General features: G+C 42.3%; 3 protein-coding genes and 1 pseudogene across 8 annotated transcripts; 3 read left to right on the top strand and 1 right to left on the bottom strand.

Moving 5' to 3' along the window:
- The window catches only part of LOC118362125 (NACHT, LRR and PYD domains-containing protein 12-like), an 18,057-nt pseudogene extending 3,260 nt beyond the window's left edge, over window positions 1-14,797 (top strand).
- A 30,670-nt stretch (window positions 14,798-45,467) lies between these two features.
- Window positions 45,468-72,334, top strand: LOC118362220 (hippocalcin-like protein 1). 2 transcript variants are annotated; one of them, XM_052485810.1, is made up of 5 exons: window positions 45,468-45,697; window positions 63,457-64,000; window positions 68,813-68,918; window positions 70,631-70,717; window positions 70,982-71,286. In XM_052485810.1, exons 2-5 carry the CDS (start codon window positions 63,623-63,625, stop codon window positions 70,984-70,986), a joined length of 576 nt encoding a protein of 191 aa, XP_052341770.1. In that variant the 5' UTR covers window positions 45,468-45,697; window positions 63,457-63,622; the 3' UTR covers window positions 70,987-71,286. The 2 variants fall into 2 exon arrangements, with proteins under 2 accessions (XP_052341770.1, XP_052341769.1); XM_052485809.1 differs by having other exon boundaries at window positions 70,631-72,334.
- Window positions 71,466-83,384, bottom strand: khk (ketohexokinase). 5 transcript variants are annotated; one of them, XM_052485803.1, is made up of 9 exons: window positions 83,116-83,384; window positions 82,426-82,542; window positions 81,178-81,312; window positions 80,450-80,584; window positions 75,512-75,584; window positions 73,180-73,326; window positions 72,725-72,813; window positions 72,319-72,476; window positions 71,466-72,022 (listed from the first exon to the last, which is right to left on the bottom strand). In XM_052485803.1, the coding sequence occupies exons 1-9, from the start codon at window positions 83,205-83,207 to the stop codon at window positions 71,925-71,927; spliced, it is 1,044 nt and encodes a 347-aa protein (XP_052341763.1). In that variant the 5' UTR covers window positions 83,208-83,384; the 3' UTR covers window positions 71,466-71,924. The 5 variants fall into 5 exon arrangements, with proteins under 5 accessions (XP_052341763.1, XP_052341766.1, XP_052341765.1 ...); XM_052485806.1 differs by lacking the exon at window positions 80,450-80,584 and having other exon boundaries at window positions 83,116-83,379; XM_052485805.1 differs by lacking the exon at window positions 81,178-81,312 and having other exon boundaries at window positions 83,116-83,379.
- A 498-nt stretch (window positions 83,385-83,882) lies between these two features.
- LOC118362124 (ankyrin repeat and EF-hand domain-containing protein 1-like) lies at window positions 83,883-103,599 on the top strand. Its single transcript, XM_052485802.1, has 12 exons — window positions 83,883-84,076; window positions 86,817-87,065; window positions 87,763-87,898; window positions 89,858-90,057; window positions 90,341-90,490; window positions 94,373-94,496; window positions 94,880-95,199; window positions 95,523-96,037; window positions 96,942-97,168; window positions 100,021-100,175; window positions 100,974-101,108; window positions 103,269-103,599. The coding sequence occupies exons 2-12, from the start codon at window positions 86,826-86,828 to the stop codon at window positions 103,422-103,424; spliced, it is 2,358 nt and encodes a 785-aa protein (XP_052341762.1). The 5' UTR covers window positions 83,883-84,076; window positions 86,817-86,825; the 3' UTR covers window positions 103,425-103,599.
- The last annotated feature ends 22,231 nt before the right edge of the window (window positions 103,600-125,830 follow it).

Raw genomic sequence — 125,830 nt, 5'->3', positions numbered from 1 at the left:
TGATGAGGGCTCCTCTCTTGTATTACTGTGGTCTGACGAGGGCTCCTCTCCTACATTACTGTAGTCTGACGAGGGCTCCTCTCCTACATTACTGTAGTCTGACGAGGGCTCCTCCTACATTACTGTAGTCTGACGAGGGCTCCTCTCCTACATTACTGTAGTCTGACGAGGGCTCCTCTCCTACATTACTGTAGTCTGACGAGGGCTCCTCTCCTACATTACTGTAGTCTGACGAGGGCTCCTCTCCTACATTACTGTAGTCTGACGAGGGCTCCTCTCCTACATTACTGTAGTCTGACGAGGGCTCCTCTCCTACATTACTGTAGTCTGATGAGGGCTCCTCTCCTACATTACTGTAGTCTGATGAGGGCTCCTCTCCTACATTACTGTAGTCTGACGAGGGCTCCTCTCCTACATTACTGTAGTCTGACGAGGGCTCCTCTCCTACATTACTGTAGTCTGACGAGGGCTCCTCCTGTATTACTGTAGTCTGACGAGGGCTCCTCTCCTGTATTACTGTAGTCTGACGAGGGCTCCTCTCCTGTATTACTGTAGTCTGACGAGGGCTCCTCCTGTATTACTGTAGTCTGATGAGGGCTCCTCTCTTGTATTACTGTAATCTGACGAGGGCTCCTCTCTTGTATTACTGTAGTCTGACGAGGGCTCATCTCCTACATTACTGTAGTCTGACGAGGGCTTCTCTCTTGTATTACTGTAATCTGACGAGGGCTCCTCTCTTGTATTACTGTAATCTGATGAGGGCTCCTCCTGTATTACTGTAGTCTGATGAGGGCTCCTCTCTTGTATTACTGTAATCTGACGAGGGCTCCTCTCTTGTATTACTGTAGTCTGACGAGGGCTCCCTTGTATTACTGTAGTCTGACGAGGGCTCCTCACCTACATTACTGTAGTCTGACGAGGGCTCCTCTCTTGTATTACTGTAGTCTGACGAGGGCTCCTCTCCTACATTACTGTAGTCTGACGAGGGCTCCTCTCCTACATTACTGTAGTCTGACGAGGGCTCCTCTCCTACATTTACATTTACATTTAAGTCATTTAGCAGATGCTCTTATCCAGAGCGACTTACAAATCCTTCTTTACTGTAGTCTGACGAGGGCTCCTCTCCTACATTACTGTAGTCTGACGAGGGCTCCTGTCTTGTATTACTGTAGTCTGACGAGGGCTCCTCTCCTATATTTTCTCTTGTCCCGACTCCTGGGTGCTCTTTGACTTTCGCGCTCTACTCTACTGTCACCCAGAATTCTGCAAACTGAAGTGGATTTCTCAAGTATGGAGCAGAATATTCTGCTCATATCTGGCCAATGTAGGGATCTGTAATTATGTGAATGTTAGTTTGCGCGCAAGAAATTATCATGTAAAATGTATTTATGCAGTGAATTTGTTTCCGCTCAGATCAGTCAAATAGAAAACTTTGATAAATCAGATGTACACTTTTGTGCTCAACCACCTGTGTGGAAAAAAAAATACTTATCCAAAAACCAAAAATAGCCAAGGTAAGTGGACAAATCATATGAGATTGTGTTTTGAGTAGAAGATCCCTTTAATTAACCTCTATTACTGCTAGAGCTAACCAATCAAAATGAGGAGTTATCATCCTTCATATCAGTGTTTCTAATGTTGAGAGTCCTTAGGACTGCATGTTATTCCTCCTAATACATTTATTTGACCAGTGATGCTGAAAATTATAAATGTAATTGTGAAAAGAATGGTTTCAGGATTATGGAAAATGTATTTGTAATTTGCATTCTTAAAAAATTGAGCTGTACACTACACTTTTTAGTAATTATCAGGGAACATTGAAATATCTGTCAAACTACATCTGTAAAGTTAAGGATTTTGCTATTTATAATACTTGTTTCATCAAATAGATGAACTTCATCTGGTGTACCAACACAAATCTACCCTGAAGAAGAGACATGAATGCATATTTGAGGGAATAGCTAAACAAGGCCACTCAACACTTCTCAATAAGATCTACACAGAGCTCTACATCACAGAGGGTGGAAGCGGAGATGTCAATAACGAACATGAGGTGAGACAGATTGAAACAGCTTCCAGGAAATCAGCAGCACAAGGGACAAAAATTAAATGTAACGACATCTTTAAACCCTCACCTGGACAAGACAAACCTATCAAAACTGTGCTGACAAAGGGAGTTGCTGGCATTGGAAAAACTGTCTCTGTGCAGAAGTTCATTCTGGACTGGGCTGAAGGAAAAGCTAATCAGGATGTCCAATTCATATTTCCACTTCCTTTTCGGGAGCTGAATTTGATGAAAAATAAAAAAATCTGTTTGAATGAACTTATAGATCACTATTTCATTGAGATTAGAGAATCTGATATCTCCAACTTTGACAGTTACAAAGTTATGTTTGTTCTTGATGGTCTGGATGAGTTTCGACTTCCTCTAGACTTCAAGAACAACAAGAGCTGCTGTGATGTCACAGAGTCAACCTCCGTGGATGTGCTGCTAACAAACCTCATCAAGGGGAATCTGCTCCCCTCTGCTCTTGTCTGGATAACATCCCGACCAGCAGCAGCCAATCAGATTCCTCCAGAGTGTGTTGACCAGGTGACAGAGGTACAAGGATTCAACGACCCACAGAAAGAGGAGTACATCAAGAATAGAATCAGTGATGAGAACCTGGCCAGCAGAATCATCACACATATTAAGTCATCAAGGAGCCTCCACATCATGTGCCACATACCAGTCTTCAGTTGGATTACGGCCACTGTTCTAGAGAGACTGTTGGTTGAAGCAGAGGGTGGAGAGATGCCCAGGAATCAGACTCAAATGTACACACACTTCCTGGTATTTCAGACCAAACAAGGGATTCAGAAGTATCTTGAAGACCATGACCGAGATCCACACTGGGATAAAATGATAATTCTCTCTCTGGGAAAACTGGCCCTCAAACAACTGGAAAAAGGCAATCTGATCTTCTATGAGGAAGACCTAAGGGAGTGTGGCATTGATGTCAGAGAAGCATCAGTGTACTCAGGAGTGTGCACACAGATCTTCAGAGAGGAGTGTGGGCTGTACCAGGAGAATGTGTACTGCTTTGTGCATCTGAGCATCCAGGAGTTTCTTGCTGCGTTATATGTGTTTCTCACATTCAACCAAAGCAGAGAGAATCCACTGGTCAAAAAGAGATCTTCATTCAGGGACCAGGAATCATCAATCGGACACAAATCTACGATCGACTTCTACAACAGTGCAGTAGATAAAGCTTTACAGAGTGAGAATGGACACCTGGATCTGTTCCTCCACTTTCTGCTGGGCCTTTCACTTGAGTCCAATCAGACTCTCCTACGAGGCCTACTGTCACAAACAGCGAGCAGCTCACTGACAAATGTGGAAACAGTCAAATACATCAACGAGAAGATAAGGGAGAATCCCTCACCAGAGAAATGCATCAATCTGTTCCATTGTCTGAATGAGCTGAATGACCACTATCTAGTGTGGGAGATGCAAAGCTACTTGAACTCAGGAAGTCTCTCAGAAGCCAAATTGTCACTTACAGAGTGGTCAGCTCTGGCCTTTGTGTTGCTGACTTCAGAAGAGGAGCTGGATGTTCTTGACCTAAATAGATTCTCCAAAACAGAGGAAGGTCTTCTAAGGCTGCTGCCAGTGGTCAAAGCCTCCAGAACAGCTCTGTAAGTACTTATAATGGTTTCATAACTTGGCTGGGTGTGTTAGACTTAATATTTTGGCAGTTATGTTTGAAAATGTTCATTATGTTGATTCAATTTCAATTGATGTCCTATTCAGGTTGAATAGATGTAAACTCACAGAGAGATGCTGTAAAGAGTTGGCATCAGCTCTCAGCTCAAACTCCTCACATGAGACAACTGGACCTGAGTGACAATGACCTGCAAGATTCGGGAGTGGGGCTGCTGTATGCCGGACTGGGGAATCCACAGTGTAAACTGGAAACACTGAGGCGAGGTTATTTACATTGGCCCTTATCAAATGAAGGTGCACAGATATGATCATAAAGTGGATTTTCCTACCCAAACATCGCAACGTAAGGGTGTGTGATTATGTTAGTTTCATGTCGCATGCAGGTAAACATTGAACTCTGATTTAACAATCAGATCCGTCAAATGCGAAATTTTGATAAATCAGGCACGCACCTTTGTTGGATCTGAACCACTGCCACTCGTGGATTACGAGTCCTGCGTATCACACTATTGCTTTTTGTCAACTCCGTCACTGATGGCTAACCACTTTCAGATTGATTTTGTTGGTCTATTGAATATATAGAATATTTTCTGCTAAATTATTTAAAAAATCACTCTTCTGCAAGATATACATAAACAATTGAAGTATTTTCTGTGTTAGACTTAAGAGATGGTGTTTGCTTTATAAATGTTGTATTATGTTCTACATCTATAAAAAACATGCCAAAATGCTAACTCAAATCAAATCAATTTATATAGCCCTTCTTACATCAGCTGATATCTCAAAGTACTGTACAGAAACACAGCCTAAAACCCCAAACAGCAAGCAATGCAGGTGTAGAAGCACAGTGGCTAGGAAAAACTCCCTAGAAAGGCCAAAACCTAGGAAGAAACCTAGAGAGGAACCAGGCTATGAGGGGGGGCCAGTCCTCTTCTGGTTGTGCCGGGTGGAGATTATAACAGAACATGGCCAAGATGTTCAAATGTTCATAAATGACCAGCATGGTCAAATAATAATAATCATAGTAGTTGTTGAAGGTGCAACAGGTCAGCACCTCAGGAGTAAATGTCAGTTGGCTTTTCATAGCTGATCATTAAGAGTATCTCTACCGCTCCTGCTGTCTCTAGAGAGTTGAAAACAGAAGGTCTGGGACAGGTAGCACATCCAGTGAGCAGGTCACGGTTCCATAGCCGCAGGCAGAACAGTTGAAACTGGAGCAGCAGCACAGCCAGGTGGACCGAGGACAGCAAGGAGTCATCATGCCAGGTAGTCCTGAGGCATGGTCCTAGAGCTCAGGTTCTCCAAGAGAGAGAAAGAAAGAAAGAGAGAATTAGAGAGAGCATACTTAAATTCACACAGGACACAGGATAAGACAGGAGAAGTACTCCAGATATAACAGACTGACCCTAGCCCCCCGACACATAAACTACTGTAGCATAAATACTGGAGGCTGAGACAGGAGGGGTCAGGAGACACTGTGGCCCCATCCGATGATACAGGGCCAAACAGGCAGGATATAACCCCACCCACTTTGCCAAACCACAGCCCCCATATCACTAGAGGGATATCTTCAACCACCAACTTACCATCCTGAGACAAGGCCGAGTATAGCCCACAAAGATCTCCGCCACGGCACAACCCAAGGCGGAGGCGCCAACCCAGACAGGAAGATCACGTCAGTGACTCAACCCACTCAAGTGACGCACCCCTCCTAGGCACAGCATGGAAAAGCACCAGTAAGCCGGTGACTCAGCCCCTGTAATAGGGTTAACCCTGAAGCATTTAATAGTACTATAAAACAAAATAAATATAAGTTCAGAGTTTTTATTACATATTTGAATCATCTAATGTTAGAATTAACCAATCAATATCAACAATATTTTAAATATATATTTTAATAGACCAAAGTATCAGCTATCATACCATGTAATGGAACAACTTAATTTTGTAGAAAAAAAACAAAACACATAAGACGCAAATTACTGGATTCGTGTCGACTTTGTCAGACACCGTAAAAGGCGTTTTTAAAATTATAGTCCAACAAGTGTTTTAAGGCCTTAAGAGAAATGTTGATTGTCCCGTCTTTTAAACAGCAACTTTTTTTCTCAGTCTCATGGCAAAATATGTAAAATAGAACAAGAACAAATGATCTGTTGGCATTTATAAAATAGTACCAAAACTTCCTGTTTCCATTACAGCGGTTATGATGATTTTTTTTATACTGTATGACTTTTCTCACATGAAAACTGTGAATGGAAATGTGGTTAATGAGTCTATTGTTATGCCTCTGAAGTGATAATGGACTGTTACTTTCATGAGTAGAATCTAAGTAGTGGATGATTCTTATCCAATTTGTGCTGTCCAACTTTTTTCATTTTAGGTTGAATAGCTGTAAACTCACAGAGAGATGTTGTGAACAGTTGGCCTCAGTTCTCATCTCAAACTCAAACCTGAGAGAGCTGGATCTGAGTGACAATGACCTGCAGGATTCAGGAGTGAAGCTGCTCTCTGCCGGACTGGGCAGTCCAACCTGTAAACTACAGACACTGAGGTCAGTATTAATGGCATTGTTGAAGAGCAGAACCTTGTTGAATTCCTTAGTTTATCATATTTATTTGAAAGCTTTTGAAATAAATATGAATTCAGGGAGGTCTGGTGTTACACTGTGCAAATACAGGTGCATTTTGATTTAATTTGTTTTGTCCAACTTGTTTTCTTTTAGGTTGAATAGATGTAAACTCACAGAAAGCTGTTGCGAACAGTTGGCCTCAGTTCTCATCTCAAACTCAAACCTGAGAAAGCTGGATCTGAATGACAATGACCTGCAGGATTCAGGAGTGGAGCTGCTGTCTGCTGGACTGGGGAGTCTGCAATGTAAACTGGAGACACTGAGGTGAATTATTTAGCAACTTGACTTTATAACCATATATTAACTTTGACCCTCATTTATTAAATGAACGTGACTGATCATAAAATGGACATTTATCAATATCAACGTGGTCATATGGTGTGTTCGAAATTAATCCCACGTCTGCTCTGAGATGTACGTACAGTCAGTTGTGCTGGTGAACAAGTGAACATCTGTACATGATATATCTTCTCTGCTCTACTGTTCATACAGTGGATTCTTCTACCCAAATATGGTGATGTTGGGTATGTCATTATGTTAATTTCAGGCTGCATGCACGTGAACCTTCAGGTCAGATTTATGAAGTGAATTCATGTATGATCAAATCAGAGGGCTTGAACTGACTTTAAAAAAAATATATATTTATTTATTAGACATTTTGCAGGATGAAATCTCTTGAGATGCACCATCTCATTTTCAAGAGTCCAAATGGAAACAACAAAATAATACTTAGTAACAAGAACAATATGGCAACTACTTTCTAATAATATTAAATAATTAAATAATAAATATGGCTGAACTGTCTAATAATATGAACAATTAAATAATAAATATGTCTGCTACTGTCTAATATCATTAACAATTAAATAATAAATATGGCTGCTACTGTCTAATAATATGAACAATTAAATAATAAATATGGCTGCTACTGTCTAATAATATTAACAATTAAATAATAAATATGGCTGCTACTGTCTAATAATATTAACAATTAAATAATAAATATGGCTGCTACTGTCTAATAATATTAACAATTAAATAATAAATATGGCTGCTACTGTCTAATAATATTAACAATTAAATAATAAATATGGCTGCTACTGTCTAATAATATTAACAATTAAATAATAAATATGGCTGCTACTGTCTAATAATATTAACAATTAAATAATAAATATGGCTGCTACTGTCTAATATTATTAACAATTAAATAATAAATATGGCTGCTACTGTCTAATAATATGAACAATTAAATAATAAATATGGCTGCTACTGTCTAATAATATGAACAATTAAATAATAAATATGGCAACTACTGTCTAATAATATGAACAATTAAATAATAAATATGGCTGCTACTGTCTAATATTAACCATTAAATAATAAATATGGCTGCTACTGTCTAATAATATGAACAATTAAATAATAAATATGGCTGCTACTGTCTAATAATATTAACAATTAAATAATAAATATGGCTGCTAATGTCTAATATTATGAACAATTAAATATTAAATATGGCTGCTACTGTCTAATAATATGAACAATTAAATAATAAATATGGCAACTACTGTCTAATAATATGAACAATTAAATAATAAATATGGCTGCTACTGTCTAATAATATTAACAATTAAATAATAAATATGGCAACTACTGTCTAATAATATGAACAATTAAATAATAAATATGGCTGCTACTTTTTAATAATATTAACAATTAAATAATAAATATGGCTTCTACTGTCTAATAATATTAACAATTAAATAATAAATATGGCAACTACTGTCTAATAATATTAACAATTAAATAATAAATATGACTGCTACTGTCTAATATTAACCATTAAATAATAAATATGGCTGCTACTGTCTAATAAAAATAACAATTAAATAATAAATATGGCTGCTACTGTCTAATATTATTAACAATTAAATAATAAATATGGCTGCTAATGTCTAATAATAGTAACAATTAAATAATAAATATGGCTGCTACTGTCTAATAATATTAACAATTAAATAATAAATATGGCTGCTACTGTCTAATAATATGAACAATTAAATAATAAATATGGCTGCTACTGTCTAATATTAACCATTAAATAATAAATATGGCTGCTACTGTCTAATAATATTAACGATTAAATAATAAATATGGCTGCTACTGTCTAATAATATTAACAATTAAATAATAAATATGGCTGCTACTGTCTAATAATATTAACCATTAAATAATAAATATGGCTGCTACTGTCTAATAATATTAACAATTAAATAATAAATATGGCTGCTACTGTCTAATAATAGTAACAATTAAATAATAAATATGGCTGCTACTGTCTAATAATATTAACCATTAAATAATAAATATGGCTGCTACTGTCTAATAATAGTAACAATTAAATAATAAATATGGCTGCTACTGTCTAATAATATTAACAATTAAATAATAAATATGTCTGCTACTGTCTAATATCATTAACAATTAAATAATAAATATGGCTGCTACTGTCTAATAATATGAACAATTAAATAATAAATATGGCTGCTACTGTCTAATAATATTAACAATTAAATAATAAATATGGCAACTACTGTCTAATAATATGAACAATTAAATAATAAATATGGCTGCTACTGTCTAATAATATGAACAATTAAATAATAAATATGGCTGCTACTGTCTAATAATATTAACAATTAAATAATAAATATGGCAACTACTGTCTAATAATATTAACAATTAAATAATAAATATGGCTGCTACTGTCTAATATTATTAACAATTAAATAATAAATATGGCTGCTACTGTCTAATAATATGAACAATTAAATAATAAATATGGCTGCTACTGTCTAATAATATGAACAATTAAATAATAAATATGGCAACTACTGTCTAATAATATGAACAATTAAATAATAAATATGGCTGCTACTGTCTAATATTAACCATTAAATAATAAATATGGCTGCTACTGTCTAATAAAAATAACAATTAAATAATAAATATGGCTGCTACTGTCTAATATTATTAACAATTAAATAATAAATATGGCTGCTAATGTCTAATAATAGTAACAATTAAATAATAAATATGGCTGCTACTGTCTAATAATATTAACAATTAAATAATAAATATGGCTGCTACTGTCTAATAATATGAACAATTAAATAATAAATATGGCTGCTACTGTCTAATATTAACCATTAAATAATAAATATGGCTGCTACTGTCTAATAAAAATAACAATTAAATAATAAATATGGCTGCTACTGTCTAATAATATTAACAATTAAACAATAAATATGGCTGCTACTGTCTAATAATATGAACAATTAAATAATAAATATGGCTGCTACTGTCTAATAATATTAACAATTAAATAATAAATATGGCTGCTACTGTCTAATATTAACCATTAAATAATAAATATGGCTGCTACTGTCTAATAATAGTAACAATTAAATAATAAATATGGCTGCTACTGTCTAATAATATTAACAATTAAACAATAAATATGGCTGCTACTGTCTAATAATATAACAATTAAATAATAAATATGGCTGCTACTGTCTAATATTAACCATAAAATAATACATATGGCTGCTACTGTCTAATAATATTAACAATTAAATAATAAATATGGCTGCTACTGTCTAATAATATTAACCATTAAATAATACATATGGCTGCTACTGTCTAATAATAGTAACAATTAAATAATAAATATGGCTGCTACTGTCTAATAATATTAACCATTAAATAATAAATATGGCTGCTACTGTCTAATAATAGTAACAATTAAATAATAAATATGGCTGCTACTGTCTAATAATATTAACAATTAAATAATAAATATGGCTGCTACTGTCTAATAATATTAACAATTAAATAATAAATATGGCTGCTACTGTCTAATAATATTAACCATTAAATAATAAATATGGCTGCTACTGTCTAATAATAGTAACAATTAAATAATAAATATGGCTGCTACTGTCTAATAATATTAACAATTAAATAATAAATATGTCTGCTACTGTCTAATATCATTAACAATTAAATAATAAATATAATAATAATAATATAATAATATGGCTGCTACATCTAATAGTATTAACAATTAAATAATAAATATGGCTGCTACTGTCTAATAATATTAACAATTAAATAATAAATATGGCTGCTACTGTCTAATATTATTAACAATTAAATAATACATATGGCTGCTACTGTCTAATAATATTAACAATTAAATAATAAATATGGCTGCTACTGTCTAATAATATTAACAATTAAATAATAAATATGGCTGCTACTGTCTAATATTATTAACAATTAAATAATAAATATGGCTGCTACTGTCTAATAATATTAACAATTAAATAATAAATATGGCTGCTACTGTCTAATAATATTAACAATTAAATAATAAATATGGCTGCTACTGTCTAATAATATTAACAATTAAATAATAAATATGGCTGCTACTGTCTAATAAAAATAACAATTAAATAATATGGAAACTACTGTCTAATAATATAATAATAATTATATTGCAACTTAACATCATAAGAATAGAACTCAACCGCGTCTCAAAAACAAAAGCCGTCAGAACAGGTGAGGCAGCACTAAGTTCAAAATAACAAGGTACAGAGTACAGGCTGTCAAAAGCACGGGTGTAAAATAGAACCCTGCGCAAACCAGCCGGAAGAGAGCCAACCTGACAATCAACAATTACACACACAGACATGGGGGGAACAGAGGGTTAAATACACGACATGTAATGAGGGAATGAATACCAGGTGTGTGGGAAAATGAGACAAAACAAATGGAAAATGAAAGGTGGATCAGCGATGGCTAGAAGCCCGGTGACGTCGACCGACGAACACCGCTAGAACAAGGAGAGGGACTGACTTCGGCGGAAGTCGTGACAATAGTTCCCTCCTGATAACCCTAGTGTTAGTAGCCGCCCCCAATACATTACAATTCCACTTTACATTAGACACTAAGATGTAGCTTTTATTTTTTACATTTTGTTTTAGGCTGGACCGATGTAACATCACAAAGAAAAACTTGGAAAAATGTTCCTCAACTCTCAGCTCAAACTCATCACACCTGAGAGAACTGGACCTGAGTTACAGTCAGCCAGGAGACCCAGGAGATCTAGGAGACCCAGGAGATCTAGGAGACCCAGGAGATCTAGGAGACCCAGGAGTAGAGCTGCTCACTGCTGCCCTGGAGGATCCTCAATATCATCTCAAAACTGTCAGGTAAAACAGTTCTGTTTTTTTAATCTGTCAAATGTATATAAATGTACAATATACAATAAGGTCTTCAGAGTCACTACATGTCCTTGTGCTTTTCCTGCAGTGGCCACGGTGAAGAGTTTTTGCTGTTTCAGAGATGTAAGTTATTTGCTGTTAAATCAAGCTTTTATATCTTGAATATAAATATATATTACTAAGTATCCAAAAAGTATGAAAAAACAGCACACTGGTGAAGGCGGACGGCCAACCATGACTTCATTCCATTAGTCATTTTTCACTGCAGAGTGTATGAAGGAACAGCACGGTGGTGAAGGATGGCCAACCATGACTTCATTCCATTAGTCATTTTTCACTGCAGAGTGTATGAAGGAACAGCACAGTGGTGAAGGACGGCCAACCATGACTTCATTCCATTAGTCATTTTTCACTGCAGAGTGTATGAAGGAACAGCACAGTGGTGAAGGATGGCCAACCATGACTTCATTCCATTAGTCATTTTTCACTGCAGAGTGTATGAAGGAACAGCACAGTGGTGAAGGATGGCCAACCATGACTTCATTCCATTAGTCATTTTTCACTGCAGAGTGTATGAAGGAACAGCACAGTGGTGAAGGATGGCCAACCATGACTTCATTCCATTAGTCATTTTTCACTGCAGAGTGTATGAAGGAACAGCACAGTGGTGAAGGATGGCCAACCATGACTTCATTCCATTAGTCATTTTTCACTGCAGAGTGTATGAAGGAACAGCACAGTGGTGAAGGATGGCCAACCATGACTTCATTCCATTAGTCATTTTTCACTGCAGAGTGTATGAAGGAACAACACCTTTTTTTCATGTCGTTTTTATCAGGCTTATTACGGATGAAGTCGGTCGTCCGTCTTCACTAATGTTTAGAAGATTGTTGTGGATACTTACAGCGCATTGCATAATGACTTTTCCATACTCTGTTCTTCCTTGATTAGCCTCAGTAGTTGCATGTGAGCTAACACTGGACCCGAACACAACATACAGACATCTCTCTCTGTCTGAGGACAACAGAAAGGTGACATGGGAGATAGAAGAGCAGCTGTATCCTGATCACCCAGACAGATTTATGGACTGGACACAGGTGCTTTGTAGAGAAGGTCTGACTGGGCGCTGCTACTGGGAGGCAGAGTGGAGTGGGATGTGGTTGATATAGCAGTAACGTATAAAGAAATCAGCAGGAAAGGAGTGGGGAAAGACTGTGGGTTTGGATTTAATGACAAGTCCTGGAGAATGTTGTGCTCTGATCAGAAGTACACTGCCTTGTACAATAATAAGTGTACTTTCATACCGGTCCCCTGCTCCAACAGAGTAGGAGTGTATCTAGACTGGCCGGCTGGCACTCTGTCCTTCTACAGCATCTCCTCAGACACAGCAACTCTACTGCACACGTTCCAAGCCAAATTCACTAAGCCTCTTTACCCAGGGTTTAGGCTTTGGGTTGGTTCTTCAGTGACCCTGTGCCATGTAGACACCAAAGCCTTCAAAGAAACACAGTCATAAGTTTGTCATGACAATTGTGACGGCCACACATTTGATGTGTTCAGTGAAACATAATACCAATTAGTGGAAAAGAATATCAGAATTTGGCTGCCTAACTAAATGCAGCCATTGAGCTGCACGTTAAAAACCAGTTTACTCGTGCAGTTTAAAATTCACTTTGCATAACACACCAAGCTTTAAAAGACGCATGGTTTTAAAATATCCCCAAAATATTTATTAAAAGAGAGAACTTGCCCAAGCCTCCCCATTTCTCCTTCACCCAAATCCAGATAGCTGATGTTCTGAAAGAGTTGCAAAATTTGGACCCCTACAAATCAACTGGGCTAGACAATCTGGACCCTCTCTTTCTAAGATTATCTTCCGCAATTGTTGCAACCCCTATTACTAGCCTGTTCAACCTCACTTTCGTCTCCTCTGAGAACCCCAAAAATTGGAAAGCTGCCACGGTCATCCCCCTCTTCAGAGGGGGAGACACTAGACCCAAACTGTTACAGATCTATATCCATCCTGCCCTGTCTTTCTAAGGTCTTCGGAAGCCAAGTTAACAAGCAGATCACTGACCATTTCGAATCCTACCGTACCTTCTCCGCTTTGCAATCTGGTTTCCGAGCTGGTCATGGATCCACCTCAGCCATGCTCAAGGTCCTAAACGATATCGTAACCGCCATCGATAAAAGACAATACTGTGCAGCCTTTTTCAACCATCCCGGCAAGGCCTTCGACTCTGTCAATCACCACATTCTTATCGGTAGACTCAACAGCCTTGGTTTCTCAAAAGATTGCCTCGCCTGGTTCACCAACTACTTCTCAGACAGAGTTCAGTGTGTCAAATCGGAGGGCCTGTTGTCCGGACCTCTGGTAGTCTCTATGGGGGTGCCTCAGGGTTAAATTCTCGGGCCAACTCTCTTCTCTGTTGTCGTGGTGGAATCCCTATTTCGCAACAAAGCATCCTTCACTCATGCTGCCAAACATACCCAGGTGCGGCCGCAAAGCACCATCAGCGGCCGTCTTATTCTGTTAAGGTGCTGTGCAGAGAGATTCTTTAATGAATCTATGAGATGGACCATATGTTGATAAATGTACAGTAGACTGATTTCTAAGGATGCCAATTTTTGTACTAGTGATCTCATGATGGTAATTGTCTGTTATTGTGGGTTTATTGATTCGATATTTGATGCTACTGGTTCTACTATGTTGTATTGTGGTACCGTATGTATTTATTAATGCTGATTGATTGATGCTGCTGTTAGCTATGCTATGGTTGTAAGACAACAACCACCCGGGCCACTGTCTGTTCACCCCGCTATCATCCAGAAGGCAAGGTCAGTACAGGTGCATCAAAGTTGGGACCGAGAGACAGAAGCTATTTGTCAAAGGCCATCAGACTGTTAAAACAGCCATCACTAACATTGAGTGGCTGTTGCCAACATACTGACACAAATCTCTAGCCACTTTAATAATAAAAAATTGGATGTAATAAATGTATCACTAGTCACTTTAAACAATGCCACTTTATATAATGTTTGCATACCCTACATTACTCATCTCATATGTATCTACTGTACTCTATACCATCTACTGCATCCTGTCTATGCGGTTCGGCCGTCGCTCATCCATCTATTTATATGTACATATTCTTATTCATTCCTTTACACTTGTAGTTGTTGTGAAATTGTTAGATTACTTGTTAGATATTACTGCAAGGTTAGAGGATCGGTTAGACTATTGTCACACCCTGACCATAGTTTGCTTTGTATGTTTCTATGTTTTGGTTGGTCAGGGTGTGATCTGAGTGGGCATTCTATGTTGTGTGTCTAGTTTGTTTCTGAAGCACAAGCTATTCGCAACACTCGCATTGACATCTGCTAACCATGTGTATGTGACCAATAACATTTGATTTGATTTGGTTGATTTTTATGGCTCTTGACTTTCTATTCTGTTTTTGTTTTGTACGGTATGTGTATATTGTCAAACATTGTTTTTCAAAATGCTTGTTGATACTACATACGATACGTTTTGACTATAACCATTTAAAACATTTGCATAAAAGCTCAATAGGCTTCAATGGTACATTTTTGGGGGGGATTTGCCACTGCTCTTGAACCGTCTAAGCTACAAACACCAAACCAACATTGTCATCTGCAGTCTGACGTAACTTACATCGCTTCAACACAGCTTTTTGCTACCAATTATACGTTATAAATTATAAAGCTTGTTGAGTAACACTTTATATGAAGGGGTTTACATAACACCTTTCTAAAAAAAAAACAGTCATAACACATTTATTTCTGCAGTATCATTCATAACAACCCCCATAACACATTTATTTCTGCAGTATCATTCATAACAACCCCCATAACACATTTATTTCTGCAGTATCATTCATAACAACCCCCATAACACATTTATTTCTGCAGTATCATTCATAACAACCCCCATAACACATTTATTTCTGCAGTATCATTCATAACAACCCCCATAACACATTTATTTCTGCAGTATCATTCATAACAACCCCCATAACACATTTATTTCTGCAGTATCATTCATAACAACCCCCATAACACATTTATTTCTGCAGTATCATTCATAACAACCCCCATAACACATTTATTTCTGCAGTATCATTCATAACAACCCCCATAACACATTTATTTCTGCAGTATCATTCATAACAACCCCCATAACACATTTATTTCTGCAGTATCATTCATAACAACCCCCATAAACACATTTATTTCTGCAGTATCATTCATAACAACCCCCATTATTTCTGCAGTATCATTCATAACAACCCCCATAACACATTTATTTCTGCAGTATCATTCATAACAACCCCATAACACATTTATTTCTGCAGTATCATTCATAACAACCCCATAACACATTTATTTCTGCAGTATCATTCATAACAACCCCCATAACACATTTATTGAACATCATTCATTAGGAATTATAATATAATATAATAATATAATAATAATAATATAACTTACAGTCATGTGTGCATACATTCTACGTATGGGTGGTCCCGGGAATCGAACCCACACCCTGGCGTTACAAGCGCCATGCTCTACCAACTGAGCCACAGAAGGACCAATTATAAAGTAGAAGTCCCCTCCCCCACATACATTTTTATCAATCCATTGTACAACAACAAGTCTCTTATTTTTACTGTCACAGCACCCGACCTCCTGACACACGATTGAAACAACAGGCTGGAACCGGCACAGTGTCAGTCCAGCACGGAGAAAAGGGGAAACACAGATTACACGTGGGGTTAAAACCTCAAGCAACCACTGGGGGGTTTCCACTCACCACCGAATAGGGAAAGGGGGATGTGAAACTCAGAGTGACAAATTTAAAAACATGACTACATGCTCTCCTCTTACAATGCAAGATTATTTTATTTTATGGAAAAGAGAGAGAGATAAAGATATGACAGAAGGGATCTTCATTTGACCATTTTCTCACAGCAGGAAAATAATCCTACAGCTACAGGAAATGTGAATTATTATGAGGATTATAATTAATGGACGTTTTTGAAGGGGTTGATGGGGGGGAAAAATATTCTCGCAAATCAAGTCTGACATTTTTAATTGGAAATTAAAATCGTTACGAGCCTTTTTATAACTCAAATACACAGAACATGTAAAAATTGAAATAGAATAAGTCTCTGACAACAGGGTGATCATTATAAGCTTCTTAATAGGGCCCTAGTCGTTTGCGAGATTTGGTTGTAAAATAAACCTTTAGTATCTGTGTCCCGCTAGCGGGACAACTTCCTGTGAAACTGGACGGTGCGCAATTCAAATAAATAATCATACATTTTATAGATTTTAAACATTTATGTACATATAAGTGTCTTATATCGACTGAAAGCTTAAATTATTGTGAATCTAACTGCACTGTCTGATTTACAGTAGCTATTGCAGTGAAAACATGCCATGCGGTTGTTTGCGGACGGCGCCCCACATCAAAATATTTTTCCACCGGCACAGTTCAAATATAACGATTAAATATTCACTTACTTTTTGAAAATCTTCCTCTGATTTGTCATCCAAAGGATCCCAGCTATAACATGTAGTGTCGTTTTGTTAGATAAAACTCTTCTTTATATCCCAAAAAGTGAGTTTAGTTGCTGCCATCGATTTGAGTAATCCTCTCTTTCAACTTGCAGAGAAAGGAATCTGAAAATCTTCCCTTAAACTCTTATTTTTTAAGTAAAAAGCCTGAAACATTGAACATAGACTGCTTACACTCTGTGGAAGCCATAGGAATTGCATCCAGGGAGCTAATTTTGTATATGACCTTTTTCTTGCATTTCTAAGAGGATGGTCTCTGGTAAAAAAAAGTTCAGGTTTGTTTTTCTATGGATTTTCTCCTACCATATCTATTGTGTTATATTCTCCGACGTTATTTTAACATTTCTACAAACTTCAAAGTGTTTTCTTTCCAATGCTACCAATTATATGCATATCCTGGCTTCAGGCAGTTTACTATGGGCATGTCATTCAGACAGGAAGTGGAGAAGAAAGGGGCCTAGCCCTAAGAAGTTAATTAAGTTCATTTCCTAAACTTCTACACATTTTGCCATGGGGTGGAGAGAAACATCTATAGTTTTAAATCGAATTATCTGCAATTCTACACATTTAGCCATTTCTGATGCTATCTCTTATGCCATGTTAGTATGATAGCAGAGTGAGAATGAATAACAAAATCAATGCAGGCCCCCTGAAGGTCAGGGCCCCTGGGCACGTGTCCTTCACGTCCGGTCTGTAATCCAGCCATGATTTAGATAGCTGCGTAGACTAATTTACAAATCCAAAACATTTTAGCTGACATGGGCTAATTGAGTGACTGTCAGTGACATAACAAGAGGAAAACTGCTGATGAACCACCAAGTTTTTTAATTGTATTTCTTTATTTGGTTGCTTACGACACAGGGCTCCTGCTCCTCAACTCGGTGGCCTTGTGGTTAAATCGTCTGCCCTGAGATTGGAAGGTTGTGAGTTTGATCCCAGGTCAAGTGATACCAACGACTGTAAACATGGAGTCCAATATGTCTCTGTTTGGCATTAAGGAGATACAGTGAATCCGGGAAAGTATTCAGACTTCACTCCCCTTGACTTTTTCCACATTTTGTTACATTACAGCCTTATTCTACAATGGATTCAATTAAATATTTTCCTCATCAATCTACACACAATACCCCACAATAACAAAGTGAAAACGGGTTTTTGAGATGTTTTGCTAATTTATTAATAACAACAACAAAAACGTATTTACATAAGTATTCAGACCTTTTGGTAAGAGACTCGAAAATTACGATCTGGTGCATCCTGTTTCCATTGATCATCCTTGAGATGTTTCCTACAACTTGATTGGAATCCACCTGTGGTAAGTTAAATTGATTGGACATGATTTGGAAAGGCACACACCTGTCTATATAAGGTCCCACAGTTGACAGTGCATGTCAAAGCAAAATGAGGTCGAAGGAATTGTCCTCATCTGCTAAATGACTAAAATGTGTAAATGTAGATTAGGAGTAAGGCCCTGCGACAGGCTAGCATCCTGTCCAGAGTGTGTACATCAAGCTTAGTCAAGCTACAGAAACAGGATATCTGCTCCTAAAAACGTTACAGTAGCAGTTCTTGGAATATTTATTTTTTCCAGAGATGTTTTCTAAAGACAATCACCATTCACAAACCTCATGGAGCGTCCTCCATTTTGTTTTCTTCAGTGGTGGGATTGGTGGATATTCTTCTGATTAAAAGATGTTCAAATAGTAAGCCTTTTATTCAGAAAGACAAGAATAAACCATGAAAAATGACAGTCACACAGCACCCCTACAATTTCCTCTGTCTTTTGTCGTGCCGAAGCGAACAGAGAAGCAGTGGAGAATGGAACAATAGAGAGGAGATGAAAGGTATGTAAAAAAAAAACAGGTGGAAGTAGGAGAAGAGAGAGAGAGAGAGAGAGAGAAGAATAGAAAAGGAGAAAACGAGTGGGTGGTTGAGAGAAAGGAGGGCAGAGGGCACTGCAGCTAGCCTTTATGGTGAGACTCCCCCTATGCTGTACTTTTCTAATACTAGACTCTACTATACTATGCCTTTTTGTGGCCAAGACCTGGAGATTTCACCAACCTTAGAAATCTGCAGACAAATCGCAGAAGAACAACAAGACCCCTGGCCCTGACAGCATCCCTGCTGAGATGTCCAAAGCCGTGCACCCAGCACACTCTGTTTATTACCAAAGTCTGGGAGCATGAAACCGTCTCCCAGCAGTGGTGGCACACCAAAATAATACAATAACAAATCCACTTGTGGCTGTTGCTGCCAAAGTCCTAGCAAAAGTACTTCTTCACAGACTGGTCCAGAACACCACTGAAGAACTCACATTGAGCGGGTCAAGAGCTTCATGTTCCTTTGTGTCCACATCACTAAAGACCTATCATGGTCCAAACGCACCAAGACAGTTGTGAAGACGGCACGACAACGCCTCTTACCCCCTCAGGAGGCTGAAAAGAAAAGAGACCTCAGACCTCCGATCCTCAAAAAGTTCTACAGCTTCACCAATGAGAGCATCCTGACTGGTTGCATCACCGCTTGGTATGTCAACTGCAGAGGGTAGTGCGTATGGCCCACTACATCACTGGGGCAGAGCTTCCTGCCATTTCAGGGCCTCTATACTAGGCGGTGTCGTAGGAGGACCCTAAGAATTGTGAAAGACTCCAGCCACCCTAGTCATAGACTGTTCTCTCTGCTACCGCACAGCAAGCGGTACCGGAGCTCCAAGTCTAGGACCAACAGGCTCCTGAACAGCTTCTAACCCCAAGCCATAAGACTGCTGAACAGTTAATCACATGGCCACCCAGACTATTTACATCGACCCCAATATTTTATTATTATTTATTGTTATTTTCAACACTGACTCTCTTGCACAGTCTCAATGTACACTCCCTGGACTCTACCCACGCACGCACACATTCACATTCCTTCATACGTTTCACATATGCTGCTGCTACACTTGGTTTAGTATCTGTGCATAGTCACTTTACCCCGACGTGTACATATTACCTCAATTACCATGACTAACCTGTACCCCCGCACATTGCCTCTGTACCTCTTCATTGTTATTTTATTGTAGTACTATTTTTCCTGTAGTTTTATTTTGCAAATTTTTCCTACTTATTTTTTTAAAAACCCTCCATTGTTGGTTAAGGGCGGTAAGGTCACATGTTGTATTTGGGGCATGTGACAAATAACATTTGATTTGATTTGAGGAGCAACGTAGTGAGGAGAGATCATCATTCTGGTCCACGCTCATTTTTTCACTGCGTAATAAAATCAATTGCAGGCCATCTAAAAAATGTGTTCAGGTGAGAATCTATTTGAATGTCACAGTTCTCTATATGACATAATGTTTTTTGTCTTTTTTCATGTTTTTTTTCCCCTTCCATTTTTAAGCCTTACTGAACGAAGAGCCGTTTGGGAGCCAAATGAACATGGCTCTGGTAGGTGAATGGAGCCAAATGAACATGGCTCTTGTAGGTGAATGGAACCAAATGAACATGGCTCTTGTAGGTGAATGGAGCCAAATGAACGTGGCTCTTGTAGGTGAATGGAACCAAATGAACATGGCTCTTGTAGGTGAATGGAACCAAATGAACATGGCTCTTGTAGGTGAATGGAACCAAATGAACATGGCTCTTGTAGGTGAATGGAACCAAATGAACATGGCTCTTGTAGGTGAATGGAACCAAATGAACATGGCTCTTGTAGGTGAATGGAGCCAAATGAACATGGCTCTTGTAGGTGAATGGAACCAAATGAACATGGCTCTTGTAGGTGAATGGAGCCAAATGAACATGGCTCTTGTAGGTGAATGGAGCCAAATGAATGGAGCCAAATGAACATGGCTCTTGTAGGTGAATGGAACCAAATGAACATGGCTCTTGTAGGTGAATGGAGCCAAATGAACATGGCTCTTGTAGGTGAATGGAACCAAATGAACATGGCTCTTGTAGGTGAATGGAGCCAAATGAAATGGAGCTCAAATGGAACCAAATGGCATCTTGTAGGTGAATGGAACCAAATGAACATGGCTCTTGTAGATGAATGGAGCCAAATGAACATGGCTCTTGTAGGTGAATGGAACCAAATGAACATGGCTCTTGTAGGTGAAGCCAAATGAACATGGCTCTTGTAGGTGAATGGAACCAAATGAACATGGCTCTTGTAGGTGAATGGAGCCAAATGAACATGGCTCTTGTAGGTGAATGGAGCCAAATGAACATGGCTCTTGTAGGTGAATGGAGCCAAATGAACATGGCTCTTGTAGGTGAATGGAGCCAAATGAACATGGCTCTTGTAGGTGAATGGAACCAAATGAACATGGCTCTTGTAGGTGAATGGAGCCAAATGAACATGGCTCTTGTAGGTGAATGGAACCAAATGAACATGGCTCTTGTAGGTGAATGGAACCAAATGAACATGGCTCTTGTAGGTGAATGGAGCCAAATGAACATGGCTCTTGTAGGTGAATGGAGCCAAATGAACATGGCTCTGGTAGGTGAATAGAGCCAAATGATCATGGCTCTTGTAGGTGAATAGAGCCAAATGATCCGGCTCACATAAAAGACTCCCTACAGAACAGAGCTCAAAGGGGCCAATGGCGTTTAAAAGGGAAATTCATTGATAGAAACCATTTTTTTCTCTTCTTTTTATTTTCTTAGAGTGAATAATAATTATTTATATTTATAATGAAACAATAATTAATAATAATAATATCAATCAGGATGTTGTTCCCAGTGGGGTAAATGCAGATGGAACAACGGCATGCTTCACCCTACGTGCATTTTAAGCCACTATGCTGCATCAGTTGATAATGCTTATTGCTAATAGCAACTCTGATAATAGACCAATTGGCCATATGGTCCAATATGTAAACACAGTTTTAGCACCTTTAACCTGTCTCCTCCCCTTCCTTTTTACCAATATGTTTTTGGACTCATTTCTGGAGATGGTAATTATATTTCATTTGGTGTCGGCATCATTTCATTTGAATTCATTTTGGAGTAATATGACTTTTTAAAAAGTCACCAGAACTGAGCTTCTCGGTACTTCTTTCTAAAAATGATCCCGGAGAGGACCTAAGCAAGGGGACTGGAATTAGTCAAATGCGCACTTTCCCTAAAAGCATGATGGTCATGACTTTCTGACATGAAAGGGCAGGTTAATTTGGCCCCAGACAATCCATCTGAGATCGACTTGAGATTCAGTCACGGTATTATTTGATTTTAAACCCTGAGTTAAGGGAAAGCATGTTGCTGGCTCACACCTAAGAACCAATTTGTTATGTAACTTGTGTCTAGGATTCCTGTTCCTCTCAGTGTGTGTGTCTTTGTACACAACTCCGGTTTGAGTTTTCAGTTTAAGATCTTAGATACTGTATTATCGACAATGTTACAAACGGCAACAATGTGGGAGATTTTGGGTATTAAAGAACTACAGAAAGAGGACCTAACAGCTTTTAGCAACCAGCAGAAAAACAACATGGGACAATGCTTTGTGATTCGTTACACCACTTTTTATCTGACAACAACATTACAGCTAGCTTTACAACCAGCTACTTTACTACTATACTTTTTTTTGGTCATGTTTAAGATTCTAAAGCCTGATGCACCCACCAATGGGGGACATATTTAGAGTTTAGGCCTAAAACCAAGAGAGACATCAGCCCTGATAGAGTGGCAGGACTAGTTGTGACGAACCCTGTGGCTTGGCTATTATCTGGTGTTTCTGGTTGTGACGTCAGCAAGTCTCTGGGGTATTGCCACATATATGGTGCATGCACACGATAGTAGTGTTCACTTCAGAACCCATTGAATTATCTGTCTGAACTAGTGGTTTTGAGACTGAAGAGATAACCTTCGCATAACCCACTTTTGAACAAACAAGTTGGTTCTCGTTCATGTGTATTGGTACTTACTGTGTTTTGGGGGCGTTGTCTGTCTGCTTGTCTGTATTGGGTACATTGGCTACAAAGCATTTTTGGTGCCAATACCTGTATGTTTGTCTTTGAAAGAAGAAAGAAAAAGTATATTAATTCAAACGAGTATGTCGCAGACAATGTTTATTGTTGAACCCAGGTTGAACCCATGGTGGGTGCGTCAGGCTTTAGAATCTTAAACATCACAAAAAAAGTATAGGAGTAAAGTAGCTGATAATGTTGTTGTCAGATAAAAGTGGTGTTGAACCCAGGTGAACCCATGTTGAACCCATGTTGAACTCAAGTGAACCCAGGTGTCAAAGAGAGCACATGGTCAGGTGCATTCTGATGTCTTTATTGGGTAACTGGTGTCATTAATTTGATCCAGGCACAAATCCCCATTTGTGAATTTTCAAGGAACATTTCCAACTCTTCCCCTGAGTCAAGTGGATTAACCCCAAACTTGATCCAACTATTCCAGTACCACTCTCTGTTGAGACCATCGTCCTTTCATTGTCGTATTTTCCCAGTTTTCATTGCTTATTCTTTCTTTCCTGTGCTTCTTTCCTACACTATCCCCACCACTCTTCCACTCTTGTATCCATCTCTTTGTCCCCCTGAGTGTGTGGAGTGCAGTGTAGCATTGGGAGCGGATCTGGTTTCTGCTGCTCCTTTATGAGTGAAAGTGGATGAGGACATCAGACTGATATCTATTAGTGATGAGGACATCAGACTGACATCTATTAGTGATGATGATATCAGACTGACATCTATTAGTGACCGGGACATCAGACTGACATCTATTAGTGATGAGGACATCAGACTGATATCTATTATTGATGAGGACATCAGACTGACATCTATTAGTGACGGGGACATCAGACTGACATCTATTAGTGACTGGGACAACAGACTGACATCTATTAGTGGTGAGGACATCAGACTGATATCTATTAGTGACTGGGACATCAGACTGACATCTATTAGTGATGAGGACATCAGACTGACATCTATTAGTGACTGGGACATCAGACTGACATCTATTAGTGATGAGGACATCAGACTGACATCTATTAGTGATGACGACATCAGATTGACATCTATTAGTGATGAGGACATCAGACTGACATCTATTAGTGACAGGAATATCAGACTGACATATATTAGTGGTGAGGACATCAGACTGACATCTATTAGTGATGAGGACATCAGACTGACATCTATTCGTGACTGGGACAACAGACTGGCATCTATTAGAGACAGGAACATCAGACTGACATCTATTAGTGGTGAGGACATTAGACTGACATCTATTAGTGATGAGGACATCAGACATATCGATTAGTGATGAGGACATCAGACTGACATCTATTAGTGACTGGGACATCAGACTGACATCTATTAGTGATGAGGACATCAGACTGACATCTATTAGTGGTGAGGACATCGGACTGACATCTATTAGTGGTGAGGACATCAGACTGACATCTATTAGTGACTGGGACATCAGACTGACATCTATTAGTGACAGGAATATCAGACTGACATATATTAGTGGTGAGGACATCAGACTGACATCTATTAGTGATGAGGACATCAGACTGACATCTATTAGTGACTGGGACAACAGACTGACATCTATTAGTGGTGAGGACATCAGACTGACATCTATTAGTGACTGGGACATCAGACTGACATCTATTATTAATGAGGACATCAGACTGACATTTATTAGTGACTGGGACATCAGACTGACATCTATTAGTGATGAGGACATCAGACTGACATCTATTAGTGACTGGGACATCAGACTGACATCTATTAGAGATGAGGACATCAGACTGACATCTATTAGTGGTGAGGACATCGGACTGACATCTATTAGTGATGAGGACATCAGACTGACATCTATTAGTGGTGAGGACATTGGACTGACATCTATTAGTGATGAGGACATCAGCCATATCTATTAGTGATGAGGACATCAGACTGACCTCTATTAGTGACTGGGACATCAGACTGACATCTATTAGTGACTGGGACAACAGACTGACATCTATTAGTGGTGAGGACATCAGACTGACATATATTAGTGATGAGGACATCAGACTGACATATATTAGTGATGATGACATCAGACTGACATCTATTAGTGATGAGGACATCAGCCATATCGATTAGTGATGAGGACATCAGACTGACATCTATTAGTGACTGGGACATCAGACTGACATCTATTAGTGATGAGGACATCAGACTGACATCTATTAGTGACCGGGACTTCAGACTGACATCTATTAGTGACCGGGACATCAGAATGACATCTATTAGTGGTGAGGACATCGGACTGACATCTATTAGTGATGAGGACATCAGACTGACATCTATTAGTGACTGGGACATCAGAATGACATCTATTAGTGATGAGGACATCAGACTGACATATATTCATGACTGGGACATCAGAATGACATCTATTAGTGATGAGGACATCAGACTGACATCCGTTAGTGACTGGGACATCAGACTGACATCTATTAGTGATGAGGACATCAGACTGACATCTATTAGTGACCGGGACTTCAGACTGACATCTATTAGTGACCGGGACATCAGAATGACATCTATTAGTGGTGAGGACATCGGACTGACATCTATTAGTGATGAGGACATCAGACTGACATCTATTAGTGACTGGGACATCAGAATGACATCTATTAGTGATGAGGACATCAGACTGACATATATTCATGACTGGGACATCAGAATGACATCTATTAGTGACAGGAATATCAGACTGACATATATTAGTGGTGAGGACATCAGACTGACATATATTAGTGGTGAGGACATCAGACTGACATATATTAGTGATGAGGGCATCAGACTGACATCTATTAGTGATGAGGACATCAGACTGACATCTATTAGTGGTGAGGACATCAGACTGACATCTATTAGTGACATGGACATCAGACTGACATCTATTAGTGATGGGGACATCAGACTGACATCTAGTAGTGATGATGACATCAGACTGACATCTATTCGTGATGAGGACATCAGACATTTCGTTTAGTGATGAGGACATCAGACTGACATCTATTAGTGGTGAGGACATCAGACTGACATCTATTAGTGACTGGGACTTCAGACTGACATCTATTAGTGATGAGGACATCAGACATATCTATTAGTGATGAGGACATCAGACTGACATCTATTAGTGACTGGGATATCAGACTGACATCTATTAGTGACTGGGACAACAGACTGACATCTATTAGTGATGAGGACATCAGACTGACATCTATTAGTGATTGGGACATCAGACTGACATATATTAGTGATGAGGACATCAGACTGACATATATTAGTGACTGGGACATCAGACTGACATCTATTAGTGATGAGGACATCAGACATATCTATTAGTGATGAGGACATCAGACTGACATCTATTAGTGACTGGGACATCAGACTGACATCTATTAGTGACAGGAATATCAGACTGACATATATTAGTGGTGAGGACATCAGACTGACATCTATTAGTGATGAGGACATCAGACTGACATCTATTAGTGACTGGGACATCAGAATGTCATCTATTAGTGACAGGAATATCAGACTGACATATATTTGTGGTGAGGACATCAGACTGACATCTATTAGTGATGAGGACATCAGACTGACATCTATTAGTGACGGGGACATCAGACTGACATCTATTAGTGGTGAGGACATTAGACTGACATCTATTAGTGATGAGGACATCAGACTGACATATATTAGTGACTGGGACATCAGAATGACATCTATTAGTGATGAGGACATCAGACTGACATCTATTAGTGACTGGGACATCAGACTGACATCTATTAGTGACTGGGACATCAGACTGACATCTATTAGTGATGAGGACATCAGACATATCGATTAGTGATGAGGACATCAGACTGACATCTATTAGTGACTGGGACATCAGACTGACATCTATTAGTGATGAGGACATCAGAATGACATCTATTAGTGACTGGGACATCAGACTGACATATATTAGTGATGAGGACATCACACATATCTATTAGTGATGAGGACATCAGACTGACATCTATTAGTGACTGGGACATCAGACTGGCATCTATTAGAGACAGGAACATCAGACTGACATCTATTAGTGGTGAGGACATCGGACTGACATCTATTAGTGGTGAGGACATCAGACTGACATCTATTAGTGACTGGGACATCAGACTGACATCTATTAGTGACAGGAATATCAGACTGACATATATTAGTGGTGAGGACATCAGACTGACATCTATTAGTGGTGAGGACATCAGACTGACATCTATTAGTGACTGGGACATCAGACTGACATCTATTAGTGATGAGGACATCAGACTGACATCTATTAGTGACTGGGACATCAGACTGACATCTATTATTAATGAGGACATCAGACTGACATTTATTAGTGACTGGGACATCAGACTGACATCTATTAGTGATGAGGACATCAGACTGACATCTATTAGTGACTGGGACATCAGACTGACATCTATTAGAGATGAGGACATCAGACTGACATCTATTAGTGGTGAGGACATCGGACTGACATCTATTAGTGATGAGGACATCAGACTGACATCTATTAGTGACATGGGAATATCAGACTGACATATATTAGTGGTGAGGACATCAGACTGACATCTATTAGTGATAAGGACATCAGACTGACATCTATTAGTGATGAGGACATCAGACTGACATCTATTAGTGACTGGGACATCAGACTGACATCTATTAGTGACTGGGACAACAGACTGACATCTATTAGTGGTGAGGACATCAGACTGACATATTAGTGATGAGGACATCAGACTGACATCTAGTAGTGATGATGACATCAGACTGACATCTATTAGTGATGAGGACATCAGCCATATCGATTAGTGATGAGGACATCAGACTGACATCTATTAGTGACTGGGACATCAGACTGACATCTATTAGTGATGAGGACATCAGACTGACATCTATTAGTGACCGGGACTTCAGACTGACATCTATTAGTGACCGGGACATCAGAATGACATCTATTAGTGGTGAGGACATCGGACTGACATCTATTAGTGATGAGGACATCAGACTGACATCTATTAGTGACTGGGACATCAGAATGACATCTATTAGTGATGAGGACATCAGACTGACATATATTAGTGACTGGGACATCAGAATGACATCTATTAGTGATGAGGACATCAGACTGACATATTAGTGACTGGGACATCAGACTGACATCTATTAGTGATGAGGACATCAGACTGACATCTATTAGTGACCGGGACTTCAGACTGACATCTATTAGTGACCGAGGACATCAGAATGACATCTATTAGTGGTGAGGACATCGGACTGACATCTATTAGTGATGAGGACATCAGACTGACATCTATTAGTGACTGGGACATCAGAATGACATCTATTAGTGATGAGGACATCAGACTGACATATATTCAGTGACTGGGACATCAGAATGACATCTATTAGTGACAGGAATATCAGACTGACATATATTAGTGGTGAGGACATCAGACTGACATATATTAGTGGTGAGGACATCAGACTGACATATATTAGTGATGAGGGCATCAGACTGACATCTATTAGTGATGAGGACATCAGACTGACATCTATTAGTGGTGAGGACATCAGACTGACATCTATTAGTGACATGGACATCAGACTGACATCTATTAGTGATGGGGACATCAGACTGACATCTAGTGATGATGACATCAGACTGACATCTATTAGTGATGAGGACATCAGACATTTCGTTTAGTGATGAGGACATCAGACTGACATCTATTAGTGACTGGAACAACAGACTGACATCTATTAGTGGTGAGGACATCAGACTGATATCTATTAGTGACTGGGACTTCAGACTGACATCTATTAGTGATGAGGACATCAGACATATCTATTAGTGATGAGGACATCAGACTGACATCTATTAGTGACTGGGATATCAGACTGACATCTATTAGTGACTGGGACATCAGACTGACATCTATTAGTGATGAGGACATCAGACTGACATCTATTAGTGATTGGGACATCAGACTGACATATATTAGTGATGAGGACATCAGACTGACATATATTAGTGACTGGGACATCAGACTGACATCTATTAGTGATGAGGACATCAGACATATCTATTAGTGATGAGGAGATCAGACTGACATCTATTAGTGACTGGGACATCAGACTGACATCTATTAGTGACAGGAATATCAGACTGACATATATTAGTGGTGAGGACATCAGACTGACATCTATTAGTAATGAGGACATCAGACTGACATCTATTAGTGACTGGGACATCAGAATGTCATCTATTAGTGACAGGAATATCAGACTGACATATATTTGTGGTGAGGACATCAGACTGACATCTATTAGTGATGAGGACATCAGACTGACATCTATTAGTGACGGGGACATCAGACTGACATCTATTAGTGGTGAGGACATTAGACTGACATCTATTAGTGATGAGGACATCAGACTGACATATATTAGTGACTGGGACATCAGAATGACATCTATTAGTGATGAGGACATCAGACTGACATCTATTAGTGACTGGGACATCAGACTGACATCTATTAGTGACTGGGACATCAGACTGACATCTATTAGTGATGAGGACATCAGACATATCGATTAGTGATGAGGACATCAGACTGACATCTATTAGTGACTGGGACATCAGACTGACATCTATTAGTGATGAGGACATCAGACTGACATCTATTAGTGACTGGGACATCAGACTGACATATATTAGTGATGAGGACATCACACATATCTATTAGTGATGAGGACATCAGACTGACATCTATTAGTGACTGGGACATCAGACTGGCATCTATTAGAGACAGGAACATCAGACTGACTTCTATTAGTGGTGAGGACATCAAACTGACATCTATTAGTGATGAGGACATCAGACTGACATCTATTAGTGATGAGGACATCAAACTGACATCTATTAGTGACGGGGACATCAGACTGACATCTATTAGTGATTGGGACATCAGACTGACATCTATCAGTGGTGAGGACATCAAACTGACATCTATTAGTGATGGGGACATCAGACTGACATCTATTAGTGACGAGGACATCAGACTTATATCTATTAGTGATGAGGACATCAGACTGACATCTATTAGTGACGGGGACATCAGACTGACATCTATTAGTGATGAGGACATCAGACTGACATCTATTAGTGACGGGGACATCAGACTGACATCTATTAGTGATTGGGACATCAGACTGACATCTATCAGTGGTGAGGACATCAGACTGACATCTATTAGTGATTGGGACATCAGACTGACATCTATCAGTAGTGAGGACATCAGACTGACATCTATTAGTGATGAGGACATCAGACTGATATCTATTAGTGATGAGGACATCAGACTGACATCCGTTAGTGACTGGGACATCAGACTGACATCCGTTAGTGACTGGGACATCAGACTGACATCTATTAGTGATGAGGACATCAGACTGACATCTATTAGTGACCGGGACTTCAGACTGACATCTATTAGTGACCGGGACATCAGAATGACATCTATTAGTGGTGAGGACATCGGACTGACATCTATTAGTGATGAGGACATCAGACTGACATCTATTAGTGACTGGGACATCAGAATGACATCTATTAGTGATGAGGACATCAGACTGACATATATTCATGACTGGGACATCAGAATGACATCTATTAGTGACAGGAATATCAGACTGACATATATTAGTGGTGAGGACATCAGACTGACATATATTAGTGGTGAGGACATCAGACTGACATATATTAGTGATGAGGGCATCAGACTGACATCTATTAGTGATGAGGACATCAGACTGACATCTATTAGTGGTGAGGACATCAGACTGACATCTATTAGTGACATGGACATCAGACTGACATCTATTAGTGATGAGGACATCAGACTGACATCTATTAGTGACAGGGACATCAGACTGACATCTATTAGTGATGGGGACATCAGACTGACATCTAGTAGTGATGATGACATCAGACTGACATCTATTCGTGATGAGGACATCAGACATTTCGTTTAGTGATGAGGACATCAGACTGACATCTATTAGTGACTGGAACAACAGACTGACATCTATTAGTGATGAGGACATCAGACTGACATCTATTAGTGACTGGGACATCAGACTGACATCTATTAGTGATGAGGACATCAGACATATCTATTAGTGATGAGGACATCAGACTGACATCTATTAGTGACTGGGACATCAGACTGACATCTATTAGTGACTGGGACAACAGACTGACATCTATTAGTGATGAGGACATCAGACTGACATCTATTAGTGACTGGGACATCAGACTGACATATATTAGTGATGAGGACATCAGACTGACATATATTAGTGATGGGGACATCAGACTGACATCTAGTAGTGATGATGACATCAGACTGACATCTATTAGTGATGAGGACATCAGCCATATCGATTAGTGATGAGGACATCAGACTGACATCTATTAGTGACTGGGACATCAGACTGACATCTATTAGTGATTGGGACAACAGACTGACATCTATTAGTGGTGAGGACATCAGACTGACATATATTAGTGATGAGGACATCAGACTGACATATATTAGTGATGGGGACATCAGACTGACATCTAGTAGTGATGATGACATCAGACTGACATCTATTAGTGATGAGGAAATCAGCCATATCTATTAGTGATGAGGACATCAGACTGACATCTATTAGTGATGGGACATCAGTGACATCTATTAGTGATGGGGACATCAGACTGACATCTATTAGTGACTGGGACATCAGACTGACATCTATTAGTGACTGGGACATCAGACTGACATCTATTAGTGATGGGGACATCAGACTGACATCTAGTAGTGATGAGGACATCAGACTGACATCTATTAGTGACTGGGACATCAGACTGACATCTATTAGTGACTGGGACAACAGACTGACATCTATTAGTGGTGAGGACATCAGACTGATATCTATTAGTGACTGGGACATCAGACTGACATCTATTAGAGATGAGGACATCAGACTGACATCTATTAGTGGTGAGGACATCGGACTGACATCTATTAGTGGTGAGGACATCAGACTGACATCTATTAGTGACAGGAATATCAGACTGACATATATTAGTGGTGAGGACATCAGACTGACATCTATTAGTGATGAGGACATCAGACTGACATCTATTAGTGACTGGGACAACAGACTGGCATCTATTAGAGACAGGAACATCAGACTGGCATCTATTAGTGGTGAGGACATTAGACTGACATCTATTAGTGATGAGGACATCAGACTGACATATATTAGTGATGAGGACATCAGACTGACATATATTAGTGACGGGGACATCAGACTGACATCTATTAGTGACTGGGACATCAGACTGACATCTATTAGTGATGACGACATCAGACTGACATCTATTAGTGACCGGGACATCAGACTGACATCTATTAGTGATGAGGACATCAGACTGATATCTATTAGTGATGAGGACATCAGACTGACATCTATTAGTGATGAGGACATCAGACTGACATCTATTAGGACAGGGACATCAGACTGACATCTATTAGTGATGGGGACATCAGACTGACATCTAGTAGTGATGATGACATCAGACTGACATCTATTAGTGATGAGGAAATCAGCCATATCGATTAGTGATGAGGACATCAGACTGACATCTATTAGTGACTGGGACATCAGACTGACATCTATTAGTGACTGGGACAACAGACTGACATCTATTAGTGGTGAGGACATCAGACTGATATCTATTAGTGACTGGGACATCAGACTGACATCTATTAGAGATGAGGACATCAGACTGACATCTATTAGTGACGGGGACATCAGACTGACATCTATTAGTGATGGGGACATCAGACTGACATCTAGTAGTGATGAGGACATCAGACTGACATCTATTAGTGACTGGGACATCAGACTGACATCTATTAGTGACAGGAATATCAGACTGACATATATTAGTGGTGAGGACATCAGACTGACATCTATTAGTGGTGAGGACATCAGACTGATATCTATTAGTGACTGGGACATCAGACTGATATCTATTAGTGATGAGGACATCAGACTGACATCTATTAGTGACTGGGACATCAGACTGACATCTATTAGTGATGAGGACATCAGACATATCTATTAGTGATGAGGAGATCAGACTGACATCTATTAGTGACTGGGACATCAGACTGACATCTATTAGTGACAGGAATATCAGACTGACATATATTAGTGGTGAGGACATCAGACTGACATCTATTAGTAATGAGGACATCAGACTGACATCTATTAGTGACTGGGACATCAGAATGTCATCTATTAGTGACAGGAATATCAGACTGACATATATTTGTGGTGAGGACATCAGACTGACATCTATTAGTGATGAGGACATCAGACTGACATCTATTAGTGACGGGGACATCAGACTGATATCTATTAGTGGTGAGGACATTAGACTGACATCTATTAGTGATGAGGACATCAGACTGACATATATTAGTGACTGGGACATCAGAATGACATCTATTAGTGATGAGGACATCAGACTGACATCTATTAGTGACTGGGACATCAGACTGACATCTATTAGTGACTGGGACATCAGACTGACATCTATTAGTGATGAGGACATCAGACATATCGATTAGTGATGAGGACATCAGACTGACATCTATTAGTGACTGGGACATCAGACTGACATCTATTAGTGATGAGGACATCAGACTGACATCTATTAGTGACTGGGACATCAGACTGACATATATTAGTGATGAGGACATGACATATCTATTAGTGATGAGGACATCAGACTGACATCTATTAGTGACTGGGACATCAGACTGGCATCTATTAGAGACAGGAACATCAGACTGACATCTATTAGTGGTGAGGACATCAAACTGACATCTATTAGTGATGAGGACATCAGACTGACATCTATTAGTGATGAGGACATCAAACTGACATCTATTAGTGACGGGGACATCAGACATATCTATTAGTGATGAGGACATCAGACTGACATCTATTAGTGACTGGGATATCAGACTGACATCTATTAGTGACTGGGACAACAGACTGACATCTATTAGTGATGAGGACATCAGACTGACATCTATTAGTGACTGGGACATCAGACTGACATATATTAGTGATGAGGACATCAGACTGACATATATTAGTGATGGGGACATCAGACTGACATCTAGTAGTGATGATGACATCAGACTGACATCTATTAGTGATGAGGACATCAGCCATATCGATTAGTGATGAGGACATCAGACTGACATCTATTAGTGACTGGGACATCAGACTGACATCTATTAGTGACTGGGACAACAGACTGACATCTATTAGTGGTGAGGACATCAGACTGACATATATTAGTGATGAGGACATCAGACTGACATATATTAGTGATGGGGACATCAGACTGACATCTAGTAGTGATGATGACATCAGACTGACATCTATTAGTGATGAGGAAATCAGCCATATCGATTAGTGATGAGGACATCAGACTGACATCTATTAGTGACTGGGACATCAGACTGACATCTATTAGTGACTGGGACAACAGACTGACATCTATTAGTGACTGGGACATCAGACTGACATATATTAGTGACTGGGACATCAGACTGACATATATTAGTGATGGGGACATCAGACTGACATCTAGTAGTGATGATGACATCAGACTGACATCTATTAGTGATGAGGAAATCAGCCATACGATTAGTGATGAGGACATCAGACTGACATCTATTAGTGACTGGGACAACAGACTGACATCTATTAGTGGTGAGGACATCAGACTGATATCTATTAGTGACTGGGACATCAGACTGACATCTATTAGAGATGAGGACATCAGACTGACATCTATTAGTGGTGAGGACATCGGACTGACATCTATTAGTGGTGAGGACATCAGACTGACATCTATTAGTGACAGGAATATCAGACTGACATATATTAGTGGTGAGGACATCAGACTGACATCTATTAGTGATGAGGACATCAGACTGACATCTATTAGTGACTGGGACAACAGACTGGCATCTATTAGAGACAGGAACATCAGACTGGCATCTATTAGTGGTGAGGACATTAGACTGACATCTATTAGTGATGAGGACATCAGACTGACATATATTAGTGATGAGGACATCAGACTGACATATATTAGTGACGGGGACATCAGACTGACATCTATTAGTGACTGGGACATCAGACTGACATCTATTAGTGATGAGGACATCAGACTGACATCTATTAGTGATGACGACATCAGACTGATATCTATTAGTGATGAGGACATCAGACTGACATCTATGTGTGACGGGGACATCAGACTGACATCTATTAGTGATGAGGACATCAGACTGACATCTATTAGTGACAGGGACATCAGACTGACATCTATTAGTGATGGGGACATCAGACTGACATCTAGTAGTGATGATGACATCAGACTGACATCTATTAGTGATGAGGACATCAGACATATCGATTAGTGATGAGGACATCAGACTGACATCTATTAGTGACTGGGACATCAGACTGACATATATTAGTGACTGGGACAACAGACTGACATCTATTAGTGGTGAGGACATCAGACTGATATCTATTAGTGACTGGGACTTCAGACTGACATCTATTAGTGATGAGGACATCAGACTGACATCTATTAGTGACTGGGACATCAGACTGACATCTATTAGTGATGAGGACATCAGACATATCTATTAGTGAAGAGGACATCAGACTGACATCTATTAGTGACTGGGACATCAGACTGACATCTATTAGAGATGAGGACATCAGACTGACATCTATTAGTGGTGAGGACATCGGACTGACATCTATTAGTGGTGGGGACATCAGACTGACATCTATTAGTGACTGGGACATCAGACTGACATCTATTAGTGATGAGGACATCAGACTGACATCTATTAGTGACTGGGACATCAGACTGACATCTATTAGTGATGAGGACATCAGACATATCTATTAGTGATGAGGAGATCAGACTGACATCTATTAGTGACTGGGACATCAGACTGACATCTATTAGTGACAGGAATATCAGACTGACATATATTAGTGGTGAGGACATCAGACTGACATCTATTAGTAATGAGGACATCAGACTGACATCTATTAGTGACTGGGACATCAGAATGCATCTATTAGTGACAGGAATATCAGACTGACATATATTTGTGGTGAGGACATCAGATTGACATCTATTAGTGATGAGGACATCAGACTGACATCTATTAGTGACGGGGACATCAGACTGACATCTATTAGTGGTGAGGACATTAGACTGACATCTATTAGTGATGAGGACATCAGACTGACATATATTAGTGACTGGGACATCAGAATGACATCTATTAGTGATGAGGACATCAGACTGACATCTATTAGTGACTGGGACATCAGACTGACATCTATTAGTGACTGGGACATCAGACTGACATCTATTAGTGATGAGGACATCAGACATATCGATTAGTGATGAGGACATCAGACTGACATCTATTAGTGACTGGGACATCAGACTGACATCTATTAGTGATGAGGACATCAGACTGACATCTATTAGTGACTGGGACATCAGACTGACATATATTAGTGATGAGGACATCACACATATCTATTAGTGATGAGGACATCAGACTGACATCTATTAGTGACTGGGACATCAGACTGGCATCTATTAGAGACAGGAATATCAGACTGACTTCTATTAGTGGTGAGGACATCAAACTGACATCTATTAGTGATGAGGACATCAGACTGACATCTATTAGTGATGAGGACATCAAACTGACATCTATTAGTGACGGGGACATCAGACTGACATCTATTAGTGATTGGGACATCAGACTGACATCTATCAGTGGTGAGGACATCAAACTGACATCTATTAGTGACTGGGACATCAGACTGACATCTATTAGTGATGAGGACATCAGACTGACATCTATTAGTGACGGGGACATCAGACTGACATCTATTAGTGATGAGGACATCAGACTGACATCTATTAGTGACGGGGACATCAGACTGACATCTATTAGTGATTGGGACATCAGACTGACATCTATCAGTGGTGAGGACATCAGACTGACATCTATTAGTGACGGGGACATCAGACTGATATCTATTAGTGATGAGGACATCAGACTGATATCTATTAGTGATGAGGACATCAGACTGACATCTGTTAGTGACTGGGACATCAGACTGACATCTATTAGTGATGAGGACATCAGACTGACATCTATTAGTGACCGGGACTTCAGACTGACATCTATTAGTCACCGGGACATCAGAATGACATCTATTAGTGGTGAGGACATCGGACTGACATCTATTAGTGATGAGGACATCAGACTGACATCTATTAGTGACTGGGACATCAGAATGACATCTATTAGTGATGAGGACATCAGACTGACATATATTCATGACTGGGACATCAGAATGACATCTATTAGTGACAGGAATATCAGACTGACATATATTAGTGGTGAGGACATTAGACTGACATATATTAGTGGTGAGGACATCAGACTGACATATATTAGTGATGAGGGCATCAGACTGACATCTATTAGTGATGAGGACATCAGACTGACATCTATTAGTGGTGAGGACATCAGACTGACATCTATTAGTGACATGGACATCAGACTGACATCTATTAGTGATGGGGACATCAGACTGACATCTAGTAGTGATGATGACATCAGACTGACATCTATTCGTGATGAGGACATCAGACATTTCGTTTAGTGATGAGGACATCAGACTGACATCTATTAGTGACTGGAACAACAGACTGACATCTATTAGTGGTGAGGACATCAGACTGATATCTATTAGTGACTGGGACTTCAGACTGACATCTATTAGTGATGAGGACATCAGACTGACATCTATTAGTGACTGGGACATCAGACTGACATCTATTAGTGATGAGGACATCAGACATATCTATTAGTGATGAGGACATCAGACTGACATCTATTAGTGACTGGGATATCAGACTGACATCTATTAGAGATGAGGACATCAGACTGACATCTATTAGTGGTGAGGACATCGGACTGACATCTATTAGTGGTGAGGACATCAGACTGACATCTATTAGTGACTGGGACATCAGACTGACATCTATTAGTGACAGGAATATCAGACTGACATATATTAGTGGTGAGGACATCAGACTGACATTTATTAGTGATGAGGACATCAGACTGACATCTATTAGTGACGGGGAGATCAGACTGACATCTATTAGTGACTGGGACATCAGACTGACGTCAATTAGTGATGAGGACATCAGACTGACATCTATTAGTGACTGGGACATCAGACTGACATCTATTAGTGATGAGGACATCAGACTGACATCTATTAGTGACGGGGACATCAGACTGACATCTATTAGTGATTGGGACATCAGACTGACATCTATCAGTGGTGAGGACATCAGACTGACATCTATTAGTGACGGGGACATCAGACTGATATCTATTAGTGATGAGGACATCAGACTGATATCTATTAGTGATGAGGACATCAGACTGACATCCGTTAGTGACTGGGACATCAGACTGACATCTATTAGTGATGAGGACATCAGACTGACATCTATTAGTGACCGGGACTTCAGACTGACATCTATTAGTGACCGGGACATCAGAATGACATCTATTAGTGGTGAGGACATCGGACTGACATCTATTAGTGATGAGGACATCAGACTGACATCTATTAGTGACTGGGACATCAGAATGACATCTATTAGTGATGAGGACATCAGACTGACATATATTCATGACTGGGACATCAGAATGACATCTATTAGTGACAGGAATATCAGACTGACATATATTAGTGGTGAGGACATCAGACTGACATATATTAGTGGTGAGGACATCAGACTGACATATATTAGTGATGAGGGCATCAGACTGACATCTATTAGTGATGAGGACATCAGACTGACATCTATTAGTGGTGAGGACATCATACTGACATCTATTAGTGACATGGACATCAGACTGACATATATTAGTGATGGGGACATCAGACTGACATCTAGTAGTGATGATGACATCAGACTGACATCTATTCGTGATGAGGACATCAGACATTTTGTTTAGTGATGAGGACATCAGACTGACATCTATTAGTGACTGGAACAACAGACTGACATCTATTAGTGGTGAGGACATCAGACTAATATCTATTAGTGACTGGGACTTCAGACTGACATCTATTAGTGATGAGGACATCAGACTGACATCTATTAGTGACTGGGACATCAGACTGACATCTATTAGTGATGAGGACATCAGACATATCTATTAGTGATGAGGACATCAGACTGACATCTATTAGTGACTGGGACATCAGACTGACATCTATTAGAGATGAGGACATCAGACTGACATCTATTAGTGGTGAGGACATCGGACTGACATCTATTAGTGGTGAGGACATCAGACTGACATCTATTAGTGACTGGGACATCAGACTGACATCTATTAGTGACAGGAATATCAGACTGACATATATTAGTGGTGAGGACATCAGACTGACATTTATTAGTGATGAGGACATCAGACTGACATCTATTAGTGACGGGGAGATCAGACTGACATCTATTAGTGACTGGGACATCAGACTGACGTCAATTAGTGATGAGGACATCAGACTGACATCTATTAGTGACTGGGACATCAGACTGACAACTATTAGTGATGAGGACATCAGACTGACATCTATTAGTGACTGGGACATCAGACTGACAACTATTAGTGACTGGGACATCAGACTGGCATCTATTAGAGACAGGAACATCAGACTGACATCTATTAGTGGTGAGGACATCAGACATATCTATTAGTGATGAGGACATCAGACTGACATCGATTAGTGATGAGGACATCAGACTGACATCTATTAGTGACTGGGACATCAGACTGACATCTATTAGTGACTGGGACAACAGACTGACATCTATTAGTGATGAGGACATCAGACTGACATCTATTAGTGACTGGGACATCAGACTGACATCTATTAGTGGTGAGGACATCAGACAATCAGAATGTAGACGGGATCAGGACAAAGGACCCATGTTAGCACCAGGTATAAACGAGGCTAAACGGGAGTTTGAAATGGCATTATGAGTGTTATGAATGATGTTGTTTTTCTAAATTGATTGTCTTTTTTGTTGTTGCTTGAAAGCCCTTTGAGATTATTCATGTAATGAAGAGCGTTATACAATCTGAATTATTATTGTTATGATTATTGTTATTATTATTATTATTATCATTATTAGTATTATTATTATTGTTGTTATTATTGTTATTATTGTTATTGTTATTATTATTGTTATGATGATGGTTATTATTATTATTATTATCATTATTAGTATTATTAGTATTGTTGTTATTATTGTTATTATTATTATTATTGTTATTATTGTTATGATTATTATTGTTATTATTGTTATGAATATGGTTATTATTATTATTATTATTATTAGTATGATTGTTATTATTGTTATTGTTATTGGTATTGTTATTATTATTATTAGTATTAGTGTTATTATTGTTATTATTATCATTATTAGTATTATTGTTATTATTGTTATTATTGTTATTATTATTATTGTTATTATTATTATTGTTATTGTTATTATTATTGTTATTATTATTATTGTTATTATTGTTATTATTATTAGTATTAGTGTTATTATTGTTATTATTATCATTATTAGTATTATTGTTATTATCATTATTATTATTATTCTTGTTATTATTATTATTGATATTGTTATTGTTGTTGTTGTTGTTATTATTATTAGCAGATTGGGGTGATGACAGTTGATAATAAAGCTGAAACCAACTCTCACTTGACCCTTTTCAGCCACACCAATAGAATGTTAAACAAAGAATAAAAAGCATTCAAAGTCTCATTTTTCACAGTGATTTAACTGTCAGACATTTACATAATTACACTATAAAACCGTCAGGGTCTCATGGAAAAAGACTATGGAGTGGAAAGCCAAGTGTCTGTCTGGCAGAGTTGATGATTATACATTTAGGGCTAAAATAGTCATATTAATACTATTGTGTAACACAGAGTTTGACAGTCATTGTGTCCTTACTGAAAGCCACCAGACCTCGACGTGTTTAGATCTCTCCATGTCCTGTTATTCTCATTGAATAAACTTGTGAAGTTTGTAAGAAGTTAGATGTGAGAAACATTTCAGTCAAAGTGTTCTCCTAGTCAAGGGTTCTCCTAGTCAATCTCCTCTCTCGTTGTTGTGTGTGTGTTGTATGTCGTTAGTAAGACTGGGTAGTAAGAAAGTTCATTGTTTCACAAATGTAGACCTGGGTTCAGGTAGCCTAGTGGTTAGAGCGTTGGACTAGAAACCAAAAGGTTGAAAGGTCAAATCCCCGAGCTGAGAACTTAAACGTTTTTGTTCTACCCCTGAATAAGGCTGTTAACCCACTGTTCCTAGGCTGTCATTGAAAATAAGAATTTGTTCATAACTGATTGACCTAATAAAATAAAAACAGCATTCCATTGGCTCTGTTGCGCCAGGCTAGCCTCAGGATCCTTTCAAGTATTTGAAAGAAAACTACAATTAATATTTACACCCAGGTATGTTCCTTAATTGCAGTGTCTTTTGTTTGTTTCGGTCCAAAGCTCTCCTTGTCAAGTCTGTGAAACCTCTCTTTTTTTAATGGAGAAAAAAAAACTTCCCCACACCCACTACCAGTTTGGTCTTGTCAGTATGATTTGATGTGCCTTAATACAGTATGTTATGCCTGAATGTGTTCTAAAACAGTATGTTATGTCTGAATGTATTCTAATCCAGTATGTTATGCCTGAATGTGTTCAAATCCAGTATGTTATGTCTGAATGTGTTCTAAAACAGTATGTTATGTCTGAATGTATTCTAATACAGTATGTTATGCCTGAATGTGTTCTAATACAGTATGTTATGTCTGAATGTGTTCTAATACAGTATGTTATGCCTGAATGTGTTCTAATACAGTATGTTATGCCTGAATGTGTTCTAATACAGTATGTTATGCCTGAATGTGTTCTAATACAGTATGTTATGTCTGAATGTGTTCTAATACAGTATGTTATGTCTGAATGTGTTCTAATACAGTATGTTATGTCTGAATGTGTTCTAATACAGTATGTTATGCCTGAATGTGTTCTAATACAGTATGTTATGCCTGAATGTGTTCTAATACAGTATGTTATGCCTGAATGTGTTCTAATACAGTATGTTATGCCTGAATGTGTTCTAATACAGTATGTTATGCCTGAATGTGTTCTAATACAGTATGTTATGCCTGAATGTGTTCTAATACAGTATGTTATGCCTGAATGTGTTCTAATACAGTATGTTATGTCTGAATGTGTTCTAATACAGTATGTTATGCCTGAATGTGTTCTAATACAGTATGTTATGTCTGAATGTGTTCTAATACAGTATGTTATGCCTGAATGTGTTCTAATACAGTATGTTATGCCTGAATGTGTTCTAATACAGTATGTTATGATTGAATGTGTTCTAATACAGTATGTTATGTCTGAATGTGTTCTAATCCAGTATGTTATGCCTGAATGTGTTCTAATACAGTATGTTATGCCTGAATGTGTTCTAATACAGTATGTTATGATTGAATGTGTTCTAATACAGTATGTTATGTCTGAATGTGTTCTAATACAGTATGTTATGCCTGAATGTGTTCTAATACAGTATGTTATGTCTGAATGTGTTCTAATACAGTATGTTATGCCTGAATGTGTTCTAATACAGTATGGTATGCCTGAATGTGTTCTAATACAGTATGTTATGCCTGAATGTGTTCTAATACAGTATGTTATGTCTGAATGTGCCTTAATACAGTATGTTATGCCTGAATGTGTTCTAATACAGTATGTTATGCCTGAATGTGTCTTAATACAGTATGTTATGCCTGAATGTGTTCTAATACAGTATGTTATGCCTGCATGTGTTCTAATACATTATGTTATGCCTGCATGTGTTCTAATACAATATGTTATGCCTGAATGTGTTCTAATACAGTATGTTATGTCTGAATGTGTTCTAATACAGTATGTTATGTCTGAATGTGTTCTAATACAGTATGTTATGCCTGAATGTGTTCTAATACAGTATGTTATGCCTGAATGTGTTCTAATACAGTATGTTATGCCTGAATGTGTTCTAATACAGTATGTTATGCCTGAATGTGTCTTAATACAGTATGTTATGCCTGAATGTGTTCTAATACAGTATGTTATGCCTGAATGTGCCTTAATACAGTATGTTATGTCTGAATGTGTTCTAATACAGTATGTTATGTCTGAATGTGTTCTAATACAGTATGTTATGCCTGAATGTGTTCTAATACAGTATGTTATGTCTGAATGTGTTCTAATACAGTATGTTATGCCTGAATGTGTTCTAATACAGTATGTTATACCTGAATGTGTTCTAATACAGTATGTTATGCCTGAATGTGCCTTAATACAGTATGTTATGTCTGAATGTGTTCTAATACAGTATGTTATGTCTGAATGTGTTCTAATACAGTATGTTATGGCTGAATGTGTTCTAATACAGTATGTTATGCCTGAATGTGTTCTAATACAGTATGTTATGCCTGAATGTGTTCTAATACAGTATGTTATGTCTGAATGTGTTCTAATACAGTATGTTATGCCTGAATGTGTTCTAATACAGTATGTTATACCTGAATGTGTTCTAATACAGTATGGTATGCCTGAATGTGTTCTAATACAGTATGTTATGCCTGAATGTGTTCTAATACAGTATGTTATGTCTGAATGTGCCTTAATACAGTATGTTATGCCTGAATGTGTTCTAATACAGTATGTTATGTCTGAATGTGTTCTAATACAGTATGTTATGCCTGAATGTGTTCTAATACAGTATGTTATGCCTGAATGTGTTCTAATACAGTATGTTATGCCTGAATGTGTTCTAATACAGTATGTTATGTCTGAATGTGTTCTAATACAGTATGTTATGTCTGAATGTGTTCTAATACAGTATGTTATGTCTGAATGTGTTCTAATACAGTATGTTATGCCTGAATGTGTTCTAATACAGTATGTTATGCCTGAATGTGCTCTAATACAGTATGTTATGTCTGAATGTGTTCTAATCCAGTATGTTATGCCTGAATGTGTTCTAATACAGTATGTTATGCCTGAATGTGTTCTAATACAGTATGTTATGCCTGAATGTGTTCTAATACAGTATGTTATGCCTGAATGTGTTCTAATACAGTATGTTATGCCTGAATGTGTTCTAATACAGTATGTTATGCCTGAATGTGTTCTAATACAGTATGTTATGCCTGAATGTGTTCTAATACAGTATGTTATGCCTGAATGTGTTCTAATACAGTATGTTATGTCTGAATGTGTTCTAATACAGTATGTTATGTCTGAATGTGTTCTAAAACAGTATGTTATGTCTGAATGTGTTCTAATACAGTATGTTATGCCTGAATGTGTTCTAATACAGTATGTTATGCCTGAATGTGTTCTAATACAGTATGTTATGCCTGAATGTGTTCTAATACAGTATGTTATGCCTGAATGTGTTCTAATACAGTATGTTAACTTATCTCTGAACTGACTGCATCCTCCAGTCAGAGTGTGTTAGCCGTCAAGCCTGCTGGGAGGAGCGACTGTGTGTGTGTGTGTTTACATGTGTGTGTGTGTTTACATGTGTGTGTGGTTTTACGCGTGTGTGTGTGTGTGTGTGCGTGTTTACATGTGTGTGTGTGTTTACGTGTGTGTGTGTGTATGTATGTGTGTGTGTGTGTGTGTGTGTGTGTGTGTGTGTGTGTGTGTGTGTGTGTGTGTGTGTGTGTGTGTGTGTGTGTGTGTGTGTGTGTGTGTGTGTGTGTGTGTGTGTGTGTGTGTGTGTGTGTGTGTGTGTGTGTGTGTGTGTGTGTGTGTTTACGTGTGTGTGTGAGTGAGTGCTGGGAGGGGTAGTGACCCTGTTAGAGGAGGAGGGAGGGATTGTGGGATGTGTGGGGATCTGGTGAATGTCTCCTGCCTGCCGCAGTGAGAGAATTACCCTCACTTCTCTCTATTTCTCCCGGGAGTGACGTCGTTAGGCAGTACTTAGTGGCGGAGTAGCGGTGGTTTTGCCTGGGGGCCTCGACTATGATCAGATCAGATGAGCCCCTCTGAATCCTGTTACACTCTGGCTTAGAGAAGACAGTGGAGAGAAGAAGAGGGAGTCAGAGTTCCATGTGGTAAGCTGACCAGATATGCACGCTTATTCTGGGAGAGAGAAAGAGAGGAACATTTGAAAGTCATGCAAAAACTATTGCATGTGTAGCTGTTATTTGGAGTGTGTGTGTGTGTGTGTGTGTGTCCTCTCTGTCTGTGTGTACTGTCTGTCTGTCTGTCTGTCTGTCTGTCTGTCTGTCTGTCTGTCTGTCTGTGCATCTGTCTGTCCTGTCTGTCTGTGCTTCTGTGTGTCCTGTCTATCTGTGTGTGTCCTGTCTGTCTGTCTGTCTGTCTGTCTGTCTGTCTGTCTGTCTGTCTGTCTGTCTGTCTGAGTGTTTATCTGTGTTTTTGTATTTGATATGTCGATAGGGATCCCTGTCTGTCTGTCTGTCTGTCTGTCTGTCTGTCTGTCTGTCTGTCTGTCTGTCTGTCTGTCTGTCTGTCTGTCTGTCTGAGTGTTTATCTGTGTTTTTGTATTTGATATGTGACGATAGGGATCCCCTGTCTGTCTGTCTGTCTGTCTGTCTGTCTGTCTGTCTGTCTGTCTGTCTGTCTGTCTGTCTGTCTGTCTGTCTGTCTGTCTGTCTGAGTGTTTTTGTATTTGATATGTGACGATAGGGATCCCCTGTCTGTCTGTCTGTCTGTCTGTCTGTCTGTCTGTCTGTCTGAGTGTTTTTGTATTTGATATGTGACGATAGGGATCCCCTGTCTGTCTGTCTGTCTGTCTGTATGTCTGTTTGTCTGTCTGAGTGTTTTTGTATTTGATATGTGACGATAGGGATCCCCTGTCTGTCTTTCTGTATGTCTGTCTGTCTGTCTGAGTGTTTTTGTATTTGATATGTGACGATAGGGATCCCCTGTCTCCATGTATTAAGGACCTGCTGCCATTAGGACTTTAGAGTTTAGCTGTTGTAATTGGCCCCTGTTGTAATTGGCCCCTGTTGTAATTGGCCCCTGTTGTAATTGGCCGCTGTTGTAATTGGCCGCTGTTGTTATTGGCCCCTGTTGTAATTGGCCCCTGTTGTAATTGGCCCCTGTTGTAATTGGCCCCTGTTGTAATTGGCCGCTGTTGTAATTGGCCGCTGTTGTTATTGGCCCCTGTTGTAATTGGCCCCTGTTGTAATTGGCCCCTGTTGTAATTGGCCGCTATTGTAATTGGCCGTTACGAATGGTTGAACTGGAGAAAGTCAAAAAAACTATTCAGGGACTATCAAATGCATTCCTTTTGGTAATGACATTTTTTGCTGTTTAAAAAAAAATATATATATATGATATGGTTGGTAGCTATACAGTAGTGTACTAACACATTTGGAAATTAATTTGGAACTGACGTTGCAAAAATCATCAGTCCTGTTTTTTTTCACCAAATTCTGCTTTAGAACATTTGATGCATTGATTAAATCAGTACGTCACCTGACTTGTCTGATAGTGAAATCCTTTAATTTTATTCACGCATTAATTTAATATAAATATAATGGTGCTTCAAGCCAAGGACTTGCGTTTAAAAGGACAGTGAGCTAGAAACCTAACACTAATTATTATAGATTCCGCACAACACACAAGAAGCCTGCAAGTGCCAGAGGAAGGAACTGAGCTCAAAGCCAAAGGGATCATCTCTCTCTGTGTGAAAACATTGGGATTGATTGGATACCCTGAAACGTGCTTCACTGAGTTGGATTGTAGTTGAAAGTGGTGCTGTACACAGAGGGGGCCAAGATGGCCCCTCGGGCAATCTGTTATTGTGTCAACTCCTTATTGTTTATTTTAACGTTGCAAAGGGAGTCTACGATAAATACTATGAACTGTCTCGATCACTGAAGTCTAGCGATGTCCTGAATTTATTGAGCAATTTGTGGTTAGCACACTTTCGAAAAGGTTAGAGCTGCCCTAAACATCATGACTGTCACTGATAATGACTGAGGAACTGGCATCATGTCCTATGATTGACAGCTTTAGAACGTACCGCTCCACTGGAGGGTCTCTGTTGGTCTCCTTGCATTGTATCAACTAAAAACAGAGGTGAATTTTAAAAGGAGGGACGAGTGCAGGTAGACGTGTTACAGTAAGTCATTAGCAACACGGAGACATTCAGAACGTGTCCCTAAGATAGGGGAGAGGTACGGTGGGGAATTCCGTTTCCTAACATCGTGTTTTCACAGGAAATCGCTCGCCCTTCCCGTCTTGGGGAGCGTTCAGCAGGACACAACCTTTTGGAACGTTCAGATAGGACTATGCTGTAGAATGTAGAATAAACATGCCTGACATGTATGCACATCAAAGCATCCCATTGGCTGTTTGTGGCACTTGTATCTGCAATGTTCGATAACGTTTGGCTACTGAATGTAGCCCTGTGTCCTAATAGTGTTGCTTTAAAGGTCCAATGCGGCCGTTTTTATCTCAATATCAAATCCTTTCTGGGTGACAATTAAGCACCTTACTGCTATTGTTTTCAAGTAAAATAGGCAAAAAGACACAAAAATAGCAGCTAGCACTGCGATTCAGAGCCTTAGACCACTGCGCCACTCAGGAGGCCTACACTGTCAAACTTTTGTTTAATTTCAGCCAGTGGTTCTGAAAGTAATCCCTGTTTTTGTTGTGTATTTACATTTACATTTAAGTCATTTAGCAGACGCTCTTATCCAGAGCGACTTACAAATTGGTGCATTCACCTTATGACATCCAGTAGAATAGTCACTTTACAATAGTGCATCTAAATCTTAAAGGGGGGGGGTGAGAAGGATTACTTATCCTATCCTAGGTATTGTACTAAGTCACGAATCCAATTCGTACTATATGTTAGGCATTTATTGAGGTTAAGATCCTGGAGTTCATCTTTAACTAATTTTCCACCTGGTGATGTCATCACACAGGCCAAAACTCCATCCCACCAAAACAGGCTGAAATTTCAGGTAGGTCTTTCCATACAGCTCTGACACTAAAAGGATATTATCACAAAAGAAAATCACACTTTTGGCTGCACTGGGCTTTTAAGAGTGTGCAGTGTCATCTCATTTCATGTGTGGTGCACCCTGGGAGAAGGCATACCCCGTTAGACAGAAACAGAAGTTGAGAGAAAGATATTAAGGAAGTTATTTATACAAAATACTTAATGTGGTGAGACACAGGACACAGATTTTACATTTCAATCAATGTGCTACAGTAATAAAAATAGATCCTTCCACACTCTGTGTGTGTGTGTGTGTGTCCAGGCTGGGTATGCTCTCCAAGCCTATTGTCATCCACAATGACTTCCTTCCCTCGATGAACGGATGCGATGGCCAAAACCCCACACCAGGAAGTGGATGGCCGTTTTGTTACCCAGCAGCCCACAGGATATTTTGGGGCTGCTCGATTTTCCACTTCCTGTTTTTCTTATTCCTTGTTGTTGTCCCACCCCCTAAATGTTTCTTATTATGATGATTGGATGATTTATTTTTCTGAATCATTTCCAGAATGTTTAAAATGATGGATCATACACTACTGTATGTTTCCTAAAGACTCACCCTGTCCAGATAAGTCACACTCCTTTCAGACTTAGTCTAATCATTCTGACTGGCTGACAAAAACTAAGGCACTCCCCTCCTATCTTTAATCACAACATGTATTTGCTTAAGTTACAACTCAACTCATCATTTAAACAAGACTCCAGTGTTATGATGTGTTTGTGTATCCCAGGAAGTTAGAGATTGGTATCTAGTTCTCCTTCCTTATTCTTCCTTCCTGGTTATTAGATAAGGAGAGAGGAGGCACTCAGTAAAGGAGGGAATCGGGATTAGAGGAGGGGAAGGTAGAAAGTATTACTAATAGTGAATGTGATGTCATAAAGCATTACTAATAGTGAATGTGATGTCATAAAGCATTACTAATAGTGAATGTAAAGTCATAAAGCATTATTCATAGTGCATGTGATGTCATAAAGCATTACTAATAGTGAATGTGATGTCATAAAGCATTACTAATAGTGAATGTGATGTCATAAAGCATTATTCATAGTGAATGTGATGTCATAAAGCATTACTAATAGTGAATGTGATGTCATAAAGCATTACTAATAGTGAATGTGATGTCATAAAGCATTATTCATAGTGCATGTGATGTCATAAAGCATTACTAATAGTGAATGTGATGTCATAAAGCATTATTAATAGTGAATGTGATGTCATAAAGCATTATTAATAGTGAATGTAATGTCAAAGTAATATAATTAGTCAATGTAATATAAAGTAACACAATTGTCAGGTTGAAGGTAAATCAGGAAGTAAATAATGTATATAACTTTTTCAGACATGAACACAATCATTGAGCTAACCCTCGGTCACTGCAGATGTGGCCAGAGCATTGAGCAATGTGACTTTAAACGTTACAGTTTGAGTTGGATTTATTATGGATCCCCATTAACTGCTGCCAAGGCATCACCTACTTTTCCTGGGGTCCAGCAAAAATAAACCAGTTATAATATTTTTTTAAACATTACAAGACATTCACAACAGATTTCACTACATTTGAAGTGTGTGCCCTCAGGCCCCTACTCTACTAAAACATAGCCACAACATTGTGTATAGTGCGTATGTTATTGTGTGTTTGTATGCATGTGTCTGTACCTCTGTGTGTGTGTGTCTCTTCACAGTCCCTGCTGTTCCATAAGCTGTTTTTGTATCTGTTTTTTAAAATCTGATTCTACTATTTGCATCAGTTACTTGATGTGGAATAGAGTACCATGTAGTCATGGCTCTATGTAGTACTGTGGAATAGAGTTCCATGTAGTCATGGCTCTATGTAGTACTGTGGAATAGAGTACCATGTAGTCATGGCTCTATGTAGTACTGTGGAATAGAGTTCCATGTAGTCATGGCTCTATGTAGTACTGTGGAATAGAGTACCATGTAGTCATGGCTCTATGTAGTACTGTGGAATTAGAGTACCATGTAGTCATGGCTCTATGTAGTACTGTGGAATAGAGTACCATGTAGTCATGGCTCTATGTAGTACTGTGGAATAGAGTACCATGTAGTCATGGCTCTATGTAGTACTGTGGAATAGAGTACCATGTAGTCATGGCTCTATGTAGTACTGTGGAATAGAGTACCATGTAGTCATGGCTCTATGTAGTACTGTGGAATTAGAGTACCATGTAGTCATGGCTCTATGTAGTACTGTGGAATAGAGTACCTTGTAGTCATGGCTCTATGTAGTACTGTGGAATTAGAGTACCATGTAGTCATGGCTCTATGTAGTACTGTGGAATAGAGTTCCATGTAGTCATGGCTCTATGTAGTACTGTGGAATAGAGTACCATGTAGTCATGGCTCTATGTAGTACTGTGGAATAGAGTACCATGTAGTCATGGCTCTATGTAGTACTGTGGAATAGAGTTCCATGTAGTCATGGCTCTATGTAGTACTGTGGAATAGAGTACCATGTAGTCATGGCTCTATGTAGTACTGTGGAATAGAGTACCATGTAGTCATGGCTCTATGTAGTACTGTGGAATAGAGTACCATGTAGTCATGGCTCTATGTAGTACTGTGGAATAGAGTACCATGTAGTCATGGCTCTATGTAGTACTGTGGAATAGAGTACCATGTAGTCATGGCTCTATGTAGTACTGTGGAATAGAGTACCATGTAGTCATGGCTCTATGTAGTACTGTGGAATAGAGTTCCATGTAGTCATGGCTCTATGTAGTACTGTGGAATAGAGTACCATGTAGTCATGGCTCTATGTAGTACTGTGGAATAGAGTACCATGTAGTCATGGCTCTATGTAGTACTGTGGAATAGAGTTCCATGTAGTCATGGCTCTATGTAGTACTGTGGAATAGAGTACCATGTAGTCATGGCTCTATGTAGTACTGTGGAATAGAGTACCATGTAGTCATGGCTCTATGTAGTACTGTGGAATAGAGTTCCATGTAGTCATGGCTCTATGTAGTACTGTGGAATAGAGTACCATGTAGTCATGGCTCTATGTAGTACTGTGGAATAGAGTACCATGTAGTCATGGCTCTATGTAGTACTGTGGAATTAGAGTACCATGTAGTCATGGCTCTATGTAGTACTGTGGAATAGAGTACCATGTAGTCATGGCTCTATGTAGTACTGTGGAATTAGAGTACCATGTAGTCATGGCTCTATGTAGTACTGTGGAATAGAGTACCATGTAGTCATGGCTCTATGTAGTACTGTGGAATTAGAGTACCATGTAGTCATGGCTCTATGTAGTACTGTGGAATAGAGTTCCCTATAGTCATGGCTCTATGTAGTACTGTGGAATAGAGTACCATGTAGTCATGGCTCTATGTAGTACTGTGGAATAGAGTACCATGTAGTCATGGCTCTATGTAGTACTGTGGAATAGAGTTCCATGTAGTCATGGCTCTATGTAGTACTGTGGAATAGAGTACCATGTAGTCATGGCTCTATGTAGTACTGTGGAATAGAGTTCCATGTAGTCATGGCTCTATGTAGTACTGTGGAATAGAGTACCATGTAGTCATGGCTCTATGTAGTACTGTGGAATAGAGTACCATGTAGTCATGGCTCTATGTAGTACTGTGGAATAGAGTTCCATGTAGTCATGGCTCTATGTAGTACTGTGGAATAGAGTACCATGTAGTCATGGCTCTATGTAGTACTGTGGAATAGAGTACCATGTAGTCATGGCTCTATGTAGTACTGTGGAATTAGAGTACCATGTAGTCATGGCTCTATGTAGTACTGTGGAATAGAGTACCATGTAGTCATGGCTCTATGTAGTACTGTGGAATTAGAGTACCATGTAGTCATGGCTCTATGTAGTACTGTGGAATAGAGTTCCCTATAGTCATGGCTCTATGTAGTACTGTGGAATAGAGTACCATGTAGTCATGGCTCTATGTAGTACTGTGGAATAGAGTACCATGTAGTCATGGCTCTATGTAGTACTGTGGAATAGAGTTCCATGTCGTCATGGCTCTATGTCGTACTGTGGAATAGAGTACCATGTAGTCATGGCTCTATGTAGTACTGTGGAATAGAGTTCCATGTAGTCATGGCTCTATGTAGTACTGTGGAATAGAGTACAATGTAGTCATGGCTCTATGTAGTACTGTGGAATAGAGTACCATGTAGTCATGGCTCTATGTAGTACTGTGGAATAGAGTACCATGTAGTCATGGCTCTATGTAGTACTGTGGAATAGAGTACCATGTAGTCATGGCTCTATGTAGTACTGTGGAATAGAGTTCCATGTAGTCATGGCTCTATGTAGTACCGTGCGCCTCCCATAGTCTGTTCTGGACTTGGGGACTGTGAAGAGACCTCTGGTGGCATGTCTTGTGGGGTATGCATGGGTGTCCGAGCTGTGTGCCAGTAGTTCAAACTACTGGCAAACTGCTCGGTGCATTCAACATGTGCATTCAACATTCACCTCTCACAAATAAAAGTGGTGATGAAGTCATTCTCTCCTCCACTTTTAGCCAGGAGAGATTAACATGCATATTATTAATGTTAGCTCTCTGTGTACATCAAAGGAGCAGCTATGCTGTCAACTGCAATTTTCCTAAGTCCCTCTTTGTGGCACCTGACCACACAACTGAACAGTAGTCAAGGTGCAACAAAACTAGGGCCTTTAAGACCTGCCTTGCTGATAGTGTTGTTAAGAACGCAGAGTAAAGATTTGATCAATACATGTTGGTTGATTTCATTCCTGTGCTGTTTGTAACCCTGATAGGCTGATTGTTAACCCTGATAGGCTGATTGTTAACCCTGATAGGCTGATTGTTGATAGGCTGATTGTTAACCCTGATAGGCTGATATTACTTCAACAGTATTTAACATGAGATCCTCTCTAAGCTTTACAGGAATGTGGTTCTGAATATAAACAGCCACATCTCGACCTTTGGCATTTCTGTCTTTTCTATAGTTCTTATAACCATGTATTGCTATCACTGCATCACGACTCAGGCTATGACCCAGATACAGACACAGGAAGCAGACTGTACAGTTGTCAGATAATTTATTGTAAACACGGGGCAGGCAAAGGGCAGTTCGAATACAGGCAGGGGTTTGTAATTAGGTCAGAGTCAGACAGGTACAGGATGGCAGGCAGGCTCGGGGTCAGTGCAGGCAGAGGTTTGAAATTAGGTCAGAGTCAGGCAGGCACAGGATGGCAGGCAGGCAGGCTCGGGGTCAGGGCAGGCAGAGGTTCATAATTAGGTCAGAGTCAGACAGGTACAGGACCGCAGGCAGGCTCGGGGTCAGGACAGGCAGAGGTTCGTAATTAGGTCAGAGTCAGACAGGTACAGGACAACAGGCAGGCTCGGGGTCAGGGCAGGCAGAGGTTCGTAATTAGGTCAGAGTCAGACAGGTACAGGACAGCAGGCAGGCTCGGGGTCAGGGCAGGCAGAGGTTCGTAATTAGGTCAGAGTCAGACAGGTACAGGACAGCAGGCAGGCTCGGGGTCAGGGCAGGCAGAGGTTCGTAATTAGGTCAGAGTCAGACAGGTACAGGACAACAGGCAGGCTTGGGGTCAGGACAGGCAGGCTCAGTGTCAGGGCAGGCAGAATAGTCAGAACCAGGAAAACTAGCAAATAGAACGTGATTTTTTTTAAAGGAAGCCTGAAAAGCACGTTGGTAAAACCTGACCAGACAAGATGGCTGGCAACAGACAAACAGAGAACACAGGTATAAATACACAGGATAGTGGGAAGATGGGCAACACCTGGATGGGTTACACCTGGAGGGGGGTGGAGACAAGCACAAGGACAGGTGAAACAAATCGGGGTGTGACAGCATCATCAAAGGTTTTATCAAAGTGAGTTTCAGAGATTGTCAGAATATGAATGTCATCTGTTACTAGGAAATTATTGATTTCATGAACCTTGTTTCTTAAGCTACATATGTTAATGTGAGTTATTTTTAAACCCTTTTCTGGGATTCTTGATAGTTTAACTTGCTTTACTGGGAAGCTTAGCAGAGGTAGACATGCTTGGGTTATTTATGTTAGTGCAGGGTGAGCTGCACACAGTGGACTTCCTACTAGGACACACCACCTCAGTGCTAACAGTATAAATGGTTCATAGGCATATGATTGCTGCATACAATAGCTGTAGGGTCAGCAGAGCCATTCAGGGTAGTAAGAGGGACATAAATTAGGTTACTTACATTGTCTTCCAACGCCCCTGGGATAATGTACATTTGCTTAAGCATTATGCCAACGCAGCGACACAATGGTAGGGATTAGCTGAGCTGGGCTTGGGTCATTGATAAGTCATTGTGTCAACACAGCCTTACAATGCTGTGAAAGGACCCAGGAAACCAAATGATTTGGGTGGATCACATCCTCTTAATAGTGCCATCATTGTTTCCAGAAGGTATCAAAAGGGTCAATAAATAATACACCCACAGAGCTGCCATAGTCTGATAGCCAGTTATGGAGGGATAAAAGCCTGCTGAACCATTCAATGCCACCATTTAGGGAAGGCAGAGGGACAGATATTATGGGGCGTTTGGGTCACTACTTGTCACCAACAATCAGTTCTTTAAAATCCATCTTCAGCTGTTCTGAGCTGCCTTTCATAATGCTATTTGACCCCACATGAACCATGACAGTATCATTCCCTGACACAGCCTCGGGAAGCAACCTGATGATGTCCTGAACTTTGACCCCACATGAACCATGACAGTATCATTCCCTGACACACAGGAAGGAAGCAACCTGGTGATATCCTGAACTTTTGCCCCTGGAAAACACAAAGTCTTTTCCCCAGGTTTAGATATATGCCTCAACATCGAACCTATCACAATAGCCCGGAATGATCCAGCATCTGCCGTGTCTCAAAGCAGACTGTGAGGCCAGAGCCAAAGAACTCACCTGAGAAGAGGGCTGTGTGCAGGCCTCAACAGCCAAAGGGACAGAGCTCTGATCCAGAGAGCACGGCCCAGGGGAAGGGGGCCGCGGTGGGCCAGGCTGTGCCCAGGCAGTTGATTGACTAGGACAGGGAGAAGTAGCTGGAGGGGCATCCACAGCCATGGAGGGAACACCCAAAGAGAGCGTTGAATGAGTTCAGCTCTTGGTAGCCTGGCTCGGTTGTTGGTATCCAAGTACTAAAGCGTGCGGGGTTGAAAGTTGAATGGAGAAAGTTGAACGAGAAAAAAACTAAGATGTTCGTGTTAAATGTGTTAAATGCAGAGTTTTGGTTAAATGGTTATTAAAAGTAATAAATGAACAGTTTGGCAGGTAGCCAAGTCGCAACAAACAGCAACACGACAATGTTATGAAGAGAATATTTCAGAAACGTTACAATAGTGTGTTTACTTTGGTCTCCTCAATAAACCTGCACTTTCGAAAAGCGCATTTCCCTGCACGGAGAAAAATACACTCAACAAAAAATATAAAACGCAACATGTAAAGTGTTGGTCCCATGTTTTCATGAGCCGAAATAAAAGACTCCCAGACCTTTTCCATACGCACAAAAAGATTATTCGCTCAAATTGTGTGCAGAAATGTGTTTCCATCCCTTTTATCCACCGCCGTGTTTGAAATTGTTGCATGTTGTGTTAATATGTTTGTTCAGTGTACATGAATACATATAAAATGTACAACAGTTGATCTGTCCCAAACCAGTTAGCTTAGTCCCAGTTATATGATCTGAAGCAAGTCTTCTCAAGGTGCAGACAGGAACATTGTTTTTTTTTTGTGCAGATTTGATTGAACTAACTAGCCCTGGTTGAAGAGTCTGAACCCTGCGCTCACTATTGTTGTGAGGTGAAACAATACCCCTTCAGTTCAACATCTAGTTTGATTTACATTTAATTGAGTTGTCCGCTAAAAATAATTCAACATGAAAATCAACAAATAATTTAACCATCACATTGGATTTAAAATATTTTTTAAATGACATATTTACCAAATTCCTTTACATTGAGACTTTTTTAAAAATCCAATCAGTTTTCCACAATGTCATCACATTGCATTTTTCTGTTAAATGATGTGGAAAAACATTGATTCAATCAGTTTGTGATTATGGGGTAGTGAGTGCAGCAGTCCTTAGAAAACCACCCAGAAGGCCCCAAAGCAGATGCCCTGGCCTCCTGGCTCTGAGGGCATAGTGCCAGCTGTCGGACCATCACACAAAGGGCTCACTGGGATCTGAGCCAGGGGTTTCAAGCACCTGCCAACACAATACACAGCCAAGCCAGGGGGTGCCAAGCACCTGCCAACACAATACAAAGCCAAGCCAACGGGTGCCAAGCGCCTGCCAACACAATACACAACCAAGCCAGGGGGTGCCAAGCACCTGCCAACACAATACACAGCCAAGCCACACGGGTGCCAAGCACCTGCCAACACAATACACAACCAAGGGGGTGCCAAGCATCTGCCAACACAATACACAGCCAAGCCAACGGGTGCCAAGCACCTGCCAACACAACACAAGGGGGTGCCAAGCACACACCAAGCCAACGGGTGGTGCCAACACCACAGCACTAGGGGTGCCAAGCGCCTGCCAACACAATACACAACCAAGCCAGGGGGTGCCAAGCACCTGCCAACACAATACACAGTCAAGCCAGGGGGTGCCAAGCCAGGGGGTGCCAAGCATCTGCCAATACGATACACAGCCAAGCTAGGGGGTGCCAAGCACCTGCCAACACAATACACAGCCAAGCTAGGGGGTGCCAAGCACCTGCCAACACAATACACAGCCAAGCCAGGGGGTGCCAAGCCAGGGGGTGCCAAGCATCTGCCAATACGATACACAGCCAAGCCAGGGGGTGCCAAGCCAGGGGGTGCCAAGCCAGGGGGTGCCAAGCCAGGGGGTGCCAAGCCAGGGGGAAAGGAGGGAGCACATATTGTTACACTATATTCACATGGCAAATAGAATGATCAATGTCGGTCTTGGGGGGCAGAATCCCTTCTGGTTTACATCCTCTCCTTCTAATAAGGGACTGATTCAGACCTGGGACACCAGACGAGTGCAATTAACTACCAGGTAGAAACAAAACAGTTTTTCAACCCTTCAGAAACGTAATTGAACAGCCCTTGCTTGGAACAAGCACCCCCAGGAGAGGGCATATTTTGGGCAGACAGGATGGATAACTGTCATAATGACAGTCATCCATAATGACAGTCATCCATTATGATAGTCATCCATAATGATAGTCAGCCAAAATGACAGTCAGCCAAAATGACAGTCATCCATAATGACAGTCATCCATAATGACAGTCAGCCAAAATGACAGTCATCCATAATGACAGTCATCCATAATGACAGTCAGCCAAAATGACAGTCATCCAAAATGACAGTCATCCATAATGACAGTCATCCAAAATGACAGTCATCCAAAATGACAGTCATCCATAATGACAGTCATCCATAATGACAGTCATCCAAAATGACAGTCATCCATAATGACAGTCATCCATAATGACAGTCAGCCATAATGACAGTCATCCATAATGACAGTCATCCATAATGACAGTCATCCATAATGACAGTCAGCCATAATGACAGTCATCCATAATGACAGTCATCCAAAATGACAGTCATCCATAATGACAGTCATCCATAATGACAGTCATCCATAATGACAGTCAGCCAAAATGACAGTCATCCATAATGACAGTCAGCCATAATGACAGTCATCCATAATGACAGTCATCCATAATGACAGTCATCCATAATGACAGTCATCCAAAATGACAGTCATCCAAAATGACAGTCATCCATAATGACAGTCAGCCATAATGACAGTCATCCATAATGACAGTCAGCCATAATGACAGTCAGCCAAAATGACAGTCATCCATAATGACAGTCAGCCATAATGACAGTCAGCCATAATGACAGTCAGCCAAAATGACAGTCAGCCATAATGACAGTCATCCATAATGACAGTCAGCCATAATGACAGTCAGCCAAAATGACAGTCAGCCATAATGACAGTCATCCATAATGACAGTCAGCCATAATGACAGTCAGCCAAAATGACAGTCAGCCAAAATAGCGTTCCACATGACAATTTTTTGTTTGTTTGTTGTTGGTTCAAATCAAAAGGGCTGCAGTCAATTGCATTCGTATATAACAACATAGGGGACATATGTGGTCCTCTGTGGCGCAGTTGATAAAGGAAGGCACTTGCTACTCCAGGGTTGTGGGTTCGATTCCCGCTGGGGCCACCCTTATGGAAAATGTAAGCGAGCATCATTGTCAGTTGCTTTCAAATAAAAGTGTCAGCTAATTGGCACATCATCCTTGAAATAATCACACGTAGTTTCTATCTAACAACTGTGTGTCTAATGAGAGAAAAAGCAGCAGAAATTATGTTGTACTCTTGTCCGATTAAGCAGTTTGGATTGGAGTTGACTAGCAGGCCGAAGCATTCGACCCCTCCTATAGTCAATGATCATCCAGCACCACTTAATGTGTGTGTGTGTGGCAGGGCTCTAATGCCCTGATATGAGATTTCCACAGAGAACGACTGCAGTGTAATAACATTCTGCATGCTCCATCCAGCAGGTCTCCCACACAGACACACACCAAGATTATTATAGTGTTTATATTATACATGTATTTTGAATTCAGTTTAGTTTCAGTTAGTTTTTCAGACCTGACTCGCTATTTTTTGTTTAGTTGAAGTTGTATACAGATTTTTCTATTTTATTTTAATATTATTTAAGGCTATATTCAATCCGTATTGCTCGAGATCCGCTTTATTGGCAATTAAAAGCGGAGACTGCGTTCACGGTAAACACTGCATATGTCGGCTCAATCGGTAATTACCTTTATATTTTAATGCGGATCTTCCACGATACTTCGGCGACACGGATTGAATCCAGCCCCTTAGTTTTAGTTTTAGGCCACTTTCCCATATCCCCTTATGATCCAGATACTGGAGCGTTTGGTAGTGGGTCCAAGATCCATGAGTAGTGGGTCTAAGATCCAGGACCAATTTACCAGGTACTGTGACTCGGCAGCGCGAGTCGCGTGGAACTTTTGTGCCCGTTGTAAACAATCTCACGAACGTCATGTAGAATGTGCGTCTTGCTAATCGCACCCTGAAACTGTTTTGTGAAAGCAAAACGTATTCTGTTGAATTGTCACAAACACTCCAGGAACTAAACCAGGGTAGTGAATTTCATGTGTATAAATGCCCTTAGTTTTAGTGTTTAGGTTAAAGAAAACATGCGTGGGACGCTAGGAGGCTTTTGGGTTGTATATTGATTTGATTCCCACCGGGGGACCAGTATGAAGACGTATGCACTCACAACTGTACGTCGTTCTGGATAAGAGTGTCTGCTAAATTACTCAAATATAAATGTAAAATGTAATATGTTTTGTGGATGTCACTTTTTGCAACAGGGGGTTAGGAATACATAAGGAGATGGGTCAGGCCGTAGGTTAGCCCTTATTATGACTCTATGCAAGTTGACGTTTATTGTCACGAGTCTTGTCACGAGAACTGATCGATTTCCCCTTAGATAGGCCAGCTGCAAAGTTAAAACTGGCTAAATTGTACAAATAAAAAAAAGAAGGGAAAAAAAGCTTTTTGTTCCTAATTTAAGGTTAGGGTTAGGCATTAGGGTTAGCAGTGTGATTAAGGTTTGGTTGAAAATCAGATTCACTCTGCAGAGCTGCCACCAGAACAAGACCCATGATGAAAAACTCTAACTTGCTCATTCCACATCCCTTTGATTAAAACTATTCATCATGGCCTCTATGGTACCTTCCATCTTCCTGTAGTTCATCATGTCCTCTGTGGTACCTTCCATCTTCCTGTAGTTCATCATGTCCTCTATGGTACCTTCCATCTTCCCGTAGTTCATCATGTCCTCTATGGTACCTTCCATCTTCCTGTAGTTCATCATGTCCTCTGTGGTACCTTCCATCTTCCTGTAGTTCATCATGTCCTCTATGGTACCTTCCATCTTCCTGTAGTTCATCATGTCCTCTATGGTACCTTCCATCTTCCTGTAGTTCATCATGTCCTCTATGGTACCTTCCATCTTCCTGTAGTTCATCATGTCCTCTGTGGTACCTTCCATCTTCCTGTAGTTCATCATGTCCTCTATGGTACCTTCCATCTTCCTGTAGTTCATCATGTCCTCTATGGTACCTTCCATCTTCCTGTAGTTCATCATGTCCTATATAGTACCTTCCATCTTCCTGTAGTTCATCATGTCCTGTATAGTACCTTCCATCTTCCTGTAGTTCATCATGTCCTCTATGGTACCTTCCATCTTCCTGTAGTTCATCATGTCCTCTATGGTACCTTCCATCTTCCTGTAGTTCATCATGTCCTGTATAGTACCTTCCATCTTCCTGTAGTTCATCATGTCCTATATAGTACCTTCCATCTTCATGTAGTTCATCATGTCCTATATAGTACCTTCCATCTTCCTGTAGTTCATCATGTCCTGTATAGTACGTTCCATCTTCCTGTAGTTCATCATGTCCTGTATAGTACCTTCCATCTTCCTGTAGTTCATCTGAAACTAGTGTTAATTTTATAGCAGATGGTAGTTGTTTGTCATTAATCATAATGCAGTCTTATTAATTAATGGATTATCAGACACTCAAAAATAAAGGCATATACACACAACTAATACACTCAGTGTGCATAGCTAAACTCACAACAATGGAATATCACATACACTCAGTGTGCATAGCTAAACTCACGGCAATGGAAAATCACATACACGCAGTGTGCATAGCTAAACTCACGACAATGGAAAATTACATACACTCAGTGTGCATAGCTAAACTCATGACAATGGAAAATCACATACACTCAGTGTGCATAGCTAAACTCACGACAATAGAAAATTACATACACTCAGTGTGCATAGCTAAACTCACGACAATGGAAAATCACATACACTCAGTGTGCATAGCTAAACTCACGACAATGGAAAATCACATACACTCAGTGTGCATAGCTAAACTCATGACAATGGAATATCACATACACTCAGTGTGCATAGCTAAACTCACAACAATGGAATATCACATACACTCAGTGTGCATAGCTAAAATCACAACAATGGAATATCACATACACTCAGTGTGCATAGCTAAACTCACGACAATGGAAAATCCCATACATCAGTGTGCATAGCTAAACTCACGACAATGGAAAATCACATACACTCAGTGTGCATAGCTAAACTCACAACAATGGAAAATCACATACACTCAGTGTGCATAGCTAAACTCACAACAATGTAATATCACATACACTCAGTGTGCATAGCTAAACTCACGACAATGGAAAATCACACACACTCAGTGTGCATAGCTAAACTCATGACAATGGAAAATCACATACACTCAGTGTGCATAGCTAAACTCACGACAATGGAAAATCACACACACTCAGTGTGCATAGCTAAACTCATGACAATGGAAAATCACACACACTCAGTGTGCATAGCTAAACTCACGGCAATGGAAAATCACATACACGCAGTGTGCATAGCTAAACTCACGACAATGGAAAATCACATACACTCAGTGTGCATAGCTAAACTCACGACAATGGAATATTACATACACTCAGTGTGCATAGCTAAACTCACGACAATGGAAAATCACATACGCTCAGTGTGCATAGCTAAACTCACGACAATGGAAAATCACATACGCTCAGTGTGCATAGCTAAACTCACGACAATGGAAAATCACATACGCTCAGTGTGCATAGCTAAACTCACGACTATGGAAAATCACATACGCTCAGTGTGCATAGCTAAACTCACGACAATGGAATATCACATACCCTCAGTGTGCATAGCTAAACTCACGCCAATGGAATATCACATACACTCAGTGTGCATAGCTAAACTCACGACTATGGAAAATCACATACACTCAGTGTGCATAGCTAAACTCACGACTATGGAAAATCCCATACACTCAGTGTGCATAGCTAAACTCACGGAAAATCACACATGTATTTGAAAAACCATTTAGACATCATTGTAAAACATCCTGATGATGTAAAAATGTTTCTTTAAGGTCAATAATTATGCCTAATGAATATGCGCTGCATGTGAAGTTTTCATCTCCTAATAGACAAATGAATTGGCAAATTAGTTAGGATTTACCAGCTAATTGATGTATTGTAGGTTTTCCATCAGATGCATAAATCGATTTATCTAAAAATGTAGATCTCATTGTATTTTATTACGGACAGCTGGAGTTTCATATTTTGAGCTGCTCGTTGCCTTAGTAACCTCTTGTTTGTTTCATTTGTGAATGAGTATGTTAAAGGGATAGTTCACTCAAAACCATATATATTTTTTAATAAATCCGCTGTTAATACAATCCCAAAAAAGTGTGTCAGCAGTGAAGTTTTCAAAGTATAAGTCGACTCATGTCAGATTATACCATTATTGAAGACTTCAGTTTTTAACTCATTCCCTCAAAGCTGGCCAGATGTTGTAATGAAGATTCTACCTCAGAGCTGGCCAGACGTTGTCATGCAGATGCTACCTCATAGCTGGCTAGATGTTGTCATGCAGATGCTACCTCAGAGCTGGCCAGATGTTGTCATGCAGATTGTACCTCAGAGCTGGCTAGATATTGTCATGCAGATTCTACCTCAGAGCTGGCTAGATGTTGTCATGCAGATTCTACCTCAGAGCTGGCCAGACGTTGTCATGCAGATGCTAACTCAGAGTTGGCCAGATGTCATGGGTTCTTTCCAAACAAACTGGATCCTAGCCTTCTAAAGGATAAAAAATATACCTAGTGTACGTACCCCTATTACCAGGTTCTCTCTCTCTGTCCTCTCTATAGGCTATCTTCCATCAACCCCCCTGCCCATTCCCCTCCAGGAAAAAGGAGTCAGTTGCAGATTGGAGGAAAACACAAGACTGTGAAAGAAAACAAGAAAACGTCAAAAGACTCGTCTTGAAGGAGGGAGAGAAACACAAACTGGGCGAGAGGAGGGGCTGCCTCAGCCATGGGCAAACAGAACAGCAAGCTACGGCCGGAGGTGCTGAATGACCTGCGCGAGAACACAGAGTTCACTGACCACGAGCTCCAGGAGTGGTACAGAGGCTTCCTAAAAGACTGCCCCACGGGCCACCTGACTGTGGATGAGTTCAAGAAGATCTATGCCAACTTCTTCCCGTACGGGGACGCCTCCAAATTTTCCGAGCACGTCTTCCGCACGTTCGACACCAACGCAGACGGGACGATAGACTTCCGGGAGTTCATCATCGCGCTGAGCGTAACGTCACGAGGCAAGCTGGAGCAGAAGCTCAAGTGGGCCTTCAGCATGTACGACCTGGATGGGAACGGATACATCAGCCGCGCGGAGATGCTGGAGATCGTACAGGTTAGTCTCAATCCCCTATCTTCCACCGGTGGATTGTAACATCCGGTCGTGATTGGGAGTCCCATAGGGCTGCGCACAATTGGCCCACCATCGTCCGGGTTTGGTCTGGGGTAGGCCGCCGTTGTAAATACGAATTTAAAATTCGTTATAAAATCAACACAAGGACCAATGGATTATAGAAATGAGTAAAGTTTGTGGAAGCTAATAGACTGAAGTGTCAAAACACAGCATCTATCACATAGTAAGTAGACAGTAATCAGTGTATCCCTCATTTATCCACCTTGAAGCTAGAATCTACAGTTGCTACATACATTTTTGGAATTACAGTGCATTCGGAAAGTACTCAGACCTCATCTTTTCCACATTTTGTTACGTTACAGCCTTATTCGAAAATTAATTAAATAATGTTTTCCCCTTCATCAATCCACACACAATATCCCATAATGACAAAGCAAAAACAGATTTTTAGACGTTTTTTCTAATGTGTAAAATTAAAAAAATGCAAATATCACATTTATATTAGTATTCAGACCTTTTACTCAGTACTTTGCTGAAGCACCTTTGACAGCGATTACAGCCTCGAGTCTTCTTAGGGATGCTTGGCACACCTGTATTTGGGGTGTTCCTCTCATTCTTCTCTGCAGATCCTCTCAAGCTCTGTCAGGTTGGATGGGGAGTGTAGCTGGATAGCTATTTTCAGGTCTCTCCAGAGATGTTCGATTGGTTTCAAATCCAGGCTCTGGCTGGGCCACTCAAGGACATTCACAGACCTGTCCCGAAGCCACTCCTGTGTTGACTTGACTGTGTGCTTAGGGTCATTGTCCTGTTGGAAGGTGAACCTTCGCCCCAGTCTGAGGTCGTCAGAGCTCTGGAGCAGGTTTTCATCAAGGATCTCTGTACTTTGCTCCGTTCATCTTTCCCTCCATCCTGACTATCATGTAAAACATCCCCACAGTGTGATGCTTCCACCACCGTGCTTCACCATAGGGTTGGTGGCAAGTTTCCTCCAGATGTGACGCTTGGCATTTAGGCCAAAGTTCTGTCTTGGTTTTATCCGACCAGAGAATGTTGTTTCTCATGGTCTGAGAGTCCTTTAGGTGCCTTTGACCAACTCTAAGTGGGCTGAGGAGTGGCTTCTGTCTGGCCACTCGAACATAAAGGCCTGATTGGTGGAGTGGTGCACAGATGGTTTTCCTTCTGAGAGATTTTCCCATCTCCATAGAGGAACTTGGGAGCTCTGTCAGAGTAGTACCATTGGGTTCTTGGTCACCTCCCCGATCAAGGCCCTTCTCCTCCGATTGCTCAGTTTGGTTGGGCAGCCAGCTGAAGGAAGAGTCTTAGTGGTTCCAATCTTCTTCTATTTAAGAATGATGGAGGCCACTGTGTTCTTGGGGAACTTAAATGCTGCAGAAATGTTTTGGCACCCTTCCCAAGATCTCTGCCTGTCTCGGAGCTCTACGGACAATTCCTTCGACCTCATGGCTTAGTTTTTGCTCTGCACTGTCAACTGTGGGACCTTATATAGACAGTGGTTTGCCTATCCAAATCATGTCCAATCAATTGAATTCCCCACAGGTTGACTCCAATCAAGTTGTAGAAACATCTCAAGGATGATCAATGGAAACAGGATGCACCTGAGCACAATTTCGATTCTCATAACAAAGGGTCAGAATACTTACGTCAAGAAGGTATTTCTGTTTTTTGTTTGTAATAAATGTGATACAAATTCTAAACAACATGTGTGTAGATTGATGAGGGAAATATTTAATACATTTTAGAATAAGGCTGTAAAGTAACAATGTGGGGGAAATGATGTGGTCTGAATACTTCCTGAATGCACTGTAGCTACTACGAACCTCTTAGTGTAACTGTTAAGGTGTTGGCTTGACAGACGCTGGATCAGGGGTTGAGTCCCAGTCGGGGCTTCCCCCAGAATTCACTACATTGGTTTCAGAAGTCGGATGGTTCCCTAGAAGCCAGCCAAGAGACGTGTATACATGTACACGTGAGGGAGTTGGTATAGTAAGTGGGGACACACTCTCCTGAAGGAAGGGGGTAGTGTTGCAACCATAGATCCATTTCCTGTAGTCTAGTGGCCTCATGGGTGGAATGCTATTGTTCTTTTTCAGAATTAATAAACATTTTTAAAAACATAACCCACTGAAAATCCAGTGTTTCACTATCAAACAGTTTTGTTATATTTCAGTCTTCTGTGATGTGTAAAAAGTGCAATATTGGGATGCAAACTCAAAAGGTAATATTTTAATATTTAAACTCCATATCTGTATTGGTACAGGTGTGTTCTTGTTTTTAAGGCCATAACCATGTGTGTGAGGTGTATTCATTTGTTTCAAAGTGGATTTGTTTTAAGACTACCTAGAAACACTCTGTGTGATCCTGATTTAGCCCACCACAATAAAAAGGTTAAGCCAACATCTAGCGAGCTCGTCAAGAGGTCATATGGTGCAAAATGCATCATACTGTGAAACTTTCTGTATTTTGAAAGTTCTAAATCTTGACAACTTGATCACTGACATGTAAAACAGTTTGGGACTGAATCAATAGAGGACTAATGAAACAAATACCAAAATAGTTATTTTGTGGATTTTACCTTTAACTAAACCCACATTTTTTTCTACAACTTCTGAGCCTGTTGGAGAGGATCAGCAACATGAGGTGTACTGTACAGTCGTGGCCAAACGTTTTAAGAATGATACAAATATTAATTTTCACAAACTGCTGCCTCAGTTTGTATGATGGCAATTTGCATATACTCCAGAATGTTATGAAGAGTGATCAGATGAATTGCAATTAATTGCCCAAGTCCCTCTTTGCCATGCAAATGAACTGAATCCCCCCAAAAACATTTCCACTGCATTTCAGCCCTGCCACAAAAGGACCAGCTGACATCATGTCAGTGATTCTCTCGTTAACACAGGTGTGAGTGTTGACGAGGACAAGGCTGGAGATCACTCTGTCATGCTGATTGAGTTCGAATAACAGACTGGAAGCTTGAAAAGGAGGATGGTGCTTGGAATCATTGTTCTTCCTTTGTCAACCATAGTTACCTGCAAGTAAACAAGTGCCATCATCATTGCTTTGCACAAAAAGGGCTTCACAGGCAAGGATATTGCTGCCAGTAAGATTGCACCTAAATCAACCATTTATCGGATCATCAAGAACTTCAAGGAGAGCGGTTCAATTGTTGTGAAGAAGGCTTCAGGGCGCCCAAGAAAGTCCAGCAAGTGCCAGGACCATCTCCTAAAGTTGATTCAGCTGTGGGGTACCACCAGTACAGAGCTTGCTCAGGAATGGCAGCAGGCAGGTATGAGTGCATCTGCAAGACTTTTGGAGGATGGCCTGGTGTCAAGAAGGGCAGCAAAAAAGCCACATCTCTCCAGGAAAAACATCAGGGACAGACTGATATTCTGCAAAAAATATAGGGAATGGACTGCTGAGGACTGGGGTAAAGTCATTTTCTCTGATGAATCCCCTTTCCGATTGTTTGGGGAATACGGAAAAAAGCTTGTCCGGAGAAGACAAGGTGAGTGCTACCATCAGTCCTGTGTCATGACAACAGTACAGCATCCTGAGACCATTCATGTGTGGGGTTGCTTCTCAGCCAACGGAGTGGGTTCACTCACAATTTTGCCGAAGACACAACCATGAATAAAGAATGGTACCAACACATCCTTCGAGAGCAACTTCTCCCAACCATCCAGGAACAGTTTGGTGATGAACAATGCTTTTTCCAGCATGATGGAGCACCTTACCATAAGGCAAAAGTGATAACTAAGTGGCTCAGGGGAACAAAACATCGATATTTTGGGTCCATGGCCAGGAAACTCCCCAGACCTTAATCCCATTGAGAACTTGTGGTCAATCCTCAAGAGGCGAGTGGACAAACAAAAACCCACAAATTCTGACAAACTCCAAGCATTGATTATGCAAAAATGGGCTGCCATCAGTCAGGATGTGGCCCAGAAGTTAATTGACAGCATGCCAGAGGTCTTGAAAAAGAAGGGTCAACACTGAAAAATATTGACTCTTTACATCAACTTCATGTAATTGTCAATAAAAGCCTTTCACACTTATGAAATGCTTGTAATTATACTTCAGTATTCCATAGTAACATCTGACAAAAATATCTAAAGATACTGAAGCAGCAAACTTTGTGGAAATTAATATTGGTATCATTCTCAAAACTTTTGGCCACGACTGTAGGATCACTGATCTACAAATAGTGTTCCCTGTGAAATATATATATATATATATATTTTTAAATTAAGATTAGCAGAGCTACGCCTCACCCGGTTTAGGCAATCCCCCCACCAAATACACAGGCACAACCAGACCTGGATTGATTGGAGAAAGCTTGTGTCAATTACAGAACATTTCCTAGAATCTTCTCCCTGCAGCAACAGTAGTGGATAATGCTACAAACACCGGTAAAAGCACAGTGCCTCAAAAAGCGCATCATTAACCACGGCTCCAACTCATGAGCTTGTCGTACCCCAACTGTCATACCCCATCAGAACCCAAAATAGAATGTTTTACTACAATGTTTATAAACAATATAAGATGTAAACAAACACTGTATAGCTTATAAAACATGGTTAAAACTATAGCTTTCAGTCAGTCTTGGCATCCATAGCTCTATATGAATTTTAGGGGTTATATGTATACATTCCTCAGCTTTTTAACAAAACAGAGGCGGGGTGCCTGCATTGTTATTGTTTCAATTAAGGATTCTAGCTTTAAGTATCTACTCCTATGGTCCTCTCTCTATTCATCAATGTGTCATCTCCCTAGGCCATCTACAAAATGGTGTCCTCGGTCATGAAGATGCCAGAAGACGAGTCCACACCTGAGAAGAGGACAGACAAGATCTTCAGACAGATGGACTCAAACAACGATGGTGAGGAGCCCAGCATGGGATTCGTCCCAAATGGTACCCTATTCCACAAATACAGGGAATAGGGAGCCATTTGGAAATATATATAGGGAATAGGGAGCCATTTGGGACTACATTTATTTTATTTTATTTATTTTACCTTTATTCAACCAGGCAAGTCAGTTAAGAACAAATTCTTATTTTCAATGACGGCCTGGGAACAGTGGGTTAACTGCCTGTTCAGGGGCAGAACGACAGATTTTTACCTTGTCAGCTCGGGGGTTTGAACTGGCAACCTTCCGGTTACTAGTCCAACGCTCTAACCACTAGGCTACCCAATAGGGAGCCATTTGGGGCATATCCAACCCAGGACTTTTTATTGCAGGCCGTCACTATTAAGTGGTTTCTTCTGCAGGGCTGTTCAACTACAGGCCCATAAAGGGGTTCGGATAAAAACAACTTTACTGATGGTTCTCTCTTCTCCCTGATAGTTTGATAGTCTGAACGTTTGATAGTCTGATATTTAAATAGTTTGATGGCAATTGATTGAAAGAGAGAATCAAATTATTTCTGCACATAATTTAATGGCCTGCTTTATTAGGCGAATCTCTATCTTTATGTGAAGGCATAAGAAACATGGACTCCGACAATAGAGACCGTAACCCAACATCTAGCGACCTTGTCAAAGGGTTCGGATCTCTTGGCGTAACAGCTATGTTGGGTTGATAGTCATTGGACTGGAGTTTGAGTATGTGTGATCCCTGGGGGAATTGAACCCATGACCTTCCAACTGAGCCACACAGGTAGCCTAGCGGTTAGAGCGTTGGGCCCGTAACTGAAAGGTTGCTGGATCGACATCCCTGAGCTGACAAGGTAAAAATATGTCGTTCTACCCCTGAGCAAGGCAGTTAACCCACTTTTCCCTCAGTGCCGTGGATGTTGACTATGGCAGCCCCCTGTACCTCTCTGATTCAGAGGGGTTGGGTTAAATGCAGAAGATGCATGCAGTTGTACAACTGACTAGGTATCCCTCTATCCTTTCCCCACAGGCTAAGTGATAGCTTTGAACTGAGCCACACGGGCTAAGTGATAGCTTTGAACTGAGCCACACAGGCTAAGTGATAGATTTGAACTGATCCACACAGGCTAAGTGATAGCCTGTGTGGATCAGTTCAAAGTTCAAGCCTGTGTGGCTCAGTTCAGCTTCGCCTGTGTGGCCAGTTCAAAGCTATCATTTAGTGGCTCAGTTCAAAGCTATCACAGCCTGTGTGGCTCAGTTCAAAGCTATCACGTAGCCTGTGTGGCTCAGTTCAAAGCTATCACGTAGCCTGTGTGGCTCAGTTCAAAGCTATCACTTAGCCTGTGTGGCTCAGTTCAAAGCTATCACTTAGCCTGTGTGGCTCAGTTCAAAGCTATCACTTAGCCTGTGTGGCTCAGTTCAAAGCTATCACTTAGCTTTGAACTGATCCGCACAGGCTAAGTGATAGCCTGTGTGGATCAGTTCAAAGCTATCACTTAGCCTGTGTGGATCAGTTCAAAGCTAAGTGATAGCTTAGCAGAAGAGGGAAATCAGAGGGTTGCAGAAGAGGGAAATCAGTGTATGAGAGGGAGCCACTTTAGACTGTACCTCTTTCTCTGCCTCCACCCATTAGCTCTTATTTTAACCAATTTTAATTATTCTTAACCGTCGATGAGTAACCAAGTTCCTCATCCAATCATGTGGCTTATTATTGCAGGTAGGCTGTCCCTGGAGGAATTCATCAAAGGTGCCAAGAGTGACCCGTCAATAGTCCGCCTGTTACAGTGTGACCCCAGCAGTGCCAGTCAGTTCTGAACACACACACTACTTTTAAGCCCACTGTCACATGACTAATATTATATAAATATTGTAATTATCATCACTGTTGTTTTGAAGATGGTTTGATTTGTACTTTGACAGTTCCATTTTAATCCATAGGAGGATGTTTATAAAATGTAATAATTTTCATATTGTATTTCACTGTAAATGTAATATGTGTCCACATGTTTTGGTCCATAAGTATGTTTTAGTATCCTGATAGTGTTTGTTGTGCAACAATGACATCTAGAATGAAGTGAAGTATTGCATATGCTGTATCAAGCCCCTGAGAAAGGCCCAAGGCACCTGAGAAAGGCCCAAGGCACCTGAGAAAGGCCCAAGGCACCTGAGAAAGGCCCAAGGCACCTGAGAAAGGCCCAAGGCACCTGAGAAAGACCCAAGGCCCTGAGAAAGACCCAAGGCCCTGAGAAAGACCCAAGGCCCTGAGAAAGACCCAAGGCCCTGAGAAAGACCCAAGGCCCTGAGAAAGACCCAAGGCCCTGAGAAAGACCCAAGGCCCTGAGAAAGACCCAAGGCCCTGAGAAAACCCAAGGCCCTGAGAAAACCCAAGGCCCTGAGAAAGACCCAAGGCCCTGAGAAAGACCCAAGGCCCTGAGAAAGACCCAAGGCCCTGAGAAAGACCCAAGGCCCTGAGAAAGACCCAAGGCCCTGAGAAAGACCCAAGGCCCTGAGAAAAACCCAAGGCCCTGAGAAAAACTTACAAGACTCTGATGCCAGATAACGATATTGTGATATTTATTCTGTTTAATTGCAAAAACATTTTGGTTAAATTCATATGATTAAATTCACCATAAGTTAGGTTTTAGGCCCTGTGCCTTTGAATGTGTGGCTAACTGATACAACCCACTTCCGCTAGCATTGCTAGATTCTCAAAAAGAAATGCTAGCCAGGAGAATCTGGGCATTGCTTAACAAACAGCTAACAATGGTTGGGAGGAAACGAAAATAGGGAAAGATGAGAATAAAACTGATAAATAATTACTTTTAACCTCTAAAACACAGGGGTTTGCCTTGAAATGTGTCTGTTAAAACTAATAATACCTCTAATGCTGTTTTGCTGAGTGTTGAGTTTTGTGACGTGACAAAACATCCCTATACCTACTGCCAAGCTTGTGTTTGTAGAGTTGAAAATAAAGTTGTCAAAAACCCTCCAGCTACAGTGCACGTTATTCTTCACTCCGTCTTTGTCACTATTTCGTCATATCCGTGGACACCACACTTCCTGCCTGCCACCTGGCAACCGAACGTGAGAGCTTCCTGTACTCCTCCTCCTACCAGGGGAGAGGGAGACAAGATGATTGATTGCATTTTGGCTGTAGAAAATACAAATATCCTCTCACCATTTGACTATGTGTAAAAAAAATAAAAAATAAAAGTAATATCCTCTCACCATTTGACAGGGTGTAGAAAATACAAATATCACCTTACCATTTGACTATGTGTAAAAAAAATAAAAAATAAAAGTAATATCCTCTCACCATTTGACTATGTGTAAAAAAAAATAAAAAATAAAAGTAATATCCTCTCACCATTTGACAGGGTGTAGAAAATACAAATATCACCTTACCATTTGACAGGGTGTAGATCACTGAAGCATTGAAAGTGTCGCCTGCTCCGAGCGTGTCCACAAGGGCCTCCGGTGGAAAGGCATCTGAGTGGACCACTATGCCATCAGGACCCATCGCATCTGCCCCTTTCTCTGCCCAGGCACATATGAGGACAGCCCTGGAACACAGGAAGCCTGCTTTCAGGTGTTGAGACTACAATGGAAAACTGGATCAGAATATGAAGAGTTAACAGTGGCATAAAGTTTTAGACTGTACCCCCCCCTGCACATCCTCGCCCTCTTTTCCCCCAATCCGTCTGTCAGTCAGTCTCTTTCCAGCCATCTTTCCGTCCATCAGTCTCTCTACCTACCTACCTACCTGTCTGTCTGTCCCTCGCTCTCTTCCTCCATCTGTGTGTCCACTCACCCTTTCTTCACTCTGTGGTAGAGGCCATTCAGAGCACTGGCAGCGGAGTGGAAGCCAAAATGCATGGCCACATCTTTACTGACAAACACCTGGAGAGGAGAGAAAAACGTTGTTTCAGGTCAGGTACAGGGCAGTGTTATGACAGTTACCAGGTTTGGTAATGCCCTCTAATGCCAGCAATGACATAATCAGGATAAATAGTGATGAACTATCATTCTATACATGTTATATAGGGGGGCTGGGCATCCTTATAAGGCCATGTGGACTGGGCATCCTTATAAGGCCATGTGGACTGGGCATCCTGAAGAAGGCACTCTCACAATAAAAATGTATCAAAATCAACCTCCAAACCTGTAGAGAACACTGAACGTGTTTTTGTCTGTCTAGATGTTGTCGGGAGGCATTGTTCCAGAGTGTTATGAGTGATACTCATGCTGTCATTGAGGGCGTCGTACCACATCACCATAGTGGAAGAGCTGGTACAGAGGCTCCCTGGTCTTCTCTATCTCCACGGATACGGTGATCCTGTGTTGCTGTGGCAACGTGTTGTTAGACAGTTCCACCTGCTGGATCATCTTCACCTGCTCCTCGGCATTACGGCCCTGTCAAACATGTTTTAAACATGACCAAAACGGGTCATGGGATGTTACACTGTTGGTCATGTTTATAACATGTTCGTATTTTAAGTGTAATAAACAGTACATGATACAAAAATGGTTGAATCATGATTAAATATAGAGTTCTATGAAATGAAGGTTAAAGGGTCAATCTGCAGTTCAAATAACAGCCAAAGTGGACACCAAGACACATTTTTAGGTAAACAGTTTAGAGATGGGCCTGGAGAAATGTAACCACTCACAAATTCATACACAGGGTTATGGATGAAAGGACCGAACTTCCATGACATTAAAAATGATTGTTTTAACCATGTGTTTACAAACACTGGTGTTATGATGCAGCTGAACAAAGCTCATGAGGCATATAGAAAAGTCATATTCTTCAATAATCAATGGATATATATATATATATCATTCATTTCAAAGTCCAAGCAATCGATTGCACCTTTAGCCTCGGAGTAGAGTGTCCGGATGACTGTGTGATCACGCTCTCCGTAGCCGATGTGAGCAAGACATTTAAACAGGTATTCACAAGGCCGCAGGGCCAGACGGATTACCAAGGACGTGTACTCAGAGCATGCGCGGACCAACTGGCAAGAGTCTTCATTGACATATTTTTAAACTCTCCCTGTCCCAGTCTGTAATACCTACATGCTTTAAGTAGACCACCATAGTCCCTGTTCCCAAGAGAGCGAAGGTCACCTGGCTAAATGACTACCGCCCCGTAGCACACACATCAGTAGCCATGAAGTGCTTTGAAAGGCTGGTCATGGCTAACATCAACACAATCATCCCGGAAACACTAGACCCACTCCAATTCGCATACCGCACCAACAGATCCACAGATGAGAATGCTGTTCCTTGACAACAGCTCAGCATTCAACACCATAGTGCCCACAAAACTCATCACTAAACTAAGGACCCTGGGACTAAACTCCTCCCTCTGCAACTGGATCCTGGACTTCCTGACGGGCCGACCCCAGGTGGTAAGAGTAGGTAACAACATATCTGCCACGCTGATCCTCAACACGAGGGCCCCTCAGGGGAGCATGCTTAATCCCCTCCTGTACCCTCTTTTCACCCACGATTGCGTGGCCAAGCACGACTTCAACACTATCATTAAGTTCACTGACGACACAATGGTGGTAGGCCTGATCACCGACAACGATGAGACAGCCTATAGGGAGGAGGTCAGAGACCTGTCAGTGTGGTGCCATGAACAACAACCTCTTCCTCAACGTGAGCAAAACAAAGGAGATGATCGTGGACTACAGGAAAAGGAGGGCTGAACACGCCCCCATTAACATCACTAGGGCTGTAGTGGAGCGGGTCGAGAGTTTCAAGTTCCTTGGTGTGAACATCAACAAACACACCAAAAAAGTTGTGAAGAGGGCACGACAATGCCCGTTTCCCCCTCAGGAGACTGAAAAGATTTGGCATGGGTCCTCAGATCCTCAAAAAGTTCTACAGCTGCACCATCGAGAGTATCACCACCTGGTCTGGCAACTGCTCAGCATACGTAAGGCGCTACAGATGGTAGTGCATACAGCCCAGTATATCACAGGGCCAAGCTTCCTGCCCTCCAGGACCTCTATACCAGGCGGTGTCAGATGAAGGCCCAATACATTGTCAAAGACTCCAGTCACGCAAGTAATAGACGGTTCTCTCTGCTACCACATGGCAAGTGGTACCGGAGCTCCAAGTCTAGGACCAAAAGGCTCCTTAACAGCTTCTACCCCCAAGCCATAAGACGGCTGAACAATTAATCAAATGGCCACCGGACTATTTACATTGACCTCCACCCCTTTGTTTTTACACTGCTGCTACTCGCTGTTTATTATCTATGCATAGTCACTTTACCCCTACCGACATGTACAAATGACTTTGACTAACCTGTACCCCCTCACATGGACTCGGTACCAGTACCCTCTGTATAAAGCCTCATTACTGTGGTTTTGTTGTGGTACTTTTTATTTTTTTTAAACTTTAGTTTATTTAGTAAATACTTTCTTAAAATTGCATTGTTGGTTAAGGTCTTGTAAGCAAGTATTTCACTGTAAGGTCTACACATGTTGTATTTGGTGAATGTGACAAATAACATTTGATTTGATCAATAAGGTCAAAGTTGAACCTAAATCTAGAGTGTTCTATAACCTCTTTGTGAGCTCACCTCCCAGTGGATCCATTTGTACTGACTGAAATCTACCTTAGAGAAGTCTGCTGCTGACACATCAGGCAGGTTTCTGAGAGAAAGAGAGAGGGGGGGAGAAAGAAAGAGGGGAAGAGAGGGAGAGAGAGGGGAGAGAGTTGGAGGGAGGGGGAGGAAGAGAGAAAGAGGGGGGATAAGAGGGGGGAAAGAGAAACAAAGAGATGTCCTTTTGTAAATAAAATTATTAGTAACCTTATTGGATAGGCAACCTGGACTCAGGGTTAGATGTAACATAGTAAATGTTATTCTGGGACACAATTAGTATGATAGGTTGCAGTTGTAAATGAGAACTTGTTCTCAACTGGCCTACCAGGTTAAATAATGGTGAAATAAAAAGTTGTGTTTTGTATGGTATGTATTAATTTGATGTCCATTATCCATTTTGCATGATATGTTATGAACTGCAATTCATACAATATGCTACGAATTTGCAAAACGTATAATATATTACGAATTCCAATTTGTTGTAGCTAGCATTAGCTCGGTGGCAAATACTAACTAGATTGCTAAAGTTAGCTCGGCTGGGGGGTTGGGGAGTCAGGTTAAAGGGTTAAGGTTAATGGAAGGGTTAGCTAAGAAGTTACAAAGTAGCAATTAGCCGCAAAGTAGCTAGTTAGCAAACATTTTACATTTGTCCATGATGACATTCTAACACACAACCTTTGGGTTGCTAGACATTTGCTTTATATGCCTGCTCATCCACCCTACTTTAGTGTTTGCCTTAAGTAACCTTCTGTCTTTCGTAAACATAAAACGTAACATATCATACGAATTTGAGTGTCCCCGGATTTACATTTATATATTAAGTCTAGTCTATGAGACCAGGCTGGGATAGGAAATCAAGCTAGCTTAATAGATATAGAATAGATTAGAATGAGAAAAGTTAGTTCTGAAAACTGAGTTCATAATCAAAAACTGGGAGGAGAGGAGGGTGTCAATCTCAAATCTGATTGGTTGTCATGTTGCACCATAGAGCCCCAGAAATGCACCCTACCAAGTTTGACAGAAAACTCATCTTGAAACGAGGGAAAGTTCATACTCCCACCCCACTAGCTGATTGGCTGCTTTTTAGGCAATTGAGAAATAAATGGACCGGAAGAATAAATAAAAAAAAAAGGCAAAATCTTGGTATTTTCTTGATGCTATGACAGAGTCTGCTGGTAATCTCTCTATATTCTGGAAAACTGTTAACTTCTTGGTGACAGGGGGTAGCTTATTGAGTAGCTTGGATGAATAAGGTGCCCAGAGTAAACTGCCTGCTACTCTGTACCAGATGCTAATATAGGTATGTTATTAGTAGTATTGGATAGAAAACACTCTGAAGTTTCTAAAACTGTTTGAATGATGTCTGTGAGTATAACAGAACTCAAATGGCAGGCGAAAACCTGAGATAAATCCAACCAGGCAGTGGGGAATCTGTGGCTTGTAGTTTTTTAACTCAGCCCCTATTGTAGATACAGTGGGATATTGGTTATGTTGCACTTCCTAAGGCTTCCACTAGATGTCAACAGTCTTTAGAACTTTGTTTGAGCCTTCTACTGTGAAGTGGGACCGAATGAGAGAGGAATGAGTCAGGTGTCTGGCAGAGTGCCACAGGCTCGTATCGCGCGGTCACAAGAGCGTTAGCTCTCGTTCCATTGCTTTTCTACAGACATTCTACAGACATTCTACAGACATACAACTTTTAGTCCGATGTTCGGCTGGACCTGAACACGCGTTTGGATTCGTTTACCAAACGAAGCTATTTGGTCATAAATTATGAACATTATCGAACAAATCAAACATTTATGGTGGAATTGGGATTCCTGGGAGTGCATTCTGATGAAGATAATCAAAGGTAAGTGAATATTTTTGATGCTATTCCTGACTGATGTTGACTACACAATATGGCGGATATCTTTTTGGCTGCTTTGTTGTCTGAACGCTGTAAGATTATTGCATGGTTAGCCTTTTCCGTAAAGTTTTCAAATCTGACACAGTGGTTGCATTAAGGAGAAGTATTTCTGTAATTCCATGTATAACACTTTTTCATCAATATTTATGAGTATTTCTGTAAATTGATGTGGCTCTCTGTAAGATCACCGCAGACAGATTATTTCACTGTATCACAATTCCAGTGGGTCAGAAGTTTACATACACTAAGTTGACTGTGCCTTTAAACAGCTTGGAAAATTCCAGAAAATGATGTCATTGCTTTAGAAGCTTCTGTTAGGCTAATTGACATAATTTTTGTCAATTGGAGGTGTACCTGTGGATGTATTTCAAGGCCTACCTTCAAACACAGTGCCACTTTCCTTGATATCATGGGAAAATCAAAAGAAAATCAGCCAAGACCTCAGAAGAAAATTGTAGACCTCCACAAGTCTGGTTCATCCTTGGGAAAATTTTCCAAATGCCCGAAGGTACCACGTTCATTTGTACAAACAATAGTACGCAAGTATAAACACCATGGGACTACACAGCCATCATACCGCTCTGGAAGGAGACGCATTCTGTCTCCTAGAGATGAACGTACTTTGGTGCGAAAAGTGAAAATCAATCCCAGAACAACAGCAAAGGACCTTGTGAAGATGCTGGAGGAAACAGGTACAAAAGTATCTGTATCCACTGTAAAACGAGTCCTATAATCGACATAACCTGAAAAGCCGCTCAGCAAGGACAAAGTCACTGCTCCAAAACAGCCATAAAAAAGCCAGACTATGGTTTGCAACTGCACGTGGGGAAAAAGGTCATAATTTTTGGAAACGTCCTCTGGTCCGATGAAACAAAAATAGAACTGGCCATATTGACCATCGTTATGTTTGGAGGAAAAATGGGGAGGCTTGCAAGCCGAAGAACACCATCCCAACCGTGAAGCACAGGGGTGGCAGTAACATGTTTGTGAGGGTGCTTTGCTGCAGGAGGGACTGGTGCACTTCACAAAATAGATGGCATCATGAGAAAGGCAAATTATGTGGATATATTGAAGCAACATCTCAAGACATCAGTCAGGAAGTTAAAGCTTGGTCGCAAATGTGTCTTCCAAATGCACAATTACCCCAAGCATACTTCCAAAGTTATGGCAAAATGGCTTAAGGACTTAAGGTATTGGAGTGGCCATCACAACAATTGTAGCTACTACAACAATTGGACACCACAAAATTGGGGAGGAAAAAAAAAAAAAACTGGAATTGTGAAAAACTGAGTTTAAATGTATAAGGTGTATGTAAACTTCTGATTTCAACTGTACATGCATGCTACGGCATCAACACTTAAACCACTGGATGCTACTTATCATTGTGCACTTATATTTATTATAACAGAACTCACCACTGTGTTTAATATCAAAATGTGGGTTGGACTTTGAGACGAGAACAACATGCTCTCGTGTTTGTCTATAAGGCACTTCTGAATAAACTACCTTCTATCATCACTTCTCAGCATTATAATTCCTAAAACCAGGACTCATTAAACTTGAGGCCCATGCGATTTCCAGAGTTGGGTATGGCTGTCTTTTCCTGTTTCGATCCTTGCCTATGGAATAGCCTGCAGACTAAACTTACACTTGAGACTCTTGTCCCCCTGTCGCCCATTAAACATTTATTGGAGGATTTTTATTTTTCTATTGCTTGTAACTGCTTCAGGTAATGCAAGTTCTTGTGCTGTTATCAAATTGTATTTGTCACATACACATTGTTAGCAGACGTTAATGCGAGTGTAGCGAAATGCTTGTTAGGGGAATAACCTGTTAGGGGAATAACCTGTTAGGGGAATAACCTGTTAGGGGAATAACCTGTTAGGGGAATAACCTGTTAGTGGAATAACCTGTTAGGGGAATAACCTGTTAGGGGAATAACCTGTTAGTAGAATAACCTGTTAGTAGAATAACCTGTCAGGGGAATAACCTGTTAGGGGAATAACCTGTTAGGGGAATAACCTGTTAGGGGAATAACCTGTTAGGGGAATAACCTGTTAGGGGAATAACCTGTTTGGGGAATAACCTGTCAGGGGAATAACCTGTCAGGGGAATAACCTGTCAGGGGAATAACCTGTTAGTAGAATAACCTGTTAGGGGAATAACCTGATAGGGGAATAAACAGATAGGGGAATAACCTGTTAGGGGAATAACCTGTTAGTAGAATAACCTGTTAGGGGAATAACCTGTTAGGGGAATAACCTGTTAGGGGAATAACCTGTTAGGGGAATAACCTGTTAGGGGAATAAGCTGTGTGTAATCTGCTGCTGTATTTTTTGTGTTATCTGTGATGGTTTAGTGTAGTTTCTTAATCATTGTACCTGAACTGTATGTGTTAACATGTATACGCAGGGCCCAGCTGTAAAAGAGACCTTGGTCTCAGTCAGTTTTCCTTGTTGAAATAAATGAATAGTACTACTCCTCCTTGGAAATCACATGATACAGTATTATCAATGGATGAAATGACATTGTGACAACACATTTAGCATGCAGCGATCGAATTGGTAGAATTAGAGATGATCCCCAGAATTAACCCACGCAGCGCCACTACAGACTGACACGCCCCTAACCCTACGTTTATGGGACATACTGCTACAAACTGTAAAGCTGATGATACATCGGCAATATTGCCTCAAATTTGCTAGTGTAATCATGGCCTTAACTGACTTGGCTTCTGAGTAACATTCATCTATAGTGTAATGAATATCTCACTCACTAATGATTAACTCACTCACTAATTATTAACTCACTTGGCTCAAGAAGTTTGACTAAGAATGACAATCTTCCAACACCCTTTGAGCTGATATTGTGAGGCAGTTATCTGGCGTTGTGTGACGCTCCATTCTGGCTCTAGTCTACTGCAGTGGAGCTGCACATCCCGTATTAGACCCAAACACAGCATTACAGAATCCAGCGCCGGATCGTCCACCGCCTGCGTGTCTTACGTGTCGGAGAGCACGACCGTGCGTGAGCCTCTGGGGGGACACACCACGCAACAGGCACACGGGGTCTCCCCCTCCCGCTGCCAGGCAACGGATGAAATGTCCACCCCGCGGCGCAAGAAATCGCCCACGATGAAGCTGACAGAGCAGAGAGACAGACACACACACACACACAAACAAACACGCAAACCCTCAATGAACCCAATGATAATGATACTATATACATCGTCGTTAATATCATATCATTATTGTAATAGAATAATGATGATAAATAACACGCGTTTCCTCTGGCCTGAAGGGACGGAGCGAGGGGTAACATTTGCTGCAGGCTGGGAGACCAGGGCATAACCTATGACCTCTGAGAAGCACACCTGGGAGATGGGGTAGAGCAGGGGGTTAGTGGGGACAGGTTTCCACCTAGTGGTAGAGACAGGGATAGCAGCACAGGAGAGCCCAAGTGGAGAAGTGAGCAAGTGGAGAAGTGAGTGTGGAATTTCAGGAGAGGATCTGAATTGAACCCCCCACACACACACACACACACCTAACCACAGACACACACACCTAACCACAGACACACAAACCTAAACACAGAAACACGAACCTAAACACAGACACAGACCTAAACACAGACACACAAACCTAAACACAGACACACAAACCTAAATACAGACACACAAACCTAAATACAGACACAGACCTAAACACAGATCTAAACACAGACACACACAAACCTGTTCATGTGTAGGATGGTGCGAGTGCCCGTGGTCACATTGCTTATGATCATAGAGGTAGGGAAGGAGCTGTGAGGGTGTTCTGATAGGAGAGAGATGTCAATCTGGTACTTCTGAAAGTCATCTAGTACGAAGCTGTGGGATATAGTCACTGTATAAGAAAGAGAGACATCTAGGTAGACAGTTAGTTGTTGTTGAGATCCATAAGTGTTCTTGATCATAGCACCACCACCACCACCTCAGGAAAAACTGGAATAAATGACGGCAGATCACAGACGTTTTGGAAGATGTCTTTGTAACACCAAAACGACGTGAAATAACAAACAAAAAATATGCATGTCTTAATTGATTCTAAACACATTAAATAAATCCCCAAAAAGTAGACCTAAGGATTTGAGTCTACCTAAACACATTAAATAAATCCCCAAAAAGTAGACCTAAGGATTTGAGTCTACCTAAACACATTAAATAAATCCCCAAAAAGTAGACCTAAGGATTTGAGTCTACCTAAACACATTAAATAAATCCCCAAAAAGTAGACCTAAGGATTTGAGTCTACCTAAACACATTAAATAAATCCCCAAAAAGTAGACCTAAGGATTTGAGTCTACCTAAACACATTAAATAAATCCCCAAAAGTAGACCTAAGGATTTGAGTCTACCTAAACACATTAAATAAATCCCCAAAAAGTAGACCTAAGGATTTGAGTCTACCTAAACACATTAAATAAATCCCCAAAAGTAGACCTAAGGATTTGAGTCTACCTAAACACATTAAATAAATCCCCAAAAAGTAGACCTAAGGATTTGAGTCTACCTAAACACATTAAATAAATCCCCAAAAAGTAGACCTAAGGATTTGAGTCTACCTAAACACATTAAATAAATCCCCAAAAAGTAGACCTAAGGAAGATGATAGAATAAAATACATATTATTTTTATAATAATCCAAGAGTTTGTCAGATGTAATATCTGTTTTTATAAACTGGGTGGTTTGAGCCCTGAATGCTGATTGTCTGGCAGCCATGGTATATCAGACAGTATACCATGGGTTATGACAAAACATTTATTTTTACTGCTCTAATTGCGTTGACAACCAGTTTATAATAGCAATAAGGCACCTTTGGGGGATTGTGATATATGGCCAATATACCACTGCTAAGGGCTGTGTCCAGGCACATGACGCATACAGACCTTAGCCACACCTCCTCGGGCCTTATTGCTTTAAATTGACAACATACTACTTACTCTGCAACATGCCCAGGAGCTAGGGACCCCATGAACGCACAGGGAGCGCCAAGGAGTGACAGCACAGTGCACGAGTTGGACGCGTTCCCACCACGCTGCCATCGTTGAGACAAACACCTGTGCGCACATGCAGAGGCATGGGTGGAACAACAGACAGCTGTAATATCTTAGTTTAGGTAGTAACCATGACTGCCCTCCTTCAAGTCATTCATTTGCTGTTGTGAATTTACTGACTAGTGTAGCAATATTGAAACAACGGCTTTCATGTTTCTTTTCGGGCTAGTCTAGTGCAAGTAGGATATATCTTAGTAGGTCTAGGCGTAAAGAACGTAAAACTCACTTCATTATAATTTTTGCAAGCTAGTGGTACAGCGAAGTGTGTAGTTCGTTCACAAGTGGATCTGTCACAGGCCCTAGCCATAACATTTACGCTTACCCTTATTCTAACCTTAACCAACCCTAATCCTTACCTTAACCATTTTAAATGTCAACTTCAAATGGGGTAGGGACGTGCCAAGGATCCCGCATTGCAATGCGCTAAGTAGCAGAGTATTGCGCATGCGCAGAGCTTTATTCGCTCCGCTCCGTAGTCATAAAAAGGGTGTGAGTGTTTTTAGGACTGTAGCTATGTAATTGAAATGGTAAATGCACCAGAGATGATGAGTGCATTCAGTATGAAACATCACTTACCTGGTGTCAGTGTCCTCTTCCGGGTATTTGTCCACTACATTGATAATATCCAGACATACCAGCCCGATACACAGTATCTTTTTGTCACCCATGTTCCCTGCGTGAAATAACGGGACTTTGAACTTCGGATACAACGTTGCTCATATCACACTTGTGTGGTCTTTGAACCCCAGATATGTGACCACCAATAGGGCGAGACGAACACGGTCTGGCTCTGCTTTGCGGAGCGTGTGCGCCTGCGCCGCTTATCCTTTATCTTTAAAGAAACATGTTTTTCCCCCCTCCTGAAAGTTCCCGAGTGTAACCGGAAGATGGTGCTGTTGAACGCCCAACTTTAATCATACGGTACCCTAATCGACCTGGTAGTTAATTGCGTTCGCCTGATAGTTCATTGGATTCATCTGGTTTCCCAGCTCTAAATCAGTCCATAATTCGAGTGATATAATTAAAACCAGCAGTACTCGGGTCACCAGGCTCGGAGTTGAGAACCACTGAGCTAGCATATCAGAAATGATTTTGTATTGGCTTGAATAAAGTGTTGGAAAGTTGCAAGTGCTTATTTATTTGCGCACATTTTCTAAATGTAGAAATAGGTCAGAGTGACTTGACATGAAAGCCTATATAAAGACATATACCATTTACCCAGTGTTTACATTGAAATAAAGTGTTACAATAGTAACTTGATATTCCTGGCCTGTGGCGTTCAGAATGCAGACCCGTTCTACCAGCTCAGAATGTGATCTCACAGTGCGCGGTTGCTCCGGTGACCAGACAAATCCCAGACTGAGAGGTTCTGCTTCGAAACAATATGTCCTGTCACTAGTGATTTGTTACAAGTTAGGTACAGTGGTCAACAGCGCAGTGTCACCATGTTGCTGAATAGAATGGTGGTATTTGGACTCTTTTGTCTGGGGATACTGTAGAGAGGCAGTGGCAATTCGAAGGCACTGGATTTGACAGGGTAAGGTTATGGGGCCTGAACTATGCTATCCGGTAGGCCGAAAATATTGTTGGTATCTCAGATTGTTCTGGCAAGTCTCATATAGAACCGTCATTGGGAGGAAGGATGTTTGAAACGATTTTTACATTTCTATCCAAAACAATGAGTTAGAAAATTATGGAAGTGGCAATTTTATGCTCTTTGTAGACCTATACATAGCATGTATAGTTCTAAAAAGACCCTATGATGCAGACATCTTATGATACAGACATCTTGTTGTCATTATATTCCTCATAGTGTGCTCTAACATATGCAGTGTCTTGATGAAATGCTTTTTAAAAATCACATTCATTTCTTAAACAAAAAAAATGGTAATATCTAAAAAAAAAAAAAAAAAAAACTATTTTTTTTAAATGTATTTTTAGAAATAATGTTTGGAACATTATATTCTTCAAATACATCACATTTCCAGAGTGGGCTACCAGGTACTTTTGAAGATATGACATTATTGATGTTATAGGTCATTAATTAACCAATCACAGCAGTCCTTTACAATTGCACATTCAGTAAATCACCAACAGAGGGAGTTCTTTTTGAATCTGTTTTCCCATTCACTGTGTTGGAGGTGCTCATTAAATGCATCATCACTTAAAAATTAGCCGAGAGCCCACTCTGGAAATGTGATGTACTTGTAGAGCGGTGGTCATCAACACGAGCGATCTCCTGGTCGATCACCAAACATTTCTGTCTAAAAAAACAATGATAAAGCATTGCGTACATATTTTTGCGGGGGTTTTGTGCTGATGGTGGTAGGTGCACTTGATTCAGCAGCCCTAGCGCCGGGAAGGCAAAGTGTTTCCTTTTTGAACAATTTCCTGTATCTGAAGGTAGAACTCTGCCTCCCCGGCGGGCCCAGAGAGCAAATCAAGTGCACCATATAGGCCTACCGCAGGCCAATCAGATAACTCTGATCACCATGTCTGTACAGTTTCCTCAAGCCATAGACTGTAATAAGAAGCCTCGAACAATGTTAGAACCAAGACTTCACAGAGACTAAATGAATACAGCACAGAGCTGCTGTTTTTATGACTGAGTTCCTGTTTAAGTTGCTATTCAGACTGTCAACACTTTGTTCAACACTTTCATGAGCCATAAAATGTGCGTTCTCTCTACTTCCACTCAGGCTACAACCAGCACTGCAGCTGCACTGATGAGTATAGCAACGTGTTCTGATAAGATTGCGTTGTTATATTAGTATCTTGTCTTTTTTTTTTATATCAAGAAATATTTCACTTTCTCTGGTCACAGGAGTAACAACATGGATTGGTGCATGAGGCCTTACAGGAGGCTTTTGAAGGTCTATAAAGAGGCCTTACAGGAGGCATGTGAAGGTCTATAAAGAGGCCTTACAGGAGGCATGTGAAGGTCTACAGGAGGCATGTGAAGGTCTATAAAGAGGCCTTACAGGAGGCATGTGAAGGTCTATAAAGAGGCCTTACAGGAGGCATGTGAAGGTCTATACAGGAGGCATGTGAAGGTCTATAAAGAGGCCTTACAGGAGGCATGTGAAGGTCTATAAAGAGGCTTTACAGGAGGCATGTGAAGGTCTATAAAGAGGCCTTACAGAAGGCATGTGAAGGTCTATAAAGAGGCCTTACAGGAGGCATGTGAAGGTCTATAAAGAGGCCTTACAGGAGGCATGTGAAGGTCTATAAAGAGGCCTTACAGGAGGCATGTGAAGGTCTATAAAGAGGCCTTACAGGAGGCATGTGAAGGTCTATAAAGAGGCCTTACAGGAGGCATGTGAAGGTCTATAAAGAGGCCTTACAGGAGGCATGTGAAGGTCTATAAAGAGGCCTTACAGGAGGCATGTGAAGGTCTATAAAGAGGCCTTACAGGAGGCATGTGAAGGTCTATAAAGAGGCCTTACAGGAGGCATGTGAAGGTCTATAAAGAGGCCTTACAGGAGGCATGTGAAGGTCTATAAAGAGGCCTTACAGGAGGCATGTGAAGGTCTATAAAGAGGCCTTACAGGAGGCATGTGAAGGTCTATAAAGAGGCCTTACAGGAGGCATGTGAAGGTCTATAAAGAGGCCTTACAGGAGGCATGTGAAGGTCTATAAAGAGGCCTTACAGGAGGCATGTGAAGATCTATAAAGAGCCTAAAATGTCCACATGTGATTTTCACTGAAATAGTTTGTGGTAGAAATGTAAAAAGCATTTCAAACATCCTTCCTCCCAAATAAGTTTCAATGTGAGAATTGGCAGAACAATATGAGATTCCCAAAATATTTTCTGGCTATTTTCCTGGAGTGGAATCGGCTAGATAAATACAGTAAGCATTATTAGTAGTATTGGTAGAAAATACAATTTGAGAAAAATCAAATGTAACCCTTGCCAATACCTCCTCCCCTACTCACCCTATATACACCCCTCCTCTCATCTCTTCTCTCCCATCCTCTCTCGTATCTACACCCACTCTCTTCTCCTCTCCTCTCTCCCCTCCTCTCTCGTATCTACACCCACTATCTTCTCCTCTACCTCTCTCACCTCCTCTCGTATCTACACTCACTCTCTTCTCCCCTCCTCTCTCGTATCTACACTCACTCTCTTCTCCTCTCCTCTCCCCCCCCTTTCTCGTAGCTACACTCACTCACTCTCTTCTCCTCTCCTCTCCTCTGTCCCCTACTCTCTCGTATCTACATTCACTCTCTTCTTCTCTCCCCTGCCCATCGTCTCTCCATCTCCTCTCCCTCCCCAGGCTGCAACCATGACCCAGAGTGGAGGTGTGAACGTGCACAGCGCGGTGGCCGAGGATCGTCTGGAGGTGCTGCAGGTGTACCGTCTGCTGCAGTGCGTACGCGAGGGAGATGCGCCCGCGATAGAGAAGATGGTGCGCCTGGGCGTGCCCAACCTCATCAACCTGACAGAGCCCAGCGAGGGAAATGCCGCCATGCACCTGGCCTCCGTGGCCAACGACACCGACATGGTGCGCTTCCTACTCTCACAGGTAGGCCCGGTGTCCAGTCTACCAATCATCATTTAGCGTTATCAGGCCCGGTGTCCAGTCTACCAATCATCATTTAGCGTTATCAGGCCCGGTGTCCAGTCTACCAATCATCATTTAGCGTTATCAGGCCCGGTGTCCAATCTACCAATCATCATTTAGCGTTATCAGGCCCGGTGTCCAATCTACCAATCATCATTTAGCGTTATCAGGCCCGGTGTCCAATCTACCAATCATCATTTAGCGTTATCAGGCCCGGTGTCCAGTCTACCAATCATCATTTAGCGTTATCAGGCCCGGTGTCCAGTCTACCAATCATCATTTAGCGTTATCAAAACCATCACCTTCATCCAAAACAGGGTTCGCTGTCACTTTAAATCATCATTTACTCAGTGTAGTTCCAATCATCATTTGTGATTTACAGCGCAACATCGACAATCATCAGAGGTCTGGACCAGTCTACCAATCATCATTTAGAGTTATCAGGTGGGTGTTCAGTCATCAGTCTCTGGTTCAAGCCCAATCATCATTTAGCTCATTCCATGTCCAATCTACCAATCATCCGTTACAGTATCCATCGTCATATTTCCTGCTTGTTCTTTGGGCGGTTTAGAGCAGGTTTTTACTGTCAAGCACTTTTTCACAAATGTATTTGATAAAACCTTTAGCTCTATTGATCTTCCTCACCGTTTCCTCCCAGGGTGCACACCCTAACATCCAGGACAAGAAGGGGCGTACACCCGTCATCCTGGCAGCTCAGCTGGGCCATGACAACATGGTCGCCCTGCTGGCCAAGAATCACGCCAACATGGACGTGGTCGACACAGAGGGAAACGGTAGGTAGGGAGAGGTTCTCTACCCTGCTCCCAGATCTGTTTGCTGACTCCTGTGGTCGTTGTCTGTGACAGTGACTCACGTGGTCGTTGTCTGTGACAGTGACTCCTGTGGTCGTTGTCTGTAACCATGACTCCCGTGGTCGTTGTCTGTGACAGGTGACAGTGACTCCCTGTGGTCGTTGTCTGTGACAGTGACTCCCGTGGTAGGGAGAGGTTCTGTACCCTGTCCCAGACAGTGACTCCTGTGGTCGTTGTCTGTGACAGTGACTCCGTGGTCGTTGTCTGTGACAGTGACTCCTGTGGTCGTTGTCTGTAACCATGACTCCCGTGGTCGTTGTCTGTGACAGATGACAGTGACTCCCGTGGTCGTTGTCTGTGACAGTGACTCCCGTGGTCGTTGTCTGTGACAGTGACTCCTGTGGTCGTTGTCTGTGACAGTGACTCCCGTGGTCGTTGTCTGTGACAGTGACTCCCGTGGTCGTTGTCTGTGACAGTGACTCCCGTGGTCGTTGTCTGTGACAGTGACTCCCGTGGTCGTTGTCTGTGACAGTGACTCCCGTGGTGGTCTGTGACAGTGACTTGTCTGTCTGTGACAGTGACTCCTGTGGTCGTTGTCTGTGACAGTGACTCATGTGGTCGTTGTCTGTGACAGTGACTCCGTGGTCGTTGTCTGTGACAGTGACTCCCGTGGTCGTTGTCTGTGACAGTGACTCCTGTGGTCGTTGTCTGTGACAGTGACTCCCGTGGTCGTTGTCTGTGACAGTGACTCCCGTGGTCGTTGTCTGTGACAGTGACTCCCGTGGTCGTTGTCTGTGACAGTGACTCCCGTGGTCGTTGTCTGTGACAGTGACTCCTGTGGTCGTTGTCTGTGACAGTGACTCCCGTGGTCGTTGTCTGTGACAGTGACTCCCGTGGTCGTTGTCTGTGACAGTGACTCCCGTGGTCGTTGTCTGTGACAGTGACTCCCGTGGTCGTTGTCTGTGACAGTGACTCCCGTGGTTGTTGTCTGTGACAGTGACTCCCGTGGTCGTTGGTGACAGTGACTGTGGTCGTTGTCTGTGACAGTGACTCCCGTGGTCGTTGTCTGTGACAGTGACTCCCGTGGTCGTTGTCTGTGACAGTGACTCCCGTGGTCGTTGTCTGTGACAGTGACTCCCGTGGTCGTTGTCTGTGACAGTGACTCCCGTGGTCATTGTCTGTGACAGTGACTCCCGTGGTCGTTGTCTGTGACAGTGACTCCCGTGGTCGTTGTCTGTGACAGTGACTCCCGTGGTCGTTGTCTGTGACAGTGACTCCCGTGGTCAAGCCAGAACAAACAGATGTGGGAGCAGGCTAAGGGATGGTGAAAATGACGGGCCAAACATCACCAGAGCCATATACTTAGAGAGTTGGGCCAACTTTCATATCGTTCTAATTCTAGACATTCAGTGACATGCCGTTGTTTAAATATTCCTGATGTTATGTTAATGGACAGCTAACATGGCTGCCCTATCATCATGTAAATGCGTCATAATGAGGAAACCTCAATGTCCCATCTCTCTAAATACATGGCTCTGAACAACACCGACTGTAGAGGAGTTTTGTATCTGTTCTAATCCCCCCTAACTCTAACCCCCAACCCTAACCTCCCTGACCCTAACCCACCTGACCCTAACCCACCTGACCCTAACCCACCTGACCCTAACCACCCCTGACCCTAACCCCCTAACCCTAAACCACCTAACCCTACCCCCCCTAACCGTAACCACCTAACCCCTCCCCTAACCCCCCTAACCTACCTAACCCTAACCCCCCTAACCCTAACTCCTAACCCAACCCACCAAACCCTAACCTCCCCTAACCCTAACTCACCTAACCCTAACCCACCTAACCCTAACCCCCAACCCACCTAACCCACCTAACCTTAACCCCCCCTAACCCTAACATCTTAACCCTAACAGACAAGACGTTTCTCTCCAGGCACACTGTTCTACTGCATCTCTCCCACCAAGCGTCACATGCGCTGCCTGCAGGTGGCGCTCAACAGCAAGGCCAACGTCAACAACGTGTCCACAGCCGGGACGCCCATCTTTCTGCTGGCCTGCGAGCGCGCCCACGACTGTGAGAACATGTGCATCAGCATCCTGGAGAGAGGGGCTGACCCCAACGCCACCAACGAGGTAATCACAAGACAACCGCGCTGGACAGGACGCAATTGGCTATGACATCATCAGACATCAAATCACATGTTATTTGTCACAACACTGTAAATGAGGCGTTTGGTTTTGATAAAATTAAGAGTTTTCTTTTTGTACTTTACTTCAATCCTTTCTTATAATGATTATAAAATAGTGACAACCGAGATCTCCGCTCTCTTCCTAATACTCCGCCCTTCATTGCCTTCGTCTCCTTTACTTTGACATTAACATTAGACCGTTGCTGGCTTTCCTCTTCCCCCTCCAGGCGTCTGGTCGTTCGGCCCTGATGGAGGCAGCCAGGGCGGGAGCGGTAGACCTGGTCCGGGCCATCCTCCAGAAAGGAGGAAACCCCAACGCTGTGGACAAGAAGAGGATACACACTGCCCACCTCGCTGCAGAGGGGGGCTTCTTTGAGGTACTACAGAGGTGCTGGTTAACAAAAGGATACCTTAGTAATCAGGTTTAAAACCAGGTTCTTCAACATACGGTGCATTCGGAAAGTATTCAGACCCCTAGCCTTATTCTAAAATGGATTACATCGTTTTTTCCCCCCTCATCAATCTACACACAATACCCCATAATGACAAAGCAAAAATGTTTTGGGAATTTGTTGCAAATTTAATCAAATAAAAAAACTGAAATACCACATTTACTCTACTCTGTTGACGCACCTTTGGCAGAGATTACAGCCTTGACTCTTCTTGGGTATGACGCTACAAGCTTAGCACACCTGTATTTGGGGAGTTTCTCCCATTTTTCTCTGTAGATCCTCTCAAGCTCTGTCAGGTTGGATGGGGAGTGTCCCTGCACTGCTTTTTCCAGGTCTCTCCAGAGATGTTAGATTGGATTCAAGTCTAGGCTCAGGCTGGGCCACTCAAGGACCTTCAGAGACTTGTCCCGAAGCGACTCCTGCGTTGTCTTGGCTGTGTGCTTAGGGTCATTGTCCTGTTGGAAGGTGAACCTTAGCCCCAGTCTGAGGTCCTGAGCAGGTTTTCATCAAGGATCTCTCTGTACTTTGCTCCGTTCATCTTTCCCTCGATGCTGACTAGTCTCCCAGTCCCTGCCACTGAAAAACATCCACACAGCATGATGCTTCCACCACCATGCTTCACTGTAGGGATGGTGCCATGTTTCCTCCAGACATGACGCTTGGCATTCAGGCCAAAGAGTTCAATCTTGGTTTCATCAGACCAGAGAATCGTGTTTCTCATGGTCTGAGAGTTCTTTAGGTGCCTTTTGGCAAACTCCAAACGGGCTGTCATTTGCTGTCACTGAGGAGTCTGGCCACTCTACCATAAAGGCCTGATTGGTAGAGTGCTGCAGAGATGGTTGTCCTTCTGGAAGGTTCTCCCATCTCCACAGAGGAACTCTGGAGCTCTGTCAGAGTGACCATTGGGTTCTGACCAAGGTCCTTCTCCCCTGATTTCTCAGTTTGGCGAGGTGGCCAGCTCTCGGAAGAGTCTTGGTGGTTCCAAACGTCTTCCATTTAAGAATTATGGAGGCCACTATGTTCTTTGGGGACCTTCAATGCTGCAGACGTTTTTTGGTACCCTTCCCCAGATCTGTGCTTCGACACAAACCTGTCTCGGAGCTCTACTGGAATTCCTTCAACCTCATGGGTTGGTTTTTGCTCTGACATGCACCATCAACTGTGAGACCTTATATAGACAGGTGTGTGCCTTTCCAAATCATGTCCAATTACATTTACCACAGGTGGATTCCAATCAAGTTGTAGAATCATCTCAAGGATGATCAATGGAAACAGGATTAACCTGAGCTCAATTTCAAGTCTCAAATTGTCTGAATATTTATGTAAAGAAGGGCATTTCTGTTTTTATTTTAAATACATTTGCAAAAATTTCTAAACCTGTTTTCACTTTGTCATTTATATGTTATTATTTGTAGATTGATGAGGAAATGTGTTTATTTAATCCCTTTTAGAACAAGGCTGTAAAGGTAACAAAATGTGGAAAAAGGGTCTGAAAAGTTTCCTGCTGCACTAAACTGTTATAGCAAGTGTTCTGGCTACATGACGAACACAGGCTGGAATCACTTTTCAGAAAGGCTGTATTTCTTAATGGCCAATTTAATTTCAAAGCCTAGGGAAAAATAAATAATAAATAAACGATAAATGTATTGTTTGTATAATGTGACATGGTGGCGTTAGACGGACCCTGTAGCGTTAGACAGACCCTATACTTGCTATGATGATTAATTATGCATTTAATTTGACAAATGTTATTTTGTTTTGCATTTTGTGCACACATGCTCACAGAAATAGTGTCTCATAAGCCCATATGGGCTAGGCACCAATTGGTGTATGACACTGAAATAAAAATGAATAGGTTTGCAAAGGGAGGGTATATTACTGGAAACTTTCTAAGTTTACCAGTAAACTACCGGAATTTTGGTAACTTTCAAGTTTTTGGAAGGCAAACTGGTGGCAGTTGTGAAAAACGTCAATAGTTGGAAGAGTTGTAAAGTTAATAAAAAATTATTCCATTGTTGATTAGATGTATGTTTTTATTAACTAGGCTATTTTCTCTTGAACCATATGGTCTATCCCATCCACTAGAAACTCATGTACTGTATGGACACATATACAGTACAGGTCAAAAGTTTGAACACTCATTCAAGGGTTTTTCTTGATTTTTACTATTTTCTACATTGTAGAATAATAGTGAAGACATCAAACCTATTAAAGAACACAAGTGGAATCATGTAGTAACCAAAAAAAGTGTTCAACAAATCAAAATATATTTGAGATTCTTCAAATAGCCACCCTTTGCCTTGCTGACAGCTTTGCACGCTCTTGGCATTCTCTCAACCAGCTTCATGAGGTAGTCACCTGGAAGACGGTTCAATTAACAGGTGTGCCTTGTTAAAAGTTAATTTGTGGGATTTATTTCCATTGTAATGCGTTTGAGCCAATCATTTGTGTTGTGACAAGGTAGGGCTGGTATACAGAAGATAGCCCTATTTGGTAAAAGACCAAGTCCATATTATGGCAAGAATAGCTCAAATAAGCAAAGAGAAATGACAATCCATCATTACTTTAAGACATGAAGGTCAGTCAATCTGGAAAATGTCAAGAACTTTGAAAGTTTCTTCCAGCGCAGTCAAAAAAAACATCAAGTGCTGTGAAGAAACTGGCTCTTATGAGGACCGTCACAGGACAGGAAGACCCAGAGTTACCTCTGCTGCAGAGGATAGGTTCATTAGAGTTACCTGCACCTCAAATTGCATCCCAAATCAATGCTTCACAGAGTTAATGAAACAGACACATCTCAACATCAACTGTTCAGAGGAGACTGCGTGAATCAGGCCTTCATTTTTATTTATTTTAATTTTACCTTTGTTTAAACAGGTAGGCAAGTTGAGAACAAGTTCTCATTTACAATTGCGACCTGGCCAAGATAAAGCAAAGCAGTTCGACACATACAACGACACAGAGTTACACATGGAATAAAACAAACATACAGTCAATAATACAGTACAAAACAAGTCTATATACAATGTGAGCAAATGAGATGAGATAAGGGAGATAAAGGCAATAAAAAGGCCATGGTGGCGAAGTAAATAAAATATAGCAATTAGAAGAACTGGAATGGTAGATTTGCAGTAGATGAATGTGCAAAGTAGAAATACTGGGGTGCAAAGTAGCAAAATAAATAAATATATACAGTAAATAAATTAATGGTCGAATTTCTGCAAAGAAACCACTACTAAAGGACACCAATAAGAAGAAGAGACTTGCTCGGGCAAAGAAACACGAGCAATGGACATTAATCAGGTGGAAATCTGTCCTTTGGTCTGATGAGTCCAAATTTGAGATTTTTGATTCCAACCGCCTTTGTGAGACGCAGAGCAGGTGAACGGATGATCTCTGCATGTGTGGTTCCCACTGTGAAGCATGGAGGAGGGGGTGTGATGGTGTGGGGGTGCTAAAATATAGTGATTTTTTTTAAACACTTTTTTTGGTTACTACATGATTCTATATGTGTTATTTAATAGTTTTTAATGTATTTACTATTATTCTACAATGTAAAACAAAAAAACTTGAATGATTAGGTGTGTTCAAAATTTTGACTGGTACTGTACACAACAATTAATACTATATAGGAATATATTTTTTTTTAAAGTTATTCAAGTGTACATTACCAACGTTACCGCACATTGCCATAGATTACCTGTTAATTACCGAAATTACCGTAACTTTGGTAAATTACTGCTAGCTTTGCAACCCTAAAAATAAATCAAATTAATAGATTAGGTCTAATTCTCCTTTCCCTTCCAGGTGATAGTGGTGCTGTCTGCTTACTCTGCAGACTTGAGTGTGACTGCCTTGGACGGGAACACCCCCTTGCACGTGGCTGCAGCTGGAGGCTTCACTGAGTGCTGCAGGTTCCTGGCTCAGAGAGGTGGGGAACCTGACTGACTGGGCAGAGAGCCCATGGGTTGTGCAGGCTTTGGTTCCAGCCCAGCACTGCTAGCACACTGAATTCAATAAATCAGTCAACTGCTCATGAAGACATTTGATTGGCCGAATCGGATGTTTTAGTGATGGGATGGGTTTTAGTGACGGAACAAAAAGCCTGCACACCCTGTACCTCTCTAGGACCACGGGTGTTGACCTCTCTTTCATCCACAGAAGATTAGAAAGTCTCTAACCCCAGCACCATACATACTATAGCTAAAGTCAAGCAACTCTAACCCAGCACCATATATACTGTAGATAAAGCCAGCCAACTCTTACCTGTAGATTACATTTTAAAATTCAAATTGCCTCCTGTGTCAACCCCAGGCTGCAACGCCAAGCTGAAGAATACCGAGGGTTTCATCCCCAGTCAGATTGCCAAGAACAACAACCAGAAGCCAGCCATGAAGGAGCTGAAGAAGGCAGAGCGTCTGGAGGTGAAGTTCTCCAAACCGGGCGCAGTCAATCCCAATGAGCTGTGGGCGCTCACGCTGCACGACTGGTCCTGCGAGCACGAGGCGTCGCTTCGCACCGCCATGGAGATCGCTGAGGAGGCTGTGGGTCCCGTGGAGACGGTTACCCGGGAGACGTTTGTGGCGGTGCTGCAGGATCACCGGGCGCCAGTGGATGACGAGAACCTCCAGAAGGTCATTCTAGAACTGATTGTCATTCTAGAATGTATAGAGCTGATGTTTAACTGTATGTGTTTGATATCTGATCTGTGGGACGTTGGGTTTTCTTATTGTTTATGGCTTTAATGGACAACCCTCATGGACAAAGCAGTACATTTTCTTCACAGTGACTCTGGTTTACAGTAGTTCAATAGAAAGGTGAATAGGGTGTAATTTGAGAAGCAGACGGTTTAGTATAGTGTTTTACGTTGTGCTCTTATTCTACAGTATGTCCTGATCTATAGCTTCATGGATGCCAGAAGAAAAACACATAAAATTAAAATGAATTTTCTATCCAGGTGATTCTGGAGCACGACAAGAAGCGCGAGGGACTGATCAACGTGACTGATTTCTTCAAAGGGGTGCGCTACCTCCAAAAAGCCTTTACCCTTCCCTCCTACGAGCCCAAGAAGAAGAAAGCCGGGAAAGGGGGGAAGGGGAAAAAGAAAGGTAAGTTCGTCCTCCCCATGCCCATTTGCATTGTCCCTCCGGAGCTCATCTTCCGGCGCGAGGACGGCGGGCCGCCAAACTTCATGGTGGAGAGCTACCAGCAGTTCACCGACACCAAGCGGTTCGACCGCGACCACCCGCCGGGCCACCCTATCGAAGACGACTCAGCGTGGTACGTGGATGAGCCGGAGAAAATCTATATCAACATCAACTACTGTGTGAAGACGGGGGACCTGGAGTCTCTTAGCCTGGCCTTCAGTCAGGGGGTCCCTGTGGATGTGAAGGACTGCTACTATAAGACGCCCCTGATGACCGCCTGCGGGAGCGGGAACTACAGGGTGGCCAAGTTCCTCATCAGCCTGGGGTGAGCAATGAGCGTTATACCACGGTTGTGGTCAATTCCATTTAAATTCCAGTCAATTAAGAAAGTTAACCAAATACCAATTCCAAATGTTCCTAATTGAAAAGCATGAAAAAATTATTGGAATTGCAATTTCAATTGAAAATGGAATTGACCCCAATCCTGGTGAGCAATGAGCATTACACAGCCCTCTAGTATTGCTTTTCCTCATTTTCAGTGCTGATGTTGGTTTACTCAGTAGTGATCAGGTTCTCAGTGCTGATGCTTGTTTATTCAGTAGTGATCAGGTCTCAGTGCTGATGCTGGTTTTAATCAGTAGTGATCAGGTCTCAGTGCTGATGCTGGTTTTAATCAGTAGTGATCAGGTCTCAGTGCTGATGCTGGTTTAATCAGTAGTGATCAGGTTCTCAGTGCTGATGCTGGTTTTAATCAGTAGTGATCAGGTCTCAGTGCTGATGCTGGTTTTAATCAGTAGTGATCAGGTCTCAGTGCTGATGCTGGTTTATTCAGTAGTGATCAGGTCTCAGTGCTGATGCTGGTTTTAATCAGTAGTGATCAGGTCTCAGTGCTGATGCTGGTTTTAATCAGTAGTGATCAGGTCTCAGTGCTGATGCTGGTTTTAATCAGTAGTGATCAGGTCTCAGTGCTGATGCTGGTTTTAATCAGTAGTGATCAGGTCTCAGTGCTGGTGCTGGTGTATTCAGTAGTGATAAGTTTTTTTTTATTGATCATTAGTCAATGGGCCAGCTCTGGACCACAAGGGGCTTTCACTTATCAAGTCTATTGATCCCTATTTTGAGTGAATCTTATTCGATACTTGCCGATGAATCTTTACTGGTTTGGCGGGTGGTTAATCGGTCAGTGATCAGGTTATTGGCCATTAATCAGGTATATGGATCTGCTACAGTGCTGACGTGACAGCGTGCGACCAGTTCAGTTGGACACCGCTGCACCACGCCTCCCATGCAGGCCAGGTGGACATCGTGGACCTCCTGGTGCATTCTGGGTCAGTGGTGGACGCCGTGGCCATGAATGGAGCCACACCCCTCATGAGGGCCATCGAGAGCTGCAGACCGTGCTGTGTGGACTACCTCATCAAGGCCGGAGCCAAGGTGCAGGCAGAGAACAAGAAAGGTACTACTATTCATACTCTGCACTATACTACTATACTGTACTATACTATACTACTCTACTGTACTATACTACTCTATTCATACTCTTTTAAACGCTTGGTAAGACTGGTCAAACGGTAGTGGACAAATTATTAGGGACACCTGCTCTTTCCATGACATAGATTGACCAGGTGAATCCAGGTGAAAGCTTTTGATCCCTTATTGACGTCACTTGTTAAATCCACTTCAGTCAGTGTAGATGAAGGGGAGGAGACAGGTTAAAGAAGGATTTCAATAGCCCTTTTGAGACAATGGAGACATGGATTGTGTATATGTGCCATTCAGAGGGTGAATGGGCAAGACAAAATATTTAAGTGCCTTTGAATGGGGTATGTTAGTAGGTGCCAGGCGCACCAGTTTGAGTGTGTCAAGAACTGAAACGCTGCTGGGTTTTTCACGCTCAACAGTTTCCCGTTTGTATGAAGAATGGTCCACCACCCAAAGGACATCCAGCCAATTTGACACAACTGTGGGAAGCATTGGAGCCAACATGGGGCCAGCATCCCTGTGGAACGCTTGCGACACCTTGTAGTCCATGACCTGACGAATTGAGGCTGTTCTGTGGGTAAAAGGGGTTGCAGCTCAACATTAGAAAGGTGTTCCTAATGTTTTGTGCACTCAGTGTATCGGGAATAGGGTGGCATGTTCATGTTATCAATAGTCCAGCAGATGGCCCTGTTTCCCTTGTGATGTATTCCTCCACTCCCCTCCAGCCCTCCCACCTCCTCCCCCAACCCTCTCCACCCCTTCAACCTCCCCCGCAACCTCTTCCACCTCCCCCGCAACCTCTTCCACCTCCCCCGCAACCTCTTCCATCTCCCCCGCAACCTCTTCCACCTCCCCTCTCCACCCCTTCCACCTCCCCCGCAACCTCTTCCATCTCCCAAGCCACCTCTTCCACCTCCCCTCTCCACCCCCCTCTCCACCCCGTCCACCTCCCCTCTGCACCCCGTCCATCTCCCCTCTCCACCCCGTCCACCTCCCCCTCCCCGTCCACCTCCCCTCTCCACCCCATCCAACTCCCCTCTCCACCCCATCCACCTCCCCCCACCCCGTCCACCTCCCCCTCAACCTCTTCCAGCTCAGCTCACAGTCTCTGGCTCCTCACTCACGCGTGAAATTAAAATGTGATACGATAACAGGTCTATCATCCCCAAAATCCCTGTAGCAACTGTGGACAGGTGGAGAGAAAGGTGCAGGATAGAGGACTACTGTTATGTATGAAAGGTGTAGGATAGAGGACTACTGTTATGTATGAAAGGTGCAGAATAGAGGACTACTGTTATGTTATCTATGCTATTTCTTGTCCACATGTTGATTTCCAATTATTACCTCCACGTGTATCTGTGTATCACTGGTTTAGATTTTAATATACACTACCATTCAAAGGTTTGGTGTCTCTTAGAAATGTCCTTGTTTTTGAAAGAAAGGCATTTTTTTGTCCATTTTTAAAATAACATCTGATTGCTCAGAAACACAGTGTTGTGTAGACATTGTTAATGTTGTAAATGACTATTGTAGCTGGAAATGGCTGATATTTAATGGAATATCTACATAGGCATACAGAGGCCCATTATCAGCAACCATCACTCCTGTGTTCCAATGGCACGTTGTGTCAGCTAATCCAAGTTTATCACTTTAAAAGGCCAAAAAGGCCCTTTTGCAATTATATTAGCAGAGCTGAAAACTGTTGTCCTGATTAAAGAAGCAATAAAACTGGCCTTCTTTAGACTACGTGTGTATCTGGAGCATCAGCATTTGTGGGTTCGATTACAGGCTCAAAATGGCCAGAAACAAATAACTTTCTTCTTGAAACTCATCAGTCTATTCTTGTTCTGAAAAATGAAGGCTATTCCATGTGAGAAATTGCCAAGAAACTGAAGATCTCATACAACGCTGTGTACTACTCCCTTCACAGAACAGTGTAAAATGGCTCTAACCAGAATATATTTTGCCAAGATAATCCATCCACCTGATAGGTGTGGCATATCAATAAGCTAATTAAACAGCATGATCATTACACAGGTGCACCTGTGCTGGGGAAAATAAAAGGCAGCTTTAAAATGTGCAGTTTTGTCACCCAACACAATTCCACACAACACAATGACTGAGCGTGCATTTGGCATGCTGACTGCAGGAATATCCACCAGAGCTGTTGCCAGTGAATGGAATGTTAATTTCTCTACCATAAGCCGCCTCCAACATTGTTTTAAAGAATTTGGCAGTATGTCCAACCAGCCTCACAACCTCAGACCACATGTAACCACGCCAGCCAAGGACCTCCACATCCGGCTTCTTTATCCGCGGGATCGTCTGAGACCAGCCACCTGGACAGCTGAAGAAACTGAGGAGTATTTCTGTCTGTAAAAAGGCCCTTTTCTGGCGAAAAACTCAGTCTGATTGGCTGGGCCCCTGCCCAGTCATGTGAAATCAATAGATTCGGGCCTAATGAATGTATTTCAATTGACTTTTTTCCTTATATGAACGAACTGTAACTTTGCAAAATCTTAGAAATTGTTGCATGTTACATTCATATTTTTGTTCAGTATAATAATATAGGCCATTTAGCCAATGCTTTTATCATAATTGACTTAGTCATGTGGGAATAAACTTTTTTTTTTTTTTTTTTTTTACACACGGGTGGTCCCGGGAATTGAACTCACTGTCCTGGCATCGCAAGCGCCACGCTCTGTCAACTGAGCTCTGTAAGAGCACCGTGTATCTAGAGCATGTGTAACTGCTTTAGCTACTGTTATGTTACTCGGGAAGGTACAGAATAGGGTTCTAATTAAAACGCTATGGGTCTCATTTCAGAGCAGAATTGCCTGGACATTGCCAGAGCATATGGAGACATCAGGATAACTGATCTGGTCCAGGCTAAGTTTGACAGCCTCCCCAAGTCCAAGGAGGGGAAGGGGAAGGGAGGAGGCAAACCTGTGGCCAAGCTAGCTAGTCTAGCTGCTCCTAAGGTAAATAACTACCTGGTTGTGGGGTTATGTTATTTCCTCACCATGGTTACAAACATACACATACTGTAGACTAGTTTTATGTGTCTTGTATATACACTGAGTGGACAAAACATTAAGAACATCTGTTCTCTCCATGACATAGACTGACCAGGTGAATCCAGGTGAAAGCTATGATCCCTTATTGATGTCACTTGTTAAATCCACTTCAGTCAGTTTAGATGAAGGGGAGGAGATAGGTTCTAGCGAGATTTTTGAGACATGGATTGTGTTAATATGTGCTACTCAGAGGGTGAATGGGCAAGACAAAATATTTCAGTGCTTTCGAATGGGGGTATGGTAGTAGGTGCCAGGTGCACCGGTTTGAGTGTGTCAAGAACTGCAACGATGCTGAGTATTTCACGCTCGGCAGTTTCCCTGTGTGTATCAATAATGGTCCAGCACCCAAAGGACATCCAGCCGACTGGACACAACTGTGGGGAAAGATTGGAGTCAACATGGACCAGCATCCCTGTGGAACTCTTTCGACACCTTGTTGAGTCCATGCTCCCGATGAATTGAGGCTGTTCTGAGGAAAGGGAGGGGGGTGCATGCAACTCAATATTAGGATGATGTTCCTTATGTATGGTATACTCAGTGTGTTTTTTTTATGTCTGACATGTGCTTCAATATGTATGTTATTTGCTATGTGTGTTATGTGTAGTGTTTGATTTGATGTGTGGATCTGCCTGTGCATGTGTGTCTTCATGTGTAACGTTTGTGTGCGTGTGTGTGTGTTTCCGTCTATCCGTCTCCATCCAGTCTGACTCTGTGTCTGCGACCTCCTCTGAGACGACGGTGAGGAAGGTTTCTCTGAAGGACAACATCATCTTCCTCAACACCCAGATCACCAGCGGAGCCACCAACCGCCTCGACATCAGCTTTGTGCCAAAAACAGTAGGTTCCCACTTCTCCGCTTCCTCCGTGACAGAAGGCACCTGATCTAGCCAATGACCTCATCCTTTGATTAGCCTGTTGTTTTGTTCTCAACTTGTTTTTGCTATGGACGCACTCTTAGGTGGCTATTACATAACGTTAATTTATTTCTCCCTCCTCCCCTTTGTTTCGTTCTGCTGCCCCTCTCCCCCCTCTTTGTCTTGCTCTGCTGTCCCTCCCCTCCCTCTTGGTTCGTTCTGCTGTCCCTCCCCTCCCTCTTTGTCTCGCTCTGCTGTCCCTCCCCTCCCTCTTTGTCTCGCTCTGCTGTCCCTCCCCTCCCTCTTGGTTCGCTCTGCTGTCCCTCCCCTCCCTCTTGGTTCGCTCTGCTGTCCCTCCCCTCCCTCTTGGTTCGCTCTGCTGTCCCTCCCCTCCCTCTTGGTACGCTCTGCTGTCCCTCCCCTCCCTCTTGGTACGCTCTGCTGTCCCTCTCCCCCCTCTTTGTCTCGCTCTGCTGTCCCTCCCCTCCCTCTTGGTACGCTCTGCTGTCCCTCCCCTCCCTCTTGGTTCGCTCTGCTGTCCCTCCCCTCCCTCTTGGTTCGCTCTGCTGTCCCTCCCCTCCCTCTTGGTACGCTCTGCTGTCCCTCCCCTCCCTCTTGGTTCGCTCTGCTGTCCCTCCCCTCCCTCTTGGTTCGCTCTGCTGTCCCTCCCCTCCCTCTTGGTACGCTCTGCTGTCCCTCCCCTCCCTCTTGGTTCGCTCTGCTGTCCCTCCCCTCCCTCTTGGTTCGCTCTGCTGTCCCTCCCCTCCCTCTTGGTTCGCTCTGCTGTCCCTCCCCTCCCTCTTGGTTCGCTCTGCTGTCCCTCCCCTCCCTCTTGGTTCGCTCTGCTGTCCCTCCCCTCCCTCTTGGTACGCTCTGCTGTCCCTCCCCTCCCTCTTGGTTCGCTCTGCTGTCCCTCCCCTCCCTCTTGGTTCGCTCTGCTGTCCCTCCCCTCCCTCTTGGTTCGCTCTGCTGTCCCTCCCCTCCCTCTTGGTACGCTCTGCTGTCCCTCCCCTCCCTCTTGGTTCGCTCTGCTGTCCCTCCCCTCCGTCTTGGTTCGCTCTACTGTCCCTCTCCCCCCTCTTTGTCTCGCTCTGCTGCCCCTCCCCCCTTTGTCTCGCTCTGCTGCCCCTCCCCCCATTTGTCTCGCTCTGCTGCCCCTCCCCCCTTTGTCTCGCTCTGCTGCCCCTCCCCCCTTTGTCTCGCTCTGCTGCCCCTCCCCCCTTTGTCTCGCTCTGCTGCCCCTCCCCCTTTGTCTCGCTCTGCTGCCCCTCCCCCTTTGTCTCGCTCTGCTGCCCCTCCCCCCTTTGACTCGCTCTGCTGCCCATCTCCTCCAACGTTGTCTCGCTCTGCTGCCCCTCTCCCCCAACGTTGTCTCGCTCTGCTGCCCCTCTCCCCCCCCGTTGTCTCGCTCTGCTGCCCCTCTCCCCCAACGTTGTCTCGCTCTGCTGCCCCTCTCCCCCAATGTTGTCTCGCTCTGCTGCCCCTCTCCCACCCCACCCTCTTTGTCTCACTCTGCTGTCCCCCCTTTGTCTCGCTCTGCTGCCCCTCTCCCACCCCACCCTCTTTGTCTCACTCTGCTGCCCCCCTTGTCTCGCTCTGCTGCCCCTCTCCCCCAATGTTGTCTCGCTCTGCTGCCCCTCTCCCACCCCACCCTCTTTGTCTCACTCTGCTGCCCCCCTCTTTGTCTCACTCTGCTGTCCCCCCTTTGTCTCGCTCTGCTGCCCCTCTCCCACCCCACCCTCTTTGTCTCACTCTGCTGCCCCCCTTGTCTCGCTCTGCTGCCCCTCTCCCCCAATGTTGTCTCGCTCTGCTGCCCCTCTCCCACCCCACCCTCTTTGTCTCACTCTGCTGCCCCCCTCTTTGTCTCACTCTGCTGTCCCCCCCCTCTTTGTCTCACTCTGCTGTCCCCCTCCCCTTTGTCTATGTCTGCTGCCCCTCTCCCAACCCACCCTCTTTGTCTCACTCTGCTGTCCTCCCCCTTTGTCTCGCTCTGCTGCCCCTCCCACCCCCCTCTCTCTTTTATTCTCACTCTAACATCTCTTCTCTCTATTTCTCTCCCGATCTTTCCTTCTCTCTTTCTCCCCTTCTCTAATTCTCTCTCTCTCTCTCGCTCTCTCTCTCTCCCTCCTCACTCCCTTGTCAGGTGTGGGGTAAGCAGCTGACCAGCAGCCAGCTGATTGAGAGGAAGGAGGAGAGGAGAGACCGTCTGTCCTACGAGGTGGACTTTGAGGACTTCATGATGCCTTTCAACCAGAACATCAGGCAGAAGGCCCAGGAACTGGGAGGCCTCAACAACTGACACAGACAGGGTGTCCCAAATGGAACCCCTTTCCTATTATATAGTGCACTACATTTGACCATAGGGCCCATAGGGCACAAACATAGTGTTTGTCAACATAGTGCAGTATATGGGGAATAGGGTGCCATTTCAGATGCACGCAGAAAGAGACAAAAATAAACCATATGTCCAGTCAGTTTTGATTCAACTAGCAGTTTTTATAATGCCAGCATGCTATCATATTGTTACTGAAATACAGGCCATATTGAAGCATTGTAATATAACGATAGACACCATAGTTCTTAGAACATCACAGGCGGTTGATGGCACCTTCATTGGGGAGAACGGGCTTGTGGTAATGACTGGAGTGGAATCAGTGGAGTGGGATCAAATACATCAAACACGTGGTTTCATTCCATTCGCTCTGTTCCAGACATTATTATGAGCCGTCCTCTCCTCGGCAGCCTCCTGTGCTCTACATGTTTTAATAAAAGTTCGTAGTAGTTGATAGGAGTTGATAGTATAGGAGTTGATAGGAGTTAATTGTATAGGAGTTGATAGGAGTTGATAGTATAGGAGTTGATAGGAGTTAATAGTATAGGAGTTGATAGGAGTTGATAGTATAGGAGTTGATAGGAGTTAATAGTATAGCAGTTGATAGGAGTTGATAGTATAGGAGTTGATAGGAGTTAATAGTATAGGAGTTGATAGGAGTTAATAGTATAGGAGATGATAGGAGTTAATAGTATATGAGTTGATAGTATAGGAGTTGGTAGGAGTTGATAGTATAGGAGTTGATAGTATATGAGTTAATAGTATAGTAGTTGATAGTATCGGAGTTGATAGGAGTTAATAGTATAGGAGTTGATAGGAGTTAATAGTATAGTAGTTGATAGGAGCTAATAGTATAGGAGTTGATAGTATAGGAGTTGATAGGAGTTGATAGTATAGGAGTTGATAGTATAGGAGTTGGTAGGAGTTAATGGTATATGAGTTGATAGTATAGGAGTTGGTAGGAGTTGATAGCATAGGACTTAATAGTATAGTAGTTGATAGGAGCTAATAGTATAGAAGTTGATAGGAGCTAATAGTATAGGAGTTGATAGTATAGGAGTTGATAGTATAGGAGTTGATAGGAGTTGATAGTATAGGAGTTGATAGTATAGGAGTTGATAGTATAGGAGTTAATAGTATAGGAGTTGATAGGAGTTAATAGTATAGGAGTTGATAGGAGCTAATAGTATAGTAGTTGATAAGAGTTGATAGTATAGGATTTGATAGTATAGGAGTTGATAGTATATGAGTTAATAGTATAGGAGTTGATAGTATCGGAGTTGATAGGAGTTGATAGGAGTTAATAGTAGACGAGTTGATAGGAGTTAATAGTATAGTAGTTGATAGGAGCTAATAGTATAGGAGTTGATAGTATAGGAGTTGATAGGAGTTGATAGTATAGGAGTTGATAGGAGTTAATAGTATAGTAGTTGATAAGAGTTGATAATATAGGACTTGATAGTAAAGTAGTTGATAGGAGTTGATAGTATATGAGTTAATAGTATAGGAGTTGATAGTATCGAAGTTGATAGGAGTCGATATGAGTTAATAGTATAGGAGTTGATAGTATAGGAGTTGTTAGGAGTTGATAGTGTAGGAGTTGATAGTATAGGAGTTGATAGGAGTTAATAGTATAGTAGTTGATAAGAGTTGATAGTATAGGACTTGATAGTAAAGTAGTTGATAGGAGTTGATAGTATATGAGTTAATAGTATAGGAGTTGATAGTATCGGAGTTGATAGGAGTCAATATGAGTTAATAGTATAGGAGTTGATAGGAGTTAATAGTATAGTAGTTAATTATATTATAGTTGATAGGAGTTAATACTATTGTAGTTTATTATATAGTAGTTGATAGGAGTTAATAGTATACCAGTTGATAGGAGTTGATTAGTTGTTAGTGGTATAGGAGTTAATAGTATACCAGTTGATAGGAGTTGATTAGTTGTTAGTGGTATAGGAGTTAATAGTATAGGAGTTGATAGGAGTTGATAGCTGTTTTATTCAGATATCCTGCAGATGAAAGCAAGAGGGTTTAATCTTTCCTATTCTTTTACAACCCCTTCTTTACTGCATTTAGGTCACAGTAGTTATGTGTGTATACCTGACACTGTAAATGTCCATCGTTTGTTTACATAGTAAACAGAAAGACTAACAAGCTAAATTAACACATCTCCAGGCCCGGGGTTCATTGGCAACATATCTACTTCCTCACCCCACCCTCATGTGCTTATACAACATGTCCCTCTCGCTGTGAGCACCACCTGTCATACACACACACACACACACACCCTCCATTCTTCCAGCATCCCTCTCTCTCTCTCCAAGCCGGTAGTCTGTGCTTCAGTCTTTCACTAGCCTGCTGATGGGGAAAAGATAACTACAGTAGGCTTCTCCCTTTGTTGTCACCCATCCTGTGTTTTCGGCCTGTGCTGATGAAGGAGAGGAGACCTGGGACAGTGTGTGTTAAGCCTCATGGGTCCTGGTCCAAAGTAGTGCACTATATATGGAATAGGGTGTGATTTGGGACACATATTAAATGTCAGTGCCATCAAGAAGGCAGAGAAAACAACGGGAGCCAACTCTTCTCAGCGTGTGAAAGGGCACTGTTAGTAGGTAGACTACTCTTCCCATTGGAGCCTAATGTTGAGCTGGTTTGCTGTGAAACAACATGATGTGTTCACGGTTTGTACCTCTGGAGTCATTGTGTTGAATGGGTTCAAACCAGTAAAGGGATCTGAGAGAAAGAATGAGAGGAGAGAGAGAGAGAGACGGGTAGAGTGAAACATGCTGTTGAGGTGATAGACATGACTCTCAGATGGAGGGAGAGACACGGAGGGATGGAATGTGGGAGGGTGAGAAAGACGGGGAATGGATTTTTGAGGGTGAGACATTAAAGGAGGAGATATTCATGAGCAGGGAGATGGTTGGAGGGCTGAGAGAGAGAGGGAACTAGAACGAGGGTGCACTCTTAGAAAAAAGGGTTATTCAGCTGTCCCCAAAGGAGAACCCTTTTTGGTTCCAGGTAGAATCATTTTTGGTTCCAGGTAGAATCCTTTTTGGTTCCATGTAGAACCCTTTTTGTTTCCAGGTAGAATCCTTTTTGGTTCCATGTAGAACCCTCTGTGGAATGGGGTCTACAACCCAAAAGGGTTCTATCTGGAACCAAAAAGGGTCTACATAGTACCAAAAATGGTTTTACAACAAGTTTTTTTTACTAAGAGTGTAGTGGGGGAGGTCAGGGACCAGAAGGAGGGACTGGGTGAAGATGAGTGATACTGTTAATAAGGGAATGGAACAGAGGAATAAGGAGAGATGGGTGGAGGTAACGGAGGGGTGGAGTTAGAGGGATAGAGAGAATGAGGTGGATGTAACAGAGGGGTGGAGTTAGAGGGATAGAGAGAATGAGGTGGAGGTACCGTAAGGATGGAGTTAGAGGGAGGGATTGAACAGAGGGATAGAGAGAATGAGGTGGAGGTAATGGAGGGGTGGAGTTAGAGGGAGGGATTGAACAGAGGGATAGAGAGAATGAGGTGGAGGTACCGGAGGGGTGGAGTTAGAGGGAGGGATTAAACAGAGGGATAGAGAGAATGAGTTGGAGGTACCGGAGGGGTGGAGTTAGAGGGAGGGATTAAACAGAGGGATAGAGAGAATGAGTTGGAGGTACCGGAGGGGTGGAGTTAGAGGTGGAGGAAAGGAGATAAGAGGAGAGTGAGTGAGTCGGGGATAATGGGGAGGGTAGAGGGGAGGGGACAGGGGCCGGCTATATTATTTAGATCAATAGTATGTTGCAGGGACGGACTGGGACCAGAAATTGGCCTGGGCATTTCTACCACACTGGCCCATTGTTTTCCCCAAGGCCCCTACATCGGCCAAAGTTTTTCCTCGAGGTCTGTTATATTAGCCAAATCAATTGCACTAAACAATTTGGACAGGCACACTTGGCTAAAAATGGACCAGCCTATCTGAGTTTTGCCCAAACTGCCCTTTGGCCAGTCCGTTTCTGACTATGACTACTGAGCACATCCCCTCTGGACCTGTAGGAGATGATGCTCTCTGTCTGTCTACCATGAGGGACTATCAGCTCTCTGCCGACTGGACAGACAGGAGGAGAGGATACTTACCATTCAGTAGGCCTACACAGTCACATACTATAGGGGGTGCGTATTGGCGGCAGAGAAGTCAGGCGCAGGAGAGCAAAAACTGATTTACAACGGCGCAGTTTAATTAACAAAACCACCGTAAACAGAACAATAAATCAATGCGTAAGCAAAACCTGTTACACACAAGCATAATGTGCACAAGCACTACAATAAACAATACCGGACAAGGACATGGGGGGAAGTGAGGGTTAAATACACAACATGTAATGATGGAATTGAAACCAGGTGTGTGGGAAGACAAGACAAAACAAATGGAAAATGGAAAGGTGGATCGGCGATGGCTAGAAGACCGGTGACGTCGACCTCCGAACGCCGCCCGAACAAGGAGAGGGACCGACCTCAGCGGAAGTCGTGACACATACACTGCAATATATGATGATCTTACCAAGATTCAAATCAAATCAAATGTATTTGTCATATGCGCCAAATACACCAGGTGTTGAAATACCTTATCGTGAAATTCTTACTTACAAGCAATTAACCAACGATGCAGTTTTAAGAAAATAGAGTTAAGAAAATATTTACTAAAAAACTAATGTTTTTAAAAAATGAAATAACCGAGGCTATATACAGGGGGTACCGGTACCGAGTTAATATGCAGGGGTACAAGTTAGTCTAGGTAATTTGTACATGTCGGTAGGGGTGAAGTGACTATGCATAGAAGATAAACAGCGAGTAGCAGCAGGGGGGTCAATGCAAATAGTCTGCGTGGCCATTTTATTAATTGTTATGCAGTCTTATGGCTTGGGGGTGGAAGCTGTTAATTTTAAGGAGCCTTTTGGCAGTGGTGTAAATTACTTAGGTAAAAATACTTTACCCTACTACATATGTAATTTTTTGGGGTATCTGTACTTTACTATTTATATTTTTGACAACTATTACTCAACTACATTCCTAATGAAAATATTCTACTTTTTACTCCATACATTTTCCCTGACACCCAAAAGTACTCGTTCCATTTCGAACGCTTAGCAGGACAGGAAAATGGTCTAATTAACACACTTATCAAGAGAACATCCCTGCTGCCTCTGATCTGGAGGACTCACTAAACAGAGAACATCCCTGCTGCCTCTGATCTGGAGGACTCACTAAACAGAGAACATCCCTGCTGCCTCTAATCTAGAGGACTCACTAAACAGAAAACATCCCTGCTGCCTCTGATCTGGAGGACTCACTAAACAGAGAACATCCCTGCTGCCTCTGATCTGGAGGACTCACTAAACAGAGAACATCCCTGCTGCCTCTGATCTGGAGGACTCACTAAACAGAGAACATCCCTGCTGCCTCTGATCTGGCGAACTCACTAAACAGAGAACATCCCTGCTGCCTCTGATCTGGAGGAGTCACTAAACAGAGAACATCCCTGCTGCCTCTGATCTGGCGAACTCACTAAACAGAGAACACTAATTGGTCTAATTGGCTCCTAATTGGTCTAATTGGCTCTAATTGGCTCCGGCAAGAGTGATCAGACAGTTGTCCAGTTTCAACCTCATTTTGTGGGCAGTGTGCACATAGCCTGTCTTCTCTTAAGAGCCAGGTCTGCCTTCAGCAACCTTTCTCAATAGCAAGGCTTTGCTCACTGTGTCTGTACATAGTCAAAGCTTTCCTTACGTTTGGGTCAGTCAGAGTGGTCAGGTATTCTGCCACTGTGTACTCTCTGTTTAGGGTCAGTCACAGTGGTCAGGTATTCTGCCACTGTGTACTCTCTGTTTAGAGCCAAATAGCATTCTAGTTTGCTCTGTTATTTTGTTAATTCTTTCCAATGTATCAAGTAATTCTATTTTTGTTTTTTCGTGAGGGGTGTGAATTAGGGTGTGCCGGGTGAATATGTGGTCTGTTGTACGGCAATTTGGTAAAAAGATCATTTGAAATGTGATCAGTACATTGTTTTTCCTTTGTAAATGTACAAGTCTGCTGTTAATGATAAAACAGAGGATTTCCCCAAGGTTACCCATGGTAGTTATTGGCGTCAAATTTGTCTCCACTTATGTGGATTGGGGTTTGGGGTTATCAGTTCTTGGTTCCAAATATTGGGGAAGATGTCAGAGCTGAGGATGATGTTAAAGTATAGATAATTCTAGTCTGCATATTTTGTGGTCTGTATATTTGTGGTCTGTATATTTGTGGTGTGTATATTTTATAATTTCATGTAGGATACCATCAACACCACATGCCTTTTTGGGTTGGGGAATTTTATTTTGTCCTGTAGTTCATTCAATGTAATTGGAGAATCCAGTGGATTCTGGTAGTCTTTAATAGATGATTCTTAATTGATCATGTGTATGTTTTTGCTGTTTGTTCTTTGTTATAGAGACAAAAAGATTGGAGAAGTGGTTTACCCAAACATCTCCGTTTTGGTTAGATAACTCTTCGTGTTGTTTGTTTGTTTAGTGTTTTCCAACTTTCCCAGAAGTGGTTAGATTCTATCAATTCTTCAATTACATTGAGCTGATTTCTGACGTGCTGTTCCTTCTTTTTCCTTAGTGTATTTCTGTATTGTTTTAGTTATTCACCATAGTGAAGGTGTAGACTCTGGGTTTTCTGGGTCTCTATGTTTTTGGTTGGAAAAGGTTTCTTAATTATTTTCTTAGGTTTTTGCATTCTTCATCAAACCATTTGTCATTGTTGTTCATTTTCTTAGGTTGTTTCTTGAAATGTTTAGATTTGATAGAGAAGCTGAGAGGTCAAAAACATTGTTTAGGTTTTCTATTGCCAAGTTTACACCTTCACTATTACAGTGCAATGTATTGTCCAGGAAGTTGTCTAAAAGGGATTGAATTTGTTGTTATCTATTATTATTTTTGGTAGGTTTCTATACTACTTTCCCTCCATCTATAGCATTTATTAATGTTACTCAGTTCCTTTGGCTTTGATTCCTCATGATTGAGTTTTGCTCTGTTTAAGTAGACTGTGATTTTGCTGTGGTCTGATAGGGGTGTCAGTGGGCTGACTGTGAACACTCTGAGAGACTCTGGGTTGAGGTCAGTGATAAAGTAGTCTACGGTACTACTGCCAAGAGATGAGCTATAGGTTTACCTACCATAGGAGTCCCCTCGAAGCCTACCATTTACTATGTACATACCCAGGATGTGACAGAGCTATAGGTGTTCCTACTATAGGAGTCCCCTCGAAGCCTACCATTTACTATGTACATACCCAGGATGTGACAGAGCTATAGGTTTACCTACCATAGGAGTCCCCTCGAAGCCTACCATTTACTATGTACATACCCAGGATGTGACAGAGCTGTAGGTGTTCCTACCATAGGAGTCCCCTCGAAGCCTACCATTTACTATGTACATACCCAGGATGTGACAGAGCTGTAGGTGTACCTACCATAGGAGTCTCCTCAAAGCCTACCATTTACTATCTGCAGACCCAGCGTGTGACAGAGCTGTAGGAGTTGTAAACTGTTTCTGTTTATTGTTTTGTCATAGTTGTGTCTAGAGGGGCATATTTGGGAGGGAATACTGTTATCGTTAAAGTATGGGGATTTTATTGGGGGGATATAGGTAGCACACATGAGGACATTTTTCTCTGTTGAGATAATTGCCTTATTAATTAATTAATTTCTCTTTCTCTCGCTCTCTCGTCTCTCCATCCCCCATCTTTCTCTTTCTCCACCCACTCTCTTCACACTGAAACCCCCCTTGGGATGTGATGCATTTATCTGTCCCTGCTCATGTTGCCAGTGTGTTGGTGTTCTTAATGTATGGGCATATCGCTATGTAATAACTGCATGAATTAGTATGCTACTGTCTTATACAATAACGATTATGTATCACCTAACCTACATACTGTAGATCAGCGACAGCACTATGAATGTGGATAAGGTTGGCTCTATCAATAATCTGACACTATAGAATGACAATCTGAGTGTATTCTACATTATAATCGGAGTGAATTCTACATTCTACATTATAATCGGAGTGAATTCTCCATTCTACATTCGAATCTGAGTGGATTCTACATTCTACGTTAGAATCTGAGAGAATTCTACATTCTACATTAGAATCTGAGTGAATTCTACAGTCCACATTAGAATCTGAGTGGATTCCACATTAGAATCTGAATGGATTCTACATTAGAATCTTAGTGGATTCTACATTCTACATTAGAATCTGAGTGGACTCTACATTCTACATTAGAATCTGAGTGGACTCTACATTCTACATTCGAATCTGAGTGGACTCTACATTCTACATTAGAATCTGAGTGGACTCTACATTCTACATTAGAAGACACATTAGTGTGTGTGTGTGTGTGTGTGTGTGTGTGTGTGTGTGTGTGTGTGTGTGTGTGTGTGTGTGTGTGTGTGTGTGTGTGTGTGTGTGTGTGTGTGTGTGTGTGTGTGTGTGTGTGTGTGTGTGTGTGTGTGTGTGTTCCAAGTGTCCCTGTGGGCATTCCCACTGGGATTGGATGCCCCTAACGCTTGAGGAGGAGAGCAATCTTAGTGTAACAGATTCACACCTAAATAAAGGGGTCATGAGTTCAGCTGCTAGCAGGATATTGTTGACATGGTGATTACCTGCCGTGCAGGAGTAGTACCTCTCTGTTACTGTGTATCACCCCAGGGTATAGATGTGCTGGGATTTCACAAGCAATATACTGTATATTTGACCATTGGCCGCATGGAAAATCGTATAGCTGTATAGATTGCATTTAAGTTAAGTGTATTGTCTGATTGACACATTTGTTTGAAATGTAAATTCTATTTTGCTAGCGTCAGTATCCATTACTGACAACAACCTATAATCATGATTGTAACACAAATGCTAATTAATATTCCACCATTTTTCAGTTGCAGATGACTGCTTCCTCCAGCTCTTTTGTTTCTAGATTAGGATTGGTTCACCAGCCACATGACGCTGTAGTCTAACTGGGTGGAGGTTTATAGACTACAGCCCTCCAGTCTAACAGGGTGGAGGTTTATAGACTACAGCCCTCCAGTCTAACAGGGTGGAGGTTTATAGACTACAGCCTTCCAGTCTAACAGGGTGGAGGTTTATACACTACAGCCCTCCAGTCTAACAGGGTGGAGGTTTATACACTACAGCCCTCCAGTCTAACAGGGTGGAGGTTTATAGACTACAGCCCTGCAGTCTAACAGGGTGGAGGTTTATACACTACAGCCCTCCAGTCTAACAGGGTGGAGGTTTATAGACTACAGCCTTCCAGTCTAACTGGGTGGAGGTTTATACACTACAGCCCTCCAGTCTAACAGGGTGGAGGTTTATACACTACAGCCCTCCAGTCTAACTGGGTGGAGGTTTATACACTACAGCCCTCCAGTCTAACAGGGTGAAGGTTTATAGACTACAGCCCTCCAGTCTAACAGGGTGGAGGATTATAGACTACAGCCCTCCAGTCTAACAGGGTGGAGGATTATAGACTACAGCCCCCAGTCTAACAGGGTGGAGGTTTATAGACTACAGCCCTGCAGTCTAACAGGGTGGAGGTTTATAGACTACAGCCCTGCAGTCTAACAGGGTGGAGGTTTATACACTACAGCCCTCCAGTCTAACAGGGTGGAGGATTATAGACTACAGCCCTCCAGTCTAACAGGGTGGAGATTTATACACTACAGCCCTCGAGTCTAACAGGGTGGAGGTTTATAGACTACAGCCCTGCAGTCTAACAGGGTGGAGGTTTATACACTACAGCCCTCCAGTCTAACCGGGTGGAGGTTTATACACTACAGCCCTCCAGTCTAACTGGGTGGAGGTTTATAGACTACAGCCCTCCAGTCTAACTGGGTGGAGGTTTATACACTACAGCCCTCCAGTCTAACAGGGTGGAGGTTTATACACTACAGCCCTCCAGTCTAACAGGGTGGAGGTTTATACACTACAGCCCTCCAGTCTAACAGGGTGGAGGTTTATACACTACAGCCCTCCAGTCTAACAGGGTGGAGGTTTATAGACTACAGCCCTCCAGTCTAACTGGGTGGAGGTTTATACACTACGGCCCTCCAGTCTAACAGGGTGGAGGTTTATACACTACGGCCCTCCAGGCTAACAGGGTGGAGGTTTATAGACTACAGCCTTCCAGTCTAACTGGGTGGAGGTTTATACACTACAGCCCTCCAGTCTAACAGGGTGGAGGTTTATACACTACAGCCCTCCAGTCTAACTGGGTGGAGGTTTATACACTACAGCCCTCCAGTCTAACAGGGTGAAGGTTTATAGACTACAGCCCTCCAGTCTAACAGGGTGGAGGATTATAGACTACAGCCCTCCAGTCTAACAGGGTGGAGGATTATAGACTACAGCCCCCAGTCTAACAGGGTGGAGGTTTATAGACTACAGCCCTGCAGTCTAACAGGGTGGAGGTTTATAGACTACAGCCCTGCAGTCTAACAGGGTGGAGGTTTATAGACTACAGCCCTCCAGTCTAACAGGGTGGAGGTTTATAGACTACAGCCCTCCAGTCTAACAGGGTGGAGGTTTATACACTACAGCCCTCCAGTCTAACAGGGTGGAGGTTTATACACTACAGCCCTCCAGTCTAACAGGGTGGAGGTTTATAGACTACAGCCCTGCAGTCTAACAGGGTGGAGGTTTATACACTACAGCCCTCCAGTCTAACCGGGTGGAGGTTTATACACTACAGCCCTCCAGTCTAACAGGGTGGAGGTTTATACACTACAGCCCTCCAGTCTAACAGGGTGGAGGTTTATACACTACAGCCCTCCAGTCTAACAGGGTGGAGGTTTATAGACTACAGCCCTCCAGTTTAACAGGGTGGAGGATTATAGACTACAGCCCTCCAGTCTAACAGGGTGGAGGTTTATAGACTACAGCCCTGCAGTCTAACAGGGTGGAGGTTTATAGACTACAGCCCTCCAGTCTAACAGGGTGGAGGTTTATACACTACAGCCCTCCAGTCTAACAGGGTGGAGGTTTATACACTACAGCCCTCCAGTCTAACAGGTTGGAGGATTATAGACTACAGCCCTCCAGTCTAACAGGGTGGAGGTTTATACACTACAGCCCTCCAGTCTAACAGGGTGGAGGATTATAGACTACAGCCCTCCAGTCTAACAGGGTGGAGGATTATAGACTACAGCCCTCCAGTCTAACAGGGTGGAGCTTTATACACTACAGCCCTCCAGTCTAACCGGGTGGAGGTTTATACACTACAGCCCTCCAGTCTAACAGGGTGGAGGTTTATACACTACAGCCCTCCAGTCTAACCGGGTGGAGGTTTATACACTACAGCCCTCCAGTCTAACAGGGTGGAGCTTTATACACTACAGCCCTCCAGTCTAACCGGGTGGAGGTTTATACACTACAGCCCTCCAGTCTAACAGGGTGGAGGTTTATACACTACAGCCCTGCAGTCTAACCGGGTGGAGGTTTATACACTACAGCCCTCCAGTCTTGTGAATTAAGAATAAAGAAACTGCTCTATAGCATGCAGAGCCTCTCTGAATTCACAGCGACACTCAATACATCAGGAAGCAATTAGACTGCGTTTAGACATCCAGACCAATTCTGATCTTGTTTTTCTCCATCAATTAGTCTTTTGGCCAATCAGATCAGCTCAAAAAAAGATCTGATGTGAAAAGATCTGATGGGATTGGTCGAAAGACAAATTAGTCGGGGGAAAAGATCAGAATTGGGTTGGCTGTCTGAATGTAGCCTTAGTCTCATACCAAACCAATGGCAGCAGCAGACTCTCTTCCTGAAATCAGTGGGCCTCTGTTTTCTCCATTACCCTCCTAATGAACCAGGTCCTGCATGCACTGGGTCATGTGTTGTATAGTGTATCACTTAGAATAGCTCTATAGGGGATTTGTGGTCTCATTAAGACAAAGGTAACTATCACATAGACTGCAAACAGATCAGCACCTCAGCCATCCATTCTAATGCATACATGACATGCTCTATTGTGGTCAGATAGTATTGTTGTAAAAGAGAATGTGTTCTCAATGACTTAGCTTATTTAAATAAAGGAAACTAAAAGGTTTATTGGCCCCAGCTAGCGGATATTAAGTAGGTTTCTAATTGGCTCGTATTTACAAGGCATGTCACATGTCTATTAGAGACAACATAAATGTGACATAGCAGCTTCATATTTATTGTACATTCACTGCTTGGTTAAACCCTTAGAACGATAGGGCTCTGGACAAAAGTAGTGCACTATGTAGGCAATAAGGTGGCACTTGGTACAGAGCCCTGGACTGTGTTAGTGATCTATGCTTCAGTATGTGTTCAGCAATGCACTGTGGAATCATCACGAAGAAACACCTTGCCTCCAGTACCTAATACTGCTTGTAAATCATGACAATCCACCATTGACTTAGGTATCCGTGATCAATAAATAACTGTTATTGTTGGAACATCAGAGGCATCAATAGAATATGATTTTCCCGATCCGGACAGAGTAATGAGAACCAGGCTTGAGAAGATATGAGACATTTCATTTTGGATAAGGTATTTGGTTCAGGTGAAATGGCAAGGCATTTTAAATCTTTCATCTAGCTCTATGACATGCATGGATTAGTCCACTGTGATACATGTATCTCTGACTCAAACGTGCAGAATCAGTATTCTGAACACTAGCCTGGTTCTAAACACAAACACACAAATGCACACGCACTGGTGCAACTATGATATCCTATGAGGTTTATATGGCAGGTAGAGGAGAATAGTGTCATTAGAATTTACGTTTTGACACTTTTCTCACACTCAACGCTCTCTTGTAATTGGTGGAACTCATCCCCCAACCAATAGCATCCACCTCTACCGCACATACAGATTAGACAATGACTGAGTCCATCAGGATATATGAGCTAAATTGAAAACTTTGTTCAGATCAGACAGATAACCTGTGTGTACCTCTGAGTGAAGGTCGTTCAGATCAGATGGCTAACCTGTGTATACCTCTAAGTGAAGGTCGTTCAGATCAGAAGGCTAGCCTGTGTGTACCTCTGAGTGAAGGTCAGAGAACATAGCAACTGTATGAGTAATCAGTGGGTCACCCAGGATCACTAGGTAAACAGACAGATGTGTTTGTTTATGTAGATAGGACACCAGCAAACACTGAAACACAGACTATGTATCACTGCCATGTGGCTACTCAGCCATGTCACATCGTTTCTCTCTGTTGTAGAAACACCCTGACACACACTCTACGACTCTCACTCGGCTAAAAAACACACTCTTACCCATTCAGACCGCCACTGAAATGCATACAGTACTTGTGTAGACAGACAGACAGACAGACAGACAGACAGACAGACAGACAGACAGACAGACAGACAGACAGACAGACAGACAGACAGACAGACAGAGACACACACACACACGCTTGTAACACTCCGGTTCCCTTGTCCTCCTCCCCAGGCTACCATTTCCTCGCTCCCTTTCTCTCCTAGATAACCCTGCTCTATCCAGTGGTGACAGACTCATGACTTTCTCTCCTAGATAACCCTGCTCTATCCAGTGGTGACAGACTCATGACTTTCTCTCTCCTAGATAACCCTGCTCTATCCAGTGGTGACAGACTCATGACTTTCTCTCTCCTAGATAACCCTGCTCTATCCAGTGGTGACAGACTCATGACTTTCTCTCTCCTAGATAACCCTGCTCTATCCAGTGGTGACAGACTCATGACTTTCTCTCTCCTAGATAACCCTGCTCTATCCAGTGGTGACAGACTCATGACTTTCTCTCTCCTAGATAACCCTGTGTCTGCTCTATCCAGTGGTGACAGACTCATGTCTTTCTCTCCTAGATAACCCTGTGTCTGCTCTATCCAGTGGTGACAGACTCATGACTTTCTCTCTCCTAGATAACCCTGCTCTATCCAGTGATAACTGACTCATGACTTTCTCTCCTAGATAACCCTGCTCTATCCAGTGGTGACAGACTCATGACTTTCTCTCCTAGATAACCCTGCTCTATCCAGTGATAACTGACTCATGACTTTCTCTCCTAGATAACCCTGCTCTGTCCAGTGGTGACTAACTCATGACTTTCTCTCCTAGATAACCCTGCTCTATCCAGTGGTGACTGACTCATGTCTTTCTCTCTCTAGATAACCCTGCTCTATCCAGTGGTGACAGACTCATGCCTTTCTCTCTCCTAGATAACCCTGCTCTATCCAGTGGTGACAGACTCATGACTTTCTCTCCTAGATAACCCTGCTCTATCCAGTGATAACTGACTCATGACTTTCTCTCCTAGATAACCCTGCTCTGTCCAGTGGTGACAGACTCATGACTTTCTCTCCTAGATAACCCTGCTCTATCCAGTGATAACTGACTCATGACTTTCTCTCCTAGATAACCCTGCTCTGTCCAGTGGTGACTAACTCATGACTTTCTCTCCTAGATAACCCTGCTCTATCCAGTGGTGACAGACTCATGACTTTCTCTCCTAGATAACCCTGCTCTATCCAGTGGTGACAGACTCATGACTTTCTCTCCTAGATAACCCTGCTCTATCCAGTGGTGACAGACTCATGACTTTCTCTCCTAGATAACCCTGCTCTATCCAGTGGTGACAGACTCATGACTTTCTCTCTCCTAGATAACCCTGTGTCTGCTCTATCCAGTGGTGACAGACTCATGACTTTCTCTCCTAGATAACCCTGCTCTATCCAGTGGTGACAGACTCATGACTTTCTCTCTCCTAGATAACCCTGCTCTATCCAGTGGTGACAGACTCATGACTTTCTCTCTCTAGATAACCCTGCTCTATCCAGTGGTGACAGACTCATGACTTTCTCTCTCCTAGATAACCCTGCTCTATCCAGTGGTGACAGACTCATGACTTTCTCTCCTAGATAACCCTGCTCTATCCAGTGGTGACAGACTCATGACTTTCTCTCCTAGATAACCCTGCTCTATCCAGTGGTGACAGACTCATGACTTTCTCTCTCCTAGATAACCCTGTGTCTGCTCTATCCAGTGGTGACAGACTCATGACTTTCTCTCCTAGATAACCCTGCTCTATCCAGTGGTGACAGACTCATTACTTTCTCTCCTAGATAACCCTGCTCTATCCAGTGGTGACAGACTCATGACTTTCTCTCTCCTAGATAACCCTGCTCTATCCAGTGGTGACAGACTCATGACTTTCTCTCTCCTAGATAACCCTGTGTCTGCTCTATCCAGTGGTGACAGACTCATGACTTTCTCTCTCTAGATAACCCTGCTCTATCCAGTGGTGACAGACTCATGACTTTCTCTCTCCTAGATAACCCTGCTCTATCCAGTGGTGACAGACTCATGACTTTCTCTCCTAGATAACCCTGCTCTATCCAGTGGTGACTAACTCATGACTTTCTCTCCTAGATAACCCTGCTCTATCCAGTGGTGACAGACTCATGACTTTCTCTCTCTAGATAACCCTGCTCTATCCAGTGATAACTGACTCATGACTTTCTCTCCGAGATAACCCTGCTCTGTCCAGTGGTGACTAACTCATGACTTTCTCTCCTAGATAACCCTGCTCTATCCAGTGGTGACAGACTCATGACTTTCTCTCCTAGATAACCCTGCTCTATCCAGTGGTGACAGACTCATGACTTTCTCTCTCCTAGATAACCCTGCTCTATCCAGTGGTGACAGACTCATGACTTTCTCTCCTAGATAACCCTGCTCTATCCAGTGGTGACAGACTCATGACTTTCTCTCTCCTAGATAACCCTGCTCTATCCAGTGGTGACAGACTCATGACTTTCTCTCTCCTAGATAACCCTGTGTCTGCTCTATCCAGTGGTGACAGACTCATGACTTTCTCTCTCTAGATAACCCTGCTCTATCCAGTGGTGACAGACTCATGACTTTCTCTCTCCTAGATAACCCTGCTCTATCCAGTGGTGACAGACTCATGACTTTCTCTCCTAGATAACCCTGCTCTATCCAGTGGTGACTAACTCATGACTTTCTCTCCTAGATAACCCTGCTCTATCCAGTGGTGACAGACTCATGACTTTCTCTCCTAGATAACCCTGCTCTATCCAGTGGTGACAGACTCATGACTTTCTCTCCTAGATAACCCTGCTCTATCCAGTGGTGACTGACTCATGACTTTCTCTCCTAGATAACCCTGCTCTATCCAGTGGTGACAGACTCATGACTTTCTCTCTCCTAGATAACCCTGTGTCTGCTCTATCCAGTGGTGACAGACTCATGACTTTCTCTCCTAGATAACCCTGCTCTATCCAGTGGTGACAGACTCATGACTTTCTCTCTCCTAGATAACCCTGCTCTATCCAGTGGTGACAGACTCATGACTTTCTCTCCTAGATAACCCTGCTCTATCCAGTGGTGACTAACTCATGACTTTCTCTCCTAGATAACCCTGCTCTATCCAGTGGTGACAGACTCATGACTTTCTCTCCTAGATAACCCTGCTCTATCCAGTGGTGACAGACTCATGACTTTCTCTCCTAGATAACCCTGCTCTATCCAGTGGTGACTGACTCATGACTTTCTCTCCTAGATAACCCTGTGTCTGCTATATCCAGTGGTGACAGACTCATGACTTTCTCTCCTAGATAACCCTGCTCTATCCAGTGGTGACAGACTCATGACTTTCTCTCTCCTAGATAACCCTGTGTCTGCTCTATCCAGTGGTGACAGACTCATGACTTTCTCTCTCTAGATAACCCTGCTCTATCAAGTGGTGACAGACTCATGACTTTCTCTCTCCTAGATAACCCTGCTCTATCCAGTGGTGACAGACTCATGACATTCTCTCCTAGATAACCCTGCTCTATCCAGTGGTGACTAACTCATGACTTTCTCTCCTAGATAACCCTGCTCTATCCAGTGGTGACAGACTCATGACTTTCTCTCTCTAGATAACCCTGCTCTATCCAGTGATAACTGACTCATGACTTTCTCTCTGAGATAACCCTGCTCTGTCCAGTGGTGACTAACTCATGACTTTCTCTCCTAGATAACCCTGCTCTATCCAGTGGTGACAGACTCATAACTTTCTCTCCTAGATAACCCTGCTCTATCCAGTGGTGACAGACTCATGACTTTCTCTCCTAGATAACCCTGCTCTATCCAGTGGTGACAGACTCATTACTTTCTCTCCTAGATAACCCTGCTCTATCCAGTGGTGACAGACTCATGACTTTCTCTCTCCTAGATAACCCTGCTCTATCCAGTGGTGACAGACTCATGACTTTCTCTCTCTAGATAACCCTGTGTCTGCTCTATCCAGTGGTGACAGACTCATGACTTTCTCTCTCTAGATAACCCTGCTCTATCCAGTGGTGACAGACTCATGACTTTCTCTCTCCTAGATAACCCTGCTCTATCCAGTGGTGACAGACTCATGACTTTCTCTCCTAGATAACCCTGCTCTATCCAGTGGTGACTAACTCATGACTTTCTCTCCTATATAACCCTGCTCTATCCAGTGGTGACAGACTCATGCCTTTCTCTCTCCTAGATAACCCTGCTCTATCCAGTGGTGACAGACTCATGACTTTCTCTCCTAGATAACCCTGCTCTATCCAGTGGTGATAGACTCATGACTTTCTCTCCTAGATAACCCTGCTCTATCCAGTGGTGACTAACTCATGACTTTCTCTCCTAGATAACCCTGCTCTATCCAGTGGTGACAGACTCATGACTTTCTCTCCTAGATAACCCTGTGTCTGCTCTATCCAGTGGTGACAGACTCATGACTTTCTCTCCTAGATAACCCTGCTCTATCCAGTGGTGACAGACTCATGACTTTCTCTCTCCTAAATAACCCTGCTCTATCCAGTGGTGACAGACTCATGACTTTCTCTCCTAGATAACCCTGCTCTATCCAGTGGTGACTAACTCATGACTTTCTCTCCTAGATAACCCTGCTCTATCCAGTGGTGACTAACTCATGACTTTCTCTCCTAGATAACCCTGCTCTATCCAGTGGTGACAGACTCATGACTTTCTCTCCTAGATAACCCTGCTCTATCCAGTGGTGACAGACTCATGACTTTCTCTCTCCTAGATAACCCTGTGTCTGCTCTATCCAGTGGTGACAGACTCATGACTTTCTCTCCTAGATAACCCTGCTCTATCCAGTGGTGACAGACTCATGACTTTCTCTCTCCTAGATAACCCTGCTCTATCCAGTGGTGACAGACTCATGACTTTCTCTCCTAGATAACCCTGCTCTATCCAGTGGTGACAGACTCATGACTTTCTCTCTCCTAGATAACCCTGTGTCTGCTCTATCCAGTGGTGACAGACTCATGACTTTCTCTCTCTAGATAACCCTGCTCTATCTATCCAGTGGTGACTAACTCATGTCTTTCTCTCCTAGATAACCCTGCTCTATCCAGTGGTGACAGACTCATGACTTTCTCTCTCCTAGATAACCCTGCTCTATCCAGTGGTGACAGACTCATGACTTTCTCTCTCCTAGATAACCCTGCTCTATCCAGTGGTGACAGACTCATGACTTTCTCTCTCCTAGATAACCCTGCTCTATCCAGTGGTGACAAACTCATGACTTTCTCTCCTAGATAACCCTGCTCTATCCAGTGGTGACAGACTCATGACTTTCTCTCCTAGATAACCCTGCTCTATCCAGTGGTGACAGACTCATGACTTTCTCTCTCCTAGATAACCCTGCTCTATCCAGTGGTGACAGACTCATGTCTTTCTCTCCTAGATAACCCTGCTCTATCCAGTGGTGACAGACTCATGACTTTCTCTCCTAGATAACCCTGCTCTATCCAGTGGTGACTGACTCATGACTTTCTCTCCTAGATAACCCTGCTCTATCCAGTGGTGACAGACTCATGCCTTTCTCTCTCCTAGATAACCGTGCTGTAGATTTTTTTTTTCTGTATTTGAGCTATTCCTTACCCCAACCCTTTTCCTAATATTAACCTAATACTCCTAACCTATTACATTAATTATCCAAATCTGCTGAGTAAATTCTCCTAACCTGCTATGAAAAGTCCATTCTGGACAATTCTGACACAAGCTGTAAACCACATGATCTAAACCACTCAAGAACTGGACGGTCAGAAAAATAACATGAACAGATCGATAAAGTAAGATCATAAAAGATTGAGAGAAAAAGAGAGATGCACAGATGGAGAGAGAGAGAGATCCACAGATAGAGAGGGAGAGGGAGAGAGAGAGAGATCCACAGATAGAGAGGGAGAGGGAGAGAGAGAGAGATCCACAGATAGAGAGGGAGAGGGAGAGAGAGAGAAATCCACAGATGGAGAGGGAGAGGGAGGGGAGAGAGATCCACAGATAGAGAGGGAGGGGAGAGAGAGAGAGATCCACAGATGGAGAGGGAGGGGAGAAAGATCCACAGATAGAGAGGGAGGGGAGAGATAGAGATCCACAGATAGAGAGGGAGAGTGGGGGAGAGAGAGAGAGAGAGAGAACCACAGATAGAGAGAGAGAGGGGGAGAGAGAGACCCACAGATAGAGAGGGGAGATAGAGAGACCCACAGATAGAGGGGAGAGAGAGACCCACAGATAGAGAGGGAGCGAGAGAGGGGGAGAGAGAGACCCACAGATAGAGAGGGAGCGAGAGAGGGGGAGAGAGAGACCCACAGATAGAGAGGGAGCGAGAGAGGGGGAGAGAGAGACCCACATATACAGAGGGAGCGAGAGAGGGGGAGAGAGAGATCCAAAGATAGAGAGGGAGAGAGAGGGGGGGGAGAAATCCACAGATAGAGAGGGTGGGGGGGAGATCCACAGATAGAGAGGGTGGGGGGAGATCCACAGATAGAGAGGGAGATGGGTGAGAGAGAGAGATCCACAGATATAGGGGGGAGAGAGATCCACAGATATAGGGGGGGAGAGAGTTGGGGGGAGAGAGATCCACAGATAGAGAGAGCGAGAGCACAGTGGAGGTCATGATCAGATGAGCTCCTGCATTTTTCAGTATTTTCTTTAAAAAAGATAGATTTAGAGTTAGATCAACTTTGATATTTTGTCAGGAACTAATATGGGATGCTACCCTCTACAACATAACCTTCACTCCAAATCAGAACTCAAAACCTACAACCTGATTTTGAACCGAATTACGGAATCACCTGGAAGGCTTACAACTACCAAAGATGATTATTCCAACGCTGTACAGCAAATGCTCTGGAAAACAACAGAAACCTGAAAACACCATCCAAACTAAAATTGAGTGAGTAATGTTTAGTCTGAAGCTATATTTTATTTCCAAAAGCCAAGAAGAAAAATACATTACTTTATAAGGACTGAATGCTAAATTAATGCTGCCAAGCTTGATACAACTTCAATTAGCACTGACGTGTCAAGTGAGAGGTGTCAAAGCCCTTTAGCCCAACAATGGCAGGAGAGTCGCACAGTCTACTCCAACCAAATGGAGAGGCCTTAGAAGCTGCCTCCCGCTGTTCAGAGGTAATTAATATATAGTACCCTGTGTATGTAAAGAATGATAAATCAAGAAAAGATCACAAAATGAAGCTCCTTTTGAAAAATCAAGATACTTTTTGCTGACTATTATAAAAATGGAAACATCAGCAACTTCATCTTCCACACAGACCATCCCCTGGCATGGCACAGTGCTATATTAACACAGACCATCCCCTGGCATGACACAGTGCTATATTAACACAGACCATCCCCTGGCATGACACAGTGCTATATTAACCAGACCATCCCCTGGCATGGCACAGTGCTATATTAACACAGACCATCCCCTGGCATGACACAGTGCTATATTAACCAGACCATCCCCTGGCATGGCACAGTGCTATATTAACACAGACCATCCCCTGGCATGGCACAGTGCTATATTAACACAGACCATCCCCTGGCACGGCACAGTGCTATATTAACACAAACCATCCCCTGGCATGGCACAGTGCTATATTAGCTCACTACCCCTTTGTTAAGAAAGGGGGTGTTAATGAGGGGTGGAAACTCAGGATACTAGACAACGAGGACTCAGAGTCAGCTAATATAAACCTCTATAAGTCCGGAACAGTAATGGTACAGGGTAACCCCAAACAGTTTCAGATGGACTTTCACCTAATCAAAGAATTAGCCCAGCAGGAGAAGCTCTCCCTTGAGAAAGATACCCCCCACCCCGAGCGGGTCAGACCAGACCTCTTCATTATATAACCCCACAGATGAGCAACCCCAAGCGGAAAGTCAACCTCCCATTACAGGGTACTACCCCCTCATTGAAATGAAGGATACATTGACCCAGTTGGAGGTAAGGCAGGTGGAGCTGGAACAGCAGGTGATTACACCCCAGTCAGCACAGACCTAGACAACAGTCCAGCACAACAGCACCCCCTTAACCAGACCCGGAGAGCCGGAGGTGGACAGAGACATATCTGCTCTCTGGACTGTGGTGAGACAACCTCAACAATATAAAAAGCAAGCGCAGGAGAAGAACAGACCACTAGAGGAGAGGATCAGACTGTTGGAGGAGAGGGTGAGGGAGATGGAGGAGAGGTTGAGGGGGATGGAGGAGAGGGTGAGGGGGATGGAGGAGAGGTTGAGGGAGATGGAGGAGGTGGTCCTTCTGTAGCTCAGTTGGTAGAGCATGGCGCTTGTAACGCCAGGGTAGTGGGTTCGATTCCCGGGACCACCCATACGTAGAATGTATGCACACATGACTGTAAGTCGCTTTGGATAAAAGCGTCTGCTAAATGGCATATATTTTTTTTTTTTATTATAGGGTGAGGGGGATGGAGGAGAGGGTGAGGGAGATGGAGGAGAGGGTGAGGGGATGGAGGAGAGGGTGAGGGAGATGGAGGAGAGGGTGAGGGGGATGGAGGAGAGGGTGAGGGGGATGGAGGAGAGGGTGAGGGAGATGGAGGAGAGGGTGAGGGGGATGGAGGAGAGGGTGAGGGGGATGGAGGAGAGGGTGAGGGAGATGGAGGAGAGGGTGAGGGGGATGGAGGAGAGGGTGAGGGGGATGGAGGAGAGGGTGAGGGAGATGGAGGAGAGGGTGAGGGGGATGGAGGAGAGGGTGAGGGAGATGGAGGAGAGGGTGAGGGGGATGGAGGAGAGGGTGAGGGTGAGGGGGATGGAGGTGAGGGTGAGGGGGATGGAGGAGAGGGTGAGGGAGATGGCGTAGGAGAAGAACAGACCACTAGAGGAGAGGATCAGACTGTTGGAGGAGAGGTTGAGGGAGATGGTGTGTGACAGAGAACAACCCACTAGAGGAGAGGATCAGACTGTTGGAGGAGAGGTTGAGGGAGATGGAGGAGAGGGTGAGGGTGAGGGGGATGG

This window comes from Oncorhynchus keta, chromosome 29 (genome assembly GCF_023373465.1).
Source record: "Oncorhynchus keta strain PuntledgeMale-10-30-2019 chromosome 29, Oket_V2, whole genome shotgun sequence".
Lineage (NCBI taxonomy): Eukaryota > Metazoa > Chordata > Actinopteri > Salmoniformes > Salmonidae > Oncorhynchus > Oncorhynchus keta.
The sequence above is the reverse complement of the archived record's forward strand: the minus strand, read 5'-3'. Positions and strand labels throughout refer to the sequence as shown.

What these genes read in the sequence shown, in the direction of transcription:
- LOC118362220 (XM_052485809.1), top strand. Translation starts at nt 63,623, where the DNA reads ATGGGCAAACAGAACAGCAAGCTACGGCCGGAGGTGCTGAATGACCTG. An exon ending in AGATGCTGGAGATCGTACAG is followed by an intron (nt 64,001 to 68,812) that starts GTTAGTCTCAAT and finishes TCATCTCCCTAG; the next exon opens with GCCATCTACAAAATGGTGTC. An exon ending in GATGGACTCAAACAACGATG is followed by an intron (nt 68,919 to 70,630) that starts GTGAGGAGCCCA and finishes TTATTATTGCAG; the next exon opens with GTAGGCTGTCCCTGGAGGAA.
- khk (XM_052485803.1), bottom strand. Translation starts at nt 83,207, where the DNA reads ATGGGTGACAAAAAGATACTGTGTATCGGGCTGGTATGTCTGGATATT. An exon ending in GAAGAGGACACTGACACCAG is followed by an intron (nt 82,543 to 83,115) that starts GTAAGTGATGTT and finishes ATGTGCGCACAG; the next exon opens with GTGTTTGTCTCAACGATGGC. An exon ending in TCTTCCACTATGGTGATGTG is followed by an intron (nt 72,814 to 73,179) that starts GTACGACGCCCT and finishes TCTCCTCTCCAG; the next exon opens with GTGTTTGTCAGTAAAGATGT.
- LOC118362124 (XM_052485802.1), top strand. Translation starts at nt 86,826, where the DNA reads ATGACCCAGAGTGGAGGTGTGAACGTGCACAGCGCGGTGGCCGAGGAT. An exon ending in ACCCCAACGCCACCAACGAG is followed by an intron (nt 90,058 to 90,340) that starts GTAATCACAAGA and finishes TTCCCCCTCCAG; the next exon opens with GCGTCTGGTCGTTCGGCCCT. An exon ending in CAGAGGGGGGCTTCTTTGAG is followed by an intron (nt 90,491 to 94,372) that starts GTACTACAGAGG and finishes TTTCCCTTCCAG; the next exon opens with GTGATAGTGGTGCTGTCTGC.